Source organism: Hyla sarda, chromosome 4 (assembly GCF_029499605.1).
Source record: "Hyla sarda isolate aHylSar1 chromosome 4, aHylSar1.hap1, whole genome shotgun sequence".
In the NCBI taxonomy this organism is placed as follows: domain Eukaryota; kingdom Metazoa; phylum Chordata; class Amphibia; order Anura; family Hylidae; genus Hyla; species Hyla sarda.
The window spans coordinates 98,520,249-98,664,427 of record NC_079192.1 but is presented as its reverse complement, the minus strand read 5'-3'; the positions used below and the strand labels follow the sequence as shown (position 1 = coordinate 98,664,427).

Sequence of the window (144,179 nt, the reverse complement as noted above, 5' to 3'; positions counted from 1 at the left end):
CCAGCTGACATTCACTTGCTGATATCTCCCCCTAGTGTTTGTTTTGAATATTGTAGCTTGAAATGAGTATCATTTACCTTCCCTATATGACTATTCCTTCTGGTTTGTATCCATTTTATTTAATGACTAAACACATTTAAATGATGTTGTCCGCAGAGGTGAAGAACCACATAGGAATGAATAAACCCATTATGTTTACACAAATGTCATTGAACCCATGTGTGAACAAAAGCACAAAGGTCAGATTTTATTTAGTGGGTATAGGTGGACATCTACAATGATTTTGGACAGTCTTACGACCCTTTCACTGCTGTTTTCACATGTTGTTATGTTGCAGTTTTGTCTAAAAAAAATAAATAATCAAGTTCCCCCCATCAATCTGAAGGTAATATACTGTCTTGAAGGTGTACTCCAGCGCTTAGACATCTTATCCCCTATCCAAAGGATAGGGGATAAGATGCCTGATCGCGGGGGTCCCGCCGCTGGGGACCCACCGTGATCTTGCACGCTGCACCCCGTTAAAATCAGTCCCCGGAGTGTGTTTGCTCTGGGTCTAATTACTGTCGATCACGGGGCCGGAGCATTGTGACGTCACGGCTCTGCCCCCGTGTGACGTCACGCCCCCTTAATGCAAGCCTATGGGACGGGGCGTGACAACTGTGGGGCGGAGCCGTGACGTCACAATGCTCCGGCCCCGTGATCGACAGTAATCAGAACACGCGAATACGCTCCAGTGACTGATTTTAACGGGGTGCAGCGTGCAAGATCACGGGGGTCCCCAGCAGCGGGACCCCGTGATCAGGCATCTTATCCCCTATCCTTTGGATAGGGGATAAGATGTCTTAGCATCGGAGTAGCCCTTTAAAGACAAGTATACAGCGATTTACCTCTGAGGTAGCCGGAGGGCTTACCTCTCATCCTGTTGCTGCTGCGGCTCTGTAATTAATAGAGCCTGGCTGGACCAGGCTTTATCAATCGAGCGCAGAGCACACAGATCAATGTAGTTCTATGGAACTACATTGATCTGTATGAGAAATCTAATTATTCCTCCTGAAAGTCCCCTAAGGGACCAATAAAGTGTAAAAAAAAAAATCTTAATCATTCCAGTACTCATCAGCTGCTGTAGACTACAGAGGGAGTTGTATAGTTATTTTCTGTCTGAGCACCGTGCTCTCTGCTGACACCTCTGTCCATGTCAGGAACTGTCCAGAGCAGGATAGGTTTGCTATGGGGATTTGTTCCTACTCTAGACAGTTCCTGACATGGACAGAAGTGTCAGCGGAGAGCACTGTGGTCAGACTGAAAAGAACCATACAACTTCATCTGTAGTCTACAGCAGCTGATAAGTACTGGAAGGATTAAGATTTTTAAATAGAAGTCATTTACAAATCTGTGAATTCGGGTAGAAAACAGACATGGTGCACATCTACAATCTTAATAATAATAATAATAATGATCTGATTGCTTCTCAGCATAATATCAAAAACTAACAGGTTGTTAGTATACATTTTTTGATCAAAAAGTACAAGCCCACTCGCCACGTCAAGGCCACCTATTTAGAGTGGGTCCCTAACGTCCCTAGCATAAAATGGCGTAGCACTGGGCGGCGACCACCACTGGGCGGTGACCAGTCTGACTGGGAGAGCTTGGTAAGTGAGCTATTACACCTTGTTCACACTGGTGTGGTGCTGTGCGGCGTCCGTTGCTGCTGTGACACCAGTGCCCACGGGAGGGAAACGACCCACTGGCAGAGCAGCCCCAATGCCACTCAAACCAGTCTATGGGCCGCACCCCCCGCAGACACGGCGCCACGGCAGCAACGGACACCGCACAGCACCACACCAGTGTGAACAAGGTGTAATAGCTCACTTACCAAACTCTCCCAGTCAGACTGGGAGGCTGCTAGGAAAGAAATGGCCCTTGTGTAGCTAACTACTACTTATATAGGGTTGGGCTGAGGGGGTGGGGAAAAGTGCAGACACATGTTCAAACAAAAAAAAGGAGGGGATAGAAAACACAGTGTGAATTTGAGTAGAAAACAGACATGGTGCACATCTACAGTCTTTCCTGGCAGCCTCCCAGTCTGACTGGGAGAGTTTGGTAAGTGTGCTATTACACCTTGTTCACACTGGTGTGGTGCTGTGCGGCGTCCGTTGCTGCCGTGGCACCGTGTCTGCAGGGGGTGCGGCCCATAGACTGGTTTGAGTGGCATTGGGGCCGCTCTGCCGGTGGGTCGTGGGCACTGGTGTCGCGGCGGTGGTGGTTGCTGAGAAGCAATCAGATCATTATACAAGATTGTAGATGTGCACCATGTCTGTTTTCTACCCGAATTCACACTCATTTACAAATCTGTTTAACTTTCTGAAGCCAGTTGATTATAAAAAAAAATTATTTTCCAGTGGAGTACCCCTTTAAGGCCAAAAATACTAACTACAACCCAGTAATGTACAGTAGTTTGTTTTTGGCAGTGAAAAAATCTTTCTGAAACTGTGAATGTCTTAGGCTATGTTCACACAGCAGATTTTCTGTGCAGAATTCCACCAGAAATGATGCCTATATTTACTGCCCATTGACTTTAATGGGATTCTGCTGTCCCATTCCCTTAGCAAAATTTCCATTGCGGAAATTCAGCATTCCGCAAAATTTAAAGACCGCATTTTGAGAACACAGAATCCCACTGAAATTTGTGCGGAATTGCAGATATTCCGGTGTGTGAACATAGCTAAGTTCACATGGCGGACTGTCCTTGAGGAATCCCGCCAGAATATTCTGCAAGGACATTTTGCTGCCGCAAAGTCCCATTGATTTCAGTGGGATTCTGCTGCACTGTGCACACTGTAGAATTTCCACAGATGTTTCTACCACGGAAATCCCGATTCCAGCATCTGCAGAAGGATTAGACATGTTTATGCTTTCTTCAAATTTTGCTCAGAAAAGCATTGCCATGTTTTTTATGTGAAAAAACGGGCACTAGGTGGCTCTGTTCTGTTCCCTGCGCAAGTCAAAAAGTTAGTTTGGTCTCCTCCCTGCCTGGCAGGAGACCAAACTCAGGAAGTACGTGCAGGGCATGGCAAGGTACAGGCTCCAGTAATGTTGCGCCTGCTAGGGAACACCCACTTTCTCCTGCTGGGAGCTCACACAATGTGAGCAAGGAGAAAGGTATGATACACAGCTTTTTAAAGCTCAGAATTTTTTTTTAGGGCAGGAGGAGTGTTAGTATTAGTTAGGGAATATAATTGGGGGTTTTCCTATGCTTGATGACGGAAAATATAGATTTTATAAAAGAAAGGAGGCTTTGCATTAATTGCATTTCCTTCTTTACTGCAAAACATAGCAGCCAATAAACGGTTAAATTTATACAAGAAAAAACTTGAATATACAGATGAGACCGCCTAGTTTGCTAGATACAGGTAACCAATAAGCATGAAGGGACCCATATAAAAGGTCCAGGTGTGTAATGTACTTCCTCTTTCTTTGTGCGAAATATTATAATAAAAGTAGTATTAAAGACCAAACATTAAAGTCCAAACAACAGATCAATTTCTTGAACAACTATCCGTCAGGAAGGGTGGGTTGGATTCCAATTGAAGATCATCAACGGTGTAGTTGCAAGAAGACTTGAGATAGGAACTAAGTCATCATCCAATACAATATAACTTGAAGTATAAACATCGACATCCCTGGGTGATTAATAAGCTGAAATGCATAAAATTAATTATTAAGAGGGTGGATGTGGGAGGGATAATGCTCGCGTCCTGTCTTTTATAAAATCTATATTTTCCGTCATCAAGCATAGGAAAATCCCCAATTTTATAACAAGACAGGAGGCTTTGCATTAATTGCATGTTTAAAGCTAAATAGTCACAAAAATATATAAAATATATAAACTTTTACTAAACATTATAACAAAGACATAGATACATGATGTTCTGGTCTGAAGTAAAAGGTTTTAAAAGTCGAGTCAGAAGACCAATTAGCTGCTTTTAGTAAATCCGCTAAAGAACCACCAGATTGTATTATTTTAGTAGATACTGCTCCTCTAACAGAGTGAGCTCCAAATTTTGAAACATCTATATTGGTCATGGACATAACATTTCTGACCCATCTAGCCAGAGTGGCAGAAGAAACAGGTAGGTGAGGTTTACAGTAAGAAATCAGAAGAGGAGAAAAAGAAGAGGAAACTCGGAAATCTTTTGTTTTAGATTCATACACTTGTAAGCATTTAACCACACATAACTTGTCATTGAATGGAAAAGATGGATAAAATATTTGGTGAATATCAGTCTTGGTTCTTTTATGAATAGAAAAAGAAACTCCTAGGGGAGAAAACTGCCTGTGCGATAAATCAAGGGCCCTGACGTCCGAAATTCTTTTGATAGATATTAGACACAGTAAGGTTGTCAACCTAAAAGAAAGATGTTTCAGGGATAGATAGTCGTTATCTTGCCAAGAGTTGAATAATTCTAGAATTAAATTAACATCCCAAGTAGATTGATATTTGGGAATGGGTGGACGTTTAAAACGTATACCTTTCAAGAGTTTACAAATAATTAGGTGTTTCAGTTTCAGGGCCTCAGTGTCAGAGATGGCAACCCTAGTGGATACTGTTCTCCCTAACAGCCGGGGGAACAGCTCAACTAGTAGTGTGGGGGATGGTAACGCAGGTAGGCCAAGACAGTTAGTTGTGGTAGGGGATTCTATAATCAGGAAGACGGATAGAATAATTTGTCGCCAAGACCACCTCAACCGAATGGTTTGCTGTTTGCTGTGCCAGGGTTCGGCATGTGGTGGAAAGGGTGGACAAATTACTAGGGGGGGCTGGGGATGACCCAGCTGTCGTGGTCCATGTGGGAACCAACGACAGAATACATGGTAGGTGGAGGTCCTTGAAGAATAATTACAAGGAACTAGGTGCCAAGCTGAAGGGAAGGACCTCTAAGGTTGTGTTCTCTGGAATACTTCCTGTGCCATGCGCATCACAGGAAAGACAGCGGGAGCTTAGGGAGTTAAATGCATGGCTTAAGTCGTGGTGTGAGGGGGAAGGGTTTGGGTTTTTAGAGCACTGGGCTGACTTTTCATTAGGGTACAAACTCTATTCTACGGATAATTTGCACCTGAATGGAAGGGGGTCTGCTGGAGAGAATCCTGGAAGGGGTGGCTGAGTATTTAAACTAGGTGAGTGGGGGGAGGATAATAAAGCAAAGAAAGCAGACAGTGGGATGGATAGGTTAGAGAGGGGTCAGGACATAATGGCGGGTGGAGAGGAGTCCTGTGGGGGGAGGTTAAGAGCAGTGGATAAGGAGATTCATGCGTTACAAACCAGCTGTAAAAATAAATGTAGCCCGAAAAATTGTAATCCCAATAATTCAAAAAATTCCATTAGCCCCAATAACTCAATAACTACAATAAGCCCCATTAACTCAAAAAATACCGTTAGCCCCAATAACTTAAATAACAACGTTAGACGCAATAACGCAAAAAATCCCATTAGCCCCAATAACTTAAATAATAACGTTAGACCCAATAACTCAAAAAATCCCATTAGCCCCAATAACTTAAATAGTACAATTAGCCCTTATAACTCAAAAAATGACATTAACCCCAATAACTCTGAAAATCCCATTAGTGAGACTACATGTGTAAAACTTAATGGAAATGTAAAGTGTATGTTCACAAATGCCAGAAGCCTAGCAAATAAAATGGGGGAGCTTGAGGCCTTGATACTGGAGGAACACATTGATATAGTTGGGGTCACTGAGACATGGCTGGACTCCTCGCATGACTGGGCTGTCAATCTGCAGGGGTTTACATTGTTTCGCAAGGATAGAATGAACAGAAAAGGTGGTGGAGTCTGTCTGTATGTAAGAAGTGGTATGAAAGTCAATGTGAACGATGCCATAGTGTGTGATGATTCTGAGGATGTGGAATCATTGTGGGTAGAATTACAAAAGGAGGGAAATACTGAAAAAATAATATTTGGTGTAATCTACAGACCCCCTAATATCACTGAAGAGATAGAAGGTCGGCTGTATAAACAAATAGAGAGGGCCGCCCGGGCAGGTACAGTGGTAATAATGGGAGATTTTAACTATCCAGATATAGATTGGGGTCCGGGGTTGGCTAAAACTACAAAGGGGAGAAAATTCCTAAATTTATTGCAGGATAATTTTATGGGCCAGTTTGTGGAGGACCCAACAAGAAGTGATGCCTTGTTGGATCTGATCATTTCCAACAACGCAGAGCTGGTTGGTAATGTAACTGTGCGGGAAAACCTTGGTAATAGCGACCACAATATAGTTACTTTTGACTTAAAATGTAGAAAACAAAGACAGACGGGGAAAGCAAAAACATATAACTTTAAAAAGGCAAACTTCCCTGGGTTGAGGGCTGCACTACAGGACATAGACTGGGGGGAGGTGTTCTCAAATACTGATACAGAAGGTAAATGGGACATCTTTAAATCAACTCTAAATAACTATACAGCTAAATATATACCAAAGGGGAACAAATATAAACGATTAAAACTAAATCCTACATGGCTGACAAATGATGTTAAAAGAGCAATAAACAACAAAAAAATAGCCTTCAAAAACTACAAATCTGATGGGTCAGCTATAACATTTAAACAGTACAAGGAGCTTAATAAAATCTGTAAAAATGTAATAAAAACAGCAAAAATTCAAAATGAGAGACAGGTGGCCGAAGAAAGCAAAACTAATCCTAAATATTTTTTTAGATATATAAATACAAAAAAACCAAGGACAGAGCATGTAGGACCCCTTAATAATGATAATGGGGAGGTTGTCACGGGCGATCAAGAGAAGGCGGAGCTACTGAATGGGTTCTTTAGTTCTGTATATACTATGGAAGAAGGAGCTGACATTGGCCAGGTCAGTGCTGGTAACACATCATATAATGTACTGAACTGGCTTAATGTAGAGATGGTACAAGGTAAGTTAAGTAAAGTAAATGTAAGCAAATCTCCAGGGCCGGATGGACTACACCCAAGAGTTCTTAGAGAGGTAAGTCCAGTAATATCTGTACCCTTGTTCATGATATTTAGAGATTCTCTGGTGTCTGGTATTGTGCCAAGGGACTGGCGCAAGGCTAATGTGGTACCAATCTTCAAGAAGGGCTCTAGGTCTTCGCCAGGCAATTATAGACCGGTAAGTCTAACGTGCATTGTGGGTAAATTGTTTGAAGGACTTATAAGGGATTACATACAGGAATACATAGGGGATAATAGTATTATAAGTGATAGCCAGCATGGGTTTACTAAGGATAGAAGTTGTCAAACCAATCTAATTTGCTTTTATGAAGAGGTGAGTAGAAGCCTTGACAGAGGAATGGCTGTGGATATAGTGTTTCTGGATTTTGCCAAAGCGTTTGATACTGTCCCTCACAGACGTCTGACAGGTAAGTTAAGGTCCTTGGGCTTGGAAACTTTAGTTTGTAACTGGATTGAACACTGGCTCATGGATCGTACCCAGAGAGTGGTGGTAAATGATTCGTACTCTGATTGGTCCCCGGTTATTAGTGGTGTACCCCAAGGTTCAGTACTGGGCCCGCTGCTGTTTAATTTATTTATCAATGATATAGAGGATGGTATTAACAGCTCTGTTTCTATCTTTGCAGATGACACCAAGCTTTGTAGCACGGTACAGTCTATAGAGGATGTGCATAAGTTACAAGATGACTTGGATAGACTAAGTGTCTGGGCATCCACTTGGCAAATGAGGTTCAATGTGGATAAATGTAAAGTTATGCATCTGGGTACTAATAACCTGCATGCGTCGTATGTCTTAGGGGGGATTAAACTGGCAGAGTCACTGGTAGAGAAGGATCTGGGTGTACTTGTAGATCACAGACTACAAAATAGCATGCAATGTCAGGCTGCTGCTTCCAAAGCCAGCAGGATATTGTCATGTATCAAAAGAGGCATGGACTCAAGGGACAGGGACATAATACTCCCCCTTTATAAAGCATTGGTACGGCCTCACCTGGAATATGCTGTTCAGTTTTGGTCGCCTGTTCATAAAAGGGACACTGCAGAGTTGGAAAGGGTGCAGAGACGCGCGACCAAACTAATATGGGGCATGGAACATCTTAGCTATGAGGAGCGATTAAAGGAGTTACAATTGTTTAGTCTTGAGAAGAGACGTTTAAGGGGGGATATGATAAACGTATATAAGTATATTAATGGCCCATACAAAAAATATGGAGAAAAACTGTTCCAGGTTAAACCCCCCCAAAGGACGAGGGGGCACTCCCTCCGTCTGGAGAAGAAAAGGTTTAGTCTAAAGGGGCGGCACGCCTTCTTTACCGTGAGGACTGTGAATTTATGGAACGGTCTACCTCAGGAACTGGTCACAGCAGGAACAATTAACAGCTTTAAAACAGGGTTAGATACATTCCTGGAACAAAATAACATTAAAGCTTATGCAGAATTATAAAACTACATCCCTTTCCCTTATCCCCTTACATCCTTCCCTTCAATCCCCTGGTTGGACTTGATGGACGTATGTCTTTTTTCAACCATACTAACTATGTAACTATGTTTCCCAACAGGAAGGGAATCAATAGGAGAATGATAAAAAGATATGGCTGACCGATACAGATTTATTGTACGGTAAGCTTTACCTAGATCATAAGAGGCCGAAAGGTAATTCAAAATGTGGGGAATAGGTGCATATATGGGATCCAGATCCTGTTGTAGGCACCAATTAGACTATAGCTTCCAGGCTGATCTATAAGCGATCCTGGTACCTGGGGCCCATGCTTCAGACAAGATATCTCTAGTTGATTGAGAAAATTCCCACTCCATAGAGATTGTCCCGAAATTAGCCACGCTACTAATTGAAGTTGTTTGGAGACAATCAGAGGATGAGGATTCCCTGAGGGATCCATCAGTAAGTTCTGAAAATTGGGAAGAATCCTTGGATAATCTATTAACATTCCCAAGATTTGGGGGAACCAAGGTTGGGAAGGCCACCAAGGAGTTATTAAAACTAGGGTGGCTTTCTGGATCGATACCTGAAGAAGAAGTCTGGGAATGAGAATAAATGGGGGAAACGCGTATAACGTTTTCTTCGGCCAAATCTGGAGAAGGGCATCCGTCCCTAAAGATTCTGGATCTGGGCGCCAACTGTAGAATCTTTGGATTTGGCGGTTTAACTTGGAAGCGAATAGGTCCAAATGAAGGGGACCCCATAACAGATGAATCTGATGAAATACATATGATCTAATCTCCAATCGCTGTGGTCCGTGAGGTAACGGGAATTCCAATCCGCTATTGTATTGGAGAGTCCCGGAATGTATTCCGCCTTGAGAATGATGTTTCTGGCTAGACAAAAGTGCCATAGGTCCTTGACAATATTCACCAGCATGGGGGAATGTGTTCCTCCCAGTCTGTTGATATATTATACAGCTGAAATATTGTCCATGTGTAAAAGTACGCATCAATTGGTTCTGTCCCTCGCGAAACTCTTGAGGGCAAAGAATCCTGCCGTCAGTTCCAAGCAGTTGATGTGTAACTGTGATTCTTGAACTGACCATTTGCCCCCTGTGGACTGCTGACCACAACGAGCTCCCCAGCCTATGAGACTCGCATCTGATTCCAGAATTAAGTCTGGCGTAGGGTTGAAGATGGTTTTCCCGTTCCAATCCTGAATATGGAGGAGCCACCAAATTAATTCTTCTTTCGTCTCTGGCGATAATTGGACCTCGTCGGAGTATCCCAAGCCTTCTCTCAGATGTTGTATCTTTAGGCGTTGAAGTGCTCGATAATGTAATGGAGCCGGAAAGATCGCCTGAATTGATGCGGAAAGGAGTCCTACAATCCGAGCAATGGCTCGAAGAAAAATTAAATCCTTGTTCAGGAGAGAGCTATTTTCTTTGCGAATCATATGTAATTTCTTCAATGGAAGACTCAGAAGAGAAGTCTGAGTATTGATAAGAAATCCCAGGAATTCTAGTTCCTGAGTAGGAAAAAGGATGGATTTGTCCTGATTTATTAGAAATCCTAGGTAGGTTAATAATTCTAGTGTCCATTTCATATGTAGAACTGCTAGATTGAAGGATCTGGCCAAGATGAGGATGTCGTCCAGATAAATTATGAGACAAACACCCCTGGCTTGAAGTAAGGATATTATTGGTTTCATCAACTTGGTGAAGCACCAAGGGGCTGAAGACAGTCCGAAAGGAAGGCAAGTGAATTGCCATTTTTTGCCTTTCCAAACAAATTGGAGAAAAGATTGGGATAGAGGATGTACCGGGACCGTCAGGTAAGCATCTTTCAAATCGATCTTGATCATTCAATTGTTGACCATATGAAGATCTCTCAAAAGATGGATACCTTCCATCTTGAAGTGACGGTAGCAGACTAAATTGTTTAGAGTCTTTAAGTTTATAACAGGTTGAAAGCCCGCATCTTTCTTTTTCACTAGAAAAAGGTTGCTGATATAACCCGGTGATTCCAGAGGGACCTGGACAATAGCTTGTTTGGACAGCAGCTCCTTGATCTCTGTCTCTATAAGGATTTGATCCTGGATAGAAAAATGTATAGGAGGAGGAGGGGCCGACTGAGTCGGAACAGAAATGAACTCTATCATATAACCTTTGGTTGTATTGATAATCCATTGGTCGGAAGATATCCTTTCCCAAAGATGGAAAAAAAGTAGGAGTCTTCCGCCCACTGGGGGAAGGGAAGAATTTGTTAGAGATAGACTTACCTGATGGTCTGGAACGATAGTTGAACCTTTGTCCTCTGGTTCTCCAGATCTAGCGGCCTCGATATGGGAAGAAAGGTTAAGGCTGGGGCTGGGGTTGGGGTTGGGGAGGAGGGATGGCATAAGAGGCTCTATCTGTGTAAGTGGGGCCTCTGTATTGTGCTCTGAACTGAACCTGTCGGCCAGGAAAACGACCCCTGCTTCTCCCGGCCCTGCCAAAAACTCTAGTGGGGAACACTTTTTTAAGTGACGATTGGGCTTTGTATAATGTAGAAAATAAGCCAACATATTTTGAAATTTCTTTTATGAAATTATCTCCGAAGAGACGATTCTCAACATCACTAGATGTGGGTGTAGGTGCCAAGTATGTTAATTGTGGATCTAATTTTAACAAAATTGAACGTCTTCTTTCAATACAGAAGGCTTCGTTGATGCTACCAAAAAGGCACATAGCCCTTTGAATCAAGCCTCTAAGGGAATTGACATCAATTTGAGTACCTGTTTTGAATGCTTCCTCTGACATATCCATAATTTTAGTTAAGGGTCCCAGTAAATCCAAGAATTTAACTTGGCACAGTTTAAAACTGTGATCAATACCTTTAAAAGAGTTTTTTCCTGACTTTTGAATATATCTAGTCAGGATAAAGTCAATATCTGGGGTTGAAGAGGAAGCCAACGATAATGTGGGACGTGGACACTCTGCTCTTAGTTTATTCCTAGCCTTGTTATCAAGATTCTTTCTTAACGATAAACAAATTAATTTGTCTACTTCAGGGCTAGGGGTCCATTTTCCAGATCTAGGATGTACTATCTGGGATGGGTCAAAAAATGGTACACCTTGACTATCAATATTAGTATTAGGTGTAATAGTTTCCTCAAAATATGTTCCGCCCTCAGACTCCATAGGACAGTAAGAGGGGTCAGTTCCATCCGTTAACTCAGAGTCATATACATATTCTCCTTCATCATGTTCCCCATCATAATATTCATAACATTCTTCATAATCCTCTGTTATAGGTGTGACAGAGGTCTGATTAACCCGTATTTCAATAATCTCCTCCTAGGTAGAGGGTCCTGGATGCTGTATATTAGCATCAGTATGGTTGCTTTTAAGCAAAGTATCATCAGTATTCTGACCGTTTTATTTATATAAAACTTTCCTTTGTTTTTTGGGATTAAGGTCGTCATATGAAGAAAGTCTCTTTTTAGAGAGACTTTGATGGGCTAGTTGAGCAGAAGACTGTGATATAGCTCTCGCTACTGAGTCAGCTATAGTCTCCTGCACTGCTGCCATGGCACTATTTACGGCAGTATGTACCGACCGTGAGACTGAATGGTCCACTAGTAATTGAATTTGGTCATTTATGACAATATCAGCATCGGTGCCTTTTTTTGACAATTTAAGTGTAATTAATATATGACAATTAATATATAAATGTGAAGTAATGAGTTGATATAACTTTCCAAGGGTTAAATTAAATATATATCTGAAACCAAATATTGTCTTAATAAAGACAGACTATCTGTAATATGAGTAGAATAATATATATATATATATATATATATATATATATATATATATATTACAAAAGAGCGGTGAAGGAGCGGTGTAGGAGCGGTATAGGAGCGGTATGGGGACGTTCCTGTCAGGCGAGCTGAGCGCGTCTGACAGGAACGAGCTCGAGCGTAATGATAACCACTACGCGAGCTCTTGCGAGACTATGCGAAGTCTCGTTGTGGAGAAGGAGAGACGCGCGTGCGCAGATGCAATGGCGGCTGGGGAAAGACGCAGAAACTCTGAACGTGCCAACAGGGAAGAAAAATACAAAAGGTCTAGCGGTCAAAGAGAGGGGAGAGCGGCAATTGAATTAGAAGGTAAAACTGTTACGGAGGCATGAAATAAGGACAAGAATAAGAAGTTGTTCTCAGAATAGGAGAATAGAAGGATAAGAAGGGGAATATGAACGGAGGGGCAAAAACCATTTAAATAATACAATATAATACCTTGAATATCAATATGAATAACACAGCTTATATGAATAACACAGTAGTACTTATCTCTTGCTGCAGGAGAAAAGAAAGAGGAAGTACATTACACACCTGGACCTTTTATATGGGTCCCTTCATGCTTATTGGTTACCTGTATCTAGCAAACTAGGCGGTCTCACCTGTATATTCAAGTTTTTTCTTGTATAAATTTAACCGTTTATTGGCTGCTATGTTTTAAAGAAGGAAATGCAATTAATGCAAAGCCTCCTGTCTTGTTATAAAATCTGAATTAGTTTAGAAAATATGGTTTGATGACAGGTACTCTTCAAGGACGCAGCCTGTTTTTAACTAAACCCAATGGGGGAGATTTATCAAAGGATTTAGACTGTTTTTTCCTGTCTAAATTTGTCGCTCAGAAAGTCGAAGTCTAAATATGTGCGACTTTTCCTTTAGATGATTTTTAGAACATGATGCATTCTAGTCTATTTTAGACAGAAAGATGCATTGGTGCTGAATTTATCAAAAGCGACTTTTCAGTCGCATCGGCTGAAAGCACGCTGAAATGTCAGACCATGCTGAAGCAGGTTTAAATACAGTCTAAACCATAGATCCCGAAGTCCGTGCGCAGAATTTATCAAGAGCCTTGCGCCTTTTGATAAATTAGGCGCACAATAGACTGGCCTAACACTCTGTAGTTTGGTCTATATTGATGCGGGACACAGACAACTTTGATAAATATCCCCCAATGTGTCTCTTTAAGTGGTAATACCTCTGACATGCTTTTACCCAGCGACACAATTCTGAGATTTTTTCGCAACATATTTTACTTTTTTTTCTTAACATGAGAAATATTTTACTTTATATAAGTGCTAAATCTTAGTTGAATCATGCAGCATTTTTTGTAAAAAATTTTAAAATATTGTGAAAATTGGAAATTTAAAGATTTTTTTTTTTTTCATGGCATTTCTTGTACAGTAAAAATTATTTTTATTCCATGGGTCAGTACGACTATGGCGATACCCAATTTATATAGCTCTTTCTGTTCTTCTTACTTTTCAAAATAAAATCTTTTTTTCTTTTTTTTCTTTTTTTCTTCTTTACCTTTTTTGTGTTGCCATGTTCTGACAGCCAAAACTTTTTTTTTTCCAATGCCATTGTGTGAGGGCTTATTTAAAGTACGAGCTATACATTTTATTGGTAACATTTTTGTGATTCATGCATACCGAATCTGCCAGACAAACATTTTAGGCTTCTCGCTACAGCAAAATCCTCAACTCTATACAAACCCCCTATATGTATTACACTGCTACATATATTATTAGATCCCTCTGTGCAGCTATACAGTATTAGGCTCCAACATTGTCCCTATAGATTAGCAGGCCCAAACATTGCCGCAAAAGGTCTTTATGCCCCTCACATTACCCCATAGTATATTATGCCCCTCACATTACCCCATAGTATATTATGCCCCTCATTTTGCCCTCAATGTATATTATCCCCTCATATTGCCCCCAATTGTATATTATCCCTCTCATTTTGTCCCCATTGTATATTATCCCCCTCATATTGCTCCCTTTCTATATTACCCCCCTCCTATTGCCCCCATCATATATTATCCCCCTCATATTGCCCCCATCGTATATCATGCCCCTCATAGCATGAAAATAAAAAAATCACTCACCTCTCCTTCGTTCCCCTGCAGCTGCTGTCACTCCTCTTCTCTCTGCTTCCTATGCGGACAGCCTCTTGCTAAGCCGCTGCAACACAGGAAGCCCAGGCTGGAGTGACAGGATGAAGCTGCTGGCTCCTTCCTGTCACTCCAACCACTGGCGCATATTGAATGCTGTGTGCGTCTTAAAGGCACACACAGTGCTGCCGGACAGGAGCAGTGATGAAAGAAGCGCAGTGTGAACTGTGCTTTTTCTTTTTTCTTTTTAAAGCGGCGAGCGGGCAAGAGGGTGGGGAGGGGGGGTGATGGACCAGCCTGACAGGGGGAGAGATTTCTTCCAGGGGATGGAGTTGCACCCCCATATAGAGGGATGCAGCCTATGCCTGGTGCCAGGGGCTGACACAGACAGCAGAGGGCCCCTGTGCAAAGAATGTGCCTGGGCCCCCACTCCCCCTCCCCGGAAAAAAAAGTACTATGCCATAAATTGCACTGCAACTCACATTAATCTGCATTAGTAAGGCAGCAGTTCCCCCACATTAGGTAGCATAGTTTCCCCACATTAGGTAGCGTAGCATAGTTTCCCCACATTAATTGGCGTAGCATAGTTTCCCCACATTAGGAAGCATAGTTTCCCCACATTAGGTAGCGTAGCACAGTTTCCCCACATTAGGTAGCATAGCATAGTTTCCCCACATTAGGTAGCGTAACATAAATTCCCCACATTAGGTAGCATAGCATAAATTCCCCACATTAGGTGGTGTAGCATAAATTCCCCACATTAGGTAGTGTAGCATAAATTCGCCACATTAGGTAGCATAGCATAGATTCCCCACAATAGGTAGCGTAGCATAAATTCCCCACATTAGGTAGTGAAGCATAAATTCCCCTCATTAGGTAGTGTAGCATAAATTCCCCACATTAGGTAGCATAGCATAAATTCCCCACAATAGGTAGCGTAGCATAGATTCCCCACATTAGGTTGTGTAGCATAGATTCCCCCCATTAGGTAGTGTAGCATAAATTCCCCACATTAGGTAGCATAGTATAAATTCCCCACATTAGGTAGCATAGCATAGATTCCCCACATTAGGTAGCATAGCATAGATTCCCCACATTAGGTAGTGTAGCACAGATTCCCCACAATAGGTAGCGTAGCATAAATTGCCCACATTAGGTAGCATAGCATAGAAATCCGCACATTAGGTAGTGTAGCATAATTTCCCCACAGTAGGAAGCGTAGCATAAATTCCCCACATAAGGTAGTGTAGCATAGAATCCCCATAATAGGTAGCGTAGCATAAATTCCCCACATTAGGTAGCATAGCATAAATTCCCCACATTAGGTAGTGTAGCATAAATTCCCCACATTAGGTAGCATAGCATAGATTCCCCACAATAGGTAGCGTAGCATTAATTCCCCACATTAGGTAGTGTAGCATAAATTCCCCACATTAGGTAGCATAGCATAGATTCTCCACATTAGGTAGTGTAGCATAGATTCCCCACATTAGGTAGCGTAGCATAAATTCCCCACATTAAGTAGCATAGCATAGATTCCCCACATTAGGTAGCATAGCATAAATTCTCCCCATTACGTAGCATAGCATAGATTCCCCACATTAGGAAGCACCCCCCCCCCAACACACACATGCATGCACGCACACATACACACACGCACATACACACACTCACTCACACGGCCTGCGCTACTTATATCTGCCTGCGAGGACTTCCTGGCAGAGGTGTACGCTATAAGTGACGTCATCGCACGCGCCAGGAAGTCGGCATCCCAGCGCAGAGCTTGCGATGACGTCACTCACTGCGCGCACCTCCGCCAGCAAGTCCCCACAGGCAAATGTGAGTACCAGTTTAGTGACGGGGCAAGACTGGTTGCCCCGTCATATGTGCACCGGGTCCCCCGGTAGGGATGGCCCAGCGTTTGATTGGGCCCGCCACCTTTACAAAGGATTCTGATTGACTGACTGTATGTAGTCAGTCAATCAGACAGCGCAGTGTACAGTGGCAAGCCCCCAGCGGTCAGTGAGTGACAGATACAGTCACTCACTGACAGGCTAAAAAAAAGACAGAGCCGGCCGGGCCTCCTGAAGCTCCGGGCCCCTTATAGGTGTATGGGTTGTACCCCCCTAATGGCGGCCCTGCTGAAGGCTGTATGTCTGTGGGGTCCACTGCCTACCTAGTGTGGGGGATGGGAACTATACTGCCACCCTAATGTTGGGGAACTATACTGCCAACCTAATGTGGGGGAACTACAACCTAATGTGGGGGAACTATAGTTCCAACCTAATATGGGGGAACTATGCTGACAACCTAATATGGCAGGAACTATACTGTCAACCTAATGTGGGGGAACTACAACCTAATGTGGGGGAATTATGCTGACAACCTAGTGTGGGGGAACTATGCTGACAACCTAATGTGGGGGAACTATGCTGACAACCTAATGTGAGGAAACTATGCTGACAACCTAATGTGGGGGGAACTACGCTGACAACCTAATGTGGGGGAACTATGCTGACAAACTAATGTGGGGAGAACAATACTGCCAACCTAATGTGGGGGGGTACAATACTGCCAACCTAATGTGGGGGAACTATGCTGACAACCTAGTGTGGAGGAACAATGGTAAGGTACCGTATAGAGTATATCCCAAACTCTATATTTTAACTGCAAAAGTTGGGGGTCGTCTTATACGCCGGAAAATACGGTATATGAAGTGACCAAAAATGCACAATTTTGGACTTTGTTTTTTTTTTTACTTGTACGCCATCGACCGTGCGGTTTAGCTAACCTTATATTTTAATAGTTCGGACATTTACGCACGTGGCAGTACCACATATGATTTTTTTTTTAATTACAGCTTTTTATATAAAAAATGGGAAAGGGGGGGGGGGGTGATTTAACCCCTTAAGGATATAGCTTTTTCCGTTTTTGCACTTTCGTTTTTTCCTCCTTACAGTTTAAAAATCATAACCCTTTCAATTTTGCACCTAAAAATCCATAGCATAGATTCCCCACATTAGGTAGTGTGGAATATATTCCCCACATTAGGTAGCATAGCATAAATTCCCCACATTACGTAGCATAGCATAGATTCCCCACATTAGGAAGCACCCCCCCAACACACACACGCACGCACGCATACACACACACACGCACATACACGCTCACACGGCCTGCGCTACTTACATCTGCCTGCAAGGACTTCCTGGCAGAGGTGTACGCTATAAGTGACGTCATCGCACGCGCCGCGCAGGAAGTTGGCATCCCAGCACAGAGCTTGCGATGACATCACTCACTGCGCGCACCTCCGCCAGCAAGTCCCCACAGGCAAATGTGAGTACCAGTTAAGTGACGGGGCAGGACTGTTTGCCCCGTCATATTTGCACTGGGTCCCCAGGTAGGGATGGCCCAGCGTTTGATTGGGCCCGCCACCTTTTCAAAGGATTCTGATTGACTGACTGTATGTAGTCAGTCAATCAGACAGCGCAGTGTACAGTGTCAAGCCCCCAGCGGTCAGTGAGTGACAGATACAGTCACTCACTGACAGGCTAAAAAAAAGACAGAGCCGTCCGGGCCCCCTGAAGCTCCGGGCCCCTTATAGGTGTATGGGTTGTATCCCCCTGATGGCGGCCCTGCTGAAGGCTGTATGTCTGTGGGGTCCACTGCCTACCTAATGTGGGGGGGGGGAGAGAACTATACTGCCAACCTAATGTGGGGGAACTATACTGCCAACCTAATGTGGGGGAACTACAACCTAATGTGGGGGAACTATAGTGCCAACCTAATGTGGGGGAACTATGCTGACAACCTAATATGGCGGGAACTATACTGTCAACCTAATGTGGGGGAACTACAACCTAATGTGGGGGAATTATACTGCCAACCTAATGTGGGGGAACTATGCTGACAACCTAATGTGGGGGGAACTATGCTGACAACCTAATGTGGGGGAACTATGCTGACAACCTAATGTGGGGGGAACTATGCTAACAACATAATGTGGGGGAACTATGCTGACAACCTAATGTGGGCGAACTATGCTGACAAACTAATGTGGGGAGAACAATACTGCCAACCTAATGTGGGGGGGGGGGAACAATGCTGACAACCTAATGTCGGGGGAACTATGCTGACAACCTAGTGTGGGGGAACAATGGTAAGGTACCGTATCGGGGTAGTCTTATACGGCGAGTATATCCCAAGCTCTATATTTTAACTGCAAAAGTTGGGGGTCGTCTTATACGCTGGAAAATACGGTATATGAAGTGACCAAAAACGCACAATTTTGGACTTTGGTATTTTTTTTACTTGTACGCCATCGACCATGCGGTTTAGCTACCTTATATTTTAATAGTTCGGACATTTACGCACGTGACAGTACCACATATGATTTTTTATTTTTTATTACAGTATTTTATATAAAAAATGGGAAAGGGGGGTGATTTAACCCCTTAAGGATATAGCTTTTTCCGTTTTTGCACTTTCGTTTTTCCTCCTTACAGTTTAAAAATCATAACCCTTTCAAATTTGCACCTAAAAATCCATATGATGGCTTATTTTGTCTTCACCAATTCTACTTTGTAATGGCATCAGTCAGTTTACCAAATGATCTACGGCAAAATGGAAAAAAAAATAATTCTGTGACAAAATGTAAGAAAAATGCCGTTTTGCCGGCATGGCTTTAATCTGTTCAGGACCCATGATGTAACATTACGTCATGAGTCCGCTCCCGATCTATAATGCGGGGCCACGGCGTGTCATAGCGGGTCGGGCCCGGCCTCTAACAACGGCCGGGACCCGTGGCTAATAGCGTGCGGCACAGATAAAAAGAAGACGGCACGGTACTGCAGTCTCTTGGAACTGACACGATGTAGTATAACTGGATGTATATATATCCGTGGTGGTGCTCTGGTAATACGGTAGTGGAAAACTTCTTATACATGTGCAGTAGAATAAAGAATAAACCGGCAGACTCACCACTTATCTTCTTTTTTATTGCATTAATAATGCAGTAGCATACTCACAAACTCGGGGTGTAGGGATAACAGTGGGGGGACAAAAAGGCAACAGATTCCGTTTTGCACGGTTTACCGTGCTTCCTCCGGCCATTAGCATGCGGCATTGATCGTGGTGCCGCGCGCTATTAACCCTTTAGATGCGGCGTTCAAAGTTGAACGCGGCATCTTAAGTGAAAGTGAAAGCATGCCGATTAGCTCAGGGAGCTGTTCGGGATAGCCGCGGCGAAATCGCGGCCTCCCGAACAGCTTACAAGACAGCCGGAGGGTCTCCTACCTGCCTCCTCGCTGTCCGATCGCCGAATGACTGCTCAGTGAGTGAGATCCAGGCATGAGCAGTCAAGCGGCAGAATCGTCGATCACTGGTTTCCTATGAGAAACCAGTGATCAATGTAAAAGATCAGTGTGTGCAGTGTTATAGGTCCCTATGGGAGCTATAACACTGCAAAAAAAAAGTGGAAAAAAAAGTGAATAAAGATCATTTAACCCCTTCCCTATTAAAAGTTTGAATCACCTCCCTTTTCCCATTTAAAATAAAAAGCTGTGTAAATCAAAATAAAAATAAACATATGTGGTAATTAATCCGCACGATCAATGGCGTACGCGCAAAAAAATTCCAAAGTCCAAAATAGTGCATTTTTGGTAACTTTTTATATCATGAAAAAATGAATAAAAAGTGATCAATAAGTCTTATCAATGCAAAAATGGTACCGCTAAAAACTTCAGATCACGGCGCAAAAAATGAGCCCTCATACCGCCCCATACACGGCAAATTAAAAAGGTAAAGGGGTCAGAAGATGACAATTTAAACGTATTAATTTTCATGCATGTAGTTATGATTTTTTCCAGAAGTACGACAAAATCAAACCTATATAAGTAGGGTATCATTTTAATCGTATGGACCTACAGAATAAAGGGAATGTGTCATTTTTACCGAAAAATTTACTACGTAGAAATGGAAGCCCCCAAAAGTTACAAAATGGCGTTTTTTTTTCGCCGTCGATTTTTGGGCAAAATGACTGATGTCATTACAAAGTAAAATTGGTGTCACAAAAAATAAGCTATCATATGGATTTTTAGGTGCAAAATTGAAAGAGTTATGATTTTTTTAAGGGAAGGAGGAAAAAACGAAAATGGAAAAACGTAAAAACCCCGGGTCCTTAAGGGGTTAAAAACTATGCTATAGAGAGGAGCAGCTTGGTTGGATGATGTTAGAAAGGGGGAGTGGCTTGCCGATATGACATCAGAAAGGGTGTGGCTTACAAGGCGAGGATGCCGAAGCCAGGACAAAGTGTCGAATGATCTCTGTCTCTGTAGATGGGGAGAGGAGAGAGAGAAGTGGACAGAGGATGACAGGTTTATCTTCATTTCCTGCCTGTCACAGCATATTCCAACAGGCAAAACGGCCCAGTACAGGTAATGAGTGTATATTACAATACTGCTGGTCTGGCCATGATGGCCAAGTCGCTCAGTGTGTCTATGTCTTCTGTCTGTTACTGGTAAAGCCATTATTTTGTTTTGGCTGCTTACCTGCTTTGTTGCTAGCTTTGCTTTAAGGTTTATTATTTTGTAATGTCCTAGTACAGGACATGGTCCTGCACTACACTTAGGTCCTGTCAGGTTTTGTCCCTCAGTGACATGTCTCCCCTGCTGTTACTTTAATGTTATTTATTGTACTATATGTATAGTCAGTATACTAATGTATAGACAGTATAAAGGACCTTTGGAGGACTAATGTAATTGTCTAAAGGACCTGTGAGATATTTCATGTTATGTTTATGTTACCCAGAGGGCACCAGCTTAACACACGACCCGCAGCTTGACCTATGGGCTTCTGGCTCATCCCCCCCTTTATAAGGAGGCGCCACAATGCTCTCTCTTATGATTTTGCTGAAGAACAGTGGAGACCAGATGTCTCAGTGCTAGTGTCCAGCTACCTTGAAGGCCTCAAATCTGCAGTCACTTCCAGTAAGTCAAGTTTATATCTACTGTCACTGCCTACAGTCCAGTCAAGCCTTAAGTCAATTATCTAAAGTCTATTACAAGTATAATTGGTCCCAGCAAGCTGCAAGGTCCTTCTGTGTTCCTGGCCATCTCTATGGGATTCTGGCCGAGCTGTAGAGACTATAACAACTGTCTGACCTCAGTAAAGCCTCCATTAAACCATAACCTGGTTGTGGACTCTCATTTCACTGCCTAGCCATTGGGATAGCGGAGATATGGTTTGGGTGGTTCCCGATACCCACAAAAACCACTCTGGCATCACGAACATTAGGGGTTAACCTCTTAAGGACACAGGGCGTACCTGTACACCCTGCGCCCAGACCCGGTGTTTAAAACGGGGTCACTCCGTGACCCTGCATCACACCGGGCCACGCGCTATTAACCTTCAGATGCGGCGATTAAAGTTAATCGCCGCTTCCAAAAGGAAAGTAAAAGCTTCCCGGCAGCTTAGTTGGGCTGATTGGGAGCTATAACCGTGGCGCTGAAAAAGTAAAGGGGGATGTAAAGAAAACTGCATTGTCTGTGGTGAAGAAGTCTGCAAGAGTTAAATTAACTATGTGCAAAGTCAGGCCGGAGGCCATGTTGCACGCCAAAATATCTGCTGTACCTGCAAGGGTTAACCAGATGGTCGAGAAGTACCCAAAAGGTTCCTGCCAGAGCCAGCATTCTGCCCCCGGGCGTGTCGCTTTCGGTTTCTTCCGGTCCCAGGCTCCGCTGATGACATCATTCCGTCTGGCGGCCATCTTGTTGGAGACCGATATAAAAGGTGACGCAGAGCCCAACCTCTTCAGTCTACCGGAAGCGCTGGTAGAGAGAAAGAAGATGGCAGAGTCACAGCAGCCCTCATGTACCAAGATGGAACCGGAGGATCGGCTGATTTCCGCGACGAAGATGTTCCAAGAGCTGTCGGAATGCCTGCACCAACTGTCCATCAAGGCCGACGACACCTGCCTGAAGGTGCCTCTTCCCAACAGAGTGGGCCGCAACCCCGATGGAGGGTACACCGGAAGTTTCGAGAGGGCCGTGGCCTGTGATGCTGTCACCTCATCATCGCAGCGGGGGTTCCTGGGCCGAGATCCCGAGGGAGGAGTCCGATGTGAGTACCCTGGTTGAGGCCGCCTTCTTTATTCCTTCATCCACCTCCAGCCCTGAGTCAGTGCCCAAGGACCAACCGCCCCTAGCATGTCCCCAGTCACCACCAATCCCTAAGTGGCTGTTCAGCGACGACCGGGATTGGTCCGGTACATGAGAGAGCATGTACTTCCCCTGCCTGGGAAGTCTCACCCCCCAGTCCCTCTGGCACAGTCCAAAAGGGCCAAAAGAGATGCCAAGGTGGCCGCCATTGGAAAGCAACTGAGGACCCAACTGCTGGCAACATATGGGCCCAAGCAGCTGCCTTTTGAGGTGCGGCAGCTGCAACAACAGGACACGAAGCAACTAGAGGCCCTGTATATCCAGAAATTAGAGCACCCCCGAGAGGGTGAGCCGCCTCTGGAGCGCCGATGCGCCACCGTAGTAAAATTTGATAAAGTAAGGGGATTTGGCACCGTCATGGACTGCCGACACGAGGGTACCCTTCTTGTCAACAGAAGGGCTGTACGGATATGCACTCTCTGGAGGCGCCTGCTATGACTCCCAAGTATTTGTACTAGTCTACAGACATGCCCAGGCCTACTCCTTGGAGCGAGGAGGTTTGGCCTAACAAACGGGTCCCAACAAAAGTACCCAGGCCTACTCCGGCTGTCAAGGAGGTGTGGCCTAACCCACGGGTATCAACTCAAGTGCCTACTCCTGCAGTGGCGGAGGTTTGGCCGGATTAGCAGGCACCAACAAATAATCCTTCAGTGGCGCAAGCCGCTGCAGTACAAGTAGTAGTTACAGTCAGTCCAACCATTACTAATTCCTGGTTGTCCCATGTGTCTTGGGACACTCATATGGACCCCATGCAAGGGGCCCAGTCTCGCAACCCCAGGTTCATCTCACAACCTAGGGCCTAACCCAACAGGTGAGGCTGGGATGGAAAATGACCTGTGTAATTCATGTACAGAAAAAAAAAACATTTACCTGACTTGGTCTTATGACTGACTGACTGTCGTGCACTAGCACACTTTTGTTGTTCCAGGTTATTGCAACGTTCAAGCATTGTGCCTGACAGACTTGTCAAGATATGTTCACTGCAACCAAGATGAGTAAGTATTGTGCCTGGCTTCGGCCGAGAGACTCCTTGATAGAAGAGATTCCGTATTAGCTTTACATAGGCACAATCAAGTCAGGAGGGGACCCAGACTTGAGCCACATCCACGAACTCTTTAATGTACCTGGACTAGTGAGCAGTACATGAACTGTTATGTAAATACCCAAAGTAATATATTCTGTTCTAATTAAAATGGTTACAGAGGTACTGTTACGCCGAGCGCTCCGGGTCCCCGCTCCTCCTTGGAGCGCTCACGGCGTCTCTCCCCCTGCAGCGCTCCGGTCAGACCCGCTGACCGGGAGCGCTGCACTGACATGGCCGTCGGGGATGCGATTCGCACAGCGGGACGCGCCCGCTCGCGAATCGCATCCCAAGTCAATTACCCGTCCCGGTCCCCGGCTGTCATGTGCTGGCGTGCGCGGCTCCGCTCTCTAGGGCGCGCGCGCGTCAGCTCTCTGAGACTTAAAGGGCCAGTGCACCAATGATTGGTGCCTGGCCCAATTAGCTTAATTGGCTTCCACCTGCTCCCTGGCTATATCACATCACTTCCCCTGCACTCCCTTGCCGGATCTTGTTGCCTTGTGCCAGTGAAAGCGTTTAGTGTTGTCCAAAGCCTGTGTTACCTGAACTCCTGCTATCCATCTTGACTACGAACCTTGCCGCCTGCCCCGACCTTCTGCTACGTCTGACCTTGCCTCTGCCTAGTCCTTCTGTCCCACGCCTTCTCAGCAGTCAGCGAGGTTGAGCCGTTGCTAGTGGATACGACCTGGTTGCTACTGCCGCAGCAAGACCATCCCGCTTTGCGGCGGGCTCTGGTGAACACCAGTAGCCTCTTAGAACCGGCCCACCAGCACGGTCCACGCCTATCCCTCGCTGACACAGTGGATCCACAACCTGTAAGCCGAAACGTGACAGTAGATCCGGCCATGAATCCCGCTGAGGTGCCGCTGCCAAGTCTCGCTGACCTTCCCACGGTGGTCGCTCAGCAATCACAGCAGATTGCCCAACAAGGACAGCAGCTGTCGCAGTTGACCGCCATGTTACAGCAACTTCTGCCTCTGCTACAGCAGCAACCATCTCCTCCGCCAGCTCCTGCACCTCCTCCGCAGCGAGTGGCCCCTCCTAGCCTCCGCTTGTCCCTGCCGGACAAATTTGATGGGGACTCTAGACTCTGCCGTGGATTTTTGTCTCAATGTTCCCTGCATATGGAGATGTTGTCGGACTTGTTTCCTACAGAACGGTCTAAGGTGGCGTTCGTAGTGAGCCTTCTTTCAGGAAAGGCCTTGTCTTGGGCCACACCGCTCTGGGACCGCAATGATCCTGCCACAGCCACAGTCCAGTCCTTCTTCGCTGAAGTCCGTAGTGTCTTCGAGGAACCAGCCCGAGCTTCTTCTGCCGAGACTGCCCTGCTGAACCTGGTCCAGGGTAATTCTTCAGTGGGCGAGTACGCCATCCAATTTCGTACTCTTGCTTCCGAATTATCATGGAATAACGAGGCTCTCTGCGCGACCTTTAAAAAAGGCCTATCCAGTAGCATAAAGGATGTGCTGGCCGCACGAGAGATTCCTGCCAACCTGCAAGAACTTATCCATTTGGCCACCCGCATTGACATGCGTTTTTCTGAGAGACATCAGGAGCTCCGCCAGGAAAAAGACTTAGATCTCTGGGCACCTCTCCCACAGTATCCTTTGCAACCTACGCCTGGGCCTCCCGCCGAGGAGGCCATGGAAGTGGATCGGTTTCGCCTGACCCAGGAAGAGAGGAATCGCCGTAGGGAAGAAAATCTTTGTCTGTATTGTGCCAGTACCGAGCATTTCTTGGTGGATTGCCCTATTCGTCCTCCACGTCTGGGAAACGCACGCATGCACCCAGCTCACGTGGGTGTGGCGTCTCTTGGTTCAAAGTCTGCTTCTCCACGTCTCACGGTGCCCGTGCGGATTTCTCCTTCAGCCAACTCCTCCCTCTCAGCCGTGGCCTGCTTGGACTCTGGTGCCTCTGGGAATTTCATTTTGGATTCTTTGGTGAATAAATTCTGCATCCCGGTGACCCGTCTCGTCAAGCCGCTCTACATTTCCGCGGTCAACGGAGTTAGATTGGATTGCACCGTGCGTTACCGCACAAAACCCCTCTTAATGTGCATTGGACCCCACCACGAAAGGATTGAATTTTTCGTCCTTCCCAACTGCACCTCTGAGGTCCTCCTCGGTCTGCCATGGCTCCAGCTTCATTCTCCCACCCTTGACTGGACCACCGGGGAGATCAAGAACTGGGACTCCGCTTGCCATAAGAAATGCCTCTCCCCCCCTCCCAGTCCCGTCAGGCAAGCCTCAGTGCCTCCTCGTACACCTGGTCCCCCCAAGGCTTATCTGGACTGTGCCTTGCCTCCTCATGGCCCCCGTCCTGGTGACACCCTGTCCCGTGCCATGTTTCACCCCCTGCCCTCCCTCCCCATTCCCACTCCTGCTGTACGGCCTGCCTTTGAGAAAACCCTTCAATCACTCCCGGTGTCCTCATCCCATGGGAAGCAGTTGCCGGACAAAGAAAGGGGGAGACCTAAGGGGGGGGGTACTGTTACGCCGAGTGCTCCGGGTCCCCGCTCCTCCCCGGAGCGCTCACGGCGTCTCTCCCCCTGCAGCGCTCCGGTCAGACCCGCTGACCGGGAGTGCTGCACTGACATGGCCGTCAGGGATGCGATTCGCACAGCGGGACGCGCCCGCTCGCGAATCGCATCCCAAGTCACTTACCCGTCCCGGTCCCCGGCTGTCATGTGCTGGCGCGCGCGGCTCGGCTCTCTAGGGCGCGCGCGCGTCAGCTCTCTGAGACTTAAAGGGCCAGTGCACCAATGATTGGTGCCTGGCCCAATTAGCTTAATTGGCTTCCACCTGCTCCCTGGCTATATCACATCACTTCCCCTGCACTCCCTTGCCGGATCTTGTTGCCTTGTGCCAGTGAAAGCGTTTAGTGTTGTCCAAAGCCTGTGTTACCTGAACTCCTGCTATCCATCTTGACTACGAACCTTGCCGCCTGCCCCGACCTTCTGCTACGTCTGACCTTGCCTCTGCCTAGTCCTTCTGACCCACGCCTTCTCAGCAGTCAGCGAGGTTGAGCCGTTGCTAGTGGATACGACCTGGTTGCTACTGCCGCAGCAAGACCATCCGCTTTGCGGCGGGCTCTGGTGAACACCAGTAGCCTCTTAGAACCGGTCCACCAGCACGGTCCACGCCTATCCCTCGCTGACACAGTGGATCCACAACCTGTAAGCCGAAACGTGACAGGTACACTGAAATGTTACGGTCCTGTATTATGTTTGCTAACATCTAATAAAATGTATATAAGTTATTGTACACCAAAAGTCACAGGTACAGTCTCTCTTATGATTTTGCTGAGGAAATGTGGAGACCAGATGTCTCAGTGCTAGTGTCCAGCTACCTGGAAGGTCTAAAATCTACAGTCACTTCGAGTAAGTCAAGTCTATGTCTGCTGTCACTGCCTACAGTCCAGTCAAGCCTAAAGTCAATTATCTAAAGTCTATTACAAGTATAATTGGTCCCAGCAAGCTGCGAGGTCCTTCTGTGTTCCTGGCCATCTCTCTGGGATTCTGGCCGAGCTGTAGAGACTATAACAACTGTCTGACTTCTGTAAAGCCTCCGTTAAACCATAACCTGGTTGTGGACTCTCATTTCATTGTCTAGCCATTGGGATAGCGGAGATATCATTTGGGTGGTTCCTGATACCCAAAACCACTCGGCATCACGAACATTAGGGGTTATTAGCACCTTGTCCTGGGGTTAATACCATCTGCCCCATCCACCTACCCCGCTACACCCTGTGGTCCCGCCATTCACTGTGGCTCACCACAATTTTAGCCTGGTTCCGATTGCCTGAATGGAGCCCGGGTATCCCCATGCACAAAACCCCTACCTTCCTGGATGCATGTAAGTAACAGCCTGCTCAACCAATCACAGGCTGAGGAGGGACACTGCTGTGGCTGGTGATTTGCTGAGCGGACCATCATTTTCATTCATCCAGGAAGGTGGGGACCAGAGTTCGCAAGGACATGTAAGTAGCCAAGGCCCCATACAGAAGATTGTGGTGGTCCCACGCTGGTGTAGGGGAGAAGTGTCTTAAAAGTTCTGTTAAAGGTTTATTTCTGGATTCTTACAGGCAGAGAGCACATGGTAAGTGAACTTGGTTATTTGTTCTCACTGGTGTGGTGCTATGCAGTGGCCATTATTGTTTTGACACTGTGTCAGGGGACAGGCTTGGCTCAGAGTTGGGGCCTAGTTCTGGGAGTCATGGTGCTGCTGGACAACTGGGCCATTCCCCCTGTGAGCACCGTTGCAGTAGTAGTGGTCGCTGCCCTGTGCCATGCCATTTTAGGTTAGGGACCCACTTGAATCAGGTGGCTAATCACATGGCGAGTGGGCTTGTAGCTTTAATCAAAATGTAAATTAACTACCTGATATTAGTTTTTGTAATTGTGCTGAGAAGCCATAGATCAACGTATCACATAGATATGCGGCCATGTCTTTTTTGTTTTCTAAACTCATACTTTTAGTTCGAAAGCCTACTTCTGCCTGATTGTTTCAGTTAGATTGTGTTGTCCTGTTATGTGGTTGCTGTTGCTTGCCTGAGTCATCCTGCAAGTACTACAACCCCTATCTGCTGCAGTTATCTTTGGTGAGTATTTACTAACTAAGCCCTTATGTGCTGCTATCATTCCTAGCAACTCACCAGTATTACACATATCAACACTGCTGTAAAGTTCAGATAAGATGGCTGCCCCCATAACCATATATAAAAAAAAAAATCAACATTAAGAAAATAAAAACTGTTTTCTCTATGTACATTGCACAAAGCAAATGTAGGATTCTAGACATCTAACCTTCCCATTTCTGGTCAGTGCCCAGCTTCCCAGTGTACTAGTGCCTACTGACATATACAGAATTAAACTTCTTTGCAGTGATCTCATTCATTTTATTTATTTCCCTGTATTGTATCTTAAAGACTATAAACAATATTCAGGATGAAAAATAAAAATGATTGTTAAACACTGTTAATGACTTCAACATGTATTTATTTGTTGACCTTTGGTGGATTTAGGCCACAGTATATGACATGCTGGTGGCCATTCTCCTGTTGTAGAAATGTTTTGCCAAGTCTGACTGCATCACTCTTGACATTCAGATGGACCTAGCAATGGATGTTTACAACTGCAGTCCGAAGGCTGAACAAAAAGAAACAGTTGACACTTGTACTGAGAATTAACAGATAAGGGGCTGTTATGGCATATACATATGTCAGGTAAAAAAATACAAGTGAGTGCTAATGACCTACAAGTTAGAAAAGAGTCCTGGAGGTGTTGGTGGGGCACTCACAGAGTGCATACGAGAGGAACCATTGTCACAGAAGGGTATTGTGTAGCACCGTCCATAAGTCCTCAAATTCTCATGCAATAATGTATGGGGGTACTGAGCTGCAGCGCCAGCCTGTGACCAATGTGAGGGCTAGAGGAATACATCCTGGTGCATGATCATAAATTTGCTGTATGGTACTGAAACAATAAGGGAATTATGCTGAAACTGGTGATTTACTGTAACAGTCCACAAAAGATGGCATCAGGAATGTGAACAAGCCTTGGGCAGTGAATGGACATAAGGCTGTCTGGAAATGATAGAACACAGACATTGAATGTAATCCAGTACATCAGAACAGAAATACAAGATATGTAGAACAGGGAGACCAGGGAGGGACAACTCTTTATAGTGGTGGGCAGACACATAACTTTAAGCTTCAGGGCACAATGCAAACATTTTCACAGAGCCCCCCAACTATGGTGTGCCCTTAATAATACTGTGTGGCAGAGGGGATTATAAGCCCCTTTAGGCATGAAAGCCCAGATGTGACTTCTACCCCGCACCCCTATAGCTACACCTTGGGTGGCTCCATCTAAGGTTGGCATGTATCATTTTCAGAAAGCACTAGGAAAGTGCAGAAGGAGCACAACAATTATTGTTTCATTGTTTTTGCACTGCAAGTATAAGAAGGCAACTTATTTGGTGATTTCAGCCTGACCCCCAATCCATCATAAAAACAACAGCATACAGATTCTTATGTAATAGCCTTTTCTTTTAGCTTCATAGGAATTTGGTCTTGTAGGAAGCTTAACAACAGTTGTATGTTGCAGGCTCTAGTTTCATTTCCGTAGATGACACATGGCCATGGACCGCTCAGAAGTAGCTAAAGCCCACAGGATCCAATACACTGCAACCTAAAACCATTCCCCCTCTTATGAAGTGCATGTGTACTGTAACAAGACTGTCAGACAACTTATCTAGGTCAGAACAGGTTATAGTTGCACAACATGGCTGAATATTCGCAAGGTTTGCCCACGACATTAGTTCTATTCTGAAATAGATGCACCTAAATCAGTAAATCCTTTGTGGTTCAATCTACTGTAAACGCAGTATCATAATTCAGTGTACAATCTCCTCAGGGTTTAGTGGTTGTAGTGAGTCTGGTGTATTGCTTAGAGGCAGTTCTTGCTGTACCTTAGAAGTTAAATACACATTGTTTGTAGATAGATCGCCACTGTCTACAGTGAAAGGCAAGCCTATGACAGCCTGATTTTCCTGAATGTCCACACTCCTGGCACACTGGATGCCATTGGCAAGGTGCTGGCTCTTTGTCGCCATTGAATTTAAACTTTGTTCTGTACTTATGGCCATCAAAGGAGGATTGCTCCAGTCTTGGTTTCCATTTTCAGTTACCACAGTTACCACTTGCTGAGTTTGAAGGTTAGAGACTGGTGTCAAACAAGTCTCTACTTGGTCTTTGTCTGGATCTAAACTAAGTTCTTCCTCTTCCTCCGAGTCCAATCCAGCACAATGACCACTGCGCTCTGAAGCAGAGAAATCCGAGTGCACAATGACATCCGCCTCCACTTGATTCTGGGATGGATTCCTGTGATTCCTTCCAACATCCACCTGGTGAGAAGTAAATTATTATTCTATATGCCAAATATTAAGCCAAAACAGAACATTCATGCCAACACTCCCTAAATCAATGTTACCTTATGTGGTTCAAAGGAAATGTCATGCAAAACCATCCTTAGACCTCCAGTGGTCATATGATTTGCCGAGCCATTGGCAGCACAGTTGAGGTCACCTGTGATGGTATCGGTATAGCTGGTGATGTGATTTGCCCAGTTTTGAGTGACTGAGCCATTCCAGGAAGGCTGAAAATAATTAAAATTGAAGATAACGGTTAGTCTTTCTGGGTTCATATCCAACCAAGGACAATGTCTGCAAGGAGTTATTATGTTCTCTCTGTGTTTTATCTGGGTACTCTGGTTTCCCTCCATACTCCATATACATACTGACAGGTTAATGTAGAGTTTAGATTGTGAGCTACAGTGGGGACAGTAAACTACCAAATACCTAATAGTTGGAACTAAAGGCTCCTACAGAGGAAGGGTGGGTCATATGGATGGGTGCGATGTTCAAAAGCCAGATTCCTGCCACTGTAACAGTTACATACATCACCCTATGTTAGAAGACCATATACAGTTTTTCTGGTTCTAAAATACTAGGAATACCAAGGTATATACCCAAAGTGTTCTATGGATACAGTACAGTGTAGGTCGGCACTTCTGTATGTAGTGGTGCATGTGGATAGGTCAATGCATAGTAGAAAAGAAGGTCCCAGCACTCACCAATCTTCAAGCAAATAGTGTTTTTTATTTAATATCCTTAGTAGAGCGGGACGCGTTTCGGCATTAAGCCTTCCTCTGCGCAGCAGAGGAAGGCTTGATGCCAAAACGTGTCCTGCTCTACTAAGGCTATGGAATAAAAACCACTATCTGAAAAGAGTTTTTCCTGATGAAGGCACACAGAAGAACAAACAAAGCAATATAAAATATATACATAATGGCTTTAAACCATGGAAATTGTGAGAAAATCTACCAGCAATAAAGGTTTAACTAAGTTTTTACTTCTAATATTCAGAATGTATATACTTGAATTAGTTAATCCCTTTATCTAGTTGTAGAGTTTATTTCTATATTATTGGTTAAATAAGCAACTTTGTTATTTCCTCTCCAGTTGTTTATCCATGTGTATCATGTATGTACCCGTGTATCATGTATGTACCCACCTTCACCTTCACTTGATGCTTGTCTTCGGTTGGTTGATTTAATACAAGAGTATGGCTTCCTAATGCATCTGGGACTGGAAGAGAAGGGGTATCTTCTTGTGCAGGAGGCATCAAAGTCTCCAACTCATGGGAGTCTTGGCAGTGAGTCTGGGAACAGGAACCCTGTCTTGCCCTTTGATAGGATGAGGGACCCCTGGTAGATCTGGACCCCAAATCAGATCCCGCATCCCTAGGTAGTAATCAGTAAAGAGAGAAAATGGAGGTGGTAAATTCAGCAGACAGTCATCTTCTGTAGGGTATAAAAGGTCCTTGGTTTCATACATTTCCCTTGCTTAAGTGGGGCGCCATCTGCTTTAAGCCTCAGTGAATGTTACTGTTATTATTACGATATATTTAATATTACTCAGTTATTAAATGTAAAAAAGTCAATAAAGGACTGCATCTTAAAGGGGTACCCTGCCACTAGACATCTTATCCCCTATCTAAAGGATAGGGGATAAGATGTCTGATCGTGGGGGTCCTGCAGCTGGGGACCCCCGCAATCTCCATGCAGCACTCGGCATTCGTTAAAGGGGTACTCCACTGGAAAACATTTTTTTTTTTTTAAATCAACTGGTGCCAGAAAGTTAAACAGATTTGTAAATGACTTCTATTAAAAACATCTTAATCCTTCCAGTACTTATCAGCTGTTGTATGAGCCACAGGAAGTTCTTTTCTTTTTGAATTTCCTTTCTGTCTGACCATACTGCTCTCTGCTGACACCTCTGTCCATGTCAGGAACTGTCCAGAGCAGGATAGGTTTGCTATGGGGATTTGCTTCTACACTGGACAGTTCCTAAAATGGACAGAGGTGTCAGCAGAGAGCACTGTGGTCAGACAGAAAGGAAATTAAAAAAAAAGTAATGAACTTCCTGCGGAGCATATAACAGCTGGTAAGTACTGGAAGGATTAATTTTTTTACTAGAAGAAATCTACAAATCTGTTTAACTTTCTGGCACCAGTTGGTTCAGAAAAAAATGTTTTCTAGTGGAGTACCCCTTTAAGAGCGGGGTCCTGACGTCACGGCCACGCCCTTGTGATGTCACTCCATGCCCCCTCAATGCACGTGTATGGGAGGGGGTGAGGCAGCCACCACACCCCCTCCCATAGACTTGCATTGAGGGGGTGTGGTGTAACGTCACCAGGGGCGTGGCCGTGACGTCCGCCCGCTACAAGCCTTCGGAACAAAATGTTCCGAACACTAGGGCAGCGGAATACCCCTTTGAAGAGGTTGCCTCACTAAAAACAACTCTTTTCAGAATACAGCCAGTGATCACCTGGAGCCACTGAAGGCTAATGTCTAGCAAACAGGGCTTTAGAGCTTGTTCACATGGGCGGATTTAATTGCGAGATCACAGTGGTTAGAGTGCATTCACACTACTGAATATCCACCCAAAGAAATTCCAGGAGCTGACAGATTCAGGACTGCTCAGGGATATGCACCATCACCATTGACTGTAATGCATGTCCAAGCATAATCCGCTGAAGGAATAAACATATTTATTCTTTTGTCACAATCTGGAATTTGTATTTCTGCTAAGCAGTGTGCACAGCGCAAGAACCCCATTAAAGACAATAGGAGGCTGCTGCACCAGAATTTCCGAGCAGAATTTCTCCACTCCATAATTCAGTAGTGTTAATGCTTTCTAAATCAATGATAAAATCAGCAGCTGAAAATTTGCAACAAAATCTGCAGTGTGAACATACACTCACAGCTCATTTTGTCAGGAATATGGAGAGACAGAGATGTAGCATTATATGGCAGCCCTAGAGTCTGCCAGGCAAGAAGCCACCCTTAAATCGGGATGTGCTAGGTGTGGACAGAGGCAAACAGAGGCTATTTTGGAACAATTCTGTTGAGTAGTTATATCAGCACCAATGCTGTGATGTTATGGATAGATGTTAATCTAGGATACCAATAGGACCTGGCCCTCCTTTGCAGAATACCGAATAACTATTAGGGTCACTTTTCTTTTGCCTTGATTCTCTTTCTGAGCCAATGTAAGAAGTCTGATGGTGGATTTACATTATCAGGCAGGTGCACAGTAATCTGGCTATATACTGACTTACCTTTGCTTGCCCTGTTGGAAGCTGGCACACATACATAGTAGGAGGCACAGGAGGCACAGACAGACCCCAACAATGATACCAGTAACAGAATTCATATCCAGGACATCTGAAAAAACGAAAGTGGGTAAGAAATACAACTAAACCGATTGAAGGACATCAATAATGGGTGAGATACAGCAGAGATGAATTTCATGGTACATCCAAAATTTTATTAGCATTTCATTTTGAGCTCCCTAATGAATGTATTTGATCATCTGGAATCAACAGGTCCTCTTCTTGCTCCATGACATGAATAGTAAGGAATATGTCCACCCTGACATACTGTTACATTATAATGATGGGCAACAGATAAAGTTGCTTAGCCTGAACTATCATGAGTGGGTTTTTGGTGTATCTAACAGCCAACATCCCACTTTAACAGCCTGCATCAAATATAACTGCAAACCCAGCCTTTTAACCTCTTAGATGCTGCGGTCAATAATGATTACAGCATGTAAGCAGTTTGTGGGAGGAGACTCCTTTTGTCAACCCATCGCCCCCCCCCCCCCCCCTCCCACACAATGGGGGTCATTTACTAATGTGATCCAGACTTTATTTAGGGTTTTGGGCCCAATTTGTGTCACAGGCTTCGTGTGCCAGAATTTGCGACCAAAAAAATTAACAGACTCTCCATTTTACTCAGAAAACCAGAAAAAGGGTGTGGCCCTGGGGAAAAGGTGGGTGGTCACCGAAAAAAAGTTAGCCCCCAACAGTTTAGAAAAATCCCAACATATTAGCTAATGTTTTCATATAAAATGTGATGGAATTGATCTCTGGAAAACGCAAAAGCTTAAAGCGGTTGTGAAATAAAGCAAAACGTAGGGGATAGGGGAAAGTGCCAAATTAGTAAATTTGAAAAATATCTTTTGGGAAAAACCCCAAAAGGGAAACTACACTCCACTCTTAGTAAATCACGGCCAATGTAATCGTGGGGTGTCAGTAGGTTGCCCCACATGCCAGAGGCCAAACTCCATATCTGATCATAAAAGAGCAAAAAAGACCTCGCAAATGGCGCTGCTGGTTCCGTGGAGATGTAGGAATAAACCAAAATCCAAGTTGGAATATTGTAAAAGCTTGTGGATTTTATTGCAAATGAATAAAACCAATAAAAGCAATAGCAATAGCTATTGCTTTTATTGGTTTTATTCATTTGCAATAAAATCCACAAGCTTTTACAATATTCCAACTTGGATTTTGGTTTATTCCTACATCTCCACGGAACCAGCAGCGCCATTTGCGAGGTCTTTTTTGCTCTTTTATGATCACCTACTCTCTCCAGGAGACGGTTTTTACCTCACCTGTAACCTCAGGCTCAGCAGCGGCTCCGGCTATTTTGTAACCCGTGCATTGGGTTGATATGCAAGTTTAATACTTGCTCTAAGGTGAGCAGCTACTACCTAAGGGGCCTGCAAGCCCCGCACCTACTTCCCTTCTTTTTCCCTCAACCACCCAACGGTATCACACGAGGCGCCCTCTCTGGTCTCTCTTTTTTTCTCCCCATACAGAAACTCCATATCTGACATTTTTGTACATCATGGAATGATTGTCAAAATGACAGTGAAAGGCATAATACACTGCAATGCAAAAGTATTGCAGTGTATTATATGAGAGATCAAGCGATTTCATGGTTAAAGGAGTTATCCATGTTCTGGTATTTTATTTAAAAAGAGCACCAAATGCTTTAAAATAACAAACCAGCAGATTTGTTTCGATCCTGCAGTGATCCCCTACCATACTCCAGGCATCACCACTCAGCGATAGCCATTATGTCCAGAGTACGGCCTGTGACTACCAAGCTTTCTGACTGGCTGTGGTGGTCCTTTCCAAATGCAAGATCGGGGTGCCTGAACAGGGATCAATGAGGGATCAGAAAAATAAGTAATTGCTGGTTTCTTTTAAAAAACATAATAAAACATGGATAATCCCTTTAAGAGTACATTCACAAAGGGCAGGTTACAAATATGTTATCTGCTGCAAGTTTGAGTTCCTACAGGTGTTCCGTGGCCGACTTTCTGTACCGTAGCATCCAAAGTAAAAAATACACAGCAGACAATATTGAGTGAATTTTCGGCTGTACGTACCCTAAGGGATTGTTCACATGAGTGGATTTTGTTGCAGACTTTACTACCAATTCAAGTCACAATCCACACGTGTGAATGTACCCTCAGTCCCCTAGTGGGACTAATAAACATACTTATGCAGTAATGAAGACAAAAAAGCACACTAAATTGATATCTCTCCATCTGTAATCACCCCAACTAAAAAGTGATCATACTATTGTACCGGATGGTGTAATGATGGTTGTGTAATAGTACAATTTTTATCATGGAGAAAATAGAAAGCATTAAACGTGATGTTTTATACCTGGAGGTCTTGGAGGCAGGGTTTCAACTTCTACTACACTTGAATATGGCCCCCAACCTGACACTGTCTTGGCCCCCATCTTGAAGTAATATTTGGTCCCACTTAGCAAACCATCCACTTCTGCACTGAATGTGTTCCCTGCATAAAACAATAAAATAAAACCTTATTTTTCTTTCAACAATAATAATAGATTAAAGGGGTATTCCGGTGAAAACCTTTTTTCTTTTAAATCAACTGGTGCCAGAAAGTTAAACATATTTGTAAATTACTTCTATTAAAAAAATCTTAATCCTTCCAGTACTTATTAGCTGCTGAATGCTACAGAGGAAATTCCTTTCTTTTTGGAACACTGATGACATCACGAGCACAGTGCTCTCTGCTGACATCTCTGTCCATTTTAGCAAACGTGCATAGCAGATGTATGCTAAGGGCAGCATGGTGGCTCATTGGTTAGCACTGCTGCCTTGCAGTGCTGGGGCCTTGGGTTCAAATCCCACTAAGGACAACAATAAATAAAGTGTTATGTCAGCAGAGAGAACTGTGCTCGTGATGTCATCAGAGAGAATTCCTCTGTAGTATTCAGCAGCTAATAAGTACAGAAAGGATTAAGATTTTTTAATAGAAGTAATTTACAAATCTGTTTAACTTTCTGGCACCAGTTCATTTAAAAGAAAAAAGGTTTTCACCGGAGTACCCCTTTAAGTCCCCTCTAGTGTTTACTACAATTCAATATATACATTCCCCCAGTATGGGATAAAGTAAATTAAAAAAACTTATATATATAATGCATACTTAAAACAGTACTATACATGACTAAAAACAAAGAAGCATTGTTGGGAACACTAGTAAACAAAAATGCTGTGTATGAAACAAGCCTTTGGGTGGCTAAAAATGCAGCTATATCTTTGGCTATTTTTTCTGCCGTTTTTTTTTTTTTTTTGCAAAAAAATGTTGTGGCCAGATGTCTGCTAACAGCCAAGTTAAAAATAACATCACAGACAGTGAAAGAGGATATATAAAGTTGTCATGTTAAGAAACAATATATCTACTGATGATCATTATAATACTGTACACACCTTCCTTGGTTAAAACAGTCCACGTGTCATCAGGTTGGCTCTTATTGGCGCTGTACCGTATCAGATACTGCACTATTATTCCATTTGATTCCGCTGGGGGGCGCCAGTGCACCTGAACAGAAAACTGTGACAGTGGCTGCAGCAGCAGGTCCGTGGGAGCGGAGGACGGTCCTTAAGTAAAAATCATGAATTAGAGGAAGAGACACAGAAGATGCCACTGATTCCACAGTCTACGTCTCAATAAAAGGCCAATGGGTGAGAGTATTTACTGTACAGAATTACAAATGGAATACCGATGAAATACTGATGGTATTTTATCTGAAATATGTCTGTTTTACAGATATGTATAATGGACATATTGCCATATACTTGTGTGAAGGTGACCTAAGGAAGATCTCAAAGCCCTGGCAGTCACATAATTCTACATATGTGGACGAGCCCTCAATAACCTTTATGTATTCCTTATTGTCCTTATCCATGAGCATGCTCAATCACCAAGGATTTCGATGATCACTACATGAAGTTAGCATTTAGTTTATTTGGCTTCCAGCCCAAAACTTTATGTCATAGTCTTAGGGAACCAAATCATATCCACAATAGTTTACTTGCAATATATATGTTACGGAAATATTGACTTTCAATATCATTGCCCAACCACTGGCCAAATACTGTCTCTTACTCACTATCTGGAAGGGTCATCTTTTCCAGAATGTTACTATAGGGCCCATCAACTCCGGCTCCACTCGACTGAACTGCAAACTCATACCTGGTGTATGGTTTCAAGCCACTTATGAGAATCTCTTCTGAAACACTGTAAAAAGATAGCACACAGGTTACATGAGCATTTCAAGGGCCTGACATACATAGAGAACATAATAGGGAGCACATGAGGTCCTGGTTACCTGTTATGATAGGTGAACATTGACGCATTCTTCGCTCCCCAAGGTCCACATCGTACTGTGTATTTCACAATTTTGCTGCTTATTATTGGCTTTCTCCATCTCACTAACATTGATGTAGAGCTGTTTGGGGTCACTTGAACGTGGCTGGGTGGCAAGGGTGGAATCTTTTGGTCTATGATATCTTTGGAATACATGTGAATACTGTTTAGATGCATTGTTCATACGGACTGCTAATACTGATTTTGATTGAAGGGACAAAGGATATAATATACACAAAAATAAAAATAAAAACACATTCAGCTACTTCCTGAAGAACTGACGTCCGAAAAAAACAAGGTCTATGTTTACCTGATTCCTATCTCACCTGAACTGCATCCGATTTCCCAATATAGCTTCTGTATTGATTCCTCTGAATCTCCTCTATACATGGCAGGTACCAGGTCCAAATTACAGCTGACACCTGTTGTAAGGAGTTAGAACCAGAGATAACTCTGATTCATTCCAGAGTTAACTAATTAGATGCTGCAGTCAGTGGAACTGCAGCTATTTAGCCATGGTGTGGGGGACCTCTTCCATCACAGCAACTACTGTTAACCACTTTGAGAGCGCACCTACCTAGATGGCACTCCCACAACTCTCTCTATGATAGCTCTGAATTAAGATGGGAGAGCTCACAATTGCAGGTGAAACCATGGCCCGTTCATTTGCATCTATTTATTTATTCCGCACAAATAACAATAGAATTATGTGAACAGTGTATTGAATGTTGCCAAGATGGTTTTAGAAGTGTACTTTTCTGTTTTATCGTGTACACTGCCTACATGATTTTTTTGTGATATAAAAACCATCACTATCTACAAGCCAATCACTGGAACTGATGAAAAGGGGGTCCCGCCCTTTGAAACGTGTTGTCCGTTCACTTTGTTAAATAAAACTTTATTATTTTAATGGTCCGTTTCGGTTAAGATTTATTAACCTACTGAAAGAAAGCGCCTGAAGACATCATGTTTAACAGCTGTGTATACAGCATATATGCATCTACAGTACCAGTTGGTTACAAGTCTATTGTGGTGTTGTGCTCATAGTACAACACTTAAAGGTGAGCGCACTCTGATTATTTACAGAATACACTCACCGCAAGGATTAACGGCACATAGTTGCCTCTTTCCGTCATTTGATCGTCCCTCTGTGAAGTGTTTGTGGAGTGCTGTTCAACTGCTTGAGACGTTCAGATCTGCCATGATAGTTCTCCAATAAAAAAAATAAATAACAGGTATTGCCATGTCTGTAAAATATTGCTTCAAGGGATACTCCTGTGGAAAACTTATGTTTTTTTTTTTTTTAAATCAACCGGTGCCAGAAAGTTAAACAGATTTGTAAATCACTTCTATAAAAAAAATCTTAATCCTTCCAGTACTTTGGGGCTGTACACTAAAGAGAAATCCAAAAAAGAAATGCATTTCCTCTGATGTCATGACCACAGTGCTCTCTGCTGACCTCTGCTGTCCATTTTAGGAACTGTCCAGAGCAGAAGAAAATCCCCATAGCAAACATATGCTGCTCTGGACAGTTCCTAAAATGGACAGCAGAGGTCAGCAGAGAGCACTGTGGTCATGACATCAGAGGAAATGCATTTCTTTTTTTGATTTCTCTTTAGTATACAGCCCCTAAAAAGTACTGGAAGGATTAAGATTTTTTAATAGAAGTGATTTACAAATCTGTTTAACTTTCTGGCATCGGTTGATTTAAAAAAAAAAAATAATAATTCCATGGGAGTACCCCTTTAATAGTACCCAATGGCAAATTTGTTTCTTTTTGGTCACCTCACGTCTCCCAAAAAATTGATCACACAGTGATCATAAAGTTCCATAAATATTACGGCTTATACCACCAAAAACAACCCCTAACATAGCTCCATTAATGGAAAAATAAAAAAAAAAGTATATCAGGCAAAATATGGCAATGTAATTTTTTTTTAGTCTCTGCAAAGTTTGCTTTGTCATAGTTAAACTGACCCGCAGAATGAAGTTAACAATTAACTTGTAACATGTCATTTATACTGTTAAAAATTTAACTAAGAAAAACAATGATGCAATTGCAATTCTCTTCATCCCATCCCGCTAATATTATTTTTGTTTCTCAATACATTATATGGTACGTTACTGAAAAAATGGCTGTTGCAAGACAAAAGTTTGACAACTGTACTGTCACTGAAACAATCTGTGTGTCCATCACATGACCAAGACAGATTCATCCACTGAAAACAAATAATGTATGTCAGTAGCAGAGGGTTTTATACATAAAGTGGGGCAAGTTTTAACTGTGGCGAAAACAATACAAAAGTCGCACAAGTTTTGAGCAAACAAAGCCCTAGCACAAAAAATAAGCGACTTTTGCATCATTTTCAGGGGCTCGTGGAAAGGGCAGAGCTTATGGTGGAGGGGTCATGGCTTCATGCCAATGGTCGCCTCCATTCACTGTATTTAACCTAGTTTACGCTTGCTAACAAGAGTAAACTGTGCTTAAAATTGTCACCAGCTCCAATCTGGCGGAGATTCCAGGGAGAGCGCACGGACAGCCTGATGCACAGGGATTTATGTAGAGGCGCATTTCTCTACATAAATTCTGAAAACCTGTGCACTGGTCATGCATTGATTTAGATCGACAGCAAAGAATCTACTTTTGCCAAAAGCCCCCCAAAGTGAAATAAAAAAAATGCATTAATTTAAAAAGACAAACCTTTATTTGCTGGAATTGGAATACCCCTTTAAATTACAGTGACCCCCCCGACATACGATAATTTCAACATGCAATGGCCTCTCAGAGGCCATCGCATGTTGAGAAGGCAGCATCAACATACGATGCATTTGTATGTCGGGGCCAACGCATAAATGGCTATCCGGCAGCGCAGACTGCTTCAGCTGCTGCCGGATAGCCATTTACGGTGCCCCGTGTGCTCCGGTGATGGTCTCCTACCTGTCCTTGGGGCTCCGGAGCGTCATCTTCACGATACCCTCCATCGCCGGCGCTCTCCATCGTCGTCATCACATCGCGCGCACGCCGTCCCGTCATCCAATAGGAGCGGCGTGAGTGCGTAGTGACGTCATGAGAGCAAGGATCCCGGGGAAGCAGAGAGGTCCGGAGCGTCGGGGACACCACGGAACGCGGCGACAGCGATGGAGGGCGACATCCAGGGCAGCGGTGACGGGTCCGGAGTGGCGGGGACAGGCGAGTACAGCTTCCTATACTTTGCACGGATGCCTCAACATACGATGGTTTCAACAAACAATGGTTCATTTGGAACAGATTACCATCATATGTTGAGGGACCACTGTGCATGCTTATGGGGAGAAGAGGTGTGCAAGTGTTGTAGCAGTACAAGAGTTACAGTTATCGCAAACGTGATGTTGGAGAACACAATAATTGTGATGTCAGGGTTGTTTGCATTGCGTTATTAAAATGTACCTGTCCTTTAACTTTTGATGTGTTATGGAGACATGTCAAAAGTTTTTATTCAGTTGGGGTCTTAGTGCTGAGACCCCCACCGATCAGGAGAACAAGTAGGTATAAGCACACAGTATTGCACTTTACTTCCTGGCTCTCAGGGATATTTGTCTTTGTACACTGCTCAAAAATATAAAGGGAACACTATGTTATCCTATATCGGAATGAATGAACTAATCGTATGAAATACTTTCGTCTTTACATAGTTGAATGTGCTGACAACAAAATCACACAAAAATTATCAATGGAAATCAGATTTATCAACCCATGGAGGTCTGGATATGGAGTCACACTCTAAATCAAAGTGGAAAACCACACTACAGGCTGATCCAACTTAAAACAAGTCACAATGAGGCTCAGTAGTGTGTGTGGCCTCAACGTGCCTGTATGACCTGCCTACAATGCCTGGGCATGCTCCTGATGAGGTGGCAGATGGTCTCCTGAGGGATGTCCTCCCAGACCTGGACTAAATCGAGACATGATGTCCCAGATGTGCTCAATCGGATACAGGTCTGGGGAACGGGCGGGCCTATCCATAGCATCAATGCTTTTCTCTCACACTCCAGCCACATGAGGTCTAGAATTGTCTTGCATTTGGAGGAACCCAGGGCCAACCGCACAAGGGGTCTGAGGATCTCACATGGGGTCTGAGGATCTCATCTCGGTACCTAATGGCAGTCAGGCTACCTCTGGCAAGCACATGAAGGGCTGTGCAGCCCCCCCAAAGAAATGCCACCTCACACCATTACTGACCCACCACCAAACCATTCATGCTGGAGGATGTTGCAGGCAGCAGGAAGTTCTCCATGGCGTCTTTAGACTCTGTCACGTCTGTCACAAGTGCTCAATGTGAACCTGCATTCATCTGTGAAGAACACAGGGCGCCAGTGGCGAATTTCCCAATCTTGGTGTTCTCTGGCAAATGCCAAATGTTCTGCACGGTGTTGGGCTGTAAGTACAACCCCCACCTGTGGATGTTGGGCCATCATACCTCATGGAGTCTGTTTCTGACCGTTTGAGAGGACACATGCACATTTGTGGCCTGCTGGAGGTCATTTTGCAGGGCTCTGGCAGTGCTCCACCTGCTCCTCCTTGCACAAAGGCGGAGATAGCGGTCCTGCTGCTGGGTTGTTGCCCTCCTACGGCCTCCTCCACGTCTCCTGATGTACTGGCCTCTCTCCTGGTAGCGCTTCCATCCTCTGGACACTACACTGACAGCAAACCTTCTTGCCACAGCTCGCATTGATGTGCCACTTGTGTGGGTTGTAGTCTCCATCTCATGCTACCACTAGAGTGAAAGTACCGCCAGCATTCAAAAACATCAGTCAGGAAGCATAGTCACTGAAAAGTGGTCTGTGGTTACCACCTGCAGAGCCCCTCCTTTATTGGGGGTGTCTTGCTAATTGCCTATAATTTCCACCTGTTGTCTGTTCCATTTGCACAACATCATGTGAAATTGATTGTCAATCAGTGTTGCTTCCTGAGTGGACAGTGTGATTTCACAGAAGTGTGATTGACTTGGAGTTACATTGTGTTGTTTAAGTGTTTCTTCTATTTTTTTGAGCAGTGTACTTATCTCCACGCTGCTGCATAGACTAATCATCTTGCCGAGAGTCGGGTAGTAAATCGTACTGCTGTGTGCTTATCCCCACTCATTCTCCTGATCTGTGGGGGTCTCAGCACTGAGACTCAATTTTTGAATGAGAGGTACACTTTAAAACATGACAACATTAAATATAGAACCCTTCCACCTTTTTAAATATGTGTATAAGCATAGTAATGACAAAGATATAAGAACCTGGTGGTGTTGCCGGGATCTGTCTGGTTCTTCCCTCCCACATGACTGTCTGACCTTCCTGCTTCTTATTATATGCCACCAATTTGACTTGGTATAGCTGTCCAGGTGCTGGCATAGATGAGAAGAAGAAGATAATTAGGAAACACAGAATGCATCAAACTGATTTACATACAGATTATGGGGGATATTTTTCAAAGTTGTCTATGTCCCGCATCAATATAGACCAAACTACAGAGGGTTAGTCTGGTCTATTGTGCGCCTAATTTATCAAATGGCGCGCGGCTCTTGATAAATTCTGTGCACAGACTTCGGGATCTATGCTTTAGTCTATATTTAAACCTGCTCCAGCATGGACTGACATTTCGGCGTACTTTCGGCCTATGTGACTTGTCGCACAAAAGTCGCTTTTGATAAATTCAGCACCAATGCATTTTTCAATGCATTTCAGTCTAAAATAGACTTGCATGCATCATGTTCTAAAAATCCTCTAGAGCAAAAGTCGCAGAAAAGTCGCACAGATTTAGACTGCGACTTTCTGTGCGACAAATTTAGACAAGAAAAACCAGTCTAAATCCTTTGATAAATCTCCCCCTATGACTTGACATTAGGATCTATGTGGGTCCGACCTCTGAAACTCTCACTTGCAGGGACTGTGGTTTTTTTTCCTGCACAGCTCCATACTGATCTTGAATGGGGCTGTAGTGTAGTTTTCTGCTCAAAAAGTGGCTTTGCAGGTTTGGTGTCCCAGTACGGGATATGGTCCCACAGTCCCGTCAGGTTGAGTCCCTATATGTCCCCGGGGCTCCCCTGCCATGTCTCCCCCTGTGTATATAAGTTTTCACATGAAAGAGTAAAGGACCTGTATTGTTAGTCACATGATTATGTCACATGTTTAAGTCATATGATTGTATTGTTACCCAGAGAACACCAGTGACCAGGTGACCTCGCTAGTAACCTATGGGCTCCTTGCACAGCCCCTCTTTATAAGGAAGGGAGGAGCTGCAATCTCTCTCTCTCTTTTGATCACAATTCCTTTCCTGCTGAGGTCAAGTTCAGTCATCTGTCCCAGTGCCTGTGTCCAGCCATTGGAGGCCTCAAGCCTAAAGTCTGCAGCCACCTGTCAATTGCAAGTAAGCTAAAGTCATCTAATTGTCAGTCATCAAGTCAGTCAAGTCAAGTCTACTGTCTAGTCACCGTGGCCTGCATTATAGTCAGTCTCCCTACTGCAAGTCCCAGCAAGCCTGCAAGGTCTCTCTGTGTCACTGCCCACCTCTCTGGGATACTGGCGGAACTGTATAGACTGTACCACCTGTCTAACCTCAGTAAAAGCTACCGTTACCCTTAACCTGGCCTTGGACTCTATATTGCCACTGCCTGACCTAGGACTAGCGGTATTACCGTCTGGTGGTTGTGTAGGAAAACCACGCTCTGGCGTCACGAACATGAAGGGGTTAATACCATCTACCCATGGGCAACACCAACTGCCCCTTACAACTCACATAGGGAAATCATCACACAGGGAAACACTGTAAGGGTAAGTTTACATGGGTAGGTTACTTGAGAGTCTCCTGCAGCAGATTACTTTGACCTTAATGTCATCTGCTGCCGATTTTCTGCTGCGGAAAGTCTGCCGCAGGAAACTTGCGATTTACCCACTCTTGTGAAGTACCCTAAATGAACCAGCCATTGGACCCTCACCAGTCAATAAATGATGGGATATAGTAGCAATATGCCTTCACTTACCATGATGGAAAACCTGTTTAACAAAGGTGAACATTTAGTACATACAATGTAAGATTTTACAGAGACAGGTTACCAAAGAGCAAAAAACATTACTGACTGTCAATTGGTGGTCTGCGTCACGGGACTTACTCAGATGAGTTATGTCATATTGTTTCCTTTTCTTCTTTAGTTTTATCGGCCCCACGTCCCAGTCATTCTGTCCTTGCCGTAGGCAGGAAATGTTATGATTCAATATAGGGCACACCATGCGGTAATACAGCCTATAACCAGTTACTTGGAAATCCGAGTGAGGCAACTGCCAGCTTATAAGAAGCGAGTCTGTGTGGGTAAGGACTTGCAACTGTATGGGTGCCTTGTCCACTGAAAGGATAGAAACCCAGAATAAACAGGTTGTAAAAAGGATTAGAAATTAAATGTAAGAAAGAAAGGAGGGCAGGAGAAGCCAATAATACCGGAGAAAAAGACAAATTGGCACACAGAAAATCCTATTTTGTCCATGCCATAACAGGACCCACCTTGTGTCTCATTGACTCTGTCCAGTGTGCGGTGTAAAACCCAGTTTGAAGGAACTCCATGTCCGGCTGAGGTGGCAGCTGCGATCCGGACTTTATATACAGTATTGGGCTGCAATGAAGAAAGTGTCACCTGGGTCTCATTTCCACCAACTTCCAGCATGCTGACCACACCTGAAAGGTTAAACAAGCAATGATATTTGCAGCCCAGAAAAGTATAGAGAGATAATCAGCTCACCCCTGTAGCCTTTCAGAAGCACGGACTGGGATGGACCATTGTCCCATAACAGAAATCCAGATAAAGAGGAAAGGTCCAGCGATTGCTCAGATGCAAAGGTATATTTTATTGACTCAACAGGACATAACAGATGTAAATGTGACGCGTTTCGGTTGTGTGCTGCGACCTTAGTCATACAACTAATGTGAACATACAGATCTATTTAAGGGTTCGTTCACACAGGCGGATTACCTGCGGAATTTGCTAGTGTATTTGCTGCAGAAAATCCGCTGCAGATTTTGCTACCATTGACTTACATGGGTCAGCAGAAAATCCGCAGTAGAGGTAGATTTGCAGATTTTCCTTCAGACCCATTGAAGTCAATGGTAGCAAAAGCCGCTGCGGATTTTCTGCAGCAAATACGCTGTGGAAATTCGGCAGGTAATCCTCCCGTGTGAACTGACCCTTAATAGGGGAAAGAGGTTGGACTCAGGTAAATGAAAAACACCTGGTCCAACTTTATTAACCCCCTCTTTACTCCTCTGTACATGGTTTCTAGAGAATCATAAGAACATAACATGTATGTGCAATAAAATCATGACAAGCAAGGATACATAAAAAAGTCTATCACAAATTCTTCATAAACATAATACTATACCTAGTATATATATATATATATATATATATATATGTATATATATATATATATTTATATATATATATATATATATATATATATATATATGCCTATCCATAAAATAGTATTATGATTGCTGGTAATGTTCCCAGAAAAAATTTATTTAAAATAAATCTATTAAAGTGCAGAAGAACGTTTTTTTAGTGCACTAACACTAAGTAGGACATATGATAACTGATGGCAGACCTTGAGAATGATTAAACTGTATAGATTAGGCTGCTGTACCAGCATATCACATATATTACTGCATTAACGCATAGTGTGAATTTAGCAATTGGTTCAGCTGCTGTAACCGTACGTCGGGTGTGAATATTATTCTTCTGCCAGCTGACCATTATCAAATACAAAAATATACTAACTGGTATTATCACAACTATAACTCCTGTCTCTGAAACAAAATTACAAACTTTTAAGCTCTTACATTTTTTAACATTTTTAAAAATTTCGACAGAAAACCACTAAGTTTGAACATCATACCCCAAATAATTCATATCCTGGTGACTAATTTTTATACGGCAGAGAGTTTAATATTGTATGGCAAAGAGTTAATAATGCAGTCTTGCCTGCGATTCAGGCCTTGGGGATATTTTGTTAACTTGATAATCCAAAATACCTCTCTGTCCAAGAGTTTTTGTTTAAAGGGGTACTCCTGCGCTAAACATCTTATCCCCTATCAAAAGGATAGGGGATAAGATGTTAGATCTAGGGGATCCCGCCGCTGGGGACCCCCGCAATCTCTCCTGCAGCACCTCCGTTTTTCAGTTGCGCAGAGCGAGGGGCGGTGCAGGGGATGGAGTATCGTGATGTCATGGCTCCGCCCATACTCCGTCTCCTGCACCGCCCATCATCAACCACAGAGCGATCCTCGCTCTTGGCAGCTGAAAAACGGGGGTGCTGCAGGAGAGATCCCCAGCGGCAGGATCCCCGCATTAACATCTTATCCCCTATACTTTTGATAGGGGATAAGATGTTTAGCCCCGGAGTATTCCTTTAATACTGCCTCCTCTAATCGGAGCTATCCCTTTTTCTATTCCTTGAAGAATGAGGACTGAGAAATCGCCTCCATGTGTTTCAGAACAGTGCTTCTCAATTAAAATGCAGTATATCTGATTAATGCTTTCTAGTCCTCATCCTCAGGGAATTACTTGTGCCGCCGACATATTGTAACTGGCATGGCTCCCGTAATAAGGTAAACAACATCGGCTGTATTACAATTCATGTATTGTTTCATCACAAATGTCTCTTTTGTCACAGTAGACATGAAAGTTTGGGAATTCTTGCAACAGGTGCAGATATTGTGACCGCACCTGTGAACTACCCTTTACATTGAGCCATGTTGGTTTCTACTGTCTATTGCTGCAATATAGACTAGGGGAAACATGTTGTCCCACAGTGGGAGCTTTCCGGGCCACACACTTATAACCATCTCTGAATACTTCAGAGAACGCCGAATCATATTGCAGCAATGGCATAAATCTATGAACACTTTCTGCGTTTTAAATTCTTGACTGAATTCCGTAGAAAATACTATTGGCTTTTTTGCTGGAATTTTCTTATCTTTGCTGAATTTTTTATTTTTAATATGGATAAGTTCTATCCTATTCTTCTTCTCTGCTATGTTTATGGCCCTTTTAATAGTCCACTCCTGATTGCCTCTATTTTTTAAACGTTGACCTTATGTTACTTGCCTTCCTATCACAATCTTTTATAAGGGTGCAATTTCTTAGTGCCCGAACCATTTCTCCCACGGGAGATTTTTATGACATGGAAAGGATGTCATGATGTAGCACTCAAGATCATATTAGCTGCCATATCCTTTGTAAAATTGTAGGTTACCACCCTATTCTGCGCTACATCTCCAACCAATGTAAGGTCAAGGAAATCCATCTGGGATGAATCCTGATTAAAATAAAATCCGGCTTGTTGGGATTATTGTTTAAATATTTCCCAAACTCCGGTATGGTCAGCACACTCGACCCCATATAAACAGGAGGTCGTCAATGTACCGACCATACCAGAGAATGTCCACAGAAAAAATGCGTCACATTTGTGCATCTGTCATGTCCCTATGAGTCAAATATATATGCCGCATCTTAAAGGGGCACAGTGTAGACGCTATTCAAAACAGAACATTAGAGGCCGGGCCCACTCATTTCCAAAACTAGAGAGCACCAAAATTCTTTTGGGAGAGCTCAGAGGTTCAAACCTGACACAACATAAAATAAAGGTTCATTCAAATCATTCACGTGCCTTTTTGGCAAAATAAGGCATGTTAAAAACATAAAATGTTAATACACCTTTCATGCACTTCATGGGCACTCACTCCAGGAGAGAGCAACCAAAATGTAGTAACCCATATGTTGAGTTTTCTTTTCTCCTCAATTCAGGTACATGAATTCACGTGAATTTTCTTCAATAAAATGGTTAGGCTGTGGGGGAGTGTTTATTGTAATGAAATTATTTTTATTTTGTGTTGTGTTTTTTAAAATTTCTTTAAAGGCTTAGTATGGAGAGCCATTGTTACGCCGAGCGCTCCGGGTCCCCGCTCCTCCCCGGAGCGCTCACAGCGTTCTCCTATTCGCAGCGCCCCGGTCAGACCTGCCGACCGGGTGCGCTGCGATAATGTTCCCAGCCGGGATGCGATTCGCGATGTGGGACGCGCCCGCTCGCGATGCGCATCCCGACTCAACATCCCGGTGACCAGTCTCGCCAGACCCCTCTACATCGCCTCTGTTAATAATGAAAGATTGGACTGTACTGTGCGTTACCGCACGGAACCCCTCTTAATGTGCATCGGACCCCATCACAAAAAGATTGAATTTCTGGTCCTCTCTAACTGCACTTCGGAAATTCTTCTTGGACTACCGTGGCTTCAACGCCATTCCCCTACCCTCGATTGGACCACCGGGGAGATCAAGAACTGGGGTACTTCTTGCCACAAGAACTGTCTTAAGCCTGCTCCCTGTACTGTCAGTCAAGACCCTGTGGCCCCTTCGATATCTGGTCTCCCCAAGGCCTATCTGGATTATGCTGATGTTTTTTGCAAAAAACAAGCAGAGACTTTGCCTCCTCACAGGCCTTATGACTGTCCTATTGACCTCCTCCCTGGTACTACTCCACCCCGGGGCAGAATCTATCCTCTGTCTGTTCCGGAAACACAAACCATGTCGGAGTACATCCAAGAGAATTTAAAAAGGGGTTTATCCGCAAGTCTTCCTCCCCTGCCGGAGCTGGATTTTTCTTCGTTTCCAAAAAAGACCTCTTATCTCGGAACTCTTTGATCGCCTACGTGGCGCCCACATCTTTACCAAGCTGGACTTAAGAGGAGCATATAATCTCATCCACATCAGGGAGGGGGACGAGTGGAAGACCGCATTTAACACCAGAGATGGACACTTTGAATATCTGGTTATGCCCTTTGGGCTTTGCAACGCCCCTGCCGTCTTCCAAGACTTTGTAAATGAAATTTTTCGTGATCTTCTATATACCTGTGTTGTGGTCTACCTAGACGATATTTAGATTTTTTCTGCTAACCTAGAAGAACACCGCCAGCATGTCCGCATGGTTCTTCAGAGACTTCAGGACAATCAATTATATGCCTAAATGGAAAAATGTCTCTTTGAATGTCAATCTCTTCCCTTCCTAGGATACTTAGTCTCTGGCCAGGGACTCCAAATGGACCCAGATAAACTATCAGCTGTATTGGATTGGCCACGCCCCTCCGGACTCCGTGCTATCCAACGTTTTTTGGGGTTTGTCAATTATTACAGACAATTTATTCCGCACTTTTCCACTATTGTGGCCCCTATCGTGGCCCTAACCAAAAAAAACGCCAACCCTAAGTCCTGGTCTCCTCAAGCGGAAGATGCATTCAATCATCTCAAAACTGCCTTTTCTTCTGCTCCCGTACTCTCCAGGCCTGATCCATCTAAGCCCTTCTCGCTGGAGGTTGACGCCTCCTCGGTGGGAGATGGAGCAGTACTCCTACAAAAAAATTCTTCCGGACATGCTGTTACTTTGTGGTTTCTTTTCTAGGACCTTCTCTCCGAAAAACTACTCCATTGGTGATCGAGAACTACTGGCCATAAAATTGGCGCTTGAGGAATGGAGGCACCTGCTGAAGGGATCCAAATATCCAGTTATTATATACACTGATCACAAGAATCTCTCTTATCTTCAGTCTGCCCAACGGCTGAACCCTCGCCAGGCTAGGTGGTAGTTGTTCTTTGCCCGTTTTAACTTTGAAATTCATTTTCGCCCTGCTGACAAGAACATTAGGGCTGACGCCCTCTCTCGTTCATCGGATGCCTCTGAAGTGGAAGCTTCCCCACTACACATTATTCCTCCGGACTGTCTGATCTCCACTTCTCCAGCCTCCATCAGACAAACTCCTCCAGGGAAGACCTTCGTTTCTCCACGCCAGCGCCTCAGGATTCTCAAGTGGGGACACTCCTCACACCTCGCAGGCCATGCTGGCATCAAAAAGTCCATCCAGCTCATCTCTCGATTTTATTGGTGGCCTACCCTGGAAGCTGATGTTGTTGATTTCGTGCGGGCTTGTACAGTCTGTGCCCGGGACAAGACCCCTCGCCAGAAGCCTGCTGGTCTCCTCCATCCTCTGCCTGTTCCTGAACGACCATGGTCTCAGATTGGTATGGACTTTATTACTGACTTACCTTTATCCCATGGCAACACAGTTATTTGGGTGGTCGTTGATCGATTCTCCAAGATGGCACATTTTATACCTCTTCCAAGCCTTCCTTCTGCGCCTCAGTTGGCGAAAAAATTTTATACACATTTTTCGCCTTCACGGGCTTCCTACGCATATCGTCTGGGATAGAGGCGTTCAATTTGTGTCAAAATTCTGGAGGGCCCTCTGTAATCAACTCAAAATCAAATTAAACTTCTCGTCTTCTTATCATCCCCAATCCAATGGGCAAGTGGAAAGAATTAATCAGGTCCTGGGGGAATATTTGCGATATTTTGTTTCCTCCCACCAGGATGACTGGGCAGATCTTCTACCATGGGCCGAATTCTCGTACAATTTCAGAGTCTCTGAGTCTTCCGCTAAATCCCCATTTTTTGTGGTGTACGGCCGTCACCCTCTTCCCCCCCTTCCCTCTCCCATGCCTTCTGGTTTGCCCGCTGTTGATGAGGTGACTCGGGACTTCTCCACCATATGGACAGAGACTCAAAATTCTCTCTTACAGGCCTCAGTCCGGATGAAAAAACATGCCGATAGGAAAAGAAGAATTCCCCCCATTTTTTCTCCCGGAGACAAAGTATGGCTCTCCGCCAAGTATGTCCGCTTTCGTGTCCCCAGTTATAAACTGGGACCACGTTATCTTGGTCCTTTCAAAATCAAGTGCCAAATCAACCCTGTCTCTTACAAACTCCTTCTTCCTCCTTCTCTCCGTATTCCCAATGCTTTCCATGTCTCTCTCCTTAAACCACTCATTCTTAACCACTTCTCTCCCAAGGTTGTTGCTCCCACTCCAGTTTCTGGGTCCTCTGACGTCTTTTCGGTGAAGGAAATTCTGGCATCCAAGACGGTCAGAGGTAAAAAAAATTTTTGGGTTGATTGGGAGAATTGCGGCCCAGAGGAGAGGTCATGGGAACCTGAGGACAACATCCTGGACAAGAACCTTATCCTCAAATTCTCAGGTTCCAAAAAGAGGGGGAGACCCAAGGGGGGGTACTGTTACGCCGAGCGCTCCGGGTCCCCACTCCTCCCTGGAGCGCTCACAGCGTTCTCCTATTCGCAGCGCCCCGGTCAGACCTGCCGACCTGGTGCGCTGCGATAATGTTCCCAGCCGGGATGCGATTCGCGATGCGGGACGCGCCCGCTCGCGATGCGCATCCCGACTCACTTACCAGACCCGTTCCCCGTCTGTGCTGTCCCGGCACGCACGGCCCCGCTCCCTAGGGTGGGCGCGCGCCGGGTCTTTGCGATTTAAAGGGCTGGTGCGCCACTGATTGGCGCATGAGGTTTTAATCAGTACCGTCACCTGTGCACTTTCCTACTTATACCTCACTTCCCCTGCACTCCCTTGCCCGATCTTGTTGCCATTGTGCCAGTGAAAGCGTTTCCTTGTGTGTTCCAAGCCTGTGTTCCAGACCTCCTGCCGTTGCCCCTGACTACGATCCTTGCTGCCTGCCCTGACCTTCTGCTACGTCCGACCTAGCTCTTGTCTACTCCCTTGTACCGCGCTTATCTCAGCAGTCAGAGAGGTTGAGCCGTTGCCGGTGGATACGACCTGGTTGCTACCGCCGCTGCAAGACCATCCCGCTTTGCGGCGGGCTCTGGTGAATACCAGTAGCAACTTAGAACCGGTCCACCGACACGGTCCACGCCAATCCCTCTCTGGCACAGAGGATCCACCTCCAGCCAGCCGAATCGTGACTGCCATCCTATAGACAGAGTGTATCACTAAGCTAAGGCTTATAATTAGTCTCCAAAACAGCTAGTGCTAACCAGGGCCGGACTGGCCTACCGGGATACCGGGGAAATTCCAGATAGGAATCTCCCTGTGGGCTGGCACAACAGTGTCAAGAGTGTCAGTGCATCCGATTATAGTTAGCTTTAGTTACCTATAGTTGGCAGGCAGAGGCCCCGCCCCCAGATGATGAGTGATGCGGCTGCCATAAAGATACGGCAGCCGCGTAATGACGTTCCCAAGAATCAAAGGGCCGGCGTAAATACGTCCTGCGTCATTACGCGGCCAGCGTATCTGTATGGCAGCCGATCTGGGTGGCTTAACAGAAGAGCCGCGGCCACCTCTGAGCTCCTCTGAAGAACTCTCATATGTCCCTGCCCGGCCCCCGGAGTGCAGGAGAAAGGAATGAGTGCCGGCCCTCAGCCTCACCATGTCTGTGATGGCCTGCTGCCTTCAGGTGCGTCCACTGTCCATACCCCCCCCAGCACAATCACACTGCAGCTGCAGGCCAGTGCACATTAAGTGATAAGAACACATAGTGATAATGCCGGCGGCACTGCATTGGCCCATGTTACCCGTGATTTATTATCCTCATCCTGCTGTCACTGTGTGTCTTAACCCTGTACTGTCACTGTGTGTCTTAATCCTGTACTGTCACTGTGTGTCTTAACCCTGTACTGTCAATGTGTGTATTAACACGTATCCACTTCTCAACATAATCAGACCACAGGTGTGCATGTAATGGGTGGCTTCCCTATGTCTATCTCAGGGCTCCGTCTCCTGAGTGTAGTAAACCATATATATAGAAATAGACATAGACTGGGAATTGCACTTAAAAAGTTCTTTATCTCCAAATTCATCCATGTACAAAACAGTAGAGAGATATACAGAACATAATCACCCGGTGCTCAATAGACTGCTCAGAGGTAATTCCACTCGGTGTCTTCAGAACCTTCCATCCCAGACTTGCTGCTTGCAGGACTGTGTGTTCCTGGCCATGTGGACGCTAATTCTGAGGGGGGGTGAAAACGCTCACTAAGGCGAAAGAGCTCGCCGAAACGCGTCACTTGTGATCCACGTTTGGTGTCCGTGTGTTCTTATACAATAAAACGGCTTCCTTGCTTTGGACCTGCAGTGCTGGACTTTCCTTTCTTGTCAAGTTTGCATTTATACGTGGAGTCCACACGTTTCCGCACACTGAGACGAGGAGTGGTGAGCTGGACACTGCGTGAGTGTGTGGTATGCAGTTATTTCCAGGGCTGGTTTTTATCCCCAGTCTGGCCCTGGTGCTAACCCCCCCCCCCCCCCCCCCACTGAGAAAAAAACACCAAAAAAAAATTACAAAGAAGGCGGCAACAAGCACTGACAGTCTTTCCGTCGATTTCTCTGGTGTTTTTTTCACATAAAAACTACAAAAACCTAGCCTTAAATGATCGTTGTGTATTTCAAACAGTTTATTTGTATGCCAGAAATCTATTCAAAGGGCTTCTGAAACATAAAAAGAATTTAAAATAACTCTGCGTTAGAAGTGCTCTTATACTAAAATGTGTCTCTGTGGAGCGCTGCTCTTGAGGACTGCAGCTGAGAAAAGTGGGTGTTAGCAACTGTTTGTTTACAAAGAATCTATGTCCTTATTCCATATCTAATTGGCTCCTGCTAGTAATGGAAACAATTCAGATAATGGCCAAATAACTATTGCAATTTCAAAAGTAGATGAGAAAATACATTGATGGTTACACGTTTGGTGTTATTATCAAATGCAGCACCTCTACTTCTGCTAATCGGTGGGGCATCCTAGGAAAAAAAGGCCATCAATGTGAATCCCCGGAAATGCCGTTTAGGGTAGGGTCACACGTAGCGCATCCACAGTGTACTTGACAGTGTGGATGCGCCATTGATCGTCCCTAGAGTGAGCCTCCTGCTGTGCCCATGTGTCCTCCTTTGTCTGCTCGTAGCAGCAATCTGCCACTACGAGCAGGCACACAGTGATCTATGAGTTGTGCAAGAATGTGCAGTGTACTCACAGACATCACGCCTGCTCTCGGTCTAGTTCAGGAAGCAGGGGGAACGACCATGATGTCTGTACACTGCACAGGCGCGCACTACTAGCAGATCCCTGTATGTCTGTTGGTAGCGGCGGATTGCTGCTATGAGCAGACAAAGCAGGACACATGGGCAGAGCAGGAGGCACACTCTAGGGATGTCAATAGTGCATCCGCAGCATGATATACGCTGTGGATGCACTATGTGTGACCCTAATCTTAGGCTAAAAAAATGCTGCACCCCGTTGTTAGCTACAGGTCAATAGTGAAATACACTTTTTAACATTACAACTGCAACACCTATAAGGACAAGACCTGGAAGCAATGGGTGTTGCTAAGATAGGCAACTGATTACATTTTCAAGCACCTAGCCCCAATCTGGCCACATGTTCGTGCTACTGTGGGCAGCCTGTGTGGCCTAGACATGCTACCGTGGCCTGCACAAGTCTCTGGCCATGCCTCACATCAAGCACATCCGGAAGGTCATTGGTCAGCAATTGCAAACAGAGCTGCAAACACCGGATCTTGATGATCTGCATGCCCAAGTACATTCAGCGTGGCAGAGCCTCCCTCAGACAACCATTAATAACCTCAGAATGTCAGGAACTCCATACAGCCAGTGTATAAACAGAAGTGCAACAGACTTATAACCTAACATACAATGACAGCACCAAGTGATGTTTGAATAAACGCATACAGGAACATGTTAGAGGGGTATCCAATATGCAGAGTGTGAACGCATCCAATGTATCCAAACACTTTAGGGATGTCCAAAGAGAAGGTTAAAAAGCCTTATAGAGAGGTATATTGACTTCTCTCAGCCAAAGGGTCTAAATTGTAGAACTTACCTTATCTTCCATTATTAAATATAGTGATTGTAATTTTTTGGTCTCTATTTCATTGTATCTTAGTTGTGGATATTATTTGAATGTTTTTTAAGGGTTAAGTATAATACACCTTCCGCTTTTTGGATCCTCCCAAAGGGATTCCTCATGAAAATTAGCATACACCACTACTAGGTTAGGTTACGACAAAGAATCAGCTGATCCAAAACGTGTCCTCCTTTTTGCATTTTCAAATTAAATGGAAATTTTTTCTCCTATCGACTTCTATGACAGAAAAAATGTAATGTGTTTTTAATATTGGCTTTTTTTCATGGCATTTTTTCTCCCAATTCTTCAATAGAAATCCTTGAGTTACGTGAATAAAGAATCACATAGACTTGTAATGAAAAAATGAAGGGGTTTGCTATGGGGATTTGCTCCTGCTCTAGACAGTTCCTGGCACAGACAGAGGTGGCAGCAGAGAGTCTGGAAAGAACTACGCAACTTTCTCTGGAGCATACAGCAGCTGATCAGGGGGGATTGATGAACCTGTGGATGTTTGTAACGGTTTTTACATTCATGAGGAGAATACCATGGATGCCATGATCGGTAATGCAAAAACAGGCAACCAATAATGCATGTACTAACATACACTATTTTTCAAAAACAGCACAAAGTAGAGAAAAAAAGCACTGGCTGTATTAGATTCTTTTTTAAGGCTGCAAAAAGTGTGTGCTAAGGAGGCCTACGGGAAAAATAACCAAAAATACTTATTGAATGGTATCATTTATGTTTTTATGCCTCAAGAATAACAACAGATGACACATCCACTTAAGAAAACATACCATCTCTCTGGGTGCAGTATTCAATGCGATATTTTGTGATCTGGCCATTTCGCATCTCAAGCAGAAGGGGAAGCCACTTCACATGCAGATCCTCTGGAGAATCGCTACTCAGCGCCAGCATGGGAGCAGCTCCTGGAACTATAATAAATAGACATACAATGGATTCAGAAGAATAAAAAAAATCAGTAGTTCAGGGTGTATTTATACATGATGGTTTACAATGACCCAGATTTATCAATGTGCCTAAAAGCAAAACTGTCCGGATTTACAACCAATCACAGCTCACCAGATCTATTTAAGAAATGAAAGCTGAGCTGTGATTGGTTGTGAAAGCAGACAGTTTCGGGTTCAGGCACATTGATAAATCTGGATAAAATCCAATTAAATCACTTACACCAGCCAGAAATCTGCCTGATCCCATTTTTTCCTCAACGGGGACCGTTGGGTTTATTAGTGGCAGTTGTGTAGTGGACCAGCTGACTCTATTTACCCCTGCTGAATGGAATCTGCAAGAGCCTCCCTCTCAGATGTGAACCTAGCCTTAACATCCAAAGGATGAAATCTTTTCATACATCTCCAGATTTTGGTTGAGAAGTATATAATACTTCATCCAGTCTACTCAATACAGAATCTGAACTCTAAAGTGACATTTTTTACCTACAAGGATACATTGTATCAAACTATTAGAGCTGAACAGAGATTTGTCAATTCTCATTGAGGACTGCCTAGAAAGAATACCCCTGTCATAGTCTGTCTCAGTCAAGTCAGTCCATGTCAATCTGTCTCAAATCAGCATGGCTCTGCATTAAGTTGTCCAAGTCCACCATAAGTCCCAGCAAGCCCTGTGGTCTCTGAAGTCACTGGTCACCTCCTTGGGCCTAGCCAAGCTGTATAGAATGTTACATCTGTCTAACACAGTAAAGCTGCCATTGTTCTGTAACTTGGCAACTGAGTCATTATTTTCCCCTGTGCCTTGCCCAGGATCCAGCGGTATACCTTTTGGGTGGTGTAGAGGATAAACCACGCCCTGGCATCACAAATACAAGGGGTTAATGCCATATGCCCCTAGGGTAATTCCATCTGCCCTCATCACACCCTCACCACAACTTTTGGTGCCCTACGAACAGGACATGGGTGTGCGCCTTATGCGAAAATTACCCCCCAGTCTCAAGTGTGTCCAATATTGCATAGTAAAACGAAGGAATGTGAGACATAAATTGCGCCAGAAAGTGTACAGGACTTTTTCAGTGAAATCTTTTTATTACGAGACGCTTGTGAAATAGAGGGGGAGGTGAAGAAAAGTCTGTTATTTGCCATTGTGAAGTACCTGAAAGAATTAATCTGCTTCAGAGTTTCCCACGCGCAAGTGGTCGCAGTTCTGCCCACGTCAGTCCCCAGCGGCGACGCCTCTTCAGTCCAGCGAGGAGGAATCAAAGTACTGCCCTATGTTGCACAAGGGAAGACTTTCCTGACCAGACCCAAACAGGAAGTTCCCTGGGCGCAGCCTTCTTGGAAGTTCCAGCTGCTGTGCTCATCTCCGGCTGTCACCGGCAAAGTCAGCGCTGCAGTACAAGTTCTGCAAACACCACCGAACATCAAAACCAAGTCTCCAGTAACTGAATTTGTCACTACTGTCTTCTTATTGTCAACAAGTCTGGTTGCAAGGCGTTTATTACTGGGTACCTGCAAAATAGAGAGGGAGTATCTGCTATAGTACCCCCATCATTCAAACCGGAGCCGCTGGGGCACCTCATTAGTTCTCTTAAAGGGGAACGCCATTCTTCTTAAAGTAACAGCGCACTCAAAAATCAACCCAGCACCACAGATCAACCGGGCGCCAGCGCTCCTTCATCTCCAGCAGCCATGGTCATGCCCCCCCCCCTGCCTCCAGCAAGCAACAACAGTCCTGGTGTTTCTATCTCTGCACCGGTATTCATGGGGGGGAAACCTGTCTTTCCCACCTACAATGAAGACCCCTTTACCCTGAGGGATTTAAAAGAGAGGATCCAGAGTTTGTTTGTCTTTAACTCTTTCCCTCCTAACCAACAGGTGCAACTACTAACAGGACAACTCCAGGGACCGGCACTAGAGGAAGCCCGCACCTGGCCAGCATCTGAGAAGGCAACAGTGGAGCAGATCTTTGAAGAATTGTACCAGGTATTTGAGTCACATTCTCCATCAGAGGTATGTCTCCGGCTGTATGAAAGACGACAGAAGCCAGGTGAGACCTTAAGAGCGTAGGCTGTAGCCCTACAGAATGCCCTAGAGACTGTCCAGATGTTAGATGGTATAACTACCGAGCGCAGGTCAACAAAGTGTTAATGGACAGATTTATTGATGCAGCCCATAACAAGTGGGACAAGGCCCAATTGAGAATGTTAGCCATCCTAAACCCCAATATGTCATTTCCTGCTTTTAAAATACTGGCTATCCATGTGATTGAGTCCGGGACTGAGTTAGAGGAAGTTTGTATTCCCCTATACCTGCTCAAGAACCACTAGGGGCGGCAGCCAGGCCTATACCATCACTGTCCCATTCCCACCCTAGTGCAACCCACTACAGCCTCAGATCTGAAGAGTGTTAGGCAAGACATTGAGCAATTGACTAAGGCTTTTAAGGAGCTTGCCACCCGGCCTGCTCCACCTAACCAAGAACCACCCTTGCCCAGGAAACCTGCCCCTGCTCCTCACAATCCCAGTTATCGTAATCCTCCACCCAATAGATACTCAGGGACTCAGAGACCTTTTTGCACCTATTGTAACAAGCCCGGCCATTGGAAAATGCATTGCTGCGATTAAAACAGATTCACCCTGAGGTCGAGGACTGGCCCTCAGGAAAACAGTCACCAGGTCCAATTCCCGAACGACCTTAATCAGGAGTCTCACTTTATGTTGCCTCCTGCCCCCTTGAAACAGTTATTGTAGAAGGTGTACCCCTAGAGGTGTTAATAGATACAGGGTCACAAGTGTCTACCAAATATAAAAGTGTTTCTAACAGCTTTGGGATGTTAGTCTATTATGTGAGCCTGAGGATGTTAATTTCAGAGTAGTTGCAGGTAATGGGCAACCAATCCCCAGAAATGGATACTGGGAGCCAACCATTCACTTGGGTGAACATGTACTTAAAGGGCAGGGAGTGATTGTAACCAATGTGACAGATAAGGGGTCAGCTGAATTTATATTGGGGATGGACCTTATGAGGAATTGTTTTACCAAAATTTTGGATGCCTTGCATGCCTCTCTTCCCCATATGTGCAGCACCACCTGAAAGTCCTACAAGCGGAACAGGAGTTTGAAAACAAGCAAGTCGAGATCTGCAGAGTACAAGTTCAAGACATAAGGTTGGTGACCTTACCACCCAACACTGAAACTATCATATAGTTCCGTGCCAGTCCCAGAGTCAAGAATCAGGCCTTGCTAGAACCCCTGAAGATAGAAGATCATTCTTTAGTCCGAGCTGCGAGGAGCCTCTTCACTGTCTCCAATGGAAGAGTCCAGTACGGTTAGTGAACCTGTCTGATTCTGCTACCTTTTTACCCAAATATACTCCAGTGGCTCAGCTGTACCTCCTAGAGTCGAAGGACATCGTGACAGAGCATCTAGTGGGCTGACAGCGTGCGGCTCAAGTTACCAGTGGACCTACTGGTGGGCAAAGCTCCAGGTTGGGGACGACTCTATCCCACAGGACCAGGTAAATGGAGTAAGCAATGTTGCCAAAAAGTATCAAGAAGCTTTCAGTAAATACCCCAAAAACTTCATGAAAACGTCAATGATGCAGCACCGAATCCTCACAGGTGACAGCCAACACATCAAGGAGATACACCGTCCAGTCAAGCCAAGCATGTATCAGACTGTCAAGAAGATGCTGGCAGATATGAAGGAGGCAGACGTGATATAAGAAAGTCTGAGTCTCTGGGCGGTGCCACTTGTCTTGGTCAAGAAGAAAGTCAGAACCATCCGCTTCTGTGAGTTTAAAAGTATGCAGTTTGGGCTATGTAATGCCCCTGCTACGTTCCAGCATCTGATGGAAAGGTGCCTGGGCCATCTGAATTTCCAAAGTGTCTTATTGTACCTGGACGATGTCATCGTGTACTCCAAGTCTTACCAGGAACACCACAGTCATCTGTCAGATGTCTTTCAAGTCCTAATCAAGCATGGGTTGAAGATCAAGCCATCAAAGTGTCACTTGCTCAAACCTCAAGTCCATTACCAGGGCCATGTTGTCAGTGCGGAGGGAATTCAGCCAAATCCTGAAAAGGTGAATGTTGTCAAGAACTACTACCGCCGCTTCATCCCACACTTCGCCCAAATTGCAAAACCCCTCACAGCTCTCCTACGGGGTGTGGCGAAGGAGAATTACAATGGAAGACTACATAGTGAATGGGCCAAAGAGCAAGAGACAGGATTCCGAGCTCTTAAACATCTGCTGAGGGAACCACCCATCTTGGAGTATACAGACTACAGTCAGCTTCTGGCTCTATACTGATGCCAGTTTTGAAGGTGTCCTGTCCCAAGATCAAGATTGATAAGAGAGAGTGATTGCCTATGCAAGTCGTAACCTGTGAGGAACAGAGAAGAATGATGCCAACTCGTTCAAATTGGAACTTCTTGCCCTGGTGTGGGCCGTGACAGAAAAATTCAAAGATTATTGGGCTGCCACACTATTTACTGTCCATACGGATAATAACTTGCTGGCTCACCTGAATACTGCCAAGTTAGGTGCCATTAAACAGCAATGGGCTTAAAGATTAGCTAATTACAGCTTAACCATTAAGTACAGAAGCGGCAAGTCAAGCGTCAATGCTGATGTACTGTCTTGGATGACCCCCGGTGAGGAACCACCTGTCAAAGACGTGTGGGAAGACGGGGAGATGCCCCCAATTTGTAAACAGTTTGTGAACCAGAATGTTGTGACCACCTCATGGACGCTGAACCCAGGTCCGAAAAGGTTAAAGAAGACCTGTAAACCTGGAAGGCTCTCCAAGATGAAAGTCGAGTTATGGGGGATCTGTTGGACTACCTTCTCGCGAAAAAGGAATCAACCCGTCTACGCTGGGCCTAGTGTGACTACGAGTTGAAACATCTGTGGCGACAGAGGAAGCGACTGTTTATGCACAAAGGACTGTTGTACCGAAATTATTTGGATCCGGTCTCTGGTGATCGACTTCCTCAGATTCTGGTTCCCTGAAGAGATGCGTTGATGGTCCTCAACGCATATCATGACCAGTCGGGACACTTTGGAGTCCACAAAACCAAAGCCACTGTCAGGCGAAGATTCTATTGCATTGGAATGCAGAGCGAACTTGAGAAATGGTCCAGTGAATGCTCTGTCTGTAACGTCACCAAGAATGTGCGCAAAGATTCCAGAGCACCTCTCAACCCGATCTAGACAGATCAAATCAGATGGTCGCGCTTGACCGCGTGAAGTTGTCTTCTACCTGGTCCTGGTATATCTATGCTCTCACCATGGTGGATCATTACACCAAGTGGGTTGTCGTGGTACCTGTCAAAGATCTCACAGCCAAAACAATGGCCCAGATGTTCTACTCTAAATGGGTGCAACCCCTTGGATGTCCTGAGTCTGTCCTAACTGACCGTGAAACAGCCTTTGAGGCCCAACTCCCTACTCACTATGTCAATCCCACGACTGCAGGAAACTCCGAACCAATGCCTATCACCCTCAGGGGAATGGGCTCTGTAAGCACATCGACCAAGTCTTTATCCATATGCTGCGAGCAGCCTCTGTGTCTACCTAGATCCCCATACACCATCCCATCAAGTGCCCATGGTAGTCAAGTGCCAGCCTTGTGCACAGAGTTATTGATTTTACACTCCAAACACACCAAAAAAAATCCTATTTAGTAATTCTTCCCTATTGGCAATTAATAGTCAATTTAAAGAAAATGTTTAATTAATAGCAAATAAAGCATGAATTATTTTCCTTAAAAAATAGTTTGTGGTTGTGTTCATACATTGGCCACGTTTCACCAAACTAAACAAAAAATGTTACCTGTCACCAAATATACAGTTCTAAACTAACTCAGACTATGTTCCCTTGCTACTCCTAACACCCCTCCAGCCCTTAAAAAAATTTCTGAGCTTTAAAAAGCTCTGTATCATACCTTTCTTCTTCCTCACATAGTACAATTTCCCAGCAGGATAAATTGGGTGTTTCCCTGCAGGCATGACATCACTGAAGCCTGCTGGGGGACTTCTTCCGCCCTCACATGGTTGCAGTGCTGTAATGAATAGAAGACCTAGGATCTGTGCAAGTTTCAGTCTGTTTTGCTATAAGTGAGGCTCTCCGGCAGCTTTCAGTCTGTGCAGCTTTCTGTGAGAATCTGTGGAGCGTTCACTTTCTGTGCAGCTGTTAATCAAGCTCAGTGCAGAGAAACACTTCCTAAATTTGGTCTCCTGCCAGGCCGGGAGGAGACCAAACTCACTGTATTAATTTTGACAGGGAACAGAACAGAGCCACCTAGTGGCTGTTTTTTATATTACATTTTAAACATGTTTATGTTGATAATTTTAAAACCAAGTGAACGGGAAAGTGTCTGCTAAATACACAAGGAACACTATATTAAAAGTTTTATTTGGTGACAGGTACTCTTTAACATAAATCCCCAGTCAAGATACAACTGTAAGACTCTGTTCACATTTGTGTTACGCACTCCATTCTGCCTGTTCTGACCAATAAATGTCTTCATACCGTCATCCAATGTCTGCACCACAAGAGGCTCTGAAGCTCGACTGGCTCCTTGCTGGGAATATGCGACAATGTAGAAGGTGTAACTGGTGCCAGGTTCCAGGTACCGCACTGTGAACTCTGTGGTGTTGTTATTAACTGCAAACTGATATTCTTCATTATTAGAACCTAAAAAGGATATATAGCAGGTTTAAGCATTCAAGACAAGCAGCATATATTATCAAAGAACAAATAGTGGGTTAAAAACCAAAGCAAACATACCACCCGTCTTGGCATAATGAAGAGAGAAAGCCACAACTCTTTCCCAGTTGCTCTCTGGTCTCTCCCATGCAACAGTTATAGTCTTGCTGGTTGTGGCCTGGGATTTCAAGGCTTGTGGTGGTCCAGGAAGACCTTCTTGGACTGTAACATGGAGCTTTGCAATAGCACAGATGCTTCCCAAAATATTCTCTGCCACACATTGGTAATAGCCAGCATCCTCGAGAGCAACCTGCGTGATGATCAGACTGCCCATGGGCTGTATCCTGACTCTGCCATTGGAGGGAAGAAGCACATGTCCATTTTTTAACCAGGAGATGGTGGGTTCTGGGTCACCTTCGGCTCTACAAACGAAGCGGGCAGTCCCTGCTCGTGCCCGCGTGATCGTCTCTGGTGGCTGAGTAATAACTGGAGGCACTGAAAACAGCACATGCAGATAGAAGAGAAAAAAGGCTTATATAACAAATCTATTTTAATACATGATATGTTCCTAATATGAGCTACCAAACTTATTCAACACTAAACTTATAGGGCAGGGGTACTCAACTACTTTTAGCATGGGTCCGCTTATCCAGCTCTTCCATCAAGTGAAGGTCCGAGCTGAACGCTAAGGCCTGATTTACACAAAGAGACCATACTGCCATGCAAAAATGATTATCCTAATAAGGCACGTGTAATAATAATGAGTGCTTTAGCCTTTTCTAGTCAGGTCTGGCCAATGCTAATTGAGCAGTCTGCATCCGTCTGTGTCATAGTGGAAGTGCTGGGAGCAGAGTGTTCCCTCTTAAAAGGGTTACTCCGCTCCATACTGTTCCGAACGCTCGATCCGGCGCCTGGAGCTTGTGACGTCGTAGCCCTGCCCCCTAACGATTTCACTCCTGCCACCTCAATGCAAGTCTAACTGCTGTCACGCCCCCTCCCATAGACTTGCATTGAGGGGGCAGGATATAACGTCATGGCCCCACCCCTCATGATGTCACGTCCTGCCCCCTGAGCTCCCGGCGCTGGCTCCAGCGTTTGGAACAGTTTGTTCCAAACGGTGAGCAGCGGAGTACCCCTTTAATGCTCAGAGATTTAGTATTTGTGTCTTAAAGGGGTTATCCAGTTAACACTTTTTTCTAACCAATGTGCCCAGGCTGTAATTTAAAACAAAAACATCTCTGTTCACCTCCCTTGTAACCTTTGGTATCAATGCCCCGTCTCCTTTGGTCAGCAGCAAGGCGGAGAGTAGGCATCGATATGAGAGGCTATGAGTGAGTGAGGATGGTAAGAAGAAGCTGTTTTTTTTTTTTTATTCAATTATAAAGCCTGGGCACATTGGTTAGAAAAATATTTTCACCACATAATCTCTTTAAAGGGAACCAATCAGAAGATTTTAGCATATATAGCACGTTGTCAAGCGTTATATATGCTAAAATCTGCTGATTGGTTCCCTTTAACCACTTAAGGACTTAGCCCATTTTCCTTTTTGTACTTTCATTTTTTCCTCCTCTCCTAAAAATCAACGCTTTCAATTTTGAACCTACAGACCCATATAAGGGCTTGTTTTTTGCGCCACCAATTGTACTTTGTAATGACAATAATTTAATAACAAAATCTACTGCAAACCCCCCAAAAATATATTTGTGCAGTGAAATAAAAAAAAAATTACTTTAAAACAATTAAAAGTACATGCACAGAAATAAGTATGTTTAAAATTGTCATCTTCTGACCCCTATAACTTTTTTTTTTTTTTTTACCGCATACAGGGCTATATGAGGGCTCATTTTTGGCGCCGTGGTCTGTAGTTTTTATCAGTACTATTTTTGTATTGATGGGACTTTAGACTGATTTTTTTTATGGTATATGAAGTGACCAAAAATGCACAATTTTAGACTTTGATATTTTTTTTACGTGTACGCCACTGACCGTGCAGTTTAGCTAACCTTATTTTGTAATATGAAGAAAAACAAAGGCACAGGGCAGGTTTCTTATGCAATATAGAGCAATTCTTTATTCAAGCCATAATAGAGCAGGATACAAAGTGACGCATTTCAGCTGGTTTAACAAACCTTACTTATACGGCTGGTATGATTAATGCTGGTTAAACCGGCTGAAACGCGTCACTTTGTATCCTGCTCTGTTATGGCTTGAATAAAGAATTGCTTTTTATTGCACAAGAAACCTGCGCTGGACCTCCGTTTTTCTTCATATTAACCGGTGTTGGTTCACACCTATCCGTCCGCAGGACTCTGGCTGAGAAGGTGATCATATGATTATTTTTTTTTTTTTTTATTACATTATTTTATAAAAAAAAAAAAAAAAAAAAAATGGGAAAAGGGGCATGATTTCAACTTTTAAGGGAAGGGGTTAATTCACTTTTATTCACTTTTTTTTTAGCCCCCATAGGAGGCTATACCATGCAATCTTCTGATTGCATATACTGATCAATGCTATGCCACAGCATACCATTGATCAGAGTTCTCAGCGCACTGCTGCTCTAGCCTGCATCTGAGGTTTGGAACAGCTGATAGCCGAACGGACAACAAGGAGGCAGGTGAGGACCCTCCCGTTGTCCAGTCAGCTGATCGGGACCCGTTATTTCACCGCGGATGTTCCCATCAGCTCCACTGGGCTAACTGACACCATTAACCCAGCACTTTAGACGTCGCGATCAAGTTTGATCGCAGCGTCTAAAAGGTAAATGCTGGGCATCGGCCTGATCGGCGGTGCCCGGCATTAGCGGTGGGTCATGGCTGCCCGTAGCATCCGGGACCCACCGGGTTTAGCCCGTTCTCCGCTCGTGAGAACAGTTTAAACCCTGTAAATGGGACCAGGGCGTACAGGTACACCCTTGGTCTTGGACGGGTTAAACATAATAAAATCGAAGCCAGTCTAACAAACACAAAATGCAATAGGGACCTAGCCTAAAAGGGGAAATAATTGACTTAATTATTTTTGGGGTATTCATTCACTACTTTATTAACCTTTTTCTATATAGTTTTATTTTTAACTGATTTATTCACTCACTTTCACATTTATTAACCTGGGGCTGGAGTAATCTAGGATCTGCCTTATCCCAGCAACCCTCTGTATGCAGATGACAGATTATATAAATGTAATGCACTATTAGCAGTGATCTCAGTACAGAGGATTGCTGGGGGGGGGGACACAGGTCATGTTCTCCCTCCTGTTCTGCAGGTCCCTGCTCTCCTGGAATCTGACAGTGACCAGCTGACTGCAGGAAGGAAGCTCCCTGTATATGGCCATCAGGGTCACATCGGGCTCTGTGTTTTGTGATTTATGTGACAAGGAGCTGATGGTTTCAGCTCCCTGCACTTCAGGAGGGTCGTGCTGACACACTGACATGACGACCTCTTTAATAGCAGATCGCTGTGCAAAAAAAAAAATATTTTGAAGTGCCACATACCATCCCCATCCTGACTGCTGCAGCCTCCCGGGCACTTCCCAGTGAGCTAGCAGAAGAATGAGCAGGGATTGGATGTGGAAAATCTCTGCCTCTTCTGATCTCCCGGTATCACTGCTCTACAAACAACTAGTGAGGTATGTGCCTTCCTCTCCCCTCCTCTGTCTGTCAGAAGCGCAGACTTCATGTCTGCTCAGCATCAGTGAGCGGACTGATGCTGTCATGCAGCAAGGGGTCCGGACTACTGGTCTGGATTTGGACCGCCGTCCGCCAGTTAATTTAGTAAGGCCCTAATCGGCCTAAATTTTTGCAAAGTCGCGGTGCACGGTGTTAGGGTCTATTCACAAGGCAGAAATTCAGAAGTGTGAATGGGAGTGCGGAATCCCATAGAAGTCTATGGGCTTTAATTTGAGGCGGAATTCCGCAAGCGAAAATTCTGCCGTGTGAATGGACCCTTAGCCGCATTTATTTGCCGGTGTCTTTCTTCATCGGCAAATCTAGTGGGAGTTTTGTGTGCATCTGTTTATATCAGTTATAGTGTCATCTTTATTAAAGGGGTACTCTGGCCCTAAGACATCTTATCCCCTATCCAAAGGATTGGGGATAAAATGTCTGATCGCGGGGGTCCCGCCGAAGCTTTGTGTCTGAAGACTCACGACCACAGGGCCGTAGTATCGTGATGTCATGACTCCGCCCCTTGTCTGACGCGGAGTCATAACGTCACGATACTCCAGCCCTGTGGTCGTGAGTCTTCAGACACGGAGCTATCGTCACTCCGTGCAGCTGAGACAGGTGAGTGCTGCATGAGAGATTGTGGGGTTCCTCAGCGGCGGGACCCCCGTGATCAGACATCTTATCTCCTCTCCTTTGGATAGGTGATAAGATGTCTTAGGGCCAGAGTACCCCTTTAAGTATAATCAGTATATCAATAAGGATAAAAAGCTATGTTTATCTAGCCAGTTTATTTAGTCCAGAGGAAGGAGAAAACAACATCTTAGAAGTAAATGGCAAAAGAAAAAATTCTCCTCATTCTGAAAATGACGAATATTTTCTGGATCAATTACCCATATGAAACAATGAGTAGATTATATTCTTCTAGAAATGTATATCCTGTGTGACTACCAAAAGGACCAGCGCACATATGCAGTGCAGAATTTAGTTTAGTGAAGTCCCCTGCTGAATAAAAGTAGAAAATAATTTGCAACAATGACCCTCAATAAATGAATAACACTAGATGACGTAAACACATGGGTAAAACAGTGTGAAAGAGGCATTTCACTATAAAGACGTATTTGAAACAAGATATATAGTGACATGGAGCACATCGATGGCATGTAGGGTTTATCAAGGATTAGAATGATAAAGCTGCTTTCTTCCATAACAGCGCCACACCTGTCCTTTTGTTGTGTGTGGTATTATACCTTTTCTCTATACATTTCAAAGTAACTCAGCTGCAATACCACACACAAACTGAGGACAAGAGTGGCACTATTTCTGGAAGAAACCAGCTGTATATTTCTATTCCTGGATAAAATTTAAGGCTGGGTTCACACTGCAGAATTTCTGGGCAGAATTTCTGCTGGCACTAGGACCGAGCAGACTGCATTGCTGCCCCCATAGACTGCAATGCATTTTTGGGTGGATCTTTTGGGAGATCTGCTCTGAAATGCATTGCCATCTATGGGGACCGCAATGTAGTCCGCGCAGTCCTAGTGCCGCCGGCTCCATCTCCAGCAGAAATTCTGCACAGAAATTCCACAGTGTGAACCTAGCCTAAAAGCCTCTATGTTTCAGACCAGTAACGTTCCAATTGGATACAGGAAGAGGATCAGAACACCCATTTATGCTCTTAGCGCCTGTCTTATAACCCATTTTGTAACTAGTTAATGTTTTATGATAAATGTTAAATCGCATTTTCTCATTACCAAGGACGTGGAGATGGGCTGAAACGGTGATAGAGTGCTGACTTTGTGGTTTCTTAGCTCTGCACACATAACCTCCAGCATGATGGGCCTGAACCTGCTGAATCAGAAGACTGGACTCTCCCAACAGGATGATGTCAAAGGAGATTGGTTTTCCATCTATAAAATACAAGATTCACAAGATTATGGCATCATGGATATGCTTCAATATTACACCACAGAGCAAGAATTTTAATAAATGCATCATTATAAAATTTAATATTAATTTGCAACATAAGCAAAGGGAAATAGAGTCTCCCAAACAGGGTGGTAGAACATGTAGAAATGGGGCACCTTGCCATAACCATCCCTAGCACTATAGTTTTACCAATTGGTTGTACAATCTTCCATTTTATACCTGTTTCTTTATTAGATAGGTTTGTTTTTCTTGTTACTTGTTTTGTTTCCATTTACCAGCGCAACATTTTAAATTTTTTTACCAAATAGGCTATTTACAACTTTCATCCAGTTTTGCTGCTTTTGCAATTTGTTATCTCAAAGCCTATGGCAATAAAAAAATTTAGTTTGGCCAACAAACTCAATTAAAATGTTGTAGAAAAAAATGTTTAGAAATCCCAGGCAGCAAATAAATAGATAAAATATCAAAACCGTCTGTATTTCCAATACGTACCTTGACGAGACCAGGAGACGACCGGTGTCACATTCCCTTCGGCTATACACTCCATTACTGCACTCTGACCCATGGCCACAGTCAGATTCTGCGGTGCTCTAACCATAGTAAGCTTATCAGGTAATGGTTTCCAGTCTGGAAATGGATATACACAAAAAATGCTGAGGAAGAGAATACAGACACAGAGCACAAATATACCACGTCCATATATTTCCAGAGAGCATATATACCATTCCATCATTTGTCTACTTCCAGAGACACCATAGCAATGAGTATGTGCAAATATTCTATATTCATTTACTAGCCGCATATACTCATAACAATAATGGCCCACATTGGCAAGAGTCAAATTTAATATAAACCATCTACCAAGATCATGAATCCATATGTAAACATAACCTAATTTCACAGCTGTATACATGTTTTATATACATAATATAATATACTAATATACTAATATACTTTGTATACTGCAATTTCTAGGTCCTAGTTTGCAGTCAATAAGTAAGAACACGCTTGTGTACATTCACATGCTGCAAACCTGTACACACCTAGTCCTGCTGAGAAATAGATGCACTTGTATCCTGTCAAAGCACTGCTCATCGAGCTAAATACATTATTGGTAACATCTTACTACAGCGGGGGGGTGGAAATTAAAACAAAAACTACTTGTCCAAGGGACTAAAGCGGAACACAATCTATTTGTCCCTCATGACGATCCACTTGTCCTGTAGATAAAATAAATTCAACCAAAAGTACGAAAATAAGGTCTTTATTAGATTCTGCACTTCCGTTTTTTCCTCCTTGTCCTATAATAGCCATAACTCTTATTTTTCCATCTACAGACCCATATTAGGTTTGTTTTTTTGCGGAGAAGTATACTCTGTAATGACACCTTTCATTTTTCCATAATTTATGCTCTGAAAAAAAATTTTTTTTTGTGAGGTGAAATAGAAAAAAAATGCAAATTTTGGGGTTTTCTTTTTTTCCATTAACCTTGTGGTCAAACTTACATATATATATATATATATATATATATATATATATATTTTGATACTTTAGGTCGCATGATTACACCAATACCAAATTTGTTTAGTTTCCGTCATGTTTTAATAATTACCGTATTTATCGGGGTATACCACGCACCGGCCTATAACACGCGCCCTCATTTTACCAAGGATATTTGGGTAAAAAAAGTTTTTTACCCAAATATCCTTGGTAAAATGAGGGTGCGTGTGTGTGCATGTGTATACCCCGATACACTGTTTCTGACCCCACAGAAGCCCTCAGGAAAGGCAGGGGGAGAGAGGCCGTCGCTGCCCGCTTCTTTCCCCCTGCCTCTCCTGGGGTCTAGAGCCCTGCTGCCACCGCTTCTCTCCCCCTGGCTATCGGCACCGCTGCCCCATTGCCTCCCCCATCCCCGGTTTTATAATTACCTGACTTCAACACGACGTCACTCGTCATTGCGCAGCGCAACACATAGCAACGACGCAGGAGACGCCACACCGGAGCCAGAAGCAGCACAGACCCGACCCCGGCAACAGGTAATTATAAAACCGGGGATGGGGGAGGCAATGGGTGTTTGGGTGTTTTTAAACTTTTATTAACTATTTTTTTTTTATATCCACTTTTTTTTGGGGGGGGAATCATTTAGATTCTTCATACAGATCAATGCAGTTCTATTGAATTCCATTTGATCTGTGTTCATTTGATTGAACCTGCTCAAGGCAGGCTCAATCAAATGCAGATCTATGGGGGCAGCCAAGGATGCAGAGTTAAGCCCTCCGGCTACCTCCACAGGGGATTGCGATCGCGATTGCGCTGCAGGGGGGCGATCCACCCTGCTAGACCACCAGGGATGGTTAAAAGATCCCTTTAGACACCGATGTCAACTTTGACAGCGGTGATCTAAAGGGTTAATAGCCGACCACGGCGATCGCTGCATGCCGGGCTATTAGCGGCGGCCCCCCGGCTACTGAAATCAGCCGGGGGCTGCTGAGTATGGAGTGTGCAGGAGTCAGGAGCTTGCTCCATGCACCCTGCATTACATGCAAGTCTGCATCCGCTCCCGCACCTCACACCGGCATTATGAAAAAAAAAAAAGGGGGGGGAAGTCGGTCTGGCCCTGCTTGCCCGATACAGGGCTAAATCTATTAAAAATTCACCTGCCTGCGCCAGGAACTACATGTCCCGGGCGTCGGGCGATAGGATTTCCACATCCCTGTACAGTGTCTCAGTCTGGAGTTCAGCTAAAAGAGCATTGTCTAGGATACACGTGTGTCTGCTTCTCAAGTGTGAGAAGAACTATCTATTTGTACAGATTTAACCTACATATTTATTTCAGATTTTTGACCTCCCTATTGAAGTAAATGGGGAAAATGAGCAGAAAATTTTAAAGCTAGAGACTTGAAGGAGTTATCCAGCAAGAGGAAAACAGAACTTAAAGGGGTATTCCAGGAAAAAACTTTTTTTTATATATCAACTGGCTCCAGTAAGTTAAACAGATTTGTAAATTACTTCTATTAAAAAATCTTAATCCTTTCAGTACTTATGAGCTTCTGAAGTTAAGGTTGTTCTTTTCTTTCTGATTGCCCTATGATGACACGTGGCTCGGGAAACACCCAGTTTAGAAGAGGTTTGCTATGGGGATTTGCTTCTAAACTGGGCGTTTCCCGAGACACGTGCCATCAGTGAGCACTTAGACAGAAAAGAACAACCTTAACTTCAGAAGCTCATAAGTACTGAAAGGATTAAGATTTTTTAATAGAAGTAATTTACAAATCTATTTAACTTTCTGGAGCCAGTTGATATATAAAACAAAGTTTTTTCCTGGATAACCCCTTTAATTTCTTCAAAAAACAGCACCACACCTGTCCGCAGGTTGTGTGTGGTATTACAGCTTGGCTCCATTCACTTTGATGGAACTGAGCTGAAAACCCCAATACCCGAATAACCCGAATAACCCCTTTAAAATCTGCACTGCGGGTCAATATGTACATGTAGCTTTTTTCCCAAAATGTGTGGGTCTTAAAATCTCATTCACCTTGCTGATACTTCAATACTCAAAAATAGCCTTAAAAGTTTTTCCACTGTTTGAATAAAATGTATCTGACCCCTAGGACCCCCACTAATTAGCAGAACGAAGATGCCAAAGTGCTTCAGTGCATGTTGTGCCCCCTAGGGACAGCTGTGCCTCGTACTGCAGCTTAGTACCAAACAGCTGCAGAACAAGTTACAGTCACACTTGTTGCACTTGCTAGAGTACCATGGCCCTTTCAATCTGCTAATATGGGTCATCAGTGTAGAAGTCCTAATAAAAACCTTTAAAGTGTATCCATCAGATCCAACAAAAAAACATTTTTTTTAATATATCACTCAGTACCTAATCCTGACCATGCACATCTAATTTTTATGTGTCTAGCACCTTTATTTATATTTTTATTACACTTTCAATTTAGCTCACTAGTCTGAATTCCTCTCAAGTGGGAGGGGGCGTGGCCTCACTATGCAGGTCTCCGCCCCTTTCCTCAGTATGCTGTCTGCTCACATCTCCTCTAGCATTAGCAAAACCACAACTCCCAGCTTGTCCTCACTGACAGTAGCGGGACACAAGCTGACAGTGGGAGGATTTTTCCTCCAGCTATGAGCCCTGCGCTCACAGCTGTCAATCAAGGAAGTGTGTCCATGACATAGGTGATGATGCATGGACACAGCAGGACTAGTATGTGTCCAAGCAGGCAGGGGGGGGGGGCAGTTGTATGACTGGCTTTTTCAGTATGAAATACAGAAAATTTTCTAATGAAAGCAACTGCAAAACCTATTGGTTTTGCATGCTTTACAACATATCAAAAGTTTTTGTATCTGACAGTTCCCATTTAAGGATTTAACTTTTCATTTCCACAGATATTTAAACAATATACAATACCATTTCCATTTTTCAATATAAGGAATAAAATAAGCATGAAATTACCTTTTCTCACAGACAGCAGAGCTTCGTTGCTATATCTAATACTCAGCGTGTTGGCAGCCACACAGCGGTATAACCCCTCATCTTCCTGCTGCACCCCAATGATCTGCAGGATACCAGAAGGAAGGATGATGATCCTGAAACATAACACAGAATGTCTGGCAGTCAAGGCAGAGGCCTTCGGGTTCAGCTATACCCTGCATTAGTGAAGCCCACGCCATAACACTGATGTCATTTGTGGCCAAATTTAACTTCATTTATAGGATCTAAAGATAAAGACTGTAACAGCAGAACACTTAGGAAGATGCCATGCTTCCAGTAACTTACTTGGCTAGCCAACCGATAAGAAACCATGCCAGCCTACAAGTCATCAAGCCAGTAATACAATGTGTCATCATTCCAAACCAAGATTGTGCCATCCTTCCAGGAATTGTGACAGCCGCCGGTAACATACTGTGCCAATCCTCCAACAGTAATCTATGCCATCCAACCAGAATTACATTATACAAATCTTCCCGTAATCTATATCACAACCCCTCCAGTAAAGCGCACCACTCAATCCCTCCATATAAGTGTACCTCCAGCAATAACATTCACAGTATTCCTACAGTTTCCATAATTCCTCTGCACTGTGTAGTAGTTGTATTAGGGACAGGAGGGCAGTAATGCTTACGCAGGGCTTTAGTGCCCCATTGCCCTTCACATATACGCAACCATATTTTGGCTGCCATATTCAGACTTGGACTTTTATTAAGGCTATGTTCACATAAGTGGTTGGAGCTCCATTTGCTGATTCCATTGAAATGATGGGACTATAGCAGAGAGAAAAATCCTCTGGATGTTGGCATCCAGGGTGACACACAATCACTGATGTCCCTGCCTCACACCAAGTTCAAAGTCCAGGGAAAAGAAATCCAGCACATGAGGAAATAGTCCCAAAAAATCTAAATGATTTATTTAATGCATACAGAGATTAAAAATCAGTGATGCAGATCCCCCCCCCCCCCCCAAAAAAAAAAAACTGGCACATTTCGAACAATTTGTCCTTAGTCCGAAGGACACATCATTGACTATGACTAAGGGCACATTGTCCGAAACGCGTCAGTCATTTTTTTTTGGATCTTTATTGCCAATTTTTTTTATCTTTGCATGCATTGAATAAAGAATTTCGATTTTGTTTTGACTCTTTCCTTGTGAGCTGGATCTTCCTTTCCTTGCTAAAGTAAAATGTTAAAAAAAATTGTTACAGTTACATAACAAATATGTTTTTGTTTTTTCTTTCTATCTGAAATCTTTTTATGCACTTTTTTAACAAAACTTTTTGGCATTTTCAGTATGTTTTACGGCATTTATGCAAATCAGGTCTTTTGCTTGCAATTTTCATTTCATGTGCACATTTACATGCAAAACATATGCCAAAAATACATCAACACCTGCTGAAAATCCACACAAAAGAATGTTTTTTTGGACGTTAAACTGTTCTATTATGTCCAAAATAAGAACCGTGAACTTTTTTTTGTACAGCTGTAATGCATATGGTTGTAAAAAACAAATTACTTGTGGACTGTCAAGTATTATCTTATTGAATTTAATGGCTGTTTAATGCCTCAAAATTTACTTAAAAAACTACATTATGGGAGAGATTTATCAAAACCTGTGTAGAGAAAGAGTGGAGCAGTTGCTCATAACTGTCACGATGCCGGCAGGCAGGTAGTGGATCCTCTGTGCCAGAGAGGGATTGGCGTGGACCGTGCTAGTGGATCGGTTCTAAGTCACTACTGGTTTTCACCAGAGCCTGCCGCAAAGCGGGATGGTCTTGCTGCGGCGGTAGTGACCAGGTCGTATCCACTAGCAACGGCTCAACCTCTCTGACTGCTGAAGATAGGCGCGGTACAAGGGAGTAGACAGAAGCAAGGTCGGACGTAGCAGAAGGTCGGGGCAGGCAGCAAGGATCGTAGTCGGGGGCAACGTCAGGAGGTCTGGAACACAGGCTAGGAACACACAAGGAAACGCTTTCACTGGCACAATGGCAACAAGATCCGGCGAGGGAGTGAAGGGGAAGTGAGGTATAAATAGGGAGTGCACAGGTGAACACACTAATTGGAACCACTGCGCCAATCAGCGGCGCAGTGGCCCTTTAAATCGCAGAGACCCGGCGCGCGCGCGCCCTAGGGAGCGGGGCCGCGCGCGCCGGGACAGGACAGACGGGGAGCGAGTCAGGTACGGGAGCCGGGATGCGCATCGCGAGCGGGCGCTACCCGCATCGCGAATCGCATCCCGGCTGGAGACGGTATCGCAGCGCACCGGGTCAGTGGAGCTGCCCGGAGCGCTGCGGTAGCGAGAGAGAAGCGAGCGCTCCGGGGAGGAGCGGGGACCCGGAGCGCTCGGCGTAACAGTACCCCCCCCCCTTGGGTCTCCCCCTCTTCTTAGAGCCTGAGAACCTGAGGAGCAGACTTTTGTCTAGGATGTTGTCCTCAGGTTCCCAGGATCTCTCTTCAGGTCCACAGCCCTCCCAATCCACCAAAAAGAACCTTTTTCCTCTGACCGTCTTGGAGGCCAGTATCTCTTTCACTGAGAAGACGTCAGAAGAACCGGAGACAGGAGTGGGAGAAACTAACTTGGGAGAGAAACGGTTGATGATGAGTGGTTTAAGAAGAGAGACATGAAAGGCATTAGGAATACGGAGAGAAGGAGGAAGAAGAAGTTTGTAAGAGACAGGATTAATTTGGCACAAGACTTTGAAAGGACCAAGATAGCGTGGACCCAGTTTGTAACTGGGGACACGAAAGCGGACATATTTAGCGGAGAGCCATACCTTGTCTCCGGGAGCAAAAATGGGGGGAGCTCTTCTTTTCTTATCGGCAAACTTTTTCATGCGAGATGAAGCCTGTAAAAGAGAATCTTGGGTCTCTTTCCATATGGTGGAAAGATCACGAGTCACTTCATCTACAGCGGGCAAACCAGAGGGCAAGGGAGTAGGGAGGGGGGGAAGAGGGTGACGGCCGTACACCACGAAAAATGGGGATTTGGAGGAAGATTCAGAGACTCTAAAGTTATACGAGAATTCGGCCCATGGTAGAAGATCTGCCCAATCATCCTGGCGGGAGGAAACAAAATGTCGTAAATAATCACCCAAGACCTGGTTAATTCTTTCTACTTGTCCATTGGATTGAGGATGATATGCAGAAGAAAAGTTTAATTTAATCTTGAGTTGTTTACAGAGAGCCCTCCAGAATTTTGACACGAATTGGACGCCTCTATCCGAGACTATGTGTGTGGGCAACCCGTGAAGTCGAAAAATGTGTACAAAAAATTGTTTAGCCAACTGAGGCGCTGAAGGAAGACCAGGAAGAGGGATGAAATGTGCCATCTTGGAGAATCGATCAACGACCACCCAAACAACAGTGTTGCCACGGGATGGGGGTAGGTCTGTAATAAAATCCATACCAATCAGAGACCAAGGCTGTTCGGGGACAGGCAGAGGATGAAGAAAACCAGCGGGCTTCTGGCGAGGAGTCTTATCCCGGGCACAGACAGTGCAGGCTCGCACAAAGTCCACGACATCCGTCTCCAGAGTCGGCCACCAATAGAAGCGAGAGATGAGTTGCACAGATTTCTTGATGCCTGCATGACCTGCGAGATGGGAGGAGTGACCCCATTTGAGGATTCCGAGGCGTTGGCGTGGAGAGACGAAGGTCTTTCCTGGAGGAGTTTGCCTGATGGAGGCTGGAGAAGTGGAAATCAGGCAGTCAGGAGGAATGATGTGTTGCGGAGAGAGTTCAACTTCCGAGGCATCCGAGGAACGAGAGAGAGCATCGGCCCTAATGTTCTTATCGGCAGGCCGAAAGTGAATTTCAAAATTAAATCGGGCAAAGAACAGAGACCACCTGGCCTGGCGAGGATTCAGCCGTTGGGCAGACTGGAGATAGGAGAGGTTCTTGTGATCGGTGTAAATAATAACTGGAAATCTTGATCCCTCCAGCAGATGCCTCCATTCCTCAAGTGCTAATTTAATGGCTAGAAGCTCTCGATCCCCGATGGAGTAGTTCCTCTCCGCCGGAGAGAAGGTCCTAGAAAAAAAACCACAAGTAACAGCATGCCCGGAAGAATTTTTTTGTAGAAGGACCGCTCCAGCTCCTACAGAGGAGGCATCAACCTCCAATAGGAAGGGTTTAGATGGGTCAGGTCTGGAGAGCACGGGAGCCGAAGAAAAGGCAGACTTGAGCCGTTTAAAGGCGTCTTCCGCTTGAGGAGGCCAAGACTTGGGATTGGCATTTTTTTTGGTTAAAGCCACGATAGGGGCCACAACGGTAGAAAAATGTGGAATAAATTGCCTGTAATAATTGGCGAACCCCAAAAAACGTTGGATAGCACGGAGTCCGGAGGGGCGTGGCCAATCTAAGACGGCAGAGAGTTTGTCTGGATCCATTTGTAGTCCCTGGCCAGAGACCAAGTATCCTAGGAAAGGAAGAGATTGGCATTCAAACAGACATTTCTCTATCTTGGCATAAAGTTGATTGTCACGAAGTCTCTGAAGAACCATACGGACATGCTGGCGGTGTTCTTCTAGATTGGCAGAAAAAATCAGGATATCGTCCAGATATACAACAACACAGGAGTATAAGAGATCACGAAAAATTTCATTAACAAAGTCTTGGAAGACGGCAGGGGCGTTGCACAGGCCAAAGGGCATGACCAGATACTCAAAGTGTCCATCTCTAGTGTTAAATGCCGTTTTCCATTCATCCCCCTCTCTGATGCGGATGAGATTATAAGCACCTCTTAAGTCCAGTTTGGTAAAGATGTGGGCACCTTGGAGGCGATCAAAGAGTTCAGAGATGAGGGGTAGGGGGTAGCAGTTCTTTACCGTGATTTTATTAAGACCGCGGTAGTCAATGCAAGGACGTAGAGAGCCATCTTTTTTGGACACAAAGAAAAATCCGGCTCCGGCAGGAGAGGAGGATTTACGGATAAAGCCTTTTTTTAAATTTTCCTGGATGTACTCCGACATAGCAAGAGTCTCTGGGGCGGACAGAGGATAGATTCTGCCCCGGGGTGGAGTAGTGCCCGGGAGGAGGTCAATAGGACAATCATAAGGCCTGTGAGGAGGTAGAGTCTCAGCTTGTTTTTTGCAAAAAACATCCGCAAAGTCCATATAGGCCTTAGGGAGACCGGTTACAGGGGGAACCACAGAGTCACGGCAAGGGGTACTGGGAACCGGTTTTAGGCAGTCCTTGAAACAAGAGGGCCCCCAACTCTTGATCTCCCCAGTGGACCAATCCAGGGTTGGGGAATGGAGTTGAAGCCAGGGTAGTCCAAGGAGGATTTCGGAAGTGCAATTGGGGAGGACCAAAAATTCAATCTTCTCGTGATGAGGTCCGATGCACATTAGGAGGGGCTCCGTACGGAAACGTATGGTACAGTCCAATCTTTCATTGTTTACACAATTGATGTAGAGGGGTCTGGCGAGACTGGTCACTGGGATGTTGAACCTGTTGACGAGAGAGGCCAAAATAAAATTTCCTGCAGATCCGGAATCCAAGAAGGCCATAGTAGAGAAGGAGAAGGCAGAGGCAGATATCCGCACAGGCACAGTAAGACGTGGAGAAGCAGAGTAGACATCAAGGACAGTCTCACCTTTGTGCGGAGTCAGCGTACGTCTTTCCAGGCGGGGAGGACGGATAGGACAATCCTTCAGGAAGTGTTCGGTACTGGCACAGTACAGGCAGAGATTCTCCATGCGGCGTCGTGTCCTCTCTTGAGGTGTCAGGCGAGACCGGTCGACCTGCATAGCCTCCACGGCGGGAGGCACAGGAACGGATTGCAGGGGACCAGAGGAGAGAGGAGCCGGGGAGAAAAAACGCCTTGTGCGAACAAAGTCCATATCCTGGCGGAGCTCCTGACGCCTTTCGGAAAAACGCATGTCAATGCGAGTGGCAAGATGGATGAGTTCATGTAGGTTAGCAGGGATTTCTCGTGCGGCCAGAACATCTTTAATGTTGCTGGATAGGCCTTTTTAAAGGTCGCGCAGAGGGCCTCATTATTCCAGGATAATTCTGAAGCAAGAGTACGGAATTGTACGGCGTACTCGCCAACGGAAGAATTACCCTGGACCAGGTTCAACAGGGCAGTCTCAGCAGAAGAGGCTCGGGCAGGTTCCTCAAAGACACTTCGAATTTCCGAGAAGAAGGAGTGTATAGAGGCAGTGACGGGGTCATTGCGGTCCCAGAGCGGTGTGGCCCATGACAGAGCTTTTCCAGACAGAAGGCTGACTACGAAAGCCACCTTAGACCTTTCAGTAGGAAACTGGTCCGACATCATCTCCAAGTGCAGGGAACATTGGGAAAGAAAGCCACGGCAGAATTTAGAGTCCCCATCAAATTTATCCGGCAAGGATAGTCGTAGACCAGAAGCGGCCACTCGCTGCGGAGGAGGTGCAGGAGCTGGCGGAGGAGATGATTGCTGAAGCTGTGGTAGTAGCTGCTGTAGCATCACGGTCAGTTGAGACAGCTGTTGGCCTTGTTGCGCTATCTGTTGTGACTGCTGGGCGACCACCGTGGTGAGGTCGGCGACAACTGGCAGAGGAACTTCAGCGGGATCCATGGCCGGATCTACTGTCACGATGCCGGCAGGCAGGTAGTGGATCCTCTGTGCCAGAGAGGGATTGGCGTGGACCGTGCTAGTGGATCGGTTCTAAGTCACTACTGGTTTTCACCAGAGCCCGCCGCAAAGCGGGATGGTCTTGCTGCGGCGGTAGTGACCAGGTCGTATCCACTAGCAACGGCTCAACCTCTCTGACTGCTGAAGATAGGCGCGGTACAAGGGAGTAGACAGAAGCAAGGTCGGACGTAGCAGAAGGTCGGGGCAGGCAGCAAGGATCGTAGTCGGGGGCAACGGCAGGAGGTCTGGAACACAGGCTAGGAACACACAAGGAAACGCTTTCACTGGCACAATGGCAACAAGATCCGGCGAGGGAGTGAAGGGAAGTGAGGTATAAATAGGGAGTGCACAGGTGAACACACTAATTGGAACCACTGCGCCAATCAGCGGCGCAGTGGCCCTTTAAATCGCAGAGACCCGGCGCGCGCGCGCCCTAGGGAGCGGGGCCGCGCGCGCCGGGACAGGACAGACGGGGAGCGAGTCAGGTACGGGAGCCGGGATGCGCATCGCGAGCGGGCGCTACCCGCATCGCGAATCGCATCCCGGCTGGAGACGGTATCGCAGCGCACCGGGTCAGTGGAGCTGCCCGGAGCGCTGCGGTAGCGAGAGAGAAGCGAGCGCTCCGGGGAGGAGCGGGGACCCGGAGCGCTCGGCGTAACAATAACAACCAATCAGATCGCTTCTTTCATTTTTCAGAGGCCTTTTTAAAAGTGAAAGAAGCAATCTGATTGGTTGCTATGGGCAACTGCACCACTCTTTCTCTACACAGGTTCTGATGAATCTCCCCTTATATTATAATACACTCTATACACACACTGCACAATTTATCCCATTTTTTTCTAAACAAGGTGCCTCCTGCTGTTGCAAAACTACAACTGTACTATAGTTACACCCCTGCATATATTGTATACATATACTTTGTACCAGACATCCAGTGCTTCCAATTAAAATAGTTTTTTTTAATATGAATACCGTAGTAATATGTTTTGCGTAATTACATTATAAAACCCATCCCACTAATAAACTACACCATCCCTACTGGGTAACACACAACAGTCCCAAATTAATACTATTTTACACCAGCTAGTCAGACACATCATGACAGTCAGATCGGTAGGGGTCGAGAAGTTGGTACAAAAATTAATTGAGGTTTTATGACTAATACACATTTTTGGTCCCTCACACCCTAGAAAGGAATGACAATTATGGAACCCTATAAGTGAGAACCGTTTGCAGCCAACTCTTCCCTAAAAACAGGGATAGATGAAATCATGGACAATTTCCCTCTTATAAACTGATGGTATGTTACTAGTACAGTACATGCCAACATATTTTTCTGGGACCCAACAGATCCTGATAATGGAGAGCGGGCAGCATTGACTTAGCACTCTGGCCCCATTACAGTCTTTCCTTGGTTATCCTCTGAATAGGGCTAGCTGCAGTCCCTGCATGGCCCAGTAGCTAAGGGGGGGGGGGGGGGGTTGTCGCTGTGCAACAATAAAACAATAGATAGGGGTTCCAGAGGTTGGAGCCTTAGGCCATGTTCACGTGTCGGAATGTCCGCATGGAAATCTCTGTGCAGACATTCCGGAGACTGCTGGCACATTATATGTTGGCGCTAGTGGGACTCTGCTGCAGCGAAATTTCTGTGCAGAATTCCAAGTGGAATTCCGCGTGGAAATTCTGTGGTTTGAACATAGCCTTACAGATCATTAAGTAAAGGGAAATCCTAGTGATACACCATCAATTTATAAGATTAGGATACCCTAATAAGATCACTTGGGGTGCAAGCTACTGATCAGTCTGCCAACTGCCAATTGTTACATTTCTATTAGTCCTGATTACTTACCTGTTGCTAGAAGGTAGAGGAACCTGGTCTTTTTGCCAAGTGATCTGTGGTGTCGGAGACCCATTGATGCCACACTCAAAAATTGCCAAGCCATTTTCCAATACGACCTGAGGTTCAGGGTGCAGGTGAAAAGGAGACAGCCCTTTACAGACACAGAACAATACAATGAAATACATGTCTCATGGGATGTGAGTAAATTAAAGGAGTACTCCGGTGGAAAACTTTTTTTTTTTTTTTTAAATCAACTGGTGCCAGAAAATGTAACAGATTTGTAAATTACTTCTATTAAAACATCTTAATCCTTCCAGTACTTATTAGCTGATGAATACTACAGAGGAAATTATTTTCTTTTTGGAACACAGAGCTCTCTGCTGAATCACGAGCACAGTGCTCTCTGCTGACATCTCTGTCCATTTTAAGAACTGTCCAGAGTAGGAGAAAATCCCCATAGCAAACACATGCTGCTCTGGACAGTTCCTAAAATGGAGAGAGATGTCAGCAGAGAGCACTGTGGTCATTGCAAAAGGAAAATAATTTCCTCTGTAGTATTCAACTGGAAGGATTAAGAATTTTTGAAAGAAGTAATTTACAAATCTGTTTAACTTTCTGGCACCAGTTGATTTAAAAAAAATAAAAAAAAATAAAAAGTTTTCCACCGGAGTACCCCTTTAAGGCTATGTTCACACAGTGTAAATCAGAACAAAAAAACTGCTGTAAAATAGGTATAAAAAGTGGATGTTTTTTAATTTAATAATGTGTTAGTGTCAGTGTCAATTTCACCTCCCTATAATGTACGGAGCTGCACACCTCAGCAGTTAGGGCGTAGGGAGAGAAGATAGACTGTACCTTTGTTTATTGCAGCCACAGTTCATAAAATTATATTGCCCTTGTTTCTAACCCAGTCGAATAGTCGGAGAGGCCGGCCAAGTGGCATCGGTACGCCTCCTCCCCGCCCTGTCCCACACAATTGACTTACAGGTCTCCATGCTGGGAGCAAGTCAGGGCGGGGAGGAGGCATGCCGCTGCAACTTGGCCAGCCTCTCTGACTGTTCGGCTGGATTCGAAATTAGCGCCGAAATAAGTTTATGAACTGCGGGCACCCTAGATAAAGGTACAGTCTTTCTTATCTCTCTATGCTCTAACCCAGTGGTCTTCAACCTGCGGACCTCCAGATGTTTCAAAACTACAACTCCCAGCATGCCCGGACAGCCGATGGCTGTCCGGGCATGCTGGGAGTTGTAGTTTTGAAACATCTGGTGGTCCGCCGGTTGAAGACCACTGCTCTAACCTCATATGGAGGTGATAAATGCACTTATTTAAAATAAAAAAATCCTCCAACAAATAAACTCATTCTGCCAACATGGCTTTATCAACTTGAACAGAACAACTTGAGGTCTTATGCACTCATTTCTTTATTTATGTAGACTACTTCTGCTGTGCACTTCGGTTCAATTCTGCAGCATGCCAGTGGTTTTTGCTGCAGATTTTCTATACAATGAAGGGGCAAAATCATCATTGGCGCTGCGTAGCATTCCCACAGAATGAGCATTTTACTGTAATGCTAAATTTTTGCTGATTTCAAAATAGAATCTGTCCAGGTGATGGTTGTGATTATACAGTCAGTGGGTGAGTATTAGGGATAAACTCCCCTAAATGTTAAACATACACAAACCCTTACTGTATAATCCTGCCCATCGCCTGATAGTTCCTCCATTAGTAAAATGAAGTTCACACCCACATATCTCCGAGTGCATATCAAGGTGGGTGATCGGTACACCCTCTCTTTAAGGTACTACTATTTGGTTTTATTAAAGAGAATCTGTTACCTCTCTACCAGGTACACATATGCAGATCTAAGCAGATAGGTGCTAGGGGGATAAAATTAACCCTACCTTTTAGTTTAGCTCCTCCCTTCTCTAACTGATTGACATACACAGGGCTGGAAGCCAAGCTTTGTACATGAATAATGTAAGGCATGGTGGGAGTTGGAGAGAGGAGGCATTGCTCTTACTCAATACCGCCAGTTTTATAGCTTTACAAAAAGGGAACAGCAAAACTAAAGGTATGGTTAAACGGGTATTCCGGGCAAAAACATTTTATCCCCTATCCAAAGGAGCCCCCGCGATCTCCCTGCAGCACCCGCATTCTATGCGGGTGCTGAATCTCCAGTTTCGGAAACCTCCGGGTTTCCAGGACTGGGAACGTGACGTCCCGCATGCCCCCTCCATTCATGTCTATGGGAGGGGGCGTGACGGCCGTCACGCCCCCTCCCATAGACATGAATGGAGGGGGTGTGGCGTGACGTCTCCAGTCCCGGAAACCTGGAGGTTTCCGAAACTGGAGATTCAGAACCCGCATTTAATGGGGGTGCTGCAGGGAGATCGCGGGGGATCTCAGAAGCGGGCCCCCCACGATCAGACATTTTATCCCCTATCCTTTGGATAAGGGATAAAATGTTTTTGCCCGGAACACCCCTTTAATTATATCCCCCTAGTACCCATTTGCTGGGAACTGTATTTCTGTACCTGTTACAGAGCTGACAGATTACCTATACACCCAAGCTACAACTTGAGATAGTACTCCAATATTCTAATATTGTTAACATATAGTAATAGTACTATATCTGATACTGACACATGTAATTGTCATAGTAAGTGTCTAGATATAAAATACTCACCTGCCAATCTGACTGTGCCTGTTCTGCCCTGCAAAACTCCAAAGGAGTTTCTGATGGTGCAGAAGTAGCTACCCTCGATGCTTGCTCTTTTTCCCTGCGATATTACAAGCGATCCATCAAGAAGCACATTGAAGTCTTCTGTGGTTAGTTGCTCTCCATCCTTCCACCAGGTGACATTACCGGACACCTCTGTGTCATCAAGGTCACAATGCAAGATGGCTTCCTGACCTGGCAGGAGAGTTGTATCTGTGGGGCCAGGACGGCAGCCAAGGTCTAGCCAGGTGCCTTCTCCTACAACAAAGAGACAAGAAACAACAATTAACACTATTATTCAGACAAACTAAGATGCGCCATAAGAATGCTTTAACATAAGGGCTAAAACATTTTAGTTGCCATAATCTGTCACTTTAGTAGGAAGCGAGTTTGGGACACCTATGCAGGGGCTTTACATTTTGGATGAGCATTGAAGGGCGCAACAATGTACAACCAACACATAGGACTCAAGCAGAAGCTACATATAAAAAAGGAGTATTCCTCTTTGTTCATGTGATATAATAGAATACCATGTTACATGACAAATGTTTCCTATGTTCCTCATTGCTCTTTCTATGCCTAAGGGGAGCTGTTGTTTTCAGGATAAGCTGTATTGTGTGTGCACATTAGAATAAACATTACTTCTGACTATTATATAATTCTATAAATCTCTGCAGGCTTCATCTATATTTTTAGTTGTCCCTGAGCTAATCTTAAAGACTAAACACTATGATGTCTCCCATACACCGCACAGACAAAGGCAACCTGCTCCCTTATATCTCAACAGCACACCCTCAGTAGCAGCAGCAGCATGGAGAACATTATAATGTAGTACTAGGAATTCCAGCACTGGGGTGAGATATAACATTTACTAGAGCAGGCATAGGCAACCTTTAGCACTGCAGCTGTTTTGGACTACAACTCCCATGATGATTTGGCAGCATTTTGGCTATAGGAGCATCATGGGAGATGTAGTCCAAAACATCTGCGGTGTCAAAGGTTTGTTTATGCCTGTACTAGAGCATTTAGCAGTCTCTAAGTATCTCTCTGTCTCACTCTGTACCTCCCACCTCCTCTTGCCTTTTTCTTATACTTCTATGGACAGCATGAAACTGGACACCAAGTTCAAGTAATGTCTATTTCCCCCCCACCCATAAAAAATACCATGTGTGAATATTACAAACTACAAAAATAGATTGCATTGTTCCGCAGTAATGCATTTATAACATTATACATAGAACTGAGGGGGCTCATAGCATCAATTGCATTGGTGCACACTCCTACTACACCAGCATATCCCTACATTTAGGAGGAAATAAAGGAGGTGTTACCATTGGACGTGTTCTCCGGAGGACCTCTCTGCAGTTACACAGCATCAATGAGGTAAAGAAAGGAAGCTAATCTGAGATGATCCACTTCTTTCATTGTGCTCCATAACATCTGCCTGAATTTCCTATATGTTATATACACTATTGCATATGTATAGCTGGTTATTCCCCCAGGAACAAGATTTTTCAAAACAATTTCCTCTACTGATTTGGGTAATACGACCCGGGATTCTAAAGCGGCCTTCTATGTTCTAGGACATAGTGCAATGATTTCTCTGCAAAACAATTCAGAAAATGTATCTACTCACTCCAGTCCTTGTTGTTAATGGGACATATAATCTAACTTCTCAAATCCACACATACTGGTTTAATTTCATAGAAAGCCATAAGAAGTTAACACTGTGTTCTTGGAGCAAAATATGGTGCATAAGGCAAACATGTGGGGAAGATGCAGATTCCAGATGTTTCTCTTGTTGGATTCTCACTTGGCAACCCTAAACTGCAAGGCAACAGAATTAACTCTTGAGCCATCACATATAGAAAAGATTTTCTCAATGTTATATTCATTATTGATCTCTATGAGTTCAGCTCAGTAAACCTGTGGTAGGGCTGAAAAACGTATTATTCTAAAGGCGCAGAAATGCACCTGTAATACACTTTTGTTAACTGGCTTTGAGGAGTTTCGGAGTAAATGCTACCCTACAACTTTAATGTTATTTCCAACTTGGCCTTAAAAAAAAAAAACAATATAGCAATACTGACAACTTCTAATATAATCTTCAAAGATGGTTCAAATGGTCTTTGAATCTCGCTTACTTTGCCTCTGGAGTAGAGACCACCGATCATAACGTGATGACATAACCTAGTGATATGGTTGAACATTTATTTGAAGGGATGCAGTGAGGAGTAAGCTCTTTTCCCTTTGGAGGAGAGCTACTTTGCATATTTTGTTACCAGGGAAGATAGCATGGCTTATAAGAAAGGTTCTCAACCCATTCCTTAAAGAGGTACTCCACTGGCCAGCGTTTGGAACATTTAGTTATGAACGCTGTGTGCGTGCTGCAGGGGCGGCCATGCCCCCTCGTGATGTCAGGTCTATAGACTTGTATTGAGGGGGCCTGGCCTGACTGTACAAGGGTTCATGGACGACCCCCGTAGCGCACAGTATTCGGAACTTGAATTTTGGTGTTCTACTCTAATATACTAACTGAAAAAAAAAAAAACTGAATGTTGGTGGACCTAGAAGACTGGGTTGGGGACCACTGGCTTTTAAGACAACTTACTTCAGTTCTGCTTTCTACTAACCAGGGCTCAGGAATCCCCAGTCAGACACTGCATTGACTCCCATAATATAATCAATAAAATGGCTGCTCAAACCTAGATGGCTTTACCAAGCCAAGATAATATGCAGAGTTCATCAGCTGTTGTCTCCCTTCTGCTAGACAGCGACATTATGGCAACCAGAAAACTCATCTATGTGACAAAGATGTCTAAATGAACCCATTTCCCACATGTAGCAGGGCAACCTTGTCACACCATGACTATTTCCTATTTACACATACTAGCTTGGTCTAGAGTCAATGAATGGAGGTCTATTGCGACAAATTATTCGGTCAGTTCAATAGTAGTTAAAATAAGTATTCCTTTTAAGCAAAGTGTCAAATGGGCAGATGGCCCAGGAGCCTGAACCTTGAGGGCTATTACTTGAAAAAAGCTGATATATTCACCAAGTTTCCATAGCCTTGCAATCGTATTAAAACACAGAGGAACAAAATAGAGGTTTATTGAGTAAAATAATGTGTGTATCTTCTATACTGACAGGATATGGAACAGTCCTATAAGTACAGTCCATATAACCTCAATATCACCATCCTTGGATAAGGCCATTAAAGGGGTACTCCAGGGAACCAAACTTATCAAACACCTATCCCCTATCCACAGGATAGGGGATGTGTCTGATCACGGGGGTGTCTGACCCCTAGGACACCATCCCCCAGCCCCACAATCTCCTGTATGGTTCCCCAGCTACTTACCCTGCCCTCAATGCGCTTTCGCCCCCCCACCTTCCTAGACAAGAGAAAGAGAGGGCCTGCTGAGCCAATTACTGGCTGAGGCCGGACATTGCTGCAGTCAGTGAATTGCTGAGCAGGCCGTCACTTGCCCCTGCTCAAGATGGTGAGAGGCGGAAGCGCAATCTGATAAGCCTGTTTGAAAAGTTTAGTTCCCTGGAGTACTATTTAATATTAGTTTGGCATGGGCATGACCCCCAGCATCCCACCAATCAACTGTTTGCTGAGTTCAAAGCCCTTATTGGCTGCAAGCCAGTTCATACTTGAAATAACCATACCATTTCTAGTGGTAGTGTGAGGTATTGTAGTTGTCCCGCTTACTTTCAACCATCAGGCACCATTACCCCTAAATCCTTCTCTTCTGAACTCTTCGCTCACAGAGTGCTGCCAATATAATACTCACAAGCTTCTCCCCAAATCCATTATTTTACATCTGAAAATACAGAAGTGCCATTTCCATAGTTACGCCCCTTTTATCACGTAAAGTGAAATTATTTTTGATTAACAAACACCTCCAGGAAGCCTACTGCACACTTCTATGTCACTTACAAACATATTAAAAAAGAATAGGACCCAGAACAAAGCCTGGTGGTCACCACTAGTGTCTGCTTTCTATATACACCATTAACATCAACCCACTGATACCTATCCTTCAGCAAAAGTACAGGTAGGTGATATCCACTGCACCATCTACATCCTAGAGACTTTTGTGACACTGTCAAATAAATCAATAGGATTAGTTTGACATGATCTTTCCTTAGTAAAGACATGATGTTTTGGGTCCAAAATTGTGTTAGCTTTTAGGGGGTCAATGTTTTAGGAGAGTTTCCATAATATTTACTATTAATGGCTAACTAACCTGTAGTTACTAGCTTCTTCCTCTCTCTCTCTGCGGGAATGTCTCCTGTTAGAAGGGATTGGTTACATAGATAATTAAGGGGTAAAGCAATCACAGATTCTTCTTTAAAGGGGTTATCCACCATAAGGTGGTTTTAGCACCTACTTTCCAGACAGTAATGGACATGCTTAGGAAGGATCTGCGCTTGTCTTTGGGTTAAATGGCTATGTTGTGAGATTACCATAATGATGTGGCTTTCTTTTTGTGAATTGAGTATTTCCTGTTGAAGTTTTCTTTTTTTTTAACTACAAATCCCAGAATTCCACTTTCTTACCTCCCACACATCAGCCACCCCACCCACTGAACAACAAACAAGCTGGATTCAATGAAAAAGGTCAATGCTTTCAAATCAGGGTGCCTCCTGCTGTTGCTAATTCCCTGTGGTCACTCCAACTTTGAAGCAGACAGGCTCCCTGTCATCACCTGAATAGTGATGTCAGATCTCGGCTGCATTGCATCCTGGGAAATACCCGAGAATGGAGTAATTTCGTATGCTGGTAAAAATGAACATCCAGAGCAAAGATCACATAAGAATACGAGACCAGCCTTTAGAGAAAAGTACAGACACTATATTATGAACTACACTAACTTTACAGCCCCTGTACCATAGTCAAATAAAAAAAAAAAATCCTACAATACCCCTTTAAGAACTCGAGGGGGGAAGCCATCTGGCCTTATTCAACTTTAAACACAGAAGTTCCCCTAAAACATCGGTCTCCCCTTACATCTATATGTTATTCCAAGAGGATTGATTGTAGTGGAAAAGTCCCCAGCAGGTTGCATTAACAAAATGATGGTCCTTATAACTAACATGTTTCAAGCTGATATGGCCCTTAACCAGAATGAAACACATCAGTTATAGGGACCACCTATTTTGTTTTTGATGGATTAGAATAAAGGATATTGATTTTAACCTGCTGCTGGACTTTCCCCTACTATTCTCTGACATGGTGTCCATTCACCTCCAGTTTCTTATCCTGGAATGACTGTCTCACAAGGTTCCATGTCCATTTGCCTGGGTGAGTTGTACTCTAAATATCCCTACAAATATATTATTGTAATGCCACACTCAAACATATTATGATTTTTAAAACCATCTTCTGAATAAAAAAAATAAAAAGAACAAAAGTAACTATTCAATTGGTCACCAATTGCATCTTCCCCATTAATACAACTATTTTACTCATTTATAATTTGTACCTTTTCTTTTTCCTTTCAGTAACATCGGACATTTGTTCATCCTTTGATGCCTTAGAAGTATTAATAATATGTTTTGCCTCCTTCTGTCTAAATGTATACACCTTCCTGTCAGCTACTCTTCCAGTTTCTTTATACTTCTTACAGACAAACTTCTTTTCTTATAATACTTCTCTTCTCTGGTAAACCATAGCGGTTAATTCTTAATTTTACTTTTTGTAAGATACAGTTTAGTGGCCTATAGGATGGTCATGTTTTTTAGTGTTCACTGAGTACTCACTCCTCTTGTATTTGTATATCTCTTTTATTAGTTTTGGAGTACTTTCTATTTTCTCAGAAAAAGCTTTTTTTAAATCCAACAAACTGGTTGTAGTATCAGATCATTTATTGTCTGATTTATGTCTAAACACGTCAACACAAACTAACTATTCTTCCACTTTATCTTCAGATGCCCAATCCTCATTTGTAAATACTGTGTGTCGAATGTTATGTCTGCAATGGAGAGGGGGTGGTCTATGGAGAGGGGGTGGTCTATGGAGAGGGGGTGGTCTATGGAGAGGAGGTGATCTATGGAGAGGAGGTGATCTATGGAGAGGAGGTGATCTATGGAGAGGAGGTGATCTATGGAGAGGGGGTGATCTATGGAGAGGGGGTGGTCTATGGAGAGGAGGTGATCTATGGAGAGGGGGTGGTCTATGGAGAGGGGGTGATCTATGGAGAGGAGGTGATCTATGGAGAGGAGGTGATCTATGGAGAGGGGGTGGTCTATGGAGAGGAGGTGATCTATAGAGAGGAGGTGATCTATGGAGAGGGGGTGGTCTATGGAGGGGTATGGTCTATGGAGAGGAGGTGATCTATGGAGAGGGGGTGGTCTATGGCGAGGGGGTAGCCGAGGAAAATCTCCCAGCTTCGTGTATCCAGATTGAAACTTCTTACTTACCATCCATCAGAGGCAAAGTAAATAAGAACACCTTACTACAAACTGTTACAGATGGACTGCTTTAGATGGAGGTAAGGAGAATTCAACATTCCTATACTAAGTACCAGCAAGGGATTAAGGTGAAGATGTGTCCTAAATCCTTGGATATATACACTGCTCAAAAAAATAAAGGGAACACTTAAACAATGTAACTCCAAGTCAATCACGCTCCTGTGAAATCACATTGTCCACTCAGGAAGCAACACTGGCTGATGTTTTGGTCACTTTTGAATGCTGGCCATGCTTTCACTGTAGTGGTAGCATGAGACGGAGTCTACAACCCACATAAGTGGCTCAGGTAGTGCAGCTCATCCAGGATGGCACATCAATGCGAGCTGTCGCAAGAAAGTTTGCTGTGTCTGTCAGTGTAGTGTCCAGAGCATGGAGGTGCTACCAGGAGACGTGGAACAGGCCGTAGGAGGGCAACAACCCAGCAGCAGGACCGCTATCTCCGCCTTTGTGCAAGGAGGAGCACCGCCAGAGCCCTGCAAAATGACCTCCAGCAGGTCACAAATGTGCATGTGTCCACCCAAACAGTCAGAAACAGATCCATGAGGGTGGTATGAGTGGTGGGGGTTGTGCACACAGCCCAACACCGTGCAGGCCATTTGGCAATTGCCACAGAACACCAAAATTGGCAAATTCGCTACTGGCACCCTGTGTTGTTCACAGATGAAAGCAGGTTCATACTGAGCACATGTGACAAACGTGACAGAGTCTGAAGACACCGTGGAGAACGTTCTGCTGCCTGCAACATCCTCCAGCATGACCGGTTTGGCGGTGGGTCAGTAATGGTGTGGGGTAGACTGACTGCCATTAGGTAACGAGATGAGATCTGTAGACCCCTTGTGAGACCATATGCTGATGCGGTTGGCCCTAGGTACCTCCTAATGCAAGACAATGCTAGACCTCATGTGGCTTGAGTGTGTCAGCAGTTCCTGCATGAGGAAGGTATTGATGCTATGGACTGGCCCACCCGTTCCCCAGACCTGAATCTGATTAAGCACATCTGGGACATCATGTCTCGCTCCATCCACCAATGCCACATTGCACCACAGACTGTCCAGGAGTTGGCGAATTCTTTAGTCCAGGTCTGGGAGAACATCCCTCAGGAGACCATCCGTCACCTCATCAGGAGCATGCCCAGGCATTGTAGGGAGGTCATACGGGGACATGGAGGCCACACACACTACTGAGCCTCATTTTGACTAGTTTTCAGGACATTACATCAAAGTTGGATCAGCCTGTAGTGTGGTTTTCCACTTTGATTTTGAGTGTGACTCCATATACAGACCTCCATGGGTTGATAAATTTGATTTCCATTGATAATTTTTGTCTGAATTTGTCGTCAGCACATTCAACTATGTAAAGACTAAAGTATTTCATACGATTAGTTCATTCATTCAGATCTAGGATGTGTTATCTTAGTGTTCCCTTTATTTTTTGGAGCAGTGTAGCTTTCATTAGATGTTTGCTATCGGTGTAGCTGAATAAAAAATATTGGAGCACTTTATATTTTTACATTATACATACATAATTTATTAGTGATACATATTTATTACAGATACTTGCAAGTCCTACGCAGCGCAAGTGTAATTGTCTATTTGTTTAAATGTACATAGGTCTTTTGGGGTTAGTTTGGTGGTTTAATAGGGATCCACCAGAGGACACAAACATTGCAGTGCGGGCATTTCTCATAGGCGCCGGTGGTCATTGGTTTTGATCATTTATTAAAATCTGAGTAGATGAAGAGTGATGCAGTTGCCACCAATTAGATGGTTTCTTTTATATTTTAAAGGTCTTTAAAAATAATAACAATAAAATAAAAATAATAATATAAAAATACATTAAAGAAGTGATCTGATTGGTTGCTATGGGCAGCGTCACCACTTTTCCTCTGCACAGGTTATGATAAATCTTTTTCAAATTAAAAAATCTCATTGGTGTATGTCTAGTTATAGTCTCCTTTATGCAGTCAATATTCCATTACACACCGTGCAAAATAATATTATTAAACTGAATACCTGCAACTAAGTCCCACACAGTAAATAGGTCGATAAATAATATGCATCTGATTTTAAGCAGACGAACAGTAAAATTCTTGGGATTTACTGTAAAACTGTAACCACATTTCTACCCGTGGATAAGAATAATACAAATAATAATAATTATAATAATAAGACCACAATGAAATATTAATGTATGTTCCAGACACTTTACCTTATTCATATACAGTTTTCCTATTTTTAAACCATCTCATGCAGTTGCTAGGCGACAATGATGTCCGGCGCTCTGCTCATCTCTTTTTCCTATTCTTTCAGTACAGATTCTGTACCTATCTGGTTTCTGATCCTCAGTCATAATGAAGTAGTATGATTTATTGACATAAAGATGTATTAGAGTAAGTTGTGTATAGGGCGGAGATCTGTCTAATAGTCTCTAGTTGATGGGTAAATGTTGGACATTCCCTCTTCATTAAGTTGAATGTTACATAAGAAAGCACCCTGTATAGAAACAGCAATCAGTAAATACATATGCATGGTTTATAGGCTTCTGCATGAATTTTCATGAAAATCTTTATGAATTTTCATGAAAATCTTTAGTAGATGTGTGGTGGCCCAGTACGGGATGGTGTTGCCCCGTACCTTTCCTGCCCTGTCAGGCAGTGTCCCTCAGTGTCCCCAGGGCTCCCTATAGTTGTTTCCCCATTTGTATATATGGCGTATATTAAAACATGTGTTATGCCTTTAATAAAATGTACTATGTGATTGTTACTCAGGAGGTACCAGTGACCAGCTGACCCCAAAGGTGACCTATGGGCTCCCTACTAGTCCCCCCCATATAAGCCCTGGGTGGAGCAAGCATCTCTCTCTCTCTCTTTGAGCTCTGCTCTTGCTTCCTGCTGAGGTCCAGTAAAGTTGTGCCTAGTGTGTGTGTCCAGAGAAGTGGAGGCTTCAAGTCAAGTCCTGCAGCCACAAGTCAAGTGCAAGTAAGATAAAGTCACCGTCCTGTCAGTCACAAGTCATAGTTACATAGTTACATAGTTAGTACGGTCGAAAAAAGACATATGTCCATCAAGTTCAACCAGGGAATTGAAGGGTAGGGTGTGGCGCGATATTGGGGAAGGGATGGGATTTTATATTTCTTCATAAGCATTAATGTTATTTTGTTCCAGGAATGTATCTAATCCTGTTTTAAAGCTGTAAATTTTTCCTGCTGTGACCAGTTCCTGAGGTAGACTGTTACATAAGTTCACAGTTCTCATGGTAAAGAAGACGTGTCGCTCCTTGAGACTAAACTTTTTCTTCTCCAGACGGAGGGAGTGCCCCCTCGTCCTTTGGGGGGGTTTAACCTAGAACAGTTTTTCTCCATATTTTTTGTATGGGCCATTAATATACTTATATACGTTTATCATATCCCCCCTTAAACGTCTCTTCTCAAGACTAAACAATTGTAACTCCTTTAATCGCTCCTCATAGCTAAGATGTTCCATGCCCCATATTAGTTTAGTCGCGCATCTCTGCACCCTTTCCAACTCCGCAGTGTCCCTTTTATGGATTGGTGCCCAAAACTGAACAGCCAGTCAATCAAGTCAAGTCATCTGTCTACCTAGCGTGGCCTGCACTAAATTCTCCAGTCCAACTACAAGTTCCAGCAAACCTGCAAGGTCTTTGTGTCACTGGTCCCCTCCGAGGCACATGGTATACGGGAGCCCTGTTATCTGAAACCTATCATCACTCTCAGCAGCGGCTTCTCCCCACTCCACTAGCCATGGTTGATAGCTCTCTCTTGGTTTGGGTACAGGTAGAGATATTTTATAAAAAGCTGTGCAATGTCCCAGGAAAAGAACACAGTCCTGTACTACACTTAGGTCCTGTCAGGTTGAGTCCCTCAGTGACTCTCCCATAACAAAGTTGGTATTATTATGTCTAGCCAGTACAAGGTTATGTACTATATGTATAGTCAGTATAAAGTTATGTATTTTGTGTATAAGGTGTTAAGGACCTGTGGAGGTCACATGATATGTTCACATGATGTTATCACATGTTACCCAGAAAGCACCAGCTTAACACATGACCCGCAGTTTGACCTATGGCCTTCTAGTGCAGCGGTGCTGCAATCACTCTCTCTTCTCTTTCCTACTGGGGTACAGTCAAGACCAGATGTCTCAGTGCTAGTGTCCAACTACCTGGAAGGCCTCAAATCTACCATCACTTCCAGTAAGTCAAGTCTATGTCTGCTGTTGCTACCTACAGTCCAGTCCATCCTAAAGTCAATTATCTAAAGTCCATTACAAGTACAATTAGTCCCAGCGAGCTGCGAGGTCCTTCTGTGTTCCTGGCCACCTCTCTGGGATCCTGGCCAAGCTGTAGATCCTATAACAACTGTCTGACCTCAGTAAAGCCTCCATTAAACCATAACCTGGTCGTTGGCTCTCATATTAATGCCTAGCCATTGGGATAGAGGAGATATCGTTTGGGTGGTTCCCAATACCCAAAAACCACTCTGGCGTCACGAACATTAGGGGTTAATAACACCTTGCCCCTGGGGTTAGTACCATCTGCCCCATCCACCTACACCAGTGCTCCCCATGGTCCCGCCATTCACCAAGGCTCACCACAGCTGGAAGGGCAGGTAGAAGCCACCGGGGATTGCCCCTATGACTCGTGGTTTAGGCAGCATAAACGTGATGTCAGGTCCCCTTAAAGATTTTGCATTGGAGCAGAGTGCCTCCACCCGCTGCTAAACTACAACTTCCAGCATACCCAATACTAAATTAGTATTTTTTGTAACATTGAGAGGAGGGATATAATAAAAACTTATACTTCTTAGGCGTTCACATCACAGACATATTGGTGCTGGGGCTATTGGTGGCTTTTTTATGTGTATTCAGTGGTCAGGAAAGTAGGGACAGTAATAGACCATCTCTGGTTCTCCTCTCTTGCAAATCCATAACACTCGGGAACATCTTTGCAGAGTCATATGCAGACCAGCTGGATATTTTAAGAAGTTCAGGTCTCCATAAGTGGTAAAGGCTAAGTTCACATCACTATTGTGCTATGTCCCATTTTGGGTCCATTATGCAAATTTTTTTGTGCCTAACGGTACCTGAACTGGTCGGTGCACAATGGGTACCTCCAGGTCCTGAATGATCTTATTGACTTTGAATGGAGTCCTTCGGGTGTCCATTATTTTAGGGGAGTGGAGAAAAATACCAGACATACAGGTTTTTTTTTTCACCCAACTCGTGTCATTTTGCAACAGAGCTCCCTTTAGCAGAGCACAGTGGTAATGTGAACAAGGCGAGGCCCAAAAGAGTTAAAAAGACAACCATTTTTAAATGTAGTCCTTATGATTTAGGGCACAACGACAGTGGATCTTTTCAAATATCTACTCAATTGTGTTGCAGCAACTTAATGATTTAAGAGAAGGCAGATATGGTTCAGAGGTTCAGCTTCTGAGAATAAACACTAGAATGAGAAAGAAATGTAACATGAGTAACCTTGGAATTATTACAGATAGGGTGGATTGAGAATCTCAGAATCTGCTGATCACATGTGATTTTCACGCATAACAGTTTTTGGAGTTTACAGAGACTGGTGCCCAGAGCAAGCGAAGCTGTATGTGTTAGGGAGAGAAGTTAAAAAAATATAGTCAGCTTGGTTCAAGATGACAAGAAGCTGGCAGCAAAGGCAAATTTACACTGGACCAATATTACAAATAATTTTATAAACCATAATTCATCAGATGACCCAGAGACAAGATCCGGGCATCAGTGGATATGAATAAAATCCTAATGGCACAACGTCACATCTGTGATGTACATCTGGAGCACATGCCACAGACTTCTGTTAAAGTGTTCTTTCTCATACGTTTTGCTGATATTTGTCACCAAACTCCAAAACTAGTCAATTGAAGACTGAAATCACTATTGATAGCAAGTAATCCATATTTCTCCAGTACTATGCTTGAGTTGGGTAAACTACATGAATCCATAGAACTACATGTTTAGGCTGGTGGTGGTGAAGAGGTGCAATGTTTTCATGACACACATTGGGGGAGATCTATCAAAACCTGTGTAGAGGAAGAATGGTGCAGTTGCCCATAGCAACCAATCAGTCTGCTTCTATGATTTTTAAAAAGGCCTATGAAAAATGAAAGACGCGATCTGATTGGTTGCTGTGGGCAACTGCACCACTCTTCATCTATAAAGGTTTTGATAAATCTCCCCCATAAAGTTCATTAAATGGGTATTTCTATCTAATAAAAGGATTGAATTTTAATGGGACATGCCATCACCCATGATCAGTGGAGGTCTGACCTCTGGGAACCCCACCAATCATAATAAAAAAAAGGGGCCTCGGCGCAGGCTTAGTGTTTAGTCCCTTTTTAAGTTCTTCATGAACAGTGGCATTCCTGGGCACCTAGATGTGCAGGAAGCTCCCAGGCACCACTGCAGGAGAAAGAAGTGATAACCCTTTCATTCTTAAGATTGGTGAAGTTCCCAATGGCCAGTCCCTACCAAACAAAGCAATGGCCTAGTCTAGCATTATGGGAATACTCCTTTAACCATGTGCATCCTCTTAACCACAGTCTACCCATTTGCCTATGACTAATAATGGCTAAAAGAAATTAACAAAAAAATCTCAGGATTGTTCCTATAAAACACATGTAGTATGTTACGTATTTGAATATTCATAGCAGGAATGCTCAGACAACACATTCACTGAAAAAACACAATGCTGTAATAGCAACATGGACAAGAATCCTAAAATGTTTCTAGCACATAGTTGAATCCATATACAGAACATAAGTAGTCTATAAGAAAAAATAGGCTCTGCTAAGTATTAATTATATATATATATATATATATATTTATATATACTATATATATATATATATATATATATATATATATATATATATATAGAAACATATTATACAGTATATACAAAGTTGTAAACATGTACACAGGTGCGCAGTATTTTTTTCTCCAAATGTGTTTGCTTTGCACATTATGATGAAAACTGATATAGTGATTACAATCACTGATGGATAAAAGGTGTTTTCCTCATGTATCACAATCTGTGTGAAATATAATACGAGGTGACATAACAACCACAATACTAATTGTGCATATAATACTGACAGCCCAGATGCTGCTTTCAGGCTGAGATTCTGAATTACTCAAAAAAGGTTGGCTGGAAAAAAAACTCCAGATCTAATTGATGATCACAAAATGAAGTAACAGTGACCTATCATAGATATATCAAAGTGCAAGTGAAGATATTCTCTCTATCAGATTAATAGGTGGTCCAGAAGGGGAGCTGCTCCTAACTGGACAAACCATTTAAGTGGTTACTCATGTTTTAGCAAACTTTGCATAAATTAATAATAATCGTGAATATAATGAACTTTGTAATATATCTTATCAGAGAAAAATGCTTCTTTCACTTCTTATAAGGCTCAGTTTCTGCTCCCCGTCCTAAAACTTTTCATTCCCTCTGAAAAACATCTTAAATCCCTTCAAGGCAACACTTACTGAGAGGTTACATGCTGCCAGTACAAGTCTATTGAGAGAGTAGAGGGAAGAGGAGGGGGAGTAGCTATAGAGAGACATACACAAACAGAGAGACTGCAAAGTGACTACAGAAGTTTACAATGAGCATTACTTTAACCCCAGAGCTTGATTAAAAGCTTATACTGATCAATATTGCCCTATAATGCTCAACCTGCTGCTGCTGCTTCTTCTAAGAGTGTGTATAGAGACATAGGGGAGTCATACTTCTTCTGCGTTTGCAGGGTATAGTAGTCATCATAGCAGTTATTATTCACTTAGGGGCAACTATAAATTAGAGATCAAGCCTACTTAGCATAAAGCTGGTGAAAAAATGCCAAATACAACATAACATTTGCCACTACTTTCCTATAGGCACTGTCAGTAGAATATGGTCACCAGCATGTATACCATGTGTAAGTGGTTCATTCACAGAATAAAGATACTGCCTATACTGCCAACAGTGTCGCCAGAGTAGCACTCACAATGAGTAAATAGGAGCTACTGCCAAAATACTACTAAAATAATACTTTCCGAATCATTGAAGTCAATGGGTAGCAAAATCATCTGTGTATTTTGCTACCGACTGACTTCAATGCGTAGCAAAATACTAAATGTGTGACCCCACCCTAAAAGTGGTTCCAAACCTACCCATCTGGGCTTTCCCTGCTTTAATAAACTGGTAAACATAGTAACAGAAGAAATATGAATTTGGGTGGTGACATTATAAAATACTTTGAAATGCTAAGTCATTTTTAGTAATTATTTGGCAAATAAAGGGATCTGTCCAGCAGTGTTCTAAAAGAACATACAAGAAGCAATCTGATTGGTTGCTATGAGCAATTGCACCCCTCCTTCTCTATGCAGGTTTTGATAAATCTACCCTACGAACCCTATTTCTTCCTAAAAATTTGAACTGTGGGGCAGAGTTGTCTAGCCATGACAGCCAAGAGTTTTTGATGGGTTATCCAGCCAATTATAATTGATATTCGATCCTCAGGACCACAAGACTCCATGAGGGAAGATTTATCAAAACCTGCCAAGAGGAAAAGTTGCTGAGTTGCTCATAGCAACCAATCAGATCGCTTCTTTCATTTTTGAAAAGGCCTCTGAGAAATGAAAGAAGCGAGCTGATTGGTTGCTATGGGCAACTCAGCAACATTTCCACTGGACAGGTTTTGATAAATCTCCCCCATGCTTTACAGTGCATACATAATGTGCTGTGCTATATCCTATCTTATATCTATATTTTAGAACCCTCCATCATCCCAGGACTGGTTTATTTAAACAACATGGAATCCAGGTCTTGCAGGAATAATACAGATACTATTATGGCGTGGAGTCGCTGGTCACATGAGCGCTCTCTTTTTTTATTTTCAGCTCTCACACCATAATGAGCAGAGCACTCATGTGACCAGCGACTCCACGTCACTAGGACGTGGAATCACAGACCATGAATATGTAAATTGAGCCAATGGTGCCCCGCCTCTAGCGAACAGTTCACTGAATTTAGCAGAGGTTCTTCTAAGGGCCATATCTCAGGACCTACTGGTCGTATTTTAGTAAGTGACCCCTCATTGGACTCCTGGTCACCCACACTATGAAGGGCACTTAATACACACATTGATAATTATTTGAAGGCGATCTCATATAAATTATTTATATTGCAATTATTTATACTGCACTGATAGATATTGCGATTTAAAACATAACATTTATTTCATCTTAAACTCCAAAAATAAATTGCAAAAGTGTAACAAAAATAAATATACAAATTTCATGCCGCCATCATTTTGTCCAGTTAGAAAACATATATTAGAAGTCTCAAAGATTATTGTCAGGAGGACTATTGTAGTATACAGTATATACAAATGTTCAGTTGTTATACTTAGTATCCTTCCACTTGTTATTCTCCAGACTCCACATTTACTGTATATAAGTCCACAAGTAAGTCATACAGCAATCAGGAATAGCAGCAGCATAGTCTCAAGTATTTGCCGTCAGAAGTACATATCACTTGCTGCAGTTCAATAGCAAAACATATATTGCATAATGCCCAGACGACAGCTTTCTTGTGGTAAGTAACACACTTCCAGTCTTGTCAATTATTGTGTGTGACACGTAGTAGGGCTGGGCGGTATGACCAAATGTGCGTATATACTGTATATAACAGTATTTCCTAGCCCCCCCCCCCCCATATTAGCCCACATCCCCATCGGGGTACTACTCACATATGTCACCCCCAAGCGCTGCCCTCCTCGTCCTGTTTGTTGCAGCCGCCGGCGCTGACCTCTATACTGTGCGGTATCCCTATGCCCGGGCTGCAAAAGGTAAACAAAATAAACTTTAACGCACCTACATTGGCCTTACGCTGGGGACGGGAACGTCGGACAGCCGTCAGCCTATCACTGGCCACAGCGATGTTCCTCCTCGGCCGGTGATAGGCTGAGCCCACTGTCATGTAAGGAGCCGGCTTGTTACATGACAATGGGCTCAGCCTATCACCGGCCGAGGCGGAACATCGCTGCGGCCGGTGATAGGTTGACGGCTGTCCAACGTTCCCGTCCCCAGGAAACAAGTGAGGCCGGTACCGGACCAACGGGAGGTGAGTTAAAGTTTATTTTGTTTATTTTTTGCAGCCCGGGCACAGGGATACCGCACAGTATAGAGCAGTGGTCTCGAACCTGCGGACCTCCAGATGTTGCAAAACTACAACTCCCAGCATGCCCGGACAGCCGTTGGCTGTCCGGGCATGCTGTGAGTTGTAGTTTTGCAACATCTGGAGGTCCGCAGGTTGGAGACCACTGGTATAGAGTGTCAGCGCCAGCGGCTGCTACAAGCAGGAGGAGGGCAGCGCATGCGGGTGACATGTGAGTAGTACCCTGATGGGGACAGTGCTGGGCTAAGCTAATAATTAATTGAGGTGGCAGAACAACGCTCGCAGGTCACATAGGATTAGTTCCCCGATGTGGGGACAGCGCGGTATGAAGCGGTATACCGCCCAGCCCTAACACTTAGTGTCAGTTTATATGTATGACACTTATTGCATATAGTCCTTATATATATCACAGTGCCAAATATTCAATCTGCATAGATGTATATTATTTTTTCTTAAAGTCCATTGAATAACTGACTGTAGAGTTTATATGGCAGGTGAAAACAGGGCAGTATGCATAAAAGTGCTGTATGGTGGATACATAGAAAAAAAACTGAATTTCTGGGCTTGCTGCGGCAAAGTCCGAGTAGTCTTTCAGGTAAATGAGGTCCTCCGATGGTACAGTTTCTTGTGATTCAACGCGTTTCCCTCTTAGCGGTTCATCAGGAATCAGATTGATCGGTAGCCGCTATAAAGCATGCTGTGGACATGACACTGATGGTGGACAATCTTTGAGACTGCTAATATATGTTTTCTAAGTGGACAACATGATGGCGGCATGAAATTTGTATATTTATTTTTGCTACACTTTGCAATATATTTTTAGAGCTTTTTTATCAAGATGAAATAAATGTTATGTTTTAAATCTCAATATCTATCAGTGTCATTTATACACCCACACTATAAGCCAGTGTATTGGGTTTAGTGTGGGTGAACAGACTGACAGTTTTTCTTTAAAAGGATAGGGGATAAGATGTCAGATCGCCGGGGTCCCGCTGCTTGGGACCCCGGGGATCGCTGCTGCAGCACCCCGCCCGCTATCATTACTGCGCACAGCGAGATCGCTCTGCCCGTAATGATGGGCAATACAGGGGCCGGAGCATCGTTACGTCATGGCTCCGCCCCTCATGACATCACGGCCCGCCCCAGTTAATACAAGTCTATGGGAGCGGGCGTGGTGGTCGTCACGCCTCCTGCCATAGACTTGCATTAAGGGGACGGGACGTGATGTCATGAGGGGCGGAGCCATGACATAACGATGCTCCGGCCCCTGTATTGCCGTCATTACTCACAGAGCGAACTCGCTCTGTGCAGTAATGATGGCGGGGTGCTACAGCGGCGATCCCCGGGGTCCCCAGCAGCGGGACCGCGGCGATCTAACATCTTATCCCCTATCCTTTGGATAGGGGATAAGATGCCAGGGGCGGAGTACCCCTTTAACCTTAGGCTGTGTTGACACATTAGATTTTTAATGCCAATTATTGAATGCAAAACCAGGAATGGATTTGAAAACATAAGAAGCCCCGGTCTTTCCTATATACATGTCCTTCATTTATGATCTGTTCTGACTTTGTATTCAAAAACTGTAACTAGAAACTGGAATGTGTGAACACACACTTAGGCTGAAGACATTGGCATAGGACTGCTTAGAACCATTGATGTGATAAATGGTATTCCCTCCTAGTGCACCATTTTCCTTTGTATTGGATGTTGTTCTTGATTCTAGTATGATAGTCAATCACCTACCCATTCTACTACGTAGCTGCTAGATATTAATAGATACCCTTTTCTCTAATAATAGGTATACTGAAAGACAAATTGTTCCGGAAGAGTCAAACCTTGAGAAAACATGGAACAATTAGGCTCTGCTCTCCATCACAGCCACAAAGAGCAAAGCTTTCACTCCATGACTTAGATACAACCTTTGCTATTTTAACTGTTAACTTTCCACTGTGTAAAGCTTTGAATGAGCCTGAGGCTGTTACCAGACCCTTTTAGTCATGACCATGTATTAGATGCTATTTCTAAATGGAAATACCAAGAGGTCTTACTGTACAAGAGGCACCACTTGGTTGTGCCTAAATCTCCATTTGTCGCCAAAGCATCTTAATGTGCTGCCAATAGGTCAACCTGACTATATGGCACCTTTATTAGCATATGGATGATACAATAGCCCAGATTTATCAATCCGCCTTAAAGGGGTACTCCGCCCCTAGACATCTTATCCCCTATCCAAAGGATACCTGGGGATACCTGGGATCTCGGCTGCAGGACCCACCTGTTGCGGCTTCCGGAAATGCTGGAGGCGTCACCACCTTGCACGCCACCCCCCCCCCCCCCCCCTTAAAATCAGTCCCCGGAGCGTGTTCGCTCCGGGTCTGATAATTGTCGATAACGGGGCCGGAGCATTGTGACGTGACATCACAATGCTCCGGCCCCGTGATCGACAATAATCAGACCCGGAGCGAACACGCTCCGGGGACTGATTTTAACGGGGGGTGGCATGCAAGATCACGGGGGTCCCCAGCGGCAGGACCCCCGCGATCAGGCATCTTATCCCCTATCCTTTGGATTGGGGATGTGATGTCTAAGCGCCGGAGTACCCCTTTAATCTGGGAGGGCTGAATGAATGAAGGAATATTGAATCATTAGTCTGGGCCTTTGCTGCCATCAGTCCTCATCCTCTATTATACAGGGAGATGTGTGGCTGACAATAATTTTTTTTGATTAATCAAAACAGCACGATCAGCCAAGAAATGAGAGTATGCTGGTATGTTGGCCTATTGCTGGCTGTATCACACAGGGCGATTATCAGACTAATAAATAAAAAGTCCCTTAGAAAGAAGTCTTTTTATGCTTCTGCCTACTCAACTCTTTATTATATGTGTATGGCTGTGGCTAACACTATATTATGGGTAATTCTAAGTAATTCTTTTTTGCCTCAATTCTAAGCATCGTGTCTGGAGAAAATCAGGCACTGTTCATCACCTGCCTAATACTATCCCTACAGTGAAGCATGGTGGTGGCCGCATCATGCTTTAAGGCTGTTGGCTTTTAATGGTTGGGACAGGGAGACTGGTCAGGGTTGAGGAAAAGCTGAATGGAGCAAAGAACTGACATATACTTAATAAAAACCTGATCCAGAGTGCTCTGGACCTCAGACTGGGCCAAAAAGTCATCACCCATCAAGACAATGATCTTAAGCACACGGTCAAGACAACACAAAAGTGCCTTAGGGACTAGTCAGTAAATATACTTAAAGGGGTACTCCGCCCTGGGACCCCCTGTGATCTACATTCTCCAGGCCAGCACCGTGGCATTGTGAACAGGGAATCTTGGAGCTTCCGTGTTTGTGATGTCACACCACGCCCCCTCCATTCATGTCTATGAGAGGGGGTGTGGTTGCTAGTACATAGCCATCACGCCTCCTCCCATAGACATGAATAAAGGGGGCATGAAGGCTGTGATCGACCCTCATCTGACACGGAGCGGAGTTTGCTCCGTGCACCAGATGACTGGGGTGCCATGCTGAAGATCGCAGGGGGTCCCAGCGGCCAGACAGGGATAGGGAATAAGAAGTTTAGGGACGGCGTACCCCTTTAAGTGGCCAAATCCAGGTGTGCAAACCTTGTAGCATCATTACCAAGATGACAGGAGGCTGTAATCGCTTCCAAAGATGCTTTAACTAAGTACTGAGTAAAGGGTTTAAATACTTGGATCACGGGGGGAAAACTTTTTTGGATTTGTTGTATTTTAGCACAAAGCCACAATATAACAAAATATGAAAAAAATTGAAAGGGTCTGAAAACTTTCCGAATGCCTTGTAGTTAGTTACAAGCCATTAATGTAACAAAGAGTAAGACTGGGTCACCACTTGATATATAGGTAAACAATACACACTGCTGTGCGCTACAGTGAATTGCAGTATAGATCTCTCCAATAATTGTGCCTGTGTCTGGTATAGTAAAATAGAGGGCTCGCCTCCATATATTATAGACTGCGGCTTCCCTGTAAGATACATTCTTAACTACATTATGGAAAACATCTAACACAGAATACCAGGTTACCCAGGTTACACTGCACTGGAAAGAAGTTAAGTTCTGTATATAAGTATGTATACAACTGCTGGGAAATAACATCTAGATACTATTTTAAATGTGTTTAATAAATGGAACCTGTCAGCTGTATTTGATGCTAAGATCTACAGACACCATTGGAAAGCTAAAAAGGTATAAAAGCAAGATGCATCTTGCTTGGAGCTGATGGTGGTTGCCAAAGGTATAAAACTACCTTTTTATTTCTCAGCCGAATGTCACAGAGGCGGAGCCAAGCTGCTCAAGTGCCACTGCCCGGCCCGCTCCCCCTCATCTCCCATTCTCTCCTTGATTGATGTTAAGAGCCTTGTACATCAGACAAGTAAGGGCTGGGTGGATAAGGAGGTGTTTAAGGAGGTGGCACTTGAGCAGCTTGGCCCTGCCTCCATGACACTTGGCTTAGAAATAAAAAGGCAGTTTTATATGTTTCGCAACCACTATCAGCTCCAGGAAAAGTAGTTTTCTTTTATACCCTAACAGCTACACAATGGTGTCTACAGCTCTTAGCAGCAAATACAGCCATTAAAATCATAAAGTCCCCAGCGCATATAGGTTCTTGTATGGATCTCTTACAGTAGAAGTCCCCAACCAGTGACTCTCAGAAATAAAAGACAAAAAACGAGAAACAGGGGGCACTCCCTTTGTAATAGGGAAAAGATCTGAAAAAAAACCTCCACCACACCTAGGTGATATTACTCACCCATTGGTGAAAATATCTGTGGAAGGATGGTGGGTAGAGGTATATACGAAGCTGCTGCGCTCAGACTGGGACTGGACTCTTAGCAAGCAGAGCCAGGGTTTACGACACGAAAATCTCAGAGAGAGGACAAAAAACGGTCTTATGAGGCGCTGCTTAAGCAGCGCCTCATAAGACCGTTTTTGTCCTCTCTCTGAGATTTTCGTGTCAACCAGTGACTCAGGACCCACATGTGGCTTATGATCCCCGGCTGTGTTGCTCACCATAGGATTTCTGTGTTATGTTTATATGTACTGGTGATATAAGTTATTACAGTCACAACCTAACCAATGGATAATGCCAATTTGGATGGTATAACACTAGTGTCATATTTATAGAAAGATGTATTAGAAAATTCCTTATTTTTTCATAGTCAATATGTCTCTACCTCAGTTTTGAGTTGAACATGGCTCACAGGGTACAAAAGGATGGTGACCTATGTCTATGTTTATGTCCATAGGGATCCTTTTGCAGCTTTTCTGAGTACTGAAAATCAATTCTACGTACAGGAACATAAAATGTAACTCCAAACAACCAGGCAGATTTGCCATTCAGGAGTCTAGAAAAACAAGATGAAGGTGAAACTCCTTTGGAGGCTGAAAGGACACCATGAATATATACAGCTGAATACAATTTGAACAACTTATACGACAACAACTCATACAGCTTAATTTTTTGTTGGAGAAAAATTGTATATGCCAAAATTGTCACAAGATGGGACCAAATATCTTCATTCTGAACCACTAATCCCCCATTCTCTTCCTGTGGTACTTGAGGGACACATCATGTCTTTAGGGGGTACATTCGACCATAATACATCACTGAAAATTCAAGGAACCTCATAACATGACTTTTATTTTTAGTTAGTAAAATAAAAAAACACACTTGTACATGAACAGCCACCACCAGTCTACTTATTATTATGTATGCTTAGTATGGTTATCCACCATGTGTTGCCACAGACGTTCAGAAAATAATTTGTAAACTGCCATATCTAGCAGAATTGTGCAAAAATTGCATATTAGGAGGTAGAGTCCCAATTTAAATATTTACTTTATTTATTTTTTTCTTTTATGCCGGGGGTCGCATATGTGCAATTGTTGGATGATTCTGCTGGATATTACAGTTTTACAAATGATTTGTTTCTGTTTGCACTGTCAAGCACTTTCTGGATTTCTGTTGGGACCCGGTGGTCTCCATTGTGCAAAGGGTTAATTTGGCTCCTTTGTTTGGTGCCAAACTGACCCTGAACGGGTCAGAGCACAACAGTGTTACAGTGTTGTCAAAGTAGCCGAAATCTAACACTCTTGACATGATGCTGACATGTCAGGTAGGGAACAGTGCAGACTAGTACTCACCCCCCACCAAAAGAAAATACTCTTCTGCCAACTTGGAAACTTTGCCCTCAATGGAGGCCCCCAACTGGGAGATACTCTCTACACTGAAATAAGTGCAGAGGGGCATCGGGGAAGTCAGATGGGCCATGTCAGCAATACACAGGAGAGAAGTACGAAAACAGCAGGCAAGAAGTTAGTCGGGAACATGCCAGAGAGTCAATACCTAGAGGGAAAAGTAGTACAAAATCAGCAGGCAGGAGAAGAGCCAGAATACAGGCACAGGTCAGGTAACAGTAGAGCTGGGCGGCATGGTCAAATATGTGTATCACGGTATTTTTGTAAATTAGGCACAGTATTTACCCCCCCCCCCCATCATCATGGGACCCGTGGGCGCTGCTTTTCTCCCCCTCCCCCCCACCCCCCCCAGTTTATCAGCCCAGCACTGCGCTGTCCCCCACATCAAACAGCAAGAGCAGCGGAGGGACCGTGAGGCCGGTTCCAGAGCAACTGGGGAACGTAGGAAGAAGGTGAGTTAAAGTTTATTTTGTTTATTTCGGAAGCCCGGGCTCAGGAAAGTACAGTACAGTGCAGCAGCTGATAATAATTTTTTTTTGGGGGGGAGAGAAGCACTCGCGGGTCACATATGATTGATTAGTCCCCCAATGTAGGGGACAGTGCAGCGCTGGGCTGATAAACCGGGGGGGGGGGGAGAGAAGCAGAACAGCACCCGCGGGTCACATATGCTTAGTTGCCCGATGTGGGGAAAGTGCGCTGCGGCTGATAATTAATTGATTGGGGGGGGGGGGAGCGGCCCAACTGGTATTGCAGCATAGGAAAAATTCATATTGTGCAGGAAAAAAAATTTGTATTCGGTATGAACCGTTATACCGCCCAGCACTAGGTAACAGCAAGTTGGAATACAGGGAAAAGGTATAAGGATTACATTGCGGGTGAATGGTATTAACCCCAATTACAGACACAGGCTGTAGATACAGGACAGTGGGAGGTGTGAGTGTTGGCTGAGTTACACAGTGACAAACAGCCCTGCGACATGTAAGGTTGTCATCAGGATGACTAGAGACATCACCAACCAGGTGACTGAGTACTGAAGGCTGCGATCGAACAGCCACATAACACCTTTCCCAAGCCTTTTACTAGGGTCAGAGTGAGAAACTTCCATAACTGTTCTATTAATTATCACCCCCATAGGTGTTCCTTTCTTAAACTATTGTCATATTTTTGCAGCATGGTTTAAGGATTGGTCTACAACACTGTGTTACACACTATGCTATAACCTAGGTTGAGACGATTTGATTGGTGATTGTTGTTATTCTGATCTTGACACATATTAGTGTTTTATAGGGTGAAATTAAAGGTACATTTCTGCTCACTGCTATCTGTTCTTTATTCTGTTGTCTGCCCTGACCTCTGCCAGCCTACTGTACACAACTAAACCCCTACCAAGACCTGTGCACCCTGCGGCTGGCATACTGTGTCCTGGTGTCCACCCCTGTCTACGTGTCAGTTGTTGAGTGCTGGTGACCTAGAGAATCGCTGCGGCAAAGGTTAAAAACTCACAATCTCTTAGACTCTGCTCCCTGTTTTAGCCCCACATTATAAAGCACTTGATCTAGTCCATACAGTGGTCCCTCAACATACGATGGTAATCCGTTTCAAATGGACCATCGTTTGTTGAAACCATCGTATGTTGAGGGATCCGTGCAATGTAAAGAATAGGACAGTGGTCTACAACCTGCGGACCTCCAGATGTTGCAAAACTACAACATCCAGCATGCCCGGACAGCCAACGCCTGTCTGAGCATGCTGGGAGTTGTAGTTTTGCAACATCTGGTAGTCCGCAGGTTGAAGACCACTGGTATTAAAGGTTGTACTCACCTGTCCCTGCCACTCCGGACCGTCACCGCTCGTCACCGCTGCCCTGAATGTCGCCGTCCATCGTTGTCGCCGCGTCCCCGGGGTGTCTCCGACGCTCCGGCAAGGCCTTTGCTTCCCTGGCATCCTCGCTCTCAGTCGCCGCCATCACGTTGTTACGCACGCCGCTCCTATTGGATGACGGGACGGCGTGCGCAGTGACGTGATGATGTTGATGGAGAGCACCGACGATGCAGGGGATCCCGAAGAGGACGCGCCGGAGCCCCGGTACAGGTGAGTGATTGTCAGCGGACCACTCGGGGCACTGTAAACGGCTATCCGGTGGCAGCTGAAGCAGTCTGCGCTGCCGGATAGCCGTTTATGTGATGGCCCCGACATACAAAAGCATCGTATGTTGATGCTGCCTTCAACATGCGATGGCCTCTCAGAGGCCATCATATGTTGAAATGATCGTATGTCGGGGCCATCGTAGGTCGGGGGGTCACTGTACTTCTCCAACTTTAGAAGAGCAAGCTAATGCTGGAAGAATTCGGCTCTGAAGTCTGTAGAATTGCAACACAGTTCTGGATTATAATTAATGCAACCAAGGATCAGTCCGAGATATGTGATCGTATGCACTGTAAACTGTTAAGGGTAAGTTCACACAGCAGAATGTCCATGCGGAAATCTGCCGGAATATTCCGATTGGACATTCCGCAGCAGCAGCAGAGTCCCATTGTTTTCAATAGGATTCTGCTGCATTGTTCACACAGTGGAATTTCAGAAATCCTGATTCTGGCCTCTGCGACTTGTCTATTCTTTTTGCTGATTTCCATCAGAGACGACGCATTTCAGAGCGGTCCTAGCACCTTTCAGTTTATTAAAATGTGCAGAATGTCCGCACATGTTTTCTGTGAACAATGTGGTCAAAATAAAGAACTGTATAGTGTTAAAATATGTTCCTATATAACATACTTCTTATAAAAATAGTATTTATAGAAATCATTAAGCACTGAAAAGGGAACCGCTGGGTTTTGGGTCACCTCCGCAGAGCCATTGTCAGCAGAGAAGGAAAATACTTACAAGTATATATGTACTGAAGAAGAAAGCTCACTGTGGTTTAGAGATGGATTATATACAATGGCCTGAGTAACCTCTGCAGTGGATGCGTCAGCCGAATGTACAGTCACTAACAACATCTCCAGTTAAATATTATCTTATCAGGCCTTGGACCAGTGGCTGGCAGCTGATCTTTGGTCAGTTTTTTCTTTGGGATGTGTTTTAGAGGTTTGACTGAAATGTTTTATGAAACAGTTTTACTACCTCACTAGGCTAAAAATCTAGAGGACAAATCTCAGGACTACATCTTATTTCTAATGCTTATAAAGGACCTGTCAGTTTTTCTGACATGTCTATTGTAGTAGAGACTTCAATTCTTCATGCTATAACAATGTTGGAGCATCTATTCTAAGAACACTCCACTGTGTGGTTCCACTGTAAATCCTAGTAGAAAGTTATGAATAAATTGACAAGTGGGCGTTAACAGTTGGGGGTGTATCTCTACATAATTTGACACTGTTTAATCAGTGATGACAATCTCAAACTGGGTACAAAATATCAAAAGTTTAAACAAATGATAGTGTGATGTCCCAGTACAGGACATGGTCCTGCACTACACTTAGGCACTGTCAGGTTGAGTCCCTCGGTGACCTGGGGGCTCTCCTGAAGTGTCTCCTCTGATGTTATTATAGTGTTATTTAATGTAATAGGATTATAGTCAGTATGTCAATGTATAGTCAGTATAAAGGACCTTTGGAGGACTCCAGTGAATGTCTAAAGGACCTGTGAAATGTCATATGTTATGTTTATGTTATCACATGTTACCCAGAGGGCACCAGATTAATACATGACACACTGCTTGACCAATGGGCTTTGGCTCAGCCCCCCTCTATATAAGGGGACGGCCATTACAAGTCTCTCTCTTGTACCATCATCACTTTACTGAGACCAGAAAATACCAGAGATCTCAGTGCTAGTTTCCAGCACCTGGAAGGCCTCAAATCTACAGTCATTCCAGTAAGTCCAAGTCTATGTCAGGACCAATGGAAGATTAAGTAGACCATGGGGCCTGTTTGTTAACCACACTTTAACACCCTTCCCAACCACCCTTTTTTGCCGTTTCTATAGTCAAAACCACTTTCCTGTTATAGATTCTATATGGGACTCCTTGTCACACATACACATGTTTACATACACTGAGAATTGGGTAATTTAAACTCATATTGATCACCTCTCCCACATCGCCCCTTGTAAACAGGTGAAGTGCAGATGACAATGAAGTGATGGGCCACACGAACGATCCAGCAAATGTGCAGCCCGGCCACCAAATTAAAGGGGTTATCCACCATAAGGTGATTTAAGTACATACCTGCCAGGCTATCTGGGTATTTCCTGTTGGAGTTTGGTCTCTTAAATTACACATCCCATAGTTCCATGCTTGTAAGTGTGAAGTTACTTTCCTCCCTCTCACACATCACCCACCCCACCCATTGCAGCACAAATAGGCTCAAAAGATCAGTGTTTTCTAATCAGGGTGCCTACAGTTGTTGCAAAATTATCTCTCTGTCGCTCCACCCATTGAAGCAAGACAGACTCCCTCTGATCACCTGACTAGTGATGTCGGGTCTTGACGCACTGCAACCTGGGAAATCCCGAGACACGAGTAATTTTGTATGCTGTTAAAAATAAATATTGGGGCGAAAATCACATATGAATTGTAAGACCAACGTCGCACACAGGTACAAACACTATATTATGAACTACACTAACTTTACAGCCCCTGTAGCATAGTCAAATAAAAAAAATCCTGGAATACCACCTTGTCAAGGCTAAGCAAACAAGCACCAATGAGTGAGATCAGAACTCGTACAGTGCAGCCTGTCGACCATGTAAAAGGGCCCTTACCCTTGCTCTCGGGCTCCTTCTCAGGTACAGGTGCCACAGCCCTTGTACTGACACCTCTGGACAGTACCAGCACCTGGACCTGAAGAGCAGATTAGGCATTAGGAGTGTGAGTATATAGGCGGTTATTTCTAGGGGCTGTTCTGGGTATTGCAGCCTTCATCCTCCATCTTCCATTTAGTTCTTTGCTAATGTTTACATGTGGCTCCAGCTTAGCCCACACGCTCCCTGTTCATAATACAGGTATGGTCATGTGATGGGTCCACACGACTACTGTATAAGGGGAGATATATGAAATAATCATTTTTAAGGAGTCATTAGAAAGTAATTACAATTTTTGTTAAATGGCTACTTATAGCCCAGGGAATCTTGTATGAGGGTGAAAGTGTTTTTCTAACTTTGAAGTATATATCACTGTCAAATTGGTAGTAAAATATTTAAAAAGAGCAAAATCTTAGAAAACACCTTTAAAAATATGAACACATAGGACACGTTAAGTACTAAAAATATGGTCTTCATCTTGAGGCCACTTTCTGAAAAAGAACGCCATATGCTGAGCATAAAAAATGACTCATGGAGTAGGAGGAATATGTCTCACAGACCGGCCTCTTTTGCCCTTGTACATTTATATAAACACTTATAAACACTTTAAAAATAAGTTCCGCATACGTCACACGATGCCCAGCACATCTTGAATGGGTTTTGTCAAATTTGAGAGGGTACCAATATCTGATAAAGTAATAGTTTATAAAATGTTTTGAGCTGCATTTAACCACACAGCGGATGTATCTGCTCCATTTGTTAAACCCCGGATGACAATGTTTCCCATCATCTTCACCTTTTACCCATCAGCCCCCAAGCTCTAATAAAAGCTGTCATATTATACAGCACAGTACAGGAATATTACATGTATACCGCCATATTTATACACACATTTATATTCCAGCTGATGGAGCATAGCCGAACACATCTCAGTATTTACATTTATGTGCTCTGAATAGAAAATGACATGAATGCAAAAATGGAATTCAAGGCTCCACTTAAAGGGAACCTGTCACATGGAAAATAGAGTCCAGTCTGCAAGCAGCATGTTGTGGAGCAGGAGGAGGTGAGCAGATTCATATAAAGTTTTGTTGGGAAACTTAGAGGATAACTTGGATAAATATTATTTATCCATGTAAATTTTTGCTTCTTCTTGGCTAGGTAGTCATGTGGGCGGTCCAAAGACTGACAGCTATCTGTATGTATAAGTGTGCATGTAGAGAGCTGTCAATCATCTGTATGAGTTTTATCTACTGGGATCCTCATTAAAGGGGAACTCCGGTGAAAACCTTTTTTCTTTTAAATCAACTGGTGGCAGAAAGTTAAACATATTTGTAAATTACTTCTATTAAAAAAATCTTAATCCTTCCAGTACTTATTAGCTGCTGAATGCTACAGAGGGAATTCCTTTCATTTTGGAACACTGATGACATCACGAGCACAGTGCTCTCTGCTGACATCTCTGTCCATTTTAGCAACCATGCATAGCAGATGCATAGCAGATGTATGCTAAGGGCAGCATGGTGGCTCAGTGGTTAGCACTGCTGCCTTGCAGTGCTGGGGACTTGTTTCAAATCCCACTAAGGACAACAATAAACAAAGCGTTATTATTATAATAACGTCAGCAGAGAGCACTGTGCTCGTGATGTCATCAGAGAGCATTCCAAAAAGAAAAGAATTTCCTCTGTAGTATTCAGCAGCTAATAAGTACAGGGAGGATTAAGATTTTTTAATAGAAGTAATTTACAAATATGTTTAACTTTCTGCCACCAGTTGATTTAAAAGAAAAAAGGTTTTCACCGGAGTACCCCTTTAATCCCAAGTCCTAATCCTAACACAAGTGTGGTCACTCTCCATTAAACTATGTAACCTTGCTTACGGTTCAGTGGAGAATGAGAACACAAAGTCACCTCTCTGCTAGAAACTGGGGAGCAAGATGCCCCCCTTCATGGTGGGACAAGACTTCCACTATTAAGTTCCTCACCAATACCTTATTAACCTATCAGCAGAATGCAGGCTGCAGTTTGTAGTGCCACATTCATAAGGCAGTGGCACTTTAAATACAGGAATCTAAACGATGCCTATGAGCGGTTAGAACAGCCAGCAAGCGGAGAAGGTATGCTGTAGGGTTGTTTGCCATATCCACAGCCCCTGTAAACATTACCGTATTTTTCGCCATATAAGACGCACTTTTTCTTCCCCAAAACTTGGGGGGAAAAATTGGTGCGTCTTATAAGGTGAATACACACTGATCGCGGCGGTCCCTTCGGCCATCAAAGGCCGGGACCCGCGGCTAATACAGGACATCACCGATCGCGGTGATGTCCTGTATTAACCCTTCAGACGCGCCAATCAAAGCTGACTACTGCATCTGAAGGAAAAATAACACTAACCCGGCTGTTCAGTTGGGCTGTTCGGGACTGCCGCTGTGAAATCGCGGCGTCCCGAACAGCTTACAGGACACTGAGAGGGACCTTACCTGCCTCCTCAGTGTCTGCTCCGTGCCGGGATTCCCTGCATGGCCGACGCTCTCCTTCGTCATCATCACGTCATTGTGCACGCCGCCCCGTCATCCAATAGGAGCGGCGTGCGTAGCGATGTCATGGCGGCGAAGGAGAGCGAGGATACCCGGCAGCAGAGATGCTCCGGAGCGACGTGGACACCCCGGGAAGCAGCGACATCGATGGGGGGGCCACATCCAGGGCAGCGGTGACGGGTCAGAAGCGGCGGGGACGCGTTAGTACTACCTCCTATACCAGTGGTCTTCAACCTGCGGATCTCCAGATGTTGCATGAGCATGCTGGGAGTTGTAGTTTTGCAACATCTGAAGGTCTGCAGGTTGAAGATCACTTTACATTGTACTTGGTTCAGAATCTTTATTTTCTAGATTTTTATCCCATTAAATTAGGTGTGTCTTATATGCCGGAGCGTCTTATATGACGAAAAATACGGTAAAAGGCACTCTAGCGGCAGTACAGGCGGAACACTGGCAGCGTTGTTATTTTTAATAGGACCATTTTAGCTACAAATACTGTAGGTGGGGAACTTATCAAGGATGGTGTAGGTGAACATAGGTGAGCAATGTGCATGCGCACCAAATTTGGTTGCATGGCATGTGATAGATAGGGTGCTATGCGACTTTTTCTGCAACTTTTAAACCTGTTGCATCAAAATGTGCGACTTTTTATAAATGCTGTCCACAGCCAGGTTTGTAGGAAAGGTCTGGGCTGGTGTAGATTTAGGACAAATTGAGGGCACATAATAAATACATGACCACTGCATAAAGTTAACCAGACTATTGCATAGCTACACAACTATAGAATAAGCATCTACAGAAAATGTCACAATGAAAAGTCTCTAAACAGTAACTGAGACAAATTGTGTGACTAATCAACACCTTAAAAACTGGGGAAAACTGATTTGCTTGTATAAGTGGTTATGTTTATGCCATTGTTTAAACTTATAGCACAAAATCATATATTGTTTGCCTCCCGGATGACGTCACTTTTATAATCAAGTGATAGAAACGCGTTGGTGGATGACTTTATATAAGGTGGTGACTAATCTTTCCATATGACCCCTTGAGCTGGCAGAGTGTATTGGTCTGTAAAGCCCTGGGTATTGTACTTAAGCTATTATTTCCTTTATTGCTATGTAGAGTGGCAGAAAAAAAAAAACTTGCCTTTCACACTGTTCATTAGCTGGCTTTGGCTATTTGAGGGACATATATATATTGTGGGTATTTTAGTCTCACATACGCAATTTGGTGTTAAAACCTTTTTTAGTGTCATAAATAAAGCAATGAAACCTGATAAATACTGTTCCTGTGGCTCCTTTGGTGTTTACAGCTTCCGTGGCCTACTTCGGCTCCATGCTACGTCTGTCCCTGCCGAAAAAGTACGGTGATCCAAAATTGTGCAGAGGGTTTGTGACTCAGTGTCCAATGCATCTGGAATTAATGACTGACCAGTTCCAGACAGAGCGAGCTAAGGTGGCTTTTGTGGTCAGTCAACTCTCCGGGAAAGTCCTGGCCTGGGCTACTCCTCTCTAAGACCAAAATTATCCCATATCTTCCAACTTGCAAGCCTTCCTCTCAGCTTTTCGCAGTGTTTTTGCAGAGCCTGCACGGGCCTCCTCGGCCGGAACCGCACTACTGAACCTCCGCTAAGGGGACTCTACTGTTGGTGTCTACGCGGTCCAGTTCCGCACCCTAGCCTCCGAATTGGAATGACGAGGCCCTGTGTGCTACCTTTAAAAAAAGGACTTTCCAGTAGAGTGAAGGATGCTCACGCTGCACGAGATCCTCCATCTTCCCTGAATGACCTCATTCAGTTATCTACTCAAATAGATGTGCGTTTTGCCGAAAGGAGGAACTTCGCCAAGAACATGAACCAGTTTGGACACGTCGTCTTCTCCGTTTGGTGCCTGTGTTCCAGTGGCCACCTCAACCACCATCCTTGCCCTCAGCCGAAGAAGCTATGCAGGTGGATCGTGCCTGTCTAACCCAGCAGGAGAAGTTCCGCCGACGAAATGAAAATTTGTGTCTCTACTGTGCAAGCCCGAAGCATTTCCTCAAAGAATGTCTTTTGCGACCACCACGTCCGGGAAACGCATGCACCTAGGAGACGTGGGAGAGGCGTCCCTAGGTGTGAATTCCTCCTCTCCTTGATTGACCCCACCGGTTCAAGTCAATACCTCTACCAGTGCTTCATTCTTCACCTCAGCCTTTCTGGACTCAGGTTCTGCTCGAAACTGTATCAACGCCTCCCTGGTCCACGAATACAGTGTCCCGGTCACACAGCTCGTTAAGCCATTGTACATTTCTTCTATCAACGGAAAATTGTCACGATTCGGCTTACAGGTAGTGGATCCTCTGTGTCAGCGAGGGATGGGCGTGGATCGTGCTGGTGGACCGGTTCTAAGAGGCTACTGGTGTTCACCAGAGCCCACCGCAAAGCGGGATGGTCTTGCTGCGGCAGTAGCAACCAGGTCGTATCCACTAGCAACGGCTCTACCTCGCTGACTGCTGAGAAGGCGTGGGACAGAAGGACTAGGCAGAGGCAAGGTCAGACGTAGCAGAAGGTCGGGGGCAGGCGGCAAGGTTCGTAGTCAAGATGGATAGCAAGGGTTCAGGTAACACAGGCTTTGGACACACTAAACGCTTTCACTGGCACAAGGCAACAAGATCCGGCAAGGGAGTGCAGGGGAAGTGAACAGATATAGTCTGGGAGCAGATGGAAGCCAATTAAGCTAATTGGGCCAGGCACCAATCATTGGTGAACTGGCCCTTTAAGTCTCAGAGAGCTGGCGCGCGCGCGCCCTAGAGAGCGGAGCCGCGCGCGCCAGCACATGACAGCAGAGGACCGGGACGGGTAAGTGACCTGGGATGCGACTCGCGAGCGGGCGCGTCCCGCTGTGCGAATCGCATCCCCGACGGCCATGTCAGTGCAGCGCTCCCGGTCAGCGGGACTGACCGGGGTGCTGCAGGGAGAGAGACGCCGTGAGCGCTCCGGGGAGGAGCGGGGACCCGGAGCGCTAGGCGTAACAGTCTTGCTGCGGCAGTAGCAACCAGGTGGTATCCACTAGCAACGGCTCAACCTCGCTGACTGCTGAGAAGGCGTGGGACAGAAGGACTAGGCAGAGGCAAGGTCAGACGTAGCAGAAGGTCGGGGGCAGGCGGCAAGGTTCGTAGTCAAGATGGATAGCAAGGGTTCAGGTAACACAGGCTTGGACAACACTAAACGCTTTCACTGGCACAAGGCAACAAGATCCGGCAAGGGAGTGCAGGGGAAGTGATCAGATATAGTCTGGGAGCAGATGGAAGCCAATTAAGCTAATTGGGCCAGGCACCAATCATTGGTGCACTGGCCCTTTAAGTCTCAGAGAGCTGGCGCGCGCGCGCCCTAGAGAGCGGAGCCGCGCGCGCCAGCACATGACAGCAGAGGACCGGGACGGGTAAGTGACCTGGGATGCGACTCGCGAGCGGGCGCGTCCCGCTGTGCGAATCGCATCCCCGACGGCCATGTCAGTGCAGCGCTCCCGGTCAGCGGGACTGACCGGGGCGCTGCAGGGAGAGAGACGCCGTGAGCGCTCCGGGGAGGAGCGGGGACCCGGAGCGCTAGGCGTAACAAAAATGGCTAAACTATGCGCTGCAATTCCGCACTGAACCTCTTTTATTGCAAGTGGGAGTATTGCACAAGGAGAAGATGAGTTCTATGTGCTTCCTCATTGCACTTCTGAACTTCTTCTAGGTCTCCCTTGGCTACAACGTCAAGCCCCGGCTCTAGACTGGCAAGCTAGGAAATCACCCACTGGGGGTCCTACTGCCAGAACCATTTTCTGGTGACTCTGCAACCCAAGAGTGTCTCGCTGCCTCATTCCTTGCTGCCTCTTCCTTATCAGGACTTTACAGATGTGTTCTGCGAAAAGCAGGCTGAAAGTCTTCCTCCACACAGTCCCTATGATTGCCCGATTGACCTTCTGCCTGGGACTACACCTCCCTGAGGAAGAATCTACCCCTTGTCTGTACCTGAAACATAAGCTATGGCTCCATACATCAAGGAGAATCTCCAGAAGGACTTCATCGAGAAATCCTCCTCCCCTGCCAGTGCTGCATTCTTCTTTGTGGAAAAAAATTACGTCTCTCTACACCCTTGTATTGATTACCGGGGACTTAATAACGTCACTGTCAAGAACCGATACCCCTTGCAGGGTGCCAAAATCTTCTCTAAGCTGGATCTGCGAGGAGCGTACAACCTCATTAGAATACGGGAAGGAGACGAATGGAAGACGGCTTTTAATACCCATGATGGGCACTTCGAGTACCTAGTGATGCCATTTGGTCTCTGTAACGCCCCGGCCGTTTTCCAAGAATTTGTCAATGACATCTTCCGTGATCTTCTCTACACATGTGTCGTGGTCTATCTGGATGATATCCTGATCTTCTCATCCAACTTGGAGCTTCATCACACACACACATGTACGACAAGTCCTACGGTGCCTACGGAACAATCGTCTCCACACAAAACTCAAGAAATGCCTCTTCGAGAAGACAAGTCTTCCGTTTCTTGGATATATAGTCTCCAATCAAGGCCTCTTGATGGACCCTCCCTGATAAGTTGTCTTTGGTTCTTAACTGGCCTTGACCTACTGGCCTGCAGGCTATACAATGCTTTTTGGGGTTTGCCAATTATTATCGACAGTTTATTCCACACTTTTCCTCCTTGGTTGCTCCGATTCCTCCTTGGTGGCTCTTACTAAGAAGAAAAGTAACCCCAAATCCTGCCCTCCTGAGGCTGAAGAAGCTTTCTCCCGATTGAAATCGGCGCTTGCCTCTGCTCCAGTTTTACCGAGACCTGACCCAGAAAATCCCTTCTTCCTCGAAGTAGATGCCTTTTCGATAGGAGCTGGAGCTATTCTGACCCAAAAGACCTCCAGGGGTAAAACCATGACTTGTGTTTTTTTCTCCAAGACCTTTTCATCTGCCGAGAGGAATTATTCCATTGGATATAGTGAACTATCGGCCATTAAGCTCGCCTTGGAAGAATGGCGTCACCTACTCAAAGGCTCAACTCATACAGTCAGTATCTTCACAGACCATAAGAACCTTTTGTACCTTCAGTCCGCTCAGTGTCTGAATCCCCGGCAGGCCAGGTGGTCCCTTTTCTTCTCCAGTTTCAATTTCCTAATCCATTTTCGGCCCGCAGATAAGAATATCAAGGCCGATGCTCTCTCCAGGGCTTCACATGTGGTGGGTTTGGACTCCTCCCCTCGGCACATAGTTCCTCCTGAACGTTTGGGCTCTGTCGCACCTCTTGACCTACAGCAAGTTCCACCTGGGAAGTCTTTTGTACCATCCCACATAGAATTAATGTATTGAATTGGGGACATCCTTCTCTATTGGCCGGGCACACCCAAATTCAAAAGTCTACTCAGCTCATCTCTCGTCATTATTGGTGGCCGAACATGGAACGCGATGTTTCTGATTTTGTCCGTTCCTGCACTACTTGTGCCAGAGACAAGACTCCATGTCTTAAGCATGCAGGCCTTCTTCAACCTTTGCCCATTCCAGAGTGCCCTTGGACACACATCGCCATGGACTTCATCACTGATCTACCATCCTCTAACAACACAGTCATCTGGGTTGTCAAAGATCGTTTCTCCAAAATGTCCCATTTTGTTCCTTTGCCTGGATTTCCCTCTGCTCCTCAGCTGGCGGATAAATTCTTCAGGCATATTTTTTGTTTACATGGTTTGCTGTTACACATTGTCTCTGACTGAGGGGTACAATTTGTCTCCAAATTCTGGCGGGCGCTCTGTTCACGCCTCAAAGTCAAATTGGACTTTTCTTCTGCTTATCACCCACAGGCCAATGGCCAGGTAGAGAGAGTGAACCAAATTCTGGGTGACTGCCTCCATCACAATTGGGCCAATTTGTTGCCATGGGCTGAGTTTTCTTATAATCACTGGGACTAAAAGATCTCCATTCTTCATTGTCTATGGCCGCCATCCTCGCCCTCTTCTTCCTCTTTCTTCCGGTGTACCGGCTGTGGATGACCAGATCCAGGATTTCATGACTATTTGGAAGGAAACTCAATGGTCCTTGGTACACCCCTCTACCCTTATGAAGTCTCACGTAGACAAGAGAAAGAGATCACCTCCAATTTTCTCTCCTGGTGATAAAGTTTGGTTGTCTGCCAAATACGTTCGACTGAAGATCCCCAGCTACAGACTTGTTGCTCGGTCCTTTTAGGATCTTACGTCAAATCAATCCAGTCTCCTATAAGCTCTGCCTGCCTCCTTCCTTACGCATTCCAAATTCCTTCCACATCTCTCTCCTCAAGCCACTGGTCCTCAACCGTTTCTCCAGGGCAAAGTCTCTCCTACTCCCGTGTCCGGCGCTGCCGATGTTTTTGAGGTTAAGGAGATTCTTGCCACCAAGACCATCAGGGGGAAACGGTACTTCTTGGTGTATTGGAAGGGTTTTGACCCTGAGGAGAGGTCCTGGGAACCTGACGAGAACATCTTAGATCGGGACCTGGTGCTGAGGTTCCTGCAGCCCAAAAAGAGGGGGAGACCTAAGGGGTGGGTACTGTTACAAGCAGCACTGCGGCCAGACGTGGTGACAGCAAGCGCACTCTTGCCCCTTCCTCCCGTGCTGGCTCGAACGCCGGGCCGTCACTCACCTTCCCGCGTCTCTGTCACCTCCGCTGTCCCTGGTCGCCGGCGTGTGCGTCCCTGCCTCCTTGGGCACGCGTGCGCCGGCTTCCTGTGATTTAAAGGACCAACGCACCATTGATTGGTGCTTGTCTGGTCCTGATCTTATTTAACCCTGCACTTCCTCTTGACCCCTGCCGGATTTTTGTGCCATTACTGCTAAGAGAAAGCGTACCATTTGTGTCTTGCCTTGCTGTGTATCTCATCTCTTGCTATGTGACCTGACCTTGCTTCAGTACCGCCAGTCCTGACCTCCTGCCTGTCCCGCACTACAACTCCATCTCTTTCCTTCTGTGCCACGCATCTCCTCAGCAGCCGTTGTGGATGAGTTGTGCCAGGGATAGCAACCTGGGAGCCGCCTGCCTCTACAAGTCCATTCCGCTTTGCGGCAGGCTCTGGTGAAAACCAGCGGCTCCTTAGACTCTGCTCCCTGGTATGGCTCACGCCATCATTCACAACAGGTATAGTGGATCCACACCACCTGCCGTTACACTCCGCCTTAGATGTGAGCGATGTTCATGTCTGGGATACCTCTTTAATGCTTCTCACAGGAGTTTGCTACAGTCATACCTAGTCTTGACAGTCTTGTATTAGTTATACACGCTAGGGGCTGTTGACATCACTTTTCAGCTATACTTTGCTAATATATACAGTAGAAGCTAATATATACAGTAGAAGCTAATATATACAGTAGAAGCATGCCTGCTGTGTGCCCATAGGGTACAACAGACCAAACTTAATCGACTTGTGACTATGTTTTGTCTGTTTTTCACCATTACACTTTATTGGCCAGTGTAGTAGTCTACCATTTTTTTCTTACATGTATAACAGACCATACATGGTCACAAGTAGACTACATTTGCTATGTTATGCCCTATGGGATGCTGCGCACAGTGCGCACAGTGACAGCTCAGGAGGACGCCGCCAGAGCCAGAAGTAGCGTGGACCGCGGACCCCGGGAACAGGTAACTATAAAACCGTGAATGGGGGAGGGCAATGGGGCAGCGGCTGCGGTGGTCTCTGGCCGGGACGGTGCGGTGGTGGGGGGGGGGGGGCGGTTGCGGTGATAAGACTCCGGAGGACCCCAGGACAGGCAGGGGGAGAGAAGCGGGTGGCAGCGGCGGTCTCTGGCATTGGAAAAGCCGCTGCAGTTCATTGATTTAAAGCGCCCGCTTTAAATCAATGATCTGCAGCGGTGTCGCCGGAGGGTGGATAAATAGCCGATAACTTATATCGGTATAAGTTATCGGCTATCGGCCCTAACCTCCACAGAGTATCGGTATCAGCCCTAAAAAATCGATATCCGTCGATCCCTAGTATATACCCTTAAAACAGTGTTTCCCAACCAGAGTGCCTTCGGCTGTCCGGGCATGCTGGGAGTTGTAGTTTTGCAACAGCTGGAGGCATCCTTGTTGGGAAACAGTGCCTTAACACAAGCACTTCCAATGTGTGCTCCCGATTCTCTATTACCTTTGGAGTTGGATGCTGATCTGGAGTCAAAGTGGGAATTGGCGCTATAGGAGAAGGAAGTTTGGTTTACTGACATCACAGTACCAAAACTGTAAACAGGTATACACTGATACATTGTAGGACACCACCAGGAAAGGAGAGAGACTAAGTTACTATTCATAGTACAAAGTTGGAAACTTCTAGTTTGTTTAGTTCTAGAAATCACAATTACATTTGTGTATAAGACAATCTATAATAACAGTGTATTATTTCACAGGCCAATGTTTGAACATTGAGAAATCAATTGCTGGGAACGTTCGTGACTATAAGAATAGGGGCCATAGTCCCCTAAATATAAGCCAGCAGGACAGAGAAGGAGAAAATAAAGGAAACGATTAATGCCTGGGCATGCTCCGTTCTTCTTCATAGAAAGTAGGTAAAGAGCCAAAGGGCTGGTTCACATCACATTTTCTCCCAAACGGGAGCGCATACGGCAGGGGGGAGCTAAAACCTTGTGCTCCCGTATGCCTTTCTATGCGCTCCCGTATGTAATTAATTTCAATGAGCCGACCGGAGTGAAACGTTCGGTCCGGACGGCTAATATTTGCGCAATATGCGCTTTTCCCCGGACCTAAAACTGTGGTCAACCATGGTTTTAGGTCCGGTTGTAAAAGCGCATACGGCACAAAATTGAGCCGACCGGACCAAACATTTCACTCCGGCCGGCTCATTGAAATGAATTACATACGGGAGCGCATAGAAAGGTATACGGGGGCGCGAGGTTTTAGCTTCCCCCTGCAGTATGCTCTCCCGTATGGGGGAAAACGTGATGTGAACCCAGCCTAAGCATGAGAACAGCTGTATTAGGCCTCACTCATGCTCAGCAGTCATTCCACAGAAAGCAACACCACTACTACAAATAATGTACACATAGTAACCACCAATGGTTTCAGCATCTGGATCCTATGTATTATAACTTCTTATAATACATAGAATATTGTTACCAGTCAGCAAAGCTTTCTTAAAGAAGCAGTTCTATGAAATGTTCCCAGAACTATGGAAACAGCTTTACCGTACAAGCTGTAAGTTCAGCAATTTTACCTGTTGAAGCCAATAAGGCGCAAAAATCGCAAGAGTTGATGTTTTCCCACAGTGAACACAAACATACAAAGTATAACCAAGGTCTTAAAGGACAACTCAGGGCTCCTGTCCATATGGCTGCCATATATTCAGTATCTCCCTGTGTTAGGGTAAGGAAAGAGGTGCTGAATGGTTACCATTTTCCTAACATATATTTGGGCCCTTTGCTTCTACCAGATCACCAATGGTTTCAGCATCTGGATCCTCATTTAGAGGTTATAAAAATAGAACATCAACGTTCAGCCAACAAAAGTGTAGTGACTTCCGCAGAAGGCACAGCTCTATCTGACAATAAACATAACCACAATGGCCATAGCTAATAAAATATTAGATGAAAATTGATTGATTGATTGATTGATTGATAGGTAGATAGATAGATATGAGATAGAAGATAGATAGATAGATAGATAGATATGAAATAGATAGATATGAGATAGATAGATAGATATGAGATAGATAGATATGAGATAGATAGATAGATAGATAGATAGATATGAGATAGATAGATAGATAGATAGATATGAGATAGATAGATATGAGATAGATAGATAGATAGATAGGTAGATAGATAGATATGAGATAGATAGATAGATAGATAGATATGAGATAGATAGATATGAGATAGATAGATATGAGATAGATAGATAGATAGATAATGAACAGGGGACAGTGAGTCACAAACAAGACTTCTCGGACACATTCCCAGATAGAGTACACCAACCCAATTTCGATAGATAGATAATAGATAGATAGATAGATAACCAAAGAAGATAACCTGTTGCTAGATAGATAGATAGATAGATAGATAGATAGATAGATAGATAAATAGATAGATAGTCCAACAAAAAGTACCTTGCAGCACTCCATAAAGGGAAAAAAGTGGGTAGCTTTATTCAATCTAGTGTCAAAAAATGCAATGTTTCAGCGGCCCATGCAGCCTTCATTAAGCATAATATATTATAGATAGATATATATGATAGATAAATAGATAGATAGAGATATATAGATAGATGATAGATAGATGATAGATAGATAGATAGATAGATAGATAGATAGATAGATAGATATGAGATAGATAGATAGATAGATAGATAGATAGATAGATAGATATGAGATAGATAGATAGATAGATAGATAGATACTGTAGACAGATAGTAAGATAATTAGGAGGGAGATGGATGGATAGACAGACATGATAGACAGACAGACAGACAGACAGATAGATAGATAGATAGATAGATAGATAGACAGATAGGAGATAGATAGATAGATATATACTGTAGATAGATAGATAGATAGATAGATAGATAGATAGATAGATAGATAGGAGATAGATAAATAGATAGACAGAGAGATAGATAGATACTGTAGATAGATAGATACTGTAGACAGATAGTAAGATAATTAGGAGGCAGATGGATGGACATACAGACAGACAGACAGACAGATAGATAGATAGATAGATAGATAGATAGATACTATAGATTGATTAAAAAAAATGGATATACATAAATAGATACTGTAGACAGATAGATACTGTAGGTATATAGACTAAATAAATAAGAGATAAATAGATATGTAAGACAGCAAATTTGATCATAGTGACAAAGAGGCTTCATTTTCCTACTAAAGACCATGCGGATCATGTATGTAAACAAATACCTGATAGTAAATAAAACACATGTAACAATTTATGTTTTCATTCAAATCTTTGTTAAAAAAAAAAAAAAAAAAAAAAAAAAGACTCTGAATAGCCTGCAAGCCTTCGTGCTTCTGTATCAATTTCCCTGAAACAAGCAGGGGCTGAGCATTGACTGCACCAATCTGTCACTGTGTCAGTTCTTCGATACCGCCATAAATAAGAGGCAACATATGCCCTGTCTATATATTAATAAATCAACACGTCAGTGGAGCCCTGCCATTATATCAGGTCAAGTTATACATGAGCGTACGGGTGCACGGAGAGAGAGAACTGTAATATACAGACATTTCAATGTGCCAGCGCGGTGGTAAGAACACAGGGCCAGTGCATGGACACACCTGTAATAGAAGAGCCAGTCGCTGTTATAGGTAGTTATATCTGAATATATCCATGTATATATAGACAGCTAATACATATTTAGGTCATTGTAATAGTGTCATATCTTTAACTCAGTGTTCCCAACCAGCGTGCCTCCAGCTGTTGCAAAACGTCAACTCCCAGCTTGCCCGGACAGCCGAAGGCTGTCCGGGCAAGATGGGAGTTGACGTTTTGCAACAGCTGGAGGTACACTGGTTGGGATCACTGCTTTAACCCCACAGTCTTTACAATATTATGATAGGGTAGGGTTATGATATATGAGGATCTCATTGTGTCTGTGTCTTTTCATGACCCTCCATTCTATCAGCTTAGTTTACACAATAACGTGTTAGCGTACAGATAGCCCTATAAGAGATGAGCATGTCACTGTGCCAGCAGCTTGTCAAGACCCCCTACCATTACATCAGAGCAGTTTACACAAGACTGTATCAGTGCATGGATAGACCTGCAATACCGGAGCATGTCACCGTGCCAGTGTCTTGTCATAACCCAGTGCCATCACACTGATCAACCGTATTATAAAACACACTGGCCAAAAATGGTGTACTTTGTGGCTCCACAGACCTATACACAGCAAGTGATGCACTATGTGTGCTGACACCTTTTTATTATTGATAGCATTAAGTTTTACATACATTTTTGCAATGGTTCTATGGGATCAAACCAGATGGGCTAGCCTTTACTCCATACATGTATCAAAGAGGTGTCCATGACCCTGTTGCAGGTTGACTGGTTGCCCTTACTTTGGCCACATTGGTAGGTACTAGGGATCGACCGATATTGAATTTTTAGGGCCGATACCGATACTCTGTGGAGGTTAGGGCCGATGGCCGATAACTTATGCCTATATTCCGGTACAAGTTATCGGCTATTTAACTCAACTCCCCACCTCCCCCGGCGACACCACTGCAGATCATAGATCTAAAGCGGACGCTTTAAATCAATGAACTGCAGAGGCTTTTGCAGTGCCAGAAACCATCGCTGCCGCCACCCGCTTCTCCCCCTGCCTGTCCTGGGGTCCTCCTGAGTCCTATCACCGCCAACGCACCCCCCCACCACCACCGCCACCACTGCCCCATTGACTCCCCCATTCCCGGTTTTAAAATTACCTGTTCCCGGGGTCCGCGGTCCGCGCTACTTCTGGCTCCGGCGGCGTCCTCCTGAGCTGTCTAACTGTGCGCACTGACGGTGACATCGCGTTGAGGACGTCACTCGTCATTGCGCAGCGCACAGCATAACACAGGACGCCGCAGAAGCCAGAAGTAGCGCGGGCCCCCGGGAACAGGTAATTATAAAACCGGGGATGGGGGAGGCAATGGGGCAGTGCGGTGGGGGGGTGCGGTGGTGGTGGGTGCGGCGCGGTGGTGGAGGGTGCGGTGCAGTGGGGGCGGGGCGGGTCATTATCGGATTATCGGCAAGGTAATTGCCAATACTGATAACGTCCAAAATTGTGAATATTGGCCGATATCAGCCAAACCGATAATCGGTCGATCTCTAGTAGGTACTAACCACTATATAGAAGGAACATCCCACAGGACCTGTCATTTTGGAGACGCTCTGACCCAGTTATTCAGTCATTACAAATTGGCCCATATTCACTAGACCTAAAATACATGATAATGTCATCGTGCCGGTGTCTTGACCCTCTGAAATCACGAGCACGTCATTGCTGCATTCTGCCATTACATCCATGTCTTTTATACATGGCTACAGAATAGGATAGTGTCATAAAGCCAGTGTCATGTTACTGTCCTATGTAACTCTATTAGGGCAGTTCATAGAAGAATGTGGCAAGATATTACTAGATCTTTCATAGAGAATCATGTCACTGTGCCAGTGTCTAGTCATATCGCATTAGGTTACACAAGAATGTATCCGTGTATGGATAGACCTGTTACATATTATGTCCTCATTCTTCATTTATCAGTGAAGGACCAACCTGGAATGTCATAAAACCTGGGTGATGTTATTACCCTCTGCCATTGTACTATTGTCATTGATTGTTAGAGTCACGTCACTGCCTTCTGTCATCTGTACATGTATGACTGAGTATGTAATAGAGCCAGTGCCGTGTTATAACCCTGTGTTATCCTATATACACTGCTCATAAAAACTAAAGGGAACACTTAACACAATGTAACTCCAAGTCAATGACACTTCTGTGAAATCACACTGTCCACTCAGGAAGAAACACTGATTGACAATCAATTTCACATGCTGTTGTGCAAATGGAACAGACAACAGGTGGAAACTATAGGCAATTAGCAAGACACCCCCAATAAAGGAGTGGTTCTGCAGGTGGTGACCACAGAACACTTCTCAGTTCCTATGCTTCCTGGCTGATGTTTTGGTCACTTTTGAATGCTGGAGGTGCTTTCACTCTAGTGGTAGCATGAGACGGAGTCTACAACCCACACAAGTGGCTCAGGTAGTGCAGCTTATCCAGGATGGCACATCAATGCGAGCTGTGGTACGGTTTGCTGTGTCTGTCAGCGTAGTGTCCAGAGCATGGAGGCACTACCAGGAGACAGGCCAGTACATGTCCAGGAGATGTGGAGGAGGCAATAGGAGAGCAACAACCCAGCAACAGGACCGCTACCTCCGACTTTGTGCAAGGAGGAGCAGGAGGAGCACTGCCAGAGCCCTGGAAAATGACCTCCAGCAGGCCACAAATGTGCATGGGTCCACTCATGCCCAGGCATTGTAGGGAGGTCATACGGGCACGTGGAGGTCACACACACTACTGAGCCTCATTTTGACTTGTTTTAAGGACATTACATCAAAGTTGGATCAGCCTGTAGTGTGGTTTTGATTTTGAGTGTGACTCCATATCCAGACCTCCATGGGTTGATAAATGTGATTTCCATTGATAATTTTTGTGTGATTTGTTGTCAGCACATTCAACTATGTAAAGACGAAAGTATTTCATATGATTAGTTCATTCATTCAGATCTAGGATGTGTTATCTTAGTGTTCCCTTTATTTTTTTTGAGCAGTGTATATCATTACAAGGATTGACCTGTAATATGTCTGAGGATCAGTATCACATTATAATCCCATGTTATTCTATCAGAGTAGTGGCTACATAACTATATCAGTACATGGACTGGCCTGAAGGATATAGTATGTCACAGAGTACCTCAGGGTGGCCTATATATAAGTATAATAGTATATGGACTGACCTATAATATGTCTGTGTTGTTGTCATAGTAAGTGCCATGTTATAACCCTGTGTCATTCAGGATAGTTGATAGATGACTATAATATATGAACTGACCTGTAATATGTCTCAGAGTCAGTGTCTTATTCATGACTACTGCATACAGGTGAAATTCGAAAAATGTGAATATCGTGCAAAAGTCCATTATATTTCATTAATGCAACTTAAAAGGAAAGGAAGCATGAAGTGCTCCCAAATCTCCTGGTAGACGGATGCATTGATCCTGGACTTAATGAAGCCCAGTGACCAACACCAGCAGATGACAGGGCTCCCCAAATCATATCATATATTGGGGATTTGGGGTATTCATGAGCTGTAACCATAATCATCACATGACAAATCACGGCTATACATTAGTTTCACATTTTAAGTTGCATAACTGAAATAAATTAACTTTGCACAATATTCTAATATTTCACCTGTATGACATGGACTAGTCCTGTGCCATTCTGTCAAGATAGTGTATATGACTATATCAGTACATGATATATATCAGGACTGACCTGTGATATAGCTCAGAGTCAGTGTCGTGTTATTACTGTGTCACTGTCTGAGGATGGCCATACATGACTACTATATATCATTATATGGACTGACCTGTAATACATCTCAGTGTTATTACTGTGTCACTGTCTGAGGATGACCATACGTGACTACTATATATCATTATATGGACTGACCTGTAATACATCTCAGTGTTATTACTGTGTCACTGTCTGAGGATGACCATACATGACTACTATATATCATTATATGGACTGACCTGTATTACATCTCAATGTTATTACTGTATCACTGTCTGAGGATTACCATACATGACTACTATATATCATTATATGGACTGACCTGTAATACATCTCAGTGTTATTACTGTATCACTGTCTGAGGATGGCCATACATGACTACTATATATCATTATATGGACTGACCTGTATTACATCTCAATGTTATTACTGTATCACTGTCTGAGGATGGCCATACATGACTACTATATATCGTTATATGGACTGACCTGTATTACATCTCAATGTTATTACTGTATCACTGTCTGAGGATGACCATACATGACTACTATATATCGTTATATGGACTGACCTGTATTACATCTCAATGTTATTACTGTATCACTGTCTGAGGATGACCATACATGACTACTATATATCATTATATGGACTGACCTGTATTACATCTCAATGTTATTACTGTATCACTGTCTGAGGATGGCCATACGTGACTACTATATATCATTATATGGACTGACCTGTATTACATCTCAATGTTATTACTGTATCACTGTCTGAGGATGGCCATACGTGACTACTATATATCAGTATATGGACTGACCTGTATTACATCTCAATGTTATTACTGTATCACTGTCTGAGGATGGCCATACATGACTACTATATATCGTTATATGGACTGACCTGTAATACATCTCAGTGTTATTACTGTATCACTGTCTGAGGATGACCATACATGACTACTATATATCATTATATGGACTGACCAGTATTACATCTCAATGTTATTACTGTATCACTGTATGAGAATGGCCATACATGACTACTATATATCGTTATATGGACTGACCTGTATTACATCTCAATGTTATTACTGTATCACTGTCTGAGGATGGCCATACATGACTACTATATATCGTTATATGGACTGACCAGTATTACATCTCAATGTTATTACTGTATCACTGTCTGAGGATGGCCATACGTGACTACTATATATCAGTATATGGACTGACCTGTATTACATCTCAATGTTATTACTGTATCACTGTCTGAGGATGGCCATACATGACTACTATATATCATTATATGGACTGACCTGTAATACATCTCAGTGTTATTACTGTGTCACTGTCTGAGGATGACCATACATGACTACTATATATCATTATATGGACTGACCTGTATTACATCTCAATGTTATTACTGTATCACTGTCTGAGGATTACCATACATGACTACTATATATCATTATATGGACTGACCTGTAATACATCTCAGTGTTATTACTGTATCACTGTCTGAGGATGGCCATACATGACTACTATATATCATTATATGGACTGACCTGTATTACATCTCAATGTTATTACTGTATCACTGTCTGAGGATGGCCATACATGACTACTATATATCGTTATATGGACTGACCTGTATTACATCTCAATGTTATTACTGTATCACTGTCTGAGGATGACCATACATGACTACTATATATCGTTATATGGACTGACCTGTATTACATCTCAATGTTATTACTGTATCACTGTCTGAGGATGACCATACATGACTACTATATATCATTATATGGACTGACCTGTATTACATCTCAATGTTATTACTGTATCACTGTCTGAGGATGGCCATACGTGACTACTATATATCATTATATGGACTGACCTGTATTACATCTCAATGTTATTACTGTATCACTGTCTGAGGATGGCCATACGTGACTACTATATATCAGTATATGGACTGACCTGTATTACATCTCAATGTTATTACTGTATCACTGTCTGAGGATGGCCATACATGACTACTATATATCGTTATATGGACTGACCTGTAATACATCTCAGTGTTATTACTGTATCACTGTCTGAGGATGACCATACATGACTACTATATATCATTATATGGACTGACCAGTATTACATCTCAATGTTATTACTGTATCACTGTATGAGAATGGCCATACATGACTACTATATATCGTTATATGGACTGACCTGTATTACATCTCAATGTTATTACTGTATCACTGTCTGAGGATGGCCATACATGACTACTATATATCGTTATATGGACTGACCAGTATTACATCTCAATGTTATTACTGTATCACTGTCTGAGAATGGCCATACATGACTGCTATATATCAGTACACGGACTGACCTGTAATATGTCTCAGTGTCATATTATAACTGTATCTTCAGTATAGCCCATATGTGACTACTATATATCAGTACATGGACTGACCTGTAATATGTCTGTGTCATGTTAAAAATGTATTATTCTATCAGAATAGCCCATATGTGACTTCTATATATGAGTACACGGACTGACCTGTAATATATCTCAGTGTCATATTATAACTGTATAGCCCATACATGACTACTATATATCAGTACACGGACTGACCTGTAATATATCTCAGTGTCATATTATAACTGTATAGCCCATACATGACTACTATATATCAGTACACGGACTGACCTGTAATATATCTCAGTGTCATATTATAACTGTATAGCCCATACATGACTACTATATATCAGTACACGGACTGACCTGTAATATGTCTCAGTGTCAGTACCATGTTAAAAATATATTATTCTATCAGAATAGCCCATATGTGACTTCTATATATCAGTACACGGACTGATCTGTAATATATCTCAGTGTCATATTATAACTGTATAGCCCATACATGACTACTATATATCAGTACACGGACTGACCTGTAATATATCTCAGTGTCATATTATAACTGTATAGCCCATACATGACTACTATATATCAGTACACGGACTGATCTGTAATATGTCTCAGTGTCAGTACCATGTTAAAAATATATTATTCTATCAGAATAGCCCATATGTGACTTCTATATATCAGTACACGGACTGATCTGTAATATGTCTCAGTATCAGTGTCATGATTTAACCCTTTGATATCAAGGTAGCTCCTACATGGACTGAAGCAATATTGACCATGCACTATGCAGTGGTCTTCAACCTGCGGACCTCCAGATGTTTCAAAACTACAACTCCCAGCATGCCCGGACAGCCGAAGGCTGTCCGGGCATGCTGGGAGTTGTAGTTTTGCAACATCTGGAGGTCTGCAGGTTGAAGACCACTGCACTATAGGATCATGGCATAGAGCTAGAAAAGCTGAATGGCAACCCACAGATAAGACAGGCATGTCCACAGCTCATGCATGTGCCCCATGTGATTTACTGCCACTGGCACATTTCAAGAATGCAGCAGCCATTTATCCTGGCATGCCTGGTGGTGGTAATGCACCTTTTCCATAAGGGTTTGGGAGGAGGCAGCACCATCATTCCTCATCATCCTCCTCCAGCCTCTCTGCACCCTGTGTACCCCTAAAGACTGGTGAATGGGGGCAGATTCCGACAACACCCCCCTTCTTTATGGGCAGCACCAAATCCCAGCAGCACTCACCTCCAGCAGCCACCAGCAGCAGCAGCAGCAGGATGCATCCAGCCCAGTGCAGTCCCCAGAGCAGAGACAGCGCCATGTAGTGATCAGGACCCCCTCCTCCTCCTCCTGCCAGGCTGCCTGCTCCCCTCTCTCACCAGCCCGGGGATGCAGAGAGGGGCTCCCTCTCCCTCCAGTCAGACGCCATCTTGTACAAGTTTTTCTCCTCTTTTTTTTAACCCCCTTTCTGTTTATTTAGGCAGCTGGTATCTAAGTGTCCTTCTGCTGCCATCTATTGGTTAGAGAGCCAGTCTGAGGACATCTCCACTGTCTCATTCTAACAAAGGGGTCACATGTTTGGGAGAAGCTGCTCCCCACCCCGTCACTAATCACACAGAGCTGGAGGGGTGAGGAGGGGACATTACTGATGTCAGGAAGAGCTGGGGGGGGGGGGGGGGGAGGCCACAAGGGGTTAATCCAGCTCAGCACCCTGAACTTAAGGGGGGGGGCACACTGTCACCCAGGATGAGCTCTACTGCACCAATGCTGCATCCTGCAGGATTTGCTATAAATGATACATATTTGACATTGTGATTAATCTACAAAACAAATATTCACAATATTATTTGTATATCTCATTATCCATGACAAGAGAAGTCACACAGCTTGTTCTCAGACACGACTGTATCTGATATATATTGACAATATACACAGAGAGCGCCCCCCATTTTTTCCAGGGAAAGTGGGAACAGGTCCCAAAGAGAAGATAACGGTAATTAAAAGCTGTGTAGAGATAATACCAACAAAAAAGATACAAAACAATGCGCAAAAAAAAAAAGATACATTGTAACATCTCTGTTCTGCTCATATAAGCCACAGCTGTGACTGCAATTCTGCATGAATGGGATATTATTAAGATGAGCCATCAACGTTTGGGGTCCCACCTCTAGAGTTACATATATCTGGCGAAACTGAGCAAAAATTGCCACAACTGATGCCAAAAGTGCATCAGTTGGCATCATTTGTGCATCATCTGGCGTTCATTGTTTGTGATCGGCGGAAGGGAACGCAGCAAGATGCGTTTCCCTCTCTGTGCCGGTCCGGCGAGTCCAATCATCCGGCATCCAAACGGAGACACCGGATGATTGTGAACCGTCCTGTTCAAATGAATGGGATCAGTTCTTGCTTCATTTTCCCCCTGTGCATTTTCTGCAGCGCTGGAGGGGGAAAAACTGAGAGCGCATATATGTAAAGGAAGACTAAGCCTCACCAATCATATAATGTAAGGAACTCTTAGGCTATGTTCACACGGCTGAATTTCTGCTATTTCGCACAGAAAAGCAGACTGCAGATTTTCCATAGTTTTGCTTAATTTCTTTGCTTTCAAAACACAGATTCCGCCCTAATTCAGAGTCCCATTAACTTCAATGGCGCTCTGAACAGAATGCCGCTATATATAAAGGGGTATTCCAGGCAAAACCTTTTTTCATATATATCAACTGGCTCCGGAAAGTTAACCAGATTTGTAATTTACTTCTATTAAAAAATCTTAATCCTTCCCATAGTTATTAGCTTCTGAAGTTTTCTGTCTAACTGCTCAATGATGATGTCACGTCCCGGGAGCTGTGCATGATGGGAGAATATCCCCATAGGAGCTGCACAGCTCCTGGGACGTGAGTCATCAGAAAGCAGTTAGACAGAAAACAACAACTCAACTTCAGAAGCTAATAACTATTGGAAGGATTAAGATTTTTTAATAGAAGTAATTTACAAATATAAATAGTACAACAAGAATTGTGTAGCTCACTCAGCCGGAGCTGACTTGAGGTTAACTGGGTAGGTCTATACCCCACAGACCTAAAAGTATATATAGAAAAGGGATGTATAACAGGTTTATACAAGAACCAGTCCTCTAGAGCCAGTAGAAATAAGAAATGAGAAAATAGAAGAGAGGAAAGAAAATAGAAAATAAATAAAATAATGAAATAAAAATATTATAAAAATAATGCTATAGTAAATAAAAAAATGAAAATTATATATATATTCCTTAGTAGTCCCGAATTAAAGTTGGAAACATGAAAAAGATAAATCACATTTATTCATGATGCGATCACTGGCACAGGACCCCGGCCCTTGTGCTTGTCCTCTACCGGTAGACGGCATGGGCCTCATTAATTTCTACGGGAGCACTGATAATGCCCGAGAGCTGTACTTGTCTTTTCGGCACTCCCATAGGAATAGATAGGCGCGTGCCAGCTGCAGCACGCGCTCCTCACTGAGCGCGGGGTCCCTTCCCGTAGATTGCAGGAGGCCCAAGCGGTCGGACCCCCGCGATCAGCTACTTATCCCCTATCCTGTCGATAGGGGGTAAGTTACTTTTGCCGGAGAACTCCTTTAAGTCAATTGAATCCGTCAGGACCCGATGATAATAGGGTGGTTTCAGTTGTGCTCCGACCCATTTTAAGGCCGTTCAGGCAAAAAAAAAAAGAAAAAGAGCGGAATGGACCCAGAATGGGACAGAGCACAATGGTAATGTGAACCTATTATGCTAGCCACATTTCATGGAGAGAAGTAGAAGGGACTGGAGCCGCTGACAACAAGCAGAGATCTTGAAATCAGTAAGAAATTGAAACAGAGAGTTGTATACATTAGGTCATGTTCACACAGAGTATTTTGCATTGTATTTTTGTAGTTTTCTGTGTCATAATACAAATGGAAACCACGTGCACTGTGTGACCCCATTTTTTAGGAAAGTGTGTGTTACTACAGGCAATATGTGTTGGGCTACAGGCAATTTATGTGCCAGGGTGCCTCCAGCCATAGCAAAACTGAAACTCCCAGCATGCCCGGACAGCTTTTGGCTGTCCGGGCATGCTGGGAGTTGTAGTTTTGCAACAGTCAAAGGCACCCTGGTTGGCAAAGACAATTTTGAAACATATTTACCTTGGCGTATTGTTCTATACTAACATGCACTGATGTTTTTAGATGTTAAAACAGCAAAACTTGGCGTTCGTAAAAGCTTTTCTATACCTAACCCTGTTAATTGGCTTCAGTGCTTGGCACCGGGCACCAGAGCCTACAAGTGGTACGGAAGCATTAGCATGAGAGGGGAGTAAGCTGATCTCTTTTTTGTAATTTTTTTTTACTACATAAACTTATGCACTAGGTCAAAAGTATAATAGAAAGTTGCAGAAGTTTTCATTACACAATGGATAAGCTTTACTTCTGTGCAGGGCTGTATTTATAGCTTGTGCTGCCCTAGGGTGATTTTGTTCATGCAGATCTGTCACAGATATACAGGAAAAACTGCATGTGTTACATATAGGGTATGTTGCCAAAGGTCTCACCCCTATTCACAGAATGTGGTGAAATCAATCACAGATCCACAACAGAATGAGTAGAATGGCGGCAGCAGATATTTAAAAAAATGTTACCCCTTTTTTTTTTTTTTTACTGAAGTGCTGCCACCCTTAACACTGCCACCCTAGGCACAGGCCTATAGTGGCCTAATAGTAAATACAGCCTTGCTTATGTGCACAGTAGAAAACACTTTTAGGGTACGTTCACACGCGCAGATTTTTTAGCGGGTTTTCCTCTGCGTATTTGAAAGTGGGCGGGCTCTTCTCGGCTTTCCGCAGCCGATTTTCCGCGGCGGAATGTACACTGCGGAAAATCCGCCGCAAGCCCCGTTGAAGTCAGTAGGGACTGTGGCGGATTTTCCACAGTGTAAATTCCGCCGTGGAAAATCTGAGCCCGCCCACTTTCAAATACGCAGCGGAAAACCCGCTAAAAAATCTGCGCGTGTGAACGTACCCTTAGGGTGCATTCACACGGGCGTATTTGTCAGCGGATCTGCAGCTGTGGATCCACTGACAAAGGCCCCTAAAGTGCTGCCCTCTTTGTGCCTGCTAATAGCGGCAATCCGCCGCTACCTGCAGACACACTGCGTTGTGCGGGTTACCCTGCAGTGTACTCGCACACATCGCGGCCGCTCTCTGTGTAGCTCAGGGAGCCGGGGGAGCGGCCGCGATGTGCGGGATGTGCGGATTTTCCTTCGGACCCATCGAAGTTAATGGTAGCTAAATGCGCTGTGGATTATCAGCAGCAGATTCGCTGTGGAAATTCTGCAGGTAATCCGCCCGTGTGAACGTACCCTTAGGGTATGTTCACATGGGCGGATTTCTTTGCGGGTTTCCCACTGTGTATTTGAAAGGGGGCAGGCTCTTCTCAGCTGTCCGCAGCAGATTTTCCGCTGCGTAATTTCCGCTGTGGAAAATCAGCCGCAGACCCTACTGACTTAAATGGGGCTTGCAGCAGATTTTCCGCAGCGGAAATAACGCAGTGGAAAATCTGCTGCGGACAACCACAAAGAGCCCGCCCCCTTTCAAATACACAGCGGGAAACCTGCAAATAAATCCGCCTGTGTGAACGTACTCTTAGGGTGTGTTCACACGTGCGTATTTTCTGCTGCAGATTCACTTTGGAAGATTTTGCTGCCCATTGAAGTCAATGGGCAACAAAAATACGCAGCCCCTGTGAACGCACCCTTAGGCTGGGTTCACACATTGTGGTGCTGCAACTGTTTGCCGCAAATGGGTGAAATTGCTGTAGAAAATTGAGCTTTACTGTGATTTACATCAGTAGCATAATTACAACCATGCGGAGCCAAGCAGGACGCAGTTCTGCACCTCCCTCCCCCGCTCCTGGACAGCTGCGAAAATCGACGTCCAGGGTGCTGTGTGGACATAAAGTTTCATGCACCCACCTGAGGAGGAGAGCGATTCCCCCGCCCCCTGGACAAAGATTTTCTGTGAGAATCTACGTCCCTCCTCCTGAGGGAGGGGCGAGGAGGGAAGTGTGTACAGGGCTGAGGGAGGTGCAGAACTGATCTCTGGACAGCTCAGGGGAGGGTCCGACGCAGAAATGCAAGGGGGGCAGTTTTGCACCTCACACGCATACATAAGTACTTATCCTCTATACGCAGGATAGGGAATTAGTGTCTGATCGCAGGGGTCCGACCGATGGGACCTCCACATATCTCCTGCCCGGCACCCCGGCTCTCCCCATGCACGTAGCGAACTCCACCTTGTGTACGAATTACTGTCGCCCACGGAACGAAATGGTGGCCGACACACCCCATCCATGTATCACTATGGGAGAGCCAGAGATACAGCGCTCGTGTAGTCTTGGGTTTCCCGTAGAGGTACATGGAGGAGCTTGTCGGCCACCACTTCGTGCCATGGTTGACTGTAATCCGTGCACAAGGCGGAGTTTGCGACGTGCATGGGGAGAGCCAGGGTGCCGGGCAGGAGATTGCGGGGGGTCCCAACGGTTGGACCCCTACAATCAGACACTTATCCCCTATCCTGTCGATTAGGGGTGTGAATCGCCAAGAATTTGGCGATACGATTCGAATCGCGATACCAGTGTGGCGATTCGATATATTCCGATATATCGCGATACTGTCTAGGTGACGATACATCGCGATATATCCCGATTCTGTCTAAAAAACAATGTCTTTTACACTTTTATTAAAACTTTATTTTTACTTTATTTTTTTATACACTTTATTAGTCTTTTAGGAATCATTAGATTGCTCAGACAGATGAATAGAGTTCTATTGAACTCCATTGATATGCGATCTATTGATAGAGCCTGGTCCAGCCAGGATCTATCAATGACAGAGCCACGGAGAGCAGGGAAGCAGAGGTAAGCCCTCCGGCTACCTCCACAGTGGATCGGCCGCCCGCGATCGCGCTGCGGGGGGGCGATCCACCCCACTAGCCCACCAGGGAGCATTCACAGATCCCTTTAGACGCCGCTGTCAGCTTTGACAGCGGCGATCTAAAGGGTTAATAGCCAGCCACAGCGATCGCCGAATGCTGGCTATTAGCGGCGGCCCTTGGGGGCTGCATAGTATGGAGCGGGCAGGAGTCCGAAGCCCGCTCCATACACACTGCAGAGCACCGCATGCTGGATATTAGCGGTGGTGATGCATTAGCGGCCCCCGGCTACTGAAATCAGCCGGGGGCCGCAGAGTATGGAGCGGGCACGAGTCGGAGCCCGCTCCATACACCCAGAGCGACGACGCGTCAGATCCGGCTGACAAAATTTGGAACTTGTATCTCCTGATGCCCGGGACATGCTGTTCCGGGCATCAGGAGATACAAATTCCACATCACTAAAAGAATCGATTCAAAAATATTTTGAATCGATTCAGTATCGGCAAGTGAAAAATCGCGATAATCGCGCAAATCGATTTTTTTTACATCCCTACTGTCGATAGGGATAAGTACTTATGTACCGGAGTTCCCCATTAAGGCTAATTGACAATTATTGTACTCTATGTAAATGGACTACACCCATTTGTTCTTAAAGGGGTTATCCAGGAAAAAACTTTTTTTTTAGATATCAACTTGCTTTAGAAAGTTAAACAGATTTGTAAATTACCTCTATTAAAAAAAATCTTACTTCTTTCAGTACTTATGAGCTGCTGAATCTGAGTTGTTCATTTCTGTCTAAGTGCTCTCTGATGACACCTGTTTCGGGAACTGTCCAGTTTAGAAGCAAATCCCCATAACAAACCTCTTCTACTCTGTGCAGTTCCCGAGACAAGCAGAGATGTCAGCAGAGAGCACTGTTGCCAGACAGAAAAGAACAATTCAACTTCAGCAGCAGATAATTATTGGAAGGATTAAGATTTTTTTTAATAGAAGTAATTTACATATCTGTTTAACTTTCTGGAGCCAGTTGATATATACGGTATATAAAAAGTTTTTCTTCCTGGAATACCCCTTTAAGGTAATGTCACAGAACATACATAAACATTCAGATGGTAATGGAGCCATTTATGTGAAATTGCCACAATAGTTAAGATATATCGCTATAGATAAACAAGCATTATGTCCATAATATTATCTCTAACTATGTGATCGCTTATTGGCAATCGCTCCATGTAAATGGGCCCTTAGTCACTATGGAGACAGGCGGCTATTTGCCTGTGAAGAAGTTTACACAGATTGCACAGTAAGAAGATGATGGAAATGGCTCGGCAGTACGTGTTCCACATAATAAGAATGACTGATCATTAATACTAGGGTGTCACTATGCCATCAGGCCATTTGCATACACGTTTGCATTATCCACACGTCCTCCTAGAGCAAGGCGGCATCCTAACCACAGCGCTGCCAAGTGTTGTAGAACTACAAGTCCCAGCAGCGACCTCCTGTGATACTTCCTAGTATAGACACGTATTCCTTGTGCGATGCACCGAGTAGATGGGTAAACAGAATCATTATTTCTGGAGTATTTTAATGACAACCTTCTGTGCCTGTAACGCTGGAGGTTCCCATCTGTTTCGTTCTTGGAGTAGCCGGCCTTGCAGCTGTCCTGATTAACAGTATGGTCTCGCCAGACTCCTGCATGCCAGTGCCCGTTACCATGGCGATGTAGACTCCAAGACAAGATGACAAAAAAGTCCCCAGCGAGTGAGAATGGAAAGCAGCTGGCACCTGGTCATGTTATCCCCCAATGCGCAGCTCTCTCCAGTGTGCAGGCAGTATGCAGCTACAATAGCCTGTTCACACTGCATTCTTGTAATGGCTGATAGGAGCAGGACTCGCTGATAATATCCAGACAGACAGAGAAGTTTGGCCATGCTGTATATACGCTTAACACGATGAAGTAGCAGTATCCTGCGCAGATTTGAAGCTGTGTTCGGTCAATTAATTTACATTGAAATCTGCAGCTTCAAATCCTGCACATCATATATGCGCTGGATACTGTACGTGTGAATGTACCAGAAGGGTAGGGTCACACGTAACGTATACGCTGTGTATTTTGACTTCAATGGGTAGGAAAATGCACTGCAGCAAAATATGCAGAGTACAGTGACCCCCCGACCTACCATGGCCCCGACATACGATCATTTCAACATACGATGGCCTCTCAGAGGCAGCATCAACATACGATGCTTTTGTATGTCGGGGCCATCGCATAAACGGCTATCCGGCAGTGCAGACTGCTTCAGCTGCCACCCGATAGCCGTTTACGGTGCCCCGTGTGGTCCGCTGACGATCACTTACCTGTCCTCGGGGCTCCGGCGCGTCCTCTTCGGGATCATCTGCATCGTCGGCTCTCTCCATCGTCGTCATCACGTCGCTGCGCACGCCGTCCCGTCATCCAATAGGAGCGGCGTGCGTAGCGATGTGATGGCGGCGACGGAGAGCGAGGATGCCGGGGAAGCAGAGGCCTTGCCGGAGCGTCGGGGACACCCCGGGGAGGCGGCAACAGTGATGGACGGCGACATCCAGGGCAGCGGTGACGAGCGGTGACGGTCCCGAGCGGCGGGGACATGTGAGTACAACCTCCAATACCAGTCGTATTCAACCTGCGGATCTCCAGATGTTGCAAAACTACAACTCCCAGCATGCCCGGACAGCCAGCGGCTGTCCGGGCATGCTGGGTGTTGTAGTTTTGCAACATCTGGAGGTCCGCAGGTTGTAGACCACTGTCCTATACTTTACATTGCAGGGATCCCTAAACATACGATGGTTTAAACAAACGATGGTCCATTTGGAACGGATTACCATCGTATGTTGAGGGACCACTGTATAAGCAACAGGATACCTTACCCTAAAGGTCCAGAAGCCACAGTTATTTACATCCCCAATCCTGCGTTAATTCCCAGTCAGGCTCCAGTTGGCTTCCTGGTCTCCCATTTAGAGCAGAAATCTCGAAAACATTTCTGAGCTACAGTATTTTGGCCACTTCTAGAGATGAGCGAACTTACAGTAAATTCGATTCGTCACAAACTTCTCGGCTCGGCAGTTGATGACTTATCCTGTGTAAATTAGTTCAGCCTTCAGGTGCTCCGGTGGGCTGGAAAAGGTGGATACAGTCCTAGGAAAGAGTCTCCTAGGACTGTATCCACCTTTTCCAGCCCACGGGAGCACCTGAAAGCTGAACTAATATATGCAGGAAAAGTCATCAACTGCCGAGCCGAGAAGTTCGTGATTAATCGAATTTACTGTAAGTTCACTCATCTCTAGTCACTTCCTTTAGTTTTGGTTTTAGTAAAAATACTGACCAAAATACTGACTGAATAGTGTGTGTACATAGCCCAACAATCCTTAATGTGTGTGTGAAACTAAACATTTGAATAAATTTGGTCACACCAACAATTGTCCAGATATAATACTTAGACGTTGTAAACTAAAGGGTTATTCCAGGAAATGTTTTATTTGACTATGCTACAGGGGCTGTAAAGTTAGTGTAGTTCATAATATAGTGTCTGTTCCTGTGTGTGATGGTTTTCTCACAATTCTTATGTGATTTTCACCCCAATATTTATTTTTAACAGCATACAAAATGACTGTTGTCTCAGATTTTTCCCAGGTTGCAATGCAGCCAAGACCTGACTCAACTGGGATTTGTAGTCAAAAAAAGAAAAGTCAAACAGGAAATACCAGTTCAAAAATAGCTAGCCACAGTGCTATGGTAATCTCACTACATAGCCATTTAGCCCCAAGACAAGCACAGATCCTTCCTAAGCATGTCCATTACTGTCTGCCAGGTATGTACTAAATTACCTTATGGTGGAGAACTCTTTTAAGACTAGATGTCTAAGAATGCACCAGATTAGCCTTTGGCAGGTTTGGCTGACTGTCTAAAGCAGTGTTTACCAACCAGCATGCCCCTAGCTGCTGAAAAACTACAACTCCCAGCATGCCCGAAAGCTGAATGCTGGGAGTAGTTTTGCAAAAACTGGCGGCACTCTGGTTGGAAAAAAACTGGTCTATGGTGTATGGCGGCCTTCTGACTCTAGACCTACAGATGATGTGAATAACATAGTGCCTGAGCTGCCTCGCTGCAGCTTACCCCTCCCATAGTGGAAAAATAAAAACTTAGCCATGTCGAACATTAATGTGGGTGGGGAGGTCGGAAGAGAAAACTGTGAGCTATATTGATGAGTTTGAGTTTGGGACCTTAAAAAAAATATGGCGACATCTAGTGTTGTATCTTTAAGGGTTACTCCGGAGGGAAAAAAACTTATTTCAGACCAACTTGTGGCAGAAAGTTAAACAGATTTCGAAATTACTTCTATTTCAAAATCTTAATCCTTCCAGTACTT

General features: G+C 44.4%; 1 protein-coding gene across 4 annotated transcripts; it reads right to left on the bottom strand.

Annotated features, from left to right (window-relative positions):
* Window positions 1-28,604: 28,604 nt before the first annotated feature.
* Window positions 28,605-134,355, bottom strand: IGDCC4 (immunoglobulin superfamily DCC subclass member 4). Of its 4 annotated transcripts, none has more exons than XM_056571727.1 (20): window positions 134,072-134,355; window positions 84,997-85,287; window positions 82,320-82,461; window positions 73,814-73,947; window positions 69,844-69,978; window positions 69,177-69,332; window positions 63,849-64,262; window positions 63,591-63,755; window positions 56,883-57,020; window positions 45,824-45,994; window positions 45,438-45,668; window positions 43,566-43,673; window positions 38,264-38,444; window positions 38,045-38,172; window positions 37,362-37,532; window positions 36,287-36,423; window positions 33,883-33,998; window positions 31,780-32,002; window positions 30,692-30,856; window positions 28,605-30,605 (listed from the first exon to the last, which is right to left on the bottom strand). In XM_056571727.1, the coding sequence occupies exons 1-20, from the start codon at window positions 134,145-134,147 to the stop codon at window positions 30,096-30,098; spliced, it is 3,792 nt and encodes a 1,263-aa protein (XP_056427702.1). In that variant the 5' UTR covers window positions 134,148-134,355; the 3' UTR covers window positions 28,605-30,095. The 4 variants fall into 4 exon arrangements, with proteins under 4 accessions (XP_056427702.1, XP_056427700.1, XP_056427703.1 ...); XM_056571725.1 differs by having other exon boundaries at window positions 31,774-32,002; window positions 134,072-134,353; XM_056571728.1 differs by having other exon boundaries at window positions 28,606-30,605; window positions 31,774-32,002; window positions 33,883-33,988; window positions 36,286-36,423; window positions 134,072-134,352.
* Between the last annotated feature and the right edge of the window lie 9,824 nt (window positions 134,356-144,179).

Coding starts and splice junctions, on each gene's coding strand:
- IGDCC4 (XM_056571725.1), bottom strand. CDS start 134,147: ATGGCGCTGTCTCTGCTCTGGGGACTGCACTGGGCTGGATGCATCCTG. Junction 45,995..56,882: donor ATACTGCACCCAGAGAGATG/GTATGTTTTCTT, acceptor TTAACCTTTCAG/GTGTGGTCAGCATGCTGGAA. Junction 33,999..36,286: donor CCCTGCCTCCAAGACCTCCA/GGTATAAAACAT, acceptor TTACCCACTTTC/GTTTTTTCAGATGTCCTGGA.